Source organism: Aulonocara sp. 'chitande type north' Nkhata Bay, linkage group LG13 (genome assembly GCF_057382095.1).
Source record: "Aulonocara sp. 'chitande type north' Nkhata Bay isolate Kocher_YH1m ecotype deep benthic linkage group LG13, A_spYH_male_GT1.1, whole genome shotgun sequence".
Lineage (NCBI taxonomy): Eukaryota > Metazoa > Chordata > Actinopteri > Cichliformes > Cichlidae > Aulonocara > Aulonocara sp. 'chitande type north' Nkhata Bay.
The window spans coordinates 4,540,341-4,645,600 of record NC_141356.1 but is presented as its reverse complement, the minus strand read 5'-3'; the positions used below and the strand labels follow the sequence as shown (position 1 = coordinate 4,645,600).

The following is a 105,260-nucleotide window of genomic DNA, read 5'->3' as shown; positions in this document are numbered from 1 at the left end:
TATTTGATTGCAGAACAAAAGGATTCAGTGTCATGATGCCTTCGCATCAGATGACTTAATAATAATTGCCTGCATTACAACACAGTTACCTAGTTTGACTCCTTTGCCTCTACAGTCGTGACATTACTGCATTTCCCTTTTTTGACAAGCAGCCACTCAACTGTGTCAACACAATGTGGCAGACAGACGCATTAAGTGGACACGGACTTCGAATAGCTTCTGTACGTTCCACCAACATTTTTCTCTTGGCAGTTCCACTTTTGTTAGAGTTTGTTTATTCCCCTCTGTCATGTATATTTGTACAATACCAAGTAGTTGACACAAAGAGGAAGGGTGAAGCTGTGTGTGTAAAAAAAGTACGCTCAACACTCTCAGGCCATTCCAGCGTGCTGCCCATAAAAAATACAGCAGGAACCCTGGAAGTTCAGAATGAGTGCTGAAATTGACATGTCAGATATACGGCACTGGGGAAAGGTTAGGGATTATTTGAACTAATCTTTACTATGATCACCACCTATTTCGGTTGTGTAAACACAGGAATATACAGGGCAAGTTTCTGGCTGCCCCGCCAAATTTATTTCCAATTGATTTAAATGTACATCTCAGAGGCTCTTACAAAAAACTTTCTTTTGGTTCCTCTTCATTTTGGTGATTTCTTGCTCATTCAGCATTAGCGGGGAATAGATTGCCTGTCTTACAGCTCCAAGACCCAAACCAAGTTTATACTGCTGGGTTCTTTGTGCTCAAAGAGAAGAACAAACAAAAAGGGACTAGGAAGTATGAAGCAACCAGAACCCTTGGAACGTCAACAAAAAATAGCAATTTTTAGCTTTATAAAGGGAACAGTTACAGTAACTGTTACTGTCATTGCTAAAAATTGTGGGTGGGTACTGAGTTCAACTAAACTCTTTCAGTTTTGAAAAAAAGGTGGAAGTGATATCCAGTGGGAGAGAAGAAACTGCTGACCAACAATGTGATAGCGTACAACACATAACCAGAGCTTGGAATGTGTGTTAGCTAGCAGATGTCAGGGTTTGTTTTTTTTCTTTTGAACTTTAATCAGCATCCGCTTCATAGGTTAGTTTTTTTCTTTAAACTAAGCAACTCTAGAAACTTTTATCTAGCTTTGTCAAAAGGTTGCTTTTTTTCCCAAGTTTTATGCTAAGCTAAGCTGCCTAAGCTAAGCTATTGTGGTTTTGCAGTCGTGTAACCGCTACATGTTAACTTTTCTGAAATTTTGGTGATGCTTTGGGCCCAGTGACATACGCCTACAGACTAGTCACATACCACTGTTCACGATGGAAAAATGTGTATTCCCTGACTAGGTTGGCAAAAACCTCAATCTTATTGCTTTAGTCACTAGCAGATTGTTGCAGTCACCTGTAGTTTGCACTGAAGACACCAACTTGTCTGCAAACACTAAACCAAGTACTAGTGAAACAGTGAGAAGTGTGAGACAAAAATGAAGCAGAGAATATTGATCTACAGTAAAAAAAAATAGAGCCTTTTAAAATGTGTTGGTCGTGCTGAGATACAACTGATAATTTGATACATTTGTTTCTGACAGTTTAAGCCCAAAGTAGCATTTCTTTATCATGTAGAAATACTGAGAAGTATCATTAAAACTGCTCTTCTTTTTCTTGTATCAAAATATCTAAGGGATTAAATGTGTAGTTAAAGTGTATTTAATGTTTTTACTTTCATGTTTAAAGTGTATTTAATGTGACAGATAGGAGCGTTTCACTGGTCCGGCTCACTTAAGATCAAAGTGAGTTGCCTGTGGCCCACAACGTAAAATGAATCTGACATCCCTGCCATAGAGGTTACCTAACCCTTATTTTGAAAAACCTGTCTTTCGATAATAGTATTCTTTCAATTTGCTTTCACAGTCCTGCTTCGGTGTTACAGCATTTTTGTGCATCATCAAAAAGTGTTTACCAAAGAATGCAAGCTTGATACAACCCAACATGTTTGGCATCATGTGGGACAAGATTTACAAAAAGTTCCAGATTAGATTTTTCCCAGAAGAGTGGCAGATGCAGTATTTTTACAACCAACAATCACACTTACAAATCCACAACCTTTTAGCATGTAATAAATTAAATATCTTTAGTTCTGTGAATTAACTCAAGTGTAAAAATCATTCTTCTTCCAATATCATCACAATCTGAAAAGGTCACAGGTCACAGTTGCATGGCACGAACCCCTAAATATCAGAAGCATCATCAGTTCAACAGTCTTCCCCCACTCAATGTCACCACAGGCAGAGACTTGGATTCGCACCTTTGGCCCTGGATTCTGACACCATCACGCCACAAAAAGGCAGCCTCGGTATTGTACACCTACGCTGTGAGATCACACTGGTGTTTTCTGTAGTCCCACCCTAGGGAATCTAATGTGACAATGCTGCGCACACCCCACCCCCACCCACCCACACGCACCAACAGTGCTTGACATCACAGGACTCCCTCCTGGTTCTTAGTGGTTTTTTAAACCACACTGTACACCTCCTTTGCTCACGCTCACAGCAGCGGAGTCACAGATCACCCCCTCAGTTAACTGACGTTACCGAGAGCTAGTGAACGCATCCTCAAGCCAATCTCACACAACAGGTTAAAAGTCAAATCTTGAAGCTGCTGTCAGCAATATTTCTGACAACAGAAGTCTTATAATGCTAATATATATATGTCTATATCTATAGATATAGACATATATATAGATATATATTCTACTCGGCAAACAAGTATCCATCTTCTGTTAGTGTCAGAGGTGTGAAACTGTGTCAGCGGCATGTTGTTTCTTTTTGCTAAGCAGGTTACAGAGGATAACACAGAGATGTTATCAGGTCTTAGCAACTTTACTGTCTAGATAGAGGAAATTGTGTCATCTTGGGTGCATTAGAGTGGGGACAGGAGACTTTGTAGTGTAGTATTTTCTTTGGTTACCAAAAGCTGTTCACTCACATTTCACATTCTGACTGCCTGTTATAGGTTTTGTAATAAAAATCCAAACATCAGCAACGTGTTGATGACTCTCGTCAGATTATATTAAAAATGACTGCATATTAGTTAGTAAAACCATGGTTTTTAAACAAAAACGTGTTCTTTGTTTAATTACAGAGTACAAACAGGGGAAATTCCCTTTCATCTGTAATATTAAAGCCCACAGAACTGCGTCAGTCTTATCTGATGAGTCACAGCACCCTCTGTTGGACAAAAGCACAAGGTGCAAATGTTTTTTAAGTTGATGACATTCTGAGATGACCTCACACGTCACCCAATTTCGTCTGCCTTTGCTTTTTTTCCCCTCTCAGGGGTGTAATGACTGTTTTACCTGTAAATACTGAATTTTTGACTCAGGTCTGTATATATATATACGGTATATATGGTGGTGTATAAATATATACACCACACCAGACAAGACCCCAGGGGCAGGCTTTGTAGAGATGCCCCTGAGACAATTCAGCACATAACAGCAGGGTGTAAGGTGCTAGCAGTCAGGGCATACATGGAATGTCATGAATGTCATGACCAAGTGGCTGGCATAGTATCATACAGGTCATACTGTGCCAAGCACGGCCTGGAAGTCCCAAGGTCAAAATGGGAGATGCCCCCTAAGGTGGATGAGAATGACCAGGCTAACATCCTGTTGAACTTCCAGATACAGACAGACAAACTGGTAATGGCTAACCAACTAGACATAGTGGTGGTGGACAAGTAGTGGAAGATGGCTGTAGTGACAGATGTAGCTATACCGAATGATAGCAACATCAGGAAAAAGGAAGTCGAGAAGCTCAACAAGTACCAAGGGCTGGGAGAATAGCTTGAGAAGATGTGGAGGATAAAGACAACAGTGGTCTCAGTAATCAGGTAATCTGACTACTCGGTACAGTGACCCCCCCCCCCCCCCCCCCCAACCTGGGCAAGTCACTCTAGGAGATCAGACGCAGTCCTAGGAACAGCAAAGATACTGCGCAGGAGCCTTGAGCATCTGGTAGAGGACCGGAGGATGAAGGATAAAGACCGCCTGCAGGGAGAGAGGGAAATTTATACCATCCAAGGTGTACACTCAGTGCAGGGGAACAATATGAAAACAGTGCCACCGAGACTGGAGATAGAGTAATACTGGAAGAGCATGTGGGAGAAGGGACCCATAACAACAATGCTCAGTGGCTAGCAGAGCTAAGACCAGACCACAGCAACCTCTCTGAACAGGAACCAGTAAGCATCACAGTGGAAGACATCCAAGAAAGTTTAACAAGATCAACAGGACCCTGAGAGCCTTCATCAGGAGTTTGTTGATCACTAGAGGCCAACTTTGAGCCAATACCACAAGTCACCATCAAGTGTGGGATCTGTAGTTGGAAGAAGTGTAAATGGTAACAAAGAGAGGGAAAGGAGTCAGGAGGGGAATGTACTACCAGAAGGCAACACTGTAGACATTAAGGACAAAGAGTGGGGAAGTTTTTAATCATATGGATGGCATTTGGATTTAAATTAAAATAAAATGAAATAAAATTAAGATTCCAGATTTAAAATGAAGCCACAAAGGACAATGATTTGTCCAGGAGCATTTTGAGGCAGAAATGAAAGGAAAGGTAGCAAACACAGAGAAAGAAACAGAGAAAATAGCTCTGAATAAAATGTAAAAAGACTTTCAAATACCAAAAATGATTTCATAGAATTAAAGGAAAGCATTAGAAATGTGCATGAAGAAACAAGAAAGACCTCAGCATTAATATTTAGACTTGGACAAGACTAAGACTTTTCCTTAAACAGATATTTCCTGTTTATTTTATTTCAGAAAATAAAAGTTAAGTCTAACCTCACAGATGTCAGAGAACTCACAAAATTAACCGCATAAGGTCATATTTTGGCATAATAGATAGAAAATTTACTTAAATGATGCATTTTGTCAACATTACACTACAGGTCCACAGAGTACTTCACACTGCAGTAACTGAGCTATCACTGTCAAAAGGTTCCTCTGTGGAACAGTGGAGTGGAACGCGGGGGCAAACACCAATTTTGGGCTACTTTTTTGACAGTGGGAGCTCAGTTACTGCAGTGTAACTCCACACCAGATGGTGGCGGTAAAGCGTCTATTCTATGTTTTTAAACAACGATAAAAAAAAAAAAACCCCAAAGGAGAAGTGGAAATACGGAGTAACCTAAAAATCAAACTGGATCTGGTTGAGTTGTTGCGAATGGAATCAGGAAGTAAAAGTTATCAGGCCTTATTTCAGTTTTTAAAAGAGGGGAACCTGTTTGGCAGGATTTGAGATTTTTTTTTTTGTCGTCGTTCCAGACCATACTCCATACCAGTTGGTGGCGGTAATGCACCTTTCAATTGTTTGCCAACCGCCAATATAACTGTAAGAAAGAAGAAGAAGAAGAAGAGGAAATACGGGTAGGCAGTAGTGGAAGGAGATTCTGCGAGGGCTCTATATTATTTGTGTACTGTGCACATATATTTTGCTATGGATTCACAGCCCCCGACACGGCCATGGGAAAGGCGGATTCCTGGCTCAGTTGGTGCACCTTTAAATTACAGGTGAGCGAATTTCGGAGGGGCCGCAGTCGCGAGAAGTCCCTCGTGTTTACAGCTGCAGCTGCTCGCAGTTGAAATGCTAAAGTTGTCGCTGTCACTTCGTGCAGGAGTTGTTAGACGACAGTTGACATTTTGTTTTAATAATTGACACGATGGTGAAAATTATTGCAAAACGATGAGTCGTGTTTGCGATTGTAAGAGTAATTGGTTGCCATTAAAAATGCCCCAAAAACAAAAACGGCAACTAATTATTTATCTGCACAGCCGTATAAGTGGCTAACTGCTAGTTTGGTCCTCTGAGGCCGTGTCCTAGGCAGTGCGTCTCGCTAGATTTCTCTCTCTTCTGTTGATTGAGCGTTTTTGTTTGTTTGTTTTGTTGCAATTCTGGTTAACAAGTGAAATTAATAAAAGCCCCAGAAATATTTGAATTGCATTTTTGTTTGTTCTGTAGTTGTTAACAGTCAATTCAGAAGAAAATGTAGCTGCTGTCTTCCTGTTGCTGTTTGCCAACAAACTCAGTTCCTTCGCCCGATAATTTCCTGCAGAAAATGCATATAGAGATATAGCCTCTGCAGAGCGTCTAGGGTCTGGCCCGGGGCCTCCTGGTTGTCCATGCTTGGAACGCCTCACCTAGGAGGCGTCCTTGCCAGATACCTAAATCGTCTCATCTGCCTCTCTTCAGTGTGAAGGAATAGCAGTTCTACGCTGAGCCCCTTTCGAGTAACTGAACTCTTCACCCTGTCTTTAAGGGAGAGGCCAGCCACCCTTAGAGAAGCTCTTGTTTTTTTTGGTTTTTTTCCATTTGTCAGTCCTCTGCTCACCTGTCCCCAAACTCGTAAACAAGACCCAGAGAAGATTAAACTCCTCCGCTTGCTGCTGCAAGTCATATTTTTTTAATTGTCTTATTATTATATTCGGATAATTATAAAAATATATGTACAACAGTTTGTTTATGCTGTCCGCTGGCATTTGTGTATATACAGCAGTATTCTCAAACAAGCAATAGTGAACGCACCAGTGTGAGGCAAATTCCACAATCACAGTTCAATCAGTCCCCCCCCCCCACCTGACACTTTTTTCCACTTTAAGGGCGGAAATGGAATTAAATCTGCACACATCTTTATCTTTTTTGGACATATCAACATATCCTTTTAAGGTTAAGAGAATATGGTCATCAGATTGGAGAAGCTGAACAATCAGAGCTGTGATAATGATATTTGAGGTGTGTTGACTGGTTCATAACGTCAGCTCACATGAGAAAACATCCCATGCTAAAAGTTGCCGGTAGCTGCTGGTTGATGGTGAGCGGCACTGTGAATTTACTGTGTATTTTCCACAGTCTGTACAGATGAAGAGTAGCAGAGCTGGAGATGAGACGGGAGGAAGAGTTGACTCAATTCAATTACAGTTTATGTATATAGCATTAATCACTAGTGATGGGCAGATGAAGCCCCATGAAGCACTGAAGCTTTTCATCCAATTGGTTCACCCCAACGCGAAGCTTCATTTGCTCTAGCAGGACACCTACTGGACGTAAAAATAATAGCTGGCATGAATTTGAAGAGTGTGGCATTTTGCACACAGCCTGTAAATGTCAACAACAAAAGGAGTGTGTAAAACATGTATATTGTAGTGATGGCAGTATACTGTGTATATTTATAGTGGCAGTATGGGAAATGATTATTTGGAAATGCTTGAAATGGAAATGATCATTTACTGTGAGGTGAGGTGTGGTTGGGGTGTGGACAGTGGTTGTGCTTTTGTAACGTTGAGGTATGGACAGCTACACTACAGTCCTGCCTGTTCACATTTTATTCTGTAAAAACTAAATTTTCACTGCTTTTATGGCCTTTTTAGTGGGGAGAACATAGCTAGGATTTAATGATTTAACAAATCTTTTGAATCCTTTGTCCTCCACAATGCTAAATGGCTGTGAGTCCTCAATCACCATGCTGACCAGGTCTTCATCTGTTTGAGATTGTTCTCCTGAGGAAAGACAATAAAGATAAAGCACAAATATAAATATCACACACGTAACTTATAACAGTTGTATAATATTGTTATATCATTTAGTAACATTACTGCATCCTATATTATCATGGCATTTGATGGCTCACCTGGTCTTGCTCCACAATCGGTGTTCCCCTTATTCTCATGCAAAGCTCTGTAGTGCCTAAGCATGGATGAGGTGTTGTTGTTATATCCCAGCTCCCTGGCACATAGCAAACACTTCACCTTGTACAAAAGTCAAGACAGCTCAACATAAATTGTATTGCACCATCAGTATCATGACAATACATCTTCTGTAGAAATTTACATACCTTGTTGGGAGGAATAAAATCAAAATGTTCCCACACAGGGGAGGACATCCTCCTCTTCTTAGCTGGCTCCATTCTCTCCTGACTTTCTCTCCTCACTCTCATAAACCTCCAAACGGTCTCCAAACTCTCACTAACCGCAACTCTCCATCAAACACCCACATTTTTGAATGAAGTCTGAGGGGTTTATATCGCTGTCATATCTCGCGGCAAAGTTCGAACCACTTCATGAACCAGTCACGTGGTACAGCCGGGCAGCGAGGCTTCGGACGTCATCATTTTCAGCTCCTCCCATAAATGAAGCAAGCCTCGATACGCGCTTCGCGGAAACGCCCCCTCCATTACTCGACACACGCTCCGAAGCCTCGATACAGAACGTCCCATCACTATTAATCACAACAACAGTCACCTCAAGACACTTTATACGGCAAGGTGGAGGCCCTATTGTAATACAGAGAAAACTAAATGATCAAAACAACCCTTTTGAGCGAGCACTTGGTGACTGTGGGAAGGAAAAACACCATTTTAACTGGAAGAAACTTCCAGCAGAACCAGGTATAGGGAGGGGCAGCCTCTGAGGACTGGTTGGGGTTGAGGGGAGGGAGAAAGGACAAAGGACACGCTGTGGAAGAGAGCCACTCTATAGAATAGAATAATCCTTTAATTGTCCCACAAGGGGTAATTTGGTTGTAACAGCAGCCAGAAAGACACATATACAAACAAACAGTACACAGGACAGAAACGTACACAATTTTTCTTACATATTTACATATTTGAGCTGTTGAGCAGTTTGTGGACTGTGGTTTAGCTTGACTCCATGACGTTTCTGAACTAATGCTTTGCTCAATTAATGTTGCAATGAATTATGGGTGGATTTTACTGATATTCTATCTTTATGTTGTCACCAAACAGATCTACAGATTTGGGACTAGCTAGAGGCTCCTCCACCTCTGCTGGCCCTTCTGTCCTGCCCAGGATGGCGCCCCCGGTGCCCCCTCGTCAGGTCCAGCAGTCCTACCGTCCATCCTACAGCTCCTTCTCCCAATCTTACAGCCCCTATGGGAGCTCCATCTATGGTGGCTACAGTCCTTACAGCTACGGCTATGGTGGAGGCTATGGTAGCGGCTATGGTGGCGGCTACAGCCTGGGAGGATACAGACACACACCTCACCTTGAAGACGTCCCCCCCAGCAGGTTTGTGCAGCAGGCAGAAGAAAGTAGCCGCGGTGCCTTTGAGTCCATCGAGAGCATCGTCCATGCGTTTGCTTCAATAAGCATGATGATGGACGCCACCTTTTCTGCGCTACATAACGGTTTCCGTGCCGTACTGGAAGTAGTCAACCACGTCACACGACTGCGCGTGCACCTCACCCGGGTTTTGTCAAAGTTTGCTCTGGTGCGCACATTGCACTACTTGTACCGCTTGGTGCAGAAGCTGCTCGGGCGGAGGCTAGACCCTGAGGTCGAAGCCCTGTGGCCCAACCCCAGTGAGGCCACTGGTATGAGATCATCCAGAGAGATGGAGGACCAGGCAGTTAAATCCTGGCCCATCTTAATGTTTTTTGCTCTAGTCTTGGGTGTACCCTACCTTATCTGGAAGCTGAGCTCCACTGCTGACTCTGAAATCAAAGGTAAGGCTTGCAGATGGAACAGCAAGCACTCACATATTCATAAAGATACATTTTGTTTTGTTGTTTGCAATACACATGTAAAGATGAGTCTGCTTGTATGACATCATGTGCCTTTCTGTAACTCTGTGGCAAATAAATTGGGTATCATAGCTCCATATGCCATTAGTCACTTTACAACTGACAGTACAAAGCAAGTGGACTTGTTTTTAATTAAAACAAGTTAAAATTATGAATGTCTTTAATTCAGTTTCCTTGCTTGATTTAGACACTAACTGGGCAAGTGGGGAGGACGACCACGTGGTGGCCAGAGCAGAATATGATTTTACAGCTGCTTCTCAGGAGGAGCTTTCTATGCAAGCTGGAGAGATGCTCAACCTCGCTCCTAAAGGTGATGAGCTTTTTACTGGCTGCGGGACATTTGATTCTGAGTGCTTTGACCAAAAACCTTCTATTTTTGTTTTCCTTATCTTGGGAATAACAGATGAGGGCTCTTCTTTTGTGTGAGCGTGCACCATGTTTACAACTATCACAGTGTTTTCCTCTTCCTCGTGTGTAGAGCTACAGCCCCGTGTGCGTGGCTGGCTCCTGGCCAGTGTGGACGGTGAGACCACAGGGCTCATCCCAGCCAACTACGTTAAGATCCTCGGCAAGAGGAGAGGCCGCCGGGCCGCAGATATGGAGAGGCTCGCTCAGGCCCAGCGGGCGAACACACAGGAACCCCAAACAAGCTTGGCTGCACAAATGCAGACAACTGGAGCCCAAGGCTTTACCCCGGACCCCGCCTCTGCCTCTGCCTCAGCCTCTTCTTCTGCCTCGGCTTCCTCAGAGGACCTTCTGGAGTCAGCGTACAGGGAAACACCTGCTTCATTCAATCAGGGATCATCCACCTCCACCATGCCCTCCAACACACCACTTAACATCCCTGAAAGGACTGATCCATGATCTTTGTGTCCATAAATGTTCATTCATAACAGCGGTTTGCTCAGTGTGTAACTCTGGAGCTTAACTAATAATCTGCTGTTAGTTCATATTTTGGGGTGGTGGACAATCCACAGACCTCATCAGGAACTGTTAAAGTAATTTTCGATTCAATTTTTTTTAACGCAGTATGGACCTTCTTATTACTTGCCAAGAATTGTTTCCATGCACAAGGCTCACTGCGTCTGAAAATCTGAGCTGAATTTTTATTTTTAAACTCAAAGCTTTTACAAAAATAAACAAATGAGTATTCTAAAATGTGTTTTTAGGCGCACTGGCACATTATGTGTACAAGGACAGTGTAAGAACACAGTTAAGGTGTTTTGTTTGATCATGTGATCACATTTTGTTTTGACCCTCACATGTTTGGGTTTCTGTATAGTTTTCTGTGACGTTAATTTGATCTATTCAGAATAAGAAAGGGGCGAATTTTGCACATTTTCAACAGTTACCATTCAGAAATTTTTGGAATATTTAATATGATTATTATGAAAATAAATAATTTAAAAATCGTTTTTGTCCATTGTGCTATAAGGTATCAAGTGACAATGTTAGAAATTTTGTCAAGATTTTCAATTTCAAAACTTGGACCTAACTGTTTAGTTTATGCTAATTTAAATGACATATTAGTATAATATAATTTCATTTAATTTGTTTTTAAGTCTGACTTTATGGCAGAAGCACTTGATTTGCGACCACTGTCTCCAAGCAACAGGACGCCTGCTGCACTGCGCCAACAGTGACGAGTCACCGTTGCAGATACAGACCGAATAAACGCGTTTTGTTAATCGAAAGTGTTCTGGGGGTAGATTTTTATGTAGTATTTTGATAGTGTAACCTGCCGATAGCATTTTCTGTGTTGTCGGCTTAATGACATACATACGGCAATTTAAGTAGCCACTTGCTCAGCTAACTGTATGCTAGCTAGAAGCTAATGCTACCTTCCATGGCTATCGGAATTACTGAGGCAGAGTTGAGCCTGAAGGCACATTTTTGATGTTCTAGTTCACTTTCGCCTTTGGTTTAAATGTCATCGCATAGCCACCGTGCTCAAACGCGTTGAGAGAGAGAGCTAAATACGTCGGTGTAAATCCCACCAGAAGGTATGACGCAATAGGACGGACCACATCACTAGTGATCGTCGTTTGATATTTACAGGGAGTACCTGAAGGCAGCAGATCTGTCCCGTCCCGCAAACTTAGCTAGCATTAGCCGGTAGGAGAACACCGCAGCATCAGCATCATCCACACGCACAATGAGATGAAACATTTACCCGCTTATTAGATTGTACGAGACGACGGTGAGGATTATCTCACAGACCAGAACAGTAAGTGTCATTTCTGTTGTTGGATGTGTGTCCTAGGAAATCTGAGGATTTTAATGTGACCTGAAAGCATCTGATGTTGATTCAGCAGGAGGGCAGAGGCACTCGGCCTACCCTAATCTGTGCCTCTACGGCATCCCATAAACGTACAGCATCTACCCGTATCATGTACAGTACATGAATGATCAGTCTCCTCTTTCAGCTCATACATAGTCACCAGTATGCTCTAACCTGTGATGCATTTAATAACAGAAAAACAAAACACAGGAACTTTGAATAGTAGTGAATGGCAAGTTCAGCCGCCAAGCAAAGTCTTTTACAATAAACTTCATTTTTTTTCTCAATGAAAATGTGTTTCTGAGGCATAACAACCAAATCATACTAAAGAAAGAAACAACATTTGTCTCAGTAGTTGGCCAAATTTATTATTTTATGCAGTGGTGCACAGTTTCACAACTGGTCCATTCCTTTTATCCAGCAATTTATTATCTGGGCTACAAAACGGTCCCTCAGACGCTATTGGCCCACTCTACTTACCTCACAAATAGTCCAAAACCTGAAAGCATTCAGTTTTGGAAGATCTACACAACACCCGCTGTCTTAAAAAGGCCCAAAACATCATAAAAGATAACTCACATCCTGGTTACTCCCTGTTTGACCTGTTGCCCTCAGACAGACGGTACAGAGCAATTAGTGTAAGGACTAATAGACTTAAACACAGCTTTTATCCAACTGCAATAACACGTCTGAATACTGCTACAAAAAAAATGCCAATCACGCCACTCTTGTATTAATCTATGTGCTGACTATGCGCAGAATGCTTAAAGGCAATTAAAATGGGTGCTAACTGCACAGTGATTTCAGCTCTAATTTGGCTATGATGATCAAACAGATGAAGGAATTTATTGTTGACTTGCTGCCTATTGTTTCCTGCCCTCTGTGTGTGTAGAGATGAGTCGCTTCTGTTCGGATAACAACAACTTTCCCTACGACAACAACGTCCTGGTTTTGGACATGGTGCTGGGCTCCCTGTGGGGTGTGCCCCAGCCCATAAACTGGGACAATGTGGCCAAGCTAGTACCAGGCTTTACTCCTAAGGAGGTAACTGGATCACTGGGTAACTAGAACCCCTTCATCCATCCTGCCTCTCCATCCATCCCATCCCGCCCATAGTTCGTTCCATGCTTTAGTAACAAGAGACCTGAATTTTTAATGAGAAATAATTCTGTGGCTCTGATGCAATTGTGTTGCAGTGTGCCCGTCGGTTTGAGGAGCTGAAGAGCATGGGGGGGTTTCCTCATGTGGATAACCAATGCAATGCCCTGATAGAAGGAAGCAGCTCCCCGTCAGACCTCCTCTCCACACTGTTGGACACTCGGGACATAGTGGAGAGAGGAAGCGGCCAGAGCAGCAGCAGCAAAGTTACAGGTCAGTTGCTTTCACCCACAGATAAAACCTTCAATAAGTTTAATCAGCAGGAACTGGTTTTATCGATAGCTTTACTCATGTCTTTCAAACTTCACAGTGGACAGTACACAGTTCATTGTACATGGGGAGCAAGAGCTGTATGTGTGCGTTTAAACCCTGGGAACCACAAGCTCAGGCTTCAGACTGCTCGAAATATGCTGTTTCACACAGTTTCCTACACTTTTGGCTCTGCATGATGTCAGTGAGGGAGGATATACTAAGTTTGGTCATCTCAGGCACACAGTTCTGGCTGTGAGCACAGAAGCCCCACCCACCTGCTGTTCAAACCTTCTGTTTGCAAGAGGCAACCAATAATCTTTCAGACAGTGGATAAACTCGGGGGCTGCACCGTGAAATTAAAGAATAAAAACGCACCACAGGAAATGAGCGTAATAGGCAAACATAAGTATAATAATAACATAATTTATTGTCTTGTTACATACTACTAGAAAGTGCTGAGTAAATATGAAATTATGAAACCTATTTATATAATTTGACCACTTTTGGTCTTTATATATTTTCCTATTTTATGCTGGCTTCCTTCCACAGTCCAAAGACATGGGAAGCCATATATCTTTCTTGAACTGTCATCAAATAATGAGGAATGCTGTCCAGTTACTTCTGAGTGTCTCTCAAAAGTAACCAAAAATGTATAAATGTATAAAAATAGCTCCAATTCCTAAACAATGAATGTGATCCTGTTGTTAAACCCTCTGTAACTTAAGTCTGCATTTTAATTAGACCTGCTAGCTTGAGTTACAGAACCAATCAGATGGTGTATAGAGTCAAAAATACAAAAATCATCCAGATACTTATTCTGGATGTGATTTTATGTGTTACAGTATAATCGATTGGAATTACTATAAGCAGTTTAAATGTCATTCTACTCTAATCACAGGTTATATTTTAAGTTTAATCCTTTTTTTCTCTAAATTGAAAACTTCAACTAACATAAACACAAACACATAAACATTTTTTGAATAAGAGATTTCTTTTATGGGTTACATGATGGTGTAAGTTCCAGTACAGCTATTTAGCTTGCGGAAGTGCTCCGAGGCCCCTATGAAACACATAATTGAAAGACTCTAATAAATTAGAGGGGTGTAGTATGATTTTTGTTCTCATGCTGCATGACAACCTTACTTTTGTTTTGTTTTTTCCAACGTTTTTGTGTACAGGGTCCAAGTTGAAGTCCACAGAAAGAAGTGCTGCTGTGGAGAAGAAAGAGAAAGGAGTGTCAGCAGAGGAGGATGAAAAACCTCAGAAACCACGAGAGTACGCTGGGAGATATCTTTTCATACCACAGTGAACCGAGCTAAGAGAGATTCCTCACACATCCTTTGAAAATTGAATCTATAAACATGACTCCATCTTAAAGTGGAAATGTTTTCAGCGTTAATCACACACACCCTGTGGATGAATATGATTGAATATTATTTTGGCTTTTCCCTACAGTCCCAACATGGTCATCCATGTGTGCGATGAGACCAAGAACCTGAAGCAGGACTTCACTTGTCCCAGAGATCTTCTGGTCAAGGAGATGCGTTACTTTGCTGAATATTTATCTGTGGACCCCCAGAGGTGGGAGGAAGTTGACATCTCAGTCCACTGTGACGTGCAGATCTTTGACTGGCTTATGAACTACGTCAGGAGGAACTCAGCAGGAGAGGGAAACAAGGACAAACCCCGACTTGGTAAAAAGAAACAAGAACAGAAAACAATCAACATTATTACACATCCCTGAGCTGTCATTTACACCACCTGTGGCGCTTGATTTATTGGTCACTAAACGTGGTGTGTGTTTGGTGCGTCACTGGCTGCGTGTTCTGTCTTGTTTGTCGTTCGTGGGGTTTGCTTGGTTGGTCATGTGGTATTTGTCGGTTACAGAGCCCAGCAATGTGATCTCAATCCTGATCTCCTCCGAGTTCTTGAAGATGGACACGTTAGTAAGTGTTGTGACATGTGACGCAAGGTGTGGTGATGTGCATCGGGCCTTTTGTTTTTCAGCTGTGAACACATTTTCTTAGATATATCCAAAAAAAATGTTACAGCAAAGGTGCAAAAGTCTCACATTTGCCCAGTAAGGCGCAGGCAGTGTGTAGAATGATAGTTCAAAGGTAACAATGGGTAATTGCTCCTAATCCACAAAAAAACAAGAGGCCTACACACAGAGCTTTGTTAAGTTAGTGTTGCATGAAAGTGCAGATGTTCTTTTGCCCCCGTGCAGTTACGGTAGCAGTGTTTTCTCACCACTACTCAGAAGAGCTAGAACTGCTAAAGAAGTGTTGACATGGTTTGGACGGAGCATTGTTGAAAGGACATTTCCCATTTTTGTTTGATGAGTGCTCTGTATATGCGTCTGGCTCAGGTGGAGGAGTGCATCCAGTACTGCCACAAGCACATGAGTGCCATTGTGGCTACTCCCTGCAACATGAACTGCATAAACAGCAACCTGGCCACACGGATCGCTGAACTCTTCAGCCACAATGAGGCCGACGACATCAGGGACAAAAAAGACAAGTTTAAAAGGTAAGAGGGGCGAGCTGCTTTGCTTATTCTCGGCACCGTATTTGTATTCTGGGTCTCTGTGAATACAAATATTTGGACAAAGCTGTGAATCAGCTTTGCATCATTTGCATTTCAAAATAATCCATTTTTAACGCCGGGCCTCGGCGTGGACCCTCAGTTAGGGTTAGTCTTAATCTAAAACAAGCCATTTTAGCTTCTTACCCCTCCATTTGTGCTAACTGCTTCTGATTTGTTGCACATAGCAAACAGAAGGTTCGAACCGCAGAGAACATCTTCTTCTGCCATTAAATGCAGTTGTGTTTCAGTTCAAAATGAGGACTCAAATGCAGATAAGCAACACCAGGAACAACATGGAGACAGGGGATGGAGACAAATATATGCACTGAGACTTTGTAGGGAAATGGGACACAGGTAGGAACAGGTGGGACAGGAAAAAAGTAGGAAAAGACTGGGAATAAATCTACAAAAGATGCACAGGGAGAAGTGTAAAAAAGTAACTATAGCTGAGACAAATGAAGACCACAGGCAAAGAAAGATGTTAATTAAATAACCACGAACCAAAACTTAAACTCATTCAGCGCTGACTGAAGCCTGAGCTTTTGGTATGAGCATCTGCCAGTGTAATAGTATATTTCCTTGAATTCTCAATGATCACAGAGAAGTTAAAAGTTCTGTCAGTAACACTATGATGGCTGCAGCAGTTCAGCTGCAGACAGATGGTCTCTTTAAGCTCCACAGATTCGATGTAGAGAACAATGCAGTGACTTCTCTTTTTAGCCAGTTCAGTCTAAAGATCTAGGAAGTGTCAGACTTTTTTACATGATTCCTACGCTGAAGTTTTGTCAGGTTACAGTTTCTCCATATAACACCAATAAAAGAAATATTGCATGTGTTGCATTAAATAACTGAAGCACAAGCACAAAGGCTACTGTCACAAAAGCACCTGGTATAATTTTACTAAAGCAACAGTGGCTTATACTTTTATAACCTTTTATTAAGATATATGCAATATCAGCTCAAGTTTGATCCTTTCTTGTCTTTCACCCTCAAAGCAAACTGTTTCAAAAAAAAATTGAGCGTCTCTTTGACCCAAACTACCAGAACAGAGATTCACCAGGAAATGCCTCAACTCTGTACAGGTGAGTATAAGCTTTTTATTTTTGCATTGTGTTTCTTTTTATGCTCTGACATGTGTAGCGAGCATGTGAATATTCTCTGCTAATTTAATTTATATTCTTTGTCATCCTTGCATTTCATCCCAGGTGTGGTCTGTGCCTTAAGCTGTTGACCAAAGACACAGAGAGGAAAATTTCTTGTGTTCCGGGCAAAATCAATATTGACGCTCGTGGAGAAATCATCTATACACACACCAGGTATAGCAGCATGTTTTAATGGCTGTTTTAAACCTTTTACTTTAACCTTTTACTTGATTGGCTGAGTTCCTGATCACAGTGTGTGTGTGTGTGTGTGTGTGTGTGTGTGTGTGTGTGTGTGTGTGTGTGTGTGTGTGCAGACAGAAGAGTTGGGATGTGCACGAATACATCACAGGCCTGTATGAGGAGCTCAAGTCCTGGGTCTTGGTTTACTGGAGAATCTGGGGTACCATCAACTACCTCACCTGCTTCCGATGCCAGCAGGTTGGAGTGTTATAGTGTGTGTGTTGCACAAATGAGCAAAATGAATAATAAAGAGAAAGTGAACAGAGTAAGAGTGCGTGCAGGATATACTTTTAAAAATCATTTGTATGTGTGTGTGTGTGTGTAGGTGTTTGTATGTGCAGAGCTGACGCAGTGCAAGTACCACCCAGACAGCGTCCTGTACCCTGGCATGGGTACAGAGAGAGGCTGGCACGGTGCAGGAATATATCCGTGCTGCAACCAGCGGGTTCTCCGCTTTGACCCCACTGGGATACCAAAGGTATGCATGTGCACACACACACACACACACACACACACACACACACACACACACACACACACACACACACACACACACACACACACACACACTTACCTATTCTAGGTGCAAGGTAATGCTTAATGCATTAATACTGCCTTTACTTTCTTAGGGCACCTTCACACTTGGAGTTCATTTAACACACATTTTATTGATAAAACAGGGCAAGTAAATGTGAGGACATATAGATAGGCATAAGTCAGTTATAGGCATATCTCACTTAATCCATATTTATCCGATACCGATATACTTGTACAGCTCCTTAGTTCATCTTCGTCTAAAACAAGCTGTTCTGCCATCCTCTGTCCTTTACGGCAACCTTCTTCTGAGTGGCTGCCCCTCAAAAACAGCACTGACATCATTCAGAGGCAAGAGTAGGAGAAAGACTACTTGAATTGAGTGTGTAGATCAGGCTTAAGCCTGAACTTCTGGCTCACGGGAATTTCTCGTACATGCGTTGACATAGTTATTTGAAAATGAAATGCTTAATGCGAGCATCCACCACTGTAGTAGTATATGTTAGTGGAAAATAATTTACCCCCTTAAGCCTCTGAGTTCATATTAAAACCACTATGAAGTGGAGCAGTACTCTTTCACACTGAGCTGATGCTGCTTCTGCTGCATTGCTGTAGCATACAGCTGGTTCAACATGACCAGGATATCGTTCTATAATCTGGACTTGGTGGTGTTGGTAGCATCTGACTGATCTAAAAGTGGTGGTTCACAGGTCATGTGACTTTTCCCCAGAATGTTATTAAGAACTTTGTAGCAGAATGCTACACATGGTTGCACATCAGATCTCTGAAACTTTAAACTGGATCCATTTAAACATTAACCCTGTCATAAGTCATATAAAGATCTAAACTATAGCGCCCTATAAAGGCTCAAAGGTTACTGCCCCAAAGCCTAATAAATAAAATGTGGAAATTGCTTCATTTTGTCGGTAGATCAAAGTGAAATTAGTCTGATTGATTGAACAGAAATGCTTGGTGTGTGTCCTGTGTGCTAGTAGATGCGTTTTCCAATGTAGAAAGAGTCTCAGCAGCAGAGTAGAATACAGTATAAAAATATTTCTACAATTTACCAAATTACCATTGGAAGAATCAGTGAAAACTTGGGACTTCAAGACAATTTTAATGCAAAATCTGGAGAATAACCTGAGAGTAAGGATTAAATATGGAACAGAAATTAAGCAGACTCAGTCTGTGTACAGATGTGATATTAGCTCAGCAAACACTTCCAAGGCCACATCCCTCAGGTTTCCAATGTTGGCCCCCACAGTTTTGTGGTTACAGGCTAAAGACAGTTTTCGTCTCATTTGCGTGCACCTGTGACGTGGTGCATGTTAATTAAACACTGTGCAAGCAGTCTCATTCTGGCTGCAGCAGAGTTTGTTTGACATCTCTCTGATTGGTGGGTAAAATTGACAAACACCCAAATTTACCCTGCAGAAGAAATCCTGATCCAGTTTGCTCGTGTTTGTGTGTGTGTGCAGGGCTGTAAGACGCGGGATCACATAGTGAATGTGCCCGATGAGGAGAACTGTGACGAGGAGACTTCAGCCCAGACCCGAGTCCTCAATGACCTGCTGCTGCACAGAGATGCTGTGTGTGTGTCAAACTCTCCATCGGCAGAGGGGTGAGTGTGTGAGGATTCTTTCACAATGTTCTTTTTCATTATGTGTGTTATCGATGCACTAATTGCAAATGTTCCTGTGTGTGTGTCAGTGCTGAGGAGAGCCAGTCCAGTGCAGAAAAAGTTCAGGACTGTGACGTTCTCTTGGAGCCAACAGTCCTCAGATCTCTGAGAGGAGATGGCAGCACCGTAAGTCGCACACTTCCCATTTCTCTGTGTGCTTCTGTCTGTCTGCCCTCAGCCTTTCTGTGTTCTTACTGTGTCTACTTTGTGTCTTTAACCAGTTTTCCCTTTTGAAAAACTGGAGTCTTCAGCTGGTAGGACACTCTTTTTTCATGATATCTGCTTACTTTTTTAAAATGATTGAAAATTACAAATGAGGAACCTGCAAATGTTGCTTTAGACGAGAAAGAAGTGTGTGTCTAAAAGCCTTGACCTTTGCCCTTTCAGAGACAGCAGTCTCTTCTGTCAGAGGATGAGGAGTACACCACAGGGTCAGAGGTCACTGAAGACGAGGTTGGGGATGAAGAGGAACTCTCTAAGAAGCAAGGTGGAGAATTTATTCTTGTTTTCTTGCATCAGCAGGATCTCATTCTCTATTTCATACGGCTGAAGGGGAGCCTTGAAAGTGCTTAAAAAGTGTGTGTGTGTGTGTGTGTGTGTGTGTGTGTGTGTGTGTGTGTGTGTGTGTGTGTGTGTGTGTGTGTGTGTGTAAGAAAGAGAGACTGACAGAAGCTGAGCTTTATTCAAAGTGATTTAAAACAAACTGCAGCAATAAGGGCAAACTAGTGCACAATTATGTTTACGTGAGCGTTATTTTGTATGCATTTGTACAGTTCGATAACTGTGAGAGTACACTGAGAGCATTTAGCTCTAGTAACAGGCATTTGTACCAGTGAGCATGAAAAAGTAGGGCAAAGACCTAGTATGTAAGCACTGACTGGTATATGTGTGTGTGTGTGTCTGTGTGTGTGTGTTTTTATGCTCAAGTGAATGAATAAACGAGTCAGTTTTAAACAGTAGCAATTTAAACAGTAAAAGAGTAGCACTATATTTATAAAGAATTACAAACAACAATTATTTGATGCTCAAATTAATTAATTAATATCCAGTTTATTTCCAATTAGTTCCAAATTCATCTTGAATTCAATTCAATTTTATTGATATAGCAGCAAATCACACCATTAGTCACTTCAAGGCTGTATGTATTATTGTATGGTAGATGGTAGATGGTATTATTGTATGGTACAATAATACATACAGAGAACCCAACAATCATATGACCCCCTATGAGCAAGCACTTTGGCGACAGTGGGGAGGAAAAACTCCCTTTTAAAAGGAAGAAACCTCCAGCAGAACCAGGCTCAGGGAGGGGCGGCCATCTGCTGCGACCGGTTGGGGTGAGAGAAGGAAGACATTTGTTGTAGGTCTGATCGAAGGACTGATGTGATGGTAAGTTGACTGCTGCTCTGCTTTGAATATTGAGTGATTAGTGAATAGATTTTAAGCCCAATTGTGCCTAAGTTTAAGACCATATTCATTGGTTGTTTTTGTTGTTGTTATTACTTTGGGCTTTTGTTCACAAGAATTGCTAGCTTCCCTAGAGTTTTGGACACCCAGACAATCAGATGATTGCTGAGAAAGCACAAGGTTTTTATACCCCTGTGCTATTCATGTTGGTGCAGGATGGTCTCCTAGAGAGGCCAGGGTTGAAAAAAGGGATGCTTCAGAACCTCTGAGGGTGTTATGCGCTGATTTGCATCCAAGGCCAACATCTGTTTGATTAGCCTGACAAGTAATTGTTGGCCATTTTCAGGTCCTCGCCTAACCTTCATTAGTTTTTCGAGGTCATCGAGACACTTAAGTTTTATATATCGAGTTTCCTTGGATTGATAATCTGTCTCGTATTGAAATTGTTCTTTGGTCTTAAATGTCCAGCGCTGTTTGTTGTAGTTATCTTCGATGAAATACCAATCAGTGTAGAAGCCAGAATCTAGGAGATGATCTGGTAGCTGACCCTGGGTTTCAGTTATGAATCTCAAAACATCATAATTGTCTTCCCCAGGATAGAGAGGCACCCCTGTAGCAAGCTCCACAGCTACCAGCCCCAGAGCCCACATGTCAATTGCTTCATCACATGGAATGCCAAGCATAACCTCGGGTGCACAATAACCAACCGTCCCCAGACTGTGACCAGGAATCAGTGCAAAAGCGGGACGTGCGAGGCCAAAGTCTATAACTTTGACTTTGACGGGAGACTCATGGCGATTCACAACCATTATGTTTCCAGATTTGAGGTCAGCATGCACTATTCCCACAGAACCCAGGTGGAACAGAGCATTTGCGAGCTGATGCAAAATGGGACTGAGTTCTCTTATTGGGAGACCCTGGTTTTTCCGGTCCCCTATGTAGTCCCACAGGCTTTGGTCGAGGAGTTCGAAATTTAAGCAGATACGCTCTCCATCGAGGAAATAGCCGTTCCATTCAACAATGTTGCACCTGTCTGGATCCAAGCATCGCAGCTGCTCCAGGATGAAAATTTCCAGTTTTGCCTGTTGCTGAATTTTAGGGTTACCCTTGTTGACTTTGATAGCCACAGTTTGGTTGTTTTTTGTATTGCGACATTTGGTCACAACACCAAAGCCTCCTTCCCCAAGGAAAGCCTCTACCACGTGGTGATCTCCCAAAATGGTCCCTTCAGGTATTTCAAGATCACCTTCTGAGGAAGATGATATTTCAGAATCACCTTCACAGGAAGATGATATTTCAGAATCATCTTCAGAGGAAGATGATATTTCAGAATCATCTTCAGAGGAAGATGGGTTTGCTGAGGTGTTGACGTGTCCTTTTTGCTGAAATTCAACTGAGATTTGGAAACTGCAGTTGAATTTTTGCGATCCATGACTTTCCCAGTTTGAAGGCTGCTGAGAGAGCACAAGGTTTTCTCCCCCTGTGCTATTCATGTCAGTGCAGGGGGCTCTCCCTGAGAGGCCAGTGTTGAAAAAGGGATGCTTCAGAACCTCTGAGGGTGTTATGCGCTGATTTGCATCCAAGGCCAACATCTGTTTGATTAGCCTGACAAGTAATTGTTGGCCATTTTCAGGTCCTCGCCTAACCTTCATTAGTTTTTCGAGGTCATCGAGACACTTAAGCTTTATATATCGAGTTTCCTTGGATTGATAATCTGTCTCGTATTGAAATTGTTCTTTGGTCTTAAATGTCCAGCGCTGTTCGTTGTAGTTATCTTCGATGAAATACCAATCAGTGTAGAAGCCAGAATCTAGGAGATGATCTGGTAGCTGACCCTGGGTTTCAGTTATGAATCTCAAAACATCATAATTGTCTTCCCCAGGATAGAGAGGCACCCCTGTAGCAAGCTCCACAGCTACCAGCCCCAGAGCCCACATGTCAATTGCTTCATCACATGGAATGCCAAGCATAACCTCGGGTGCACAATAACCAACCGTCCCCAGACGGTGACCAGGAATCAGTGCAGAAGCGGGATGTGCGAGGCCAAAGTCTATAACTTTGACTTTGACGGGAGACTCATGGCGATTCACAACCATTATGTTTCCAGATTTGAGGTCAGCATGCACTATTCCCACAGAACCCAGGTGGAACAGAGCATTTGCGAGCTGATGCAAAATGGGACTGAGTTCTCTTATTGGGAGACCCTGGTTTTTCCGGTCCCCTATGTAGTCCCACAGGCTTTGGTCGAGGAGTTCGAAATTTAAGCAAATACGCTCTCCATCGAGGAAATAGCCGTTCCATTCAACAATGTTGCACCTGTCTGGATCCAAGCGTCGCAGCTGCTCCAGGATGAAAATTTCCAGTTTTGCCTGTTGCTGAATTTTAGGGTTACCCTTGTTGACTTTGATAGCCACAGTTTGGTTGTTTTTTGTATTGCGACATTTGGTCACAACACCAAAGCCTCCTTCCCCAAGGAAAGCCTCTACCACGTGGTGATCTCCCAAAATGGTCCCTTCAGGTATTTCAAGATCACCTTCTGAGGAAGATGATATTTCAGAATCACCTTCACAGGAAGATGATATTTCAGAATCATCTTCAGAGGAAGATGATATTTCAGAGGAAGATGGGTTTGCTGAGGTGTTGACATGTTCTTTTTGTGGAAAGTCAACTGAGTTTTGGAAACTGCAGTTGAATTTTTCTGATCCACGACTTATTTCAAGCTCATCTGAGCCAAAGGATGGGTTGGCTGACATGGTGTAACGTGTCTGCTTGTTTTGTGAATTGGTGAGAAACAAAACTGAACTTGGTTTGGTTTCTGTCATAAAATGCTCTCAAAACTTCTCGAAAGGGTTTTTGTTGCTGTCAGGTCAATGTCCGTTAAGCGATAAAGTACAATAGGTGGGCGCTCCTATTTATGTGTTTTGGGATCAAAGCAAAGTTGCCACGTCAGAAAGGATCAAAGCAAAGTTGCCGCATCACAAGGAATCAAAGCGTTCTAATATATGCGCGCATGCGCACACACGTGGTTGTTTGTGTAATGTTGTTCACACTAAGAATTTTAAAAGGAAACTGACAGTTACAAAACTTTTTTTCGTTTATTTGTATTTGTTTTGTTGTTGTTTTTTCTGCATACCATGTCCAGCTTTTCTGTATAAAGTAATGAAGAATCTTGGATTTGGTGCTTAAAACTTCGTGAAACTGTAACCGTATTTCATTCACCATAAATCACTATCTGATTTTGAATAGTTTTCTTATCAGATACAGAAGTCTAAAACCAACATTTCTCTGCCTCGGCTGCCTTGTAGCTCTGCACGTTGTCTCTTCAATGTGTGACCCCCTCCCTCCCCGAACAGTCGGGGGTGAGTGCACTAACGTGTCCGGTGTTGCCGTTTTAATGAGTGTTTGCTGGAAAACGAAAAATACAAGGAGTCTGCAAGATGGATTTGTACGTTTTCACAATGGGGGAGTTTGCGTAAGTGCTAGTAAATAATTTTCTCGAGTGTGTACGTTACACATGCTAATTTTGGAATTGTTTTTATTATTTTGCTAGCTAGCAAACTCCGGGATAAATGATTGAAATGTACTCAGTGTGATGCAATACGGTGCCGCTATTATAACAGTTAGTTATTGCAGGGTAATTTATGTAATATGCTGTGAATTTAACCAAGACTACACAGCAGTAGCAGTATTGCGAGTTACTTCCCCAAAGTGAACGCTTTAAACGTTAGCCCGATGCTTAACTAGCCAACTTAAGGCTTTCTGATTAAAGGCTAAAAGCGGCGTTGTCACCGAATAAATAGAATATTGATTATATTTTTGTGTATTGCTGCAGTTTTTTCAAGTATTAACTTGGTGCTTTTGGCAACCTTACGGGGAAATAATGGTAATATGGCTGATCCATATGGACACAAAGAATATAGACTTTTTTATGCTACCGAAGTTCCCTCGCTTTCATTCAAAATCTGTTTATCGTTAAACAACTTAAACATAATTGCCTCAAACTCACATTAAGGCCTGTGGGACACTATCAGCCACTGAAACAGTAGACAAATGAATATTTCATACCTTAAGGCTGCCTGTTTGTTTAAGGGAGATGAACAATACATTATAATTGTATATAATAATATCACAGATGATAGATTTAATAGGTTTTTGAAAGATGCTTGTGCATTCAAGTCTTATATGTTGAATTGAACCGAGTATGTCAACTGTTCAAAGCTTCTCCCAGTCAGTGCTGTTCTATGTGCCTGTCTTACTGTACATGATGTTATTAGCACAAACACTTTAAAGGTGATAATTTAGGACTTCAGCAACACAGACTGCAATGTAGTTAAGCATCTTACAGTTAGTTTTGAATGAATCAACTTAAAAAACAACACAAGCCAAGATCTGTCTCCTATTTTTTTGTGTCACGTAAGAAAGAAGCATAAATATCTGATGAGAAGACTTATTAATTTGGCCTTTCTCATGATCTGACTGAGGTGATGCGAAGTGAAATAGTCATCCTTTTTTGGTAATGTGCTGGAAAAGCTTGAAAATGGAGATTGTTAGTGCTTACAAATTGCTTGAATGTCACCCTGAAAAAGGTGTATGAAGTAAAATCTGATTTTGATGCGTTCAGCACAAAATTTAGTCACACAGTCAGGACAACATCTGATTTACCTTCATTGGGAAACATGTTTAAAGCAGGAGTTCAGTACATATTTTGTTTTTTGTACATATTTTTATAGATCTTTATGTTTATTAACTTTTTTTATTGTATTCTTATGTTTTTTTTTAATTCTATATATTTTATACATGTGTTACATTTACATTTTCATGTAGCTTTTTAAAAAAACATTTTTTTTGTATTTTGGTATCTTTACCTGTCTCATAAATTCAGGGCTACATCCTTTCTATAGACAAAGAGCTTATCTTGGAGCCTTCAGCTTCTTCTTTAGTACTTTCATAGGTGGATGTAGGAAGTAACAATAATATGTGATGATAATCTGTGATACATGAAATAATCTTATATTAATAGTAATAATGGATCTGTTCCTGTCAGGAAAATGCTTGTGCAGAGGTTTCATTGTCCTTATTACCACCACAGCTCTGCCTCGCAGTGACAGTTTAGTTGCAGTTTCGAGGCTCATTTGTGTATCAGCATAAAGACTTTCCTCGCAGTGAGCTGTGATCTCAACTACTGAGCTGATGCATGCTATAGTTACAGCTGGATATTTTTTTCTCTCTTTCGTAAAGTGTTTTCATTAAACAGACTCATTCATTATTAATTGTTTTACATATTTTGTCTTTTACGTAAACAAAACACTGCTAGAATTAAAGTACTAGAAACAATTAAAATACACTGTAATTAGTACTTTTAACAATTTGATAGATGCCTTTTATTATATTTTTAACATCAGCATGTTGAAGGACTTGTTTAGAAGAGAGTGCTAATTTATATGCTAAAATATGTTTTTCTTTTTGGCCAAGTTAGTGAAAACACTTTATTATCCTCTAATAGATTTTTTTAAATGCTTGGTGATCATAGTACCCAAAACTAGCTGCATCAGGTAGTACTTCTGAGAGGATCAGAAGTCCCAGGTATACTGGTATTGGGTGTTGCAGCTGTAGGGATGACTCTTTCTGAAGCCTCAAGCTGACTGTTTCCTCTCAGATGTAAAAGGCTGATGATTTACAAAACAGACACTGCGTCGTTCAAATAGATGAGGCTCATCATAAAATAAGAGATACTTTACTCTCTGAGCATTGTTTCTAGTGTCCATTCATCCATTTAGTTTACTCTGGTCTTAATAAAGAGCTTAAGAAGAGATATTGTTAGAACTTAGAAATAGGAGGAGCAATTCAGACGTTAAGTTTTTAATACGAATCGCTGGACAGAAAAAAGTGGCACACCTATTCGTCTTCAAAACAGGTTTGACTGACAGCTTAGAACACAAGATGCTGAAACTTTACATACATGGCTGTTACATACTGGGCTGAACTGGCAGCTTATCAGAAGTAGCTTTTGATGTTGGCAGTGTGAGAGCTGAAAAACCCAAAGTCATCCTATTTTCATCACTGACTGGTTTTAATCACGTGATGGCTTCATGTTACCATGTGCTCTGACTAATGATCGCATAATGTTATGCTTACTCATTTCCTTTAACCCGACAGTCCTGCAATCCTCTCGTCACCGAGCGCCTCTAAGTGATTAAAGCAAAATGAGGACACTTGACGAAACACGATCTATTCATAGCACATCACCGCTGTTCCACCCTCATCTCCACCACCTCATCTATTTTTAACATTTCATTGTCAGTCCTCACAGCTTAAGAATGGAAACTGAAGGCATTTCTCTTTTCAGCCTGCAGATGGCGCTGCAGTCCTTCACTACATCTCATCCTGTTTTTCTGTTTTCCAGCTGCTAAGAAGGCCAAAAAGGCTCACAGACCTCTGAAAAAACAGCTGTCCTCGCCAAACTTCCAACGCAAAGAAAAATCTGAGAAAGTGAGTCAGCAGTTTCATGAATATTTCACTGCGGCTCCTTAGTGGAGTCAAACACGGCAGAGTTCAACCCAAATATCTGACACATCTTATCTGTAACCTACAACAGGATGAATTGTTTTTAGCTGGGTCTTATAAATAACTGAAATGCCCTAAATATGGATACAGAACTGACTTTGTAGCATTTTGGTGCATATCTGATATTAGTAGACATCCTACAGGAAAAAGCTGGATTTATTATTGATACTCCACAATATCTTATTGTGTGTCCATAAAAAGATCTCACACACTGACTTATACTTCCTTTTAGATATTCTGTCATAATTGTTGCTTATCTTTTTTACTTCAATTTTACAACATTCATTATTTTGTCTTCAGAATGTGCTTTTTTTCCTCCCTCAGTCACAGACCAGGGACAACACGCCTTTCACGTGAGTAGATCTACATGTTTATCCTACTTACAAATTTGCTAAGCAGTAGCTGTGCATTGAAGTTTAATTCTTTAAAATGTAGCTGGAGCTAATATAAGGGTTCAGCACTTTGTATTAATCACATTCATAGACTGTATAGAAAAGATGGATGAAGCCACCATGTTCTCAGTAACTTGTTGTTGAAGTCCTGTTGTGAGGGGTGTGTCATTGCCTTTACAGTCTTGGTGTTTTAAAACTGGGCGTGGCTCCGACTGAAACAGAATTCATGTTGCCACATCTGTGTTTGTTTGCATATTTGGCTAGAAGGAATAAAGCATTATGGGTATTCAAGCTATCCAGACTTCACTTCAATTAAAAATTTCTTTGTCTAGCATGACTCGGATCTTGTCTGTGGCAGAAGAGCCACAGAGAACGATAGTAGCCCATAGACCAGCTGGTGCCCTCTGGTGATGGTAAACAGTTACAACAGGTAAACCAGTCCTGGGTAGAAACCAGTGGATCCCCTGAGCTCAGCTTTTAGGGTTTTCCATTAGGTGGTAGTTAAGGCCATATCATACCGTTCACAGTAATACTGGTATAATGTTGGGCAACGATAAGAAAATGGAATACCGCGATAGAATTTGGGTAAAACGCACATGCGCAGTGCCTTTGTTTTCATACGCACATGGCGGAAAAAGCATGGCAGCGACGGAGAATGAGGGCGAAAGCGATCGTTGAATGAAACGGATGAACCAGAACTGTTTGTAAAAATGCTGCAAATTCAGTGTGGAACTGGTTTAGCTTTCGTCCGTCAGATACACAACAAAGCACTATTTTTGGTAGCGCATGCTAGCGGGCCGTCGTTATTACCGTGTTTTTTGGAAAATACTGCACACTTAAAATCAATCCTTTGATTTTTCTGGTTGTGTTTACTGACCTCGAAACGATTTTATGTACACGGCGCTCGAAAATCTGTCAAATGTTTTAGTACGACTTTGCTGAGCTACGACGCCGCACCGCTTGATGGATTGTCGGAGCATTACGGCTATCGTAGGCGGAGCCTCGCAGAGTGATGCGTACTGTGCTTCAACATAATATTACCGTATTGTGTGTGTATAAGCTCTTTTAAGTTTTGTGGATATTATACATGGTTATGCTGAGGATATGTCGGCCAGTTTCCACTGGAAATGCCTTTTGGTTAAACTGTCAGCAAGAAATTTTGCACTGTTAAATTTTTATATAACTTTAATGCACATAAAAAACAGCTGCTTGTTTAAGTGAAAATACATTGATGTTTTTTTCCACTAATAAAGTTGTGGAGTTGTAAAGTATTTTGTCTAGTGTCAATTATATCGTCAGTTATATCGTTATTGCAAATTTTCAAATATATATCGTGATAAATATTTTTGGTCATATCGCCCTGCTCTAGTGGTAGTACTTGGTACCAGGTAATGTTTTTGTAGTTTCTCAGCCGAGTTTCCAAGTGATCCAAATCAATTTGAAAACAGACATCAACAGACTGCATGCCAGTCAGTGGCTTCAGACTCCTTCACAAAAATCAAAACTGACATTTTTGAAATCCGGCAGTGAGGGAAATAGCGACACAAAACCCACCTCCGACCTTCAGCCCAACCAGTCTGGTTTTAACATTAGAACTTTCTTTTTTGATAAGGCTTATGGTCAGGGCTGGATCAAGTGACCCAGAATCCTACCTTAGTTACCCTGCAATAGGCTTAGGCTCTTGGGGTTTCTCATGATGCACTGTTTCTACTTTACTCGCCTCTTTGCACTCTCTGTGTTTATACACCCCTCTGCATTTAATTCTTAGTTATTATCAATCTAAGCTGTCCTCCACAGTTTCTTCTCTCCTGCCTCATGCCCAGCCGGTGGTGGCTGATGGCCCCGCCCCTCCCTGAGCCTGGTTCTGCCGGAGTTTTCTTCCTGTTAAAAGGGAATTTCTTTCTTCCCACTGTCACCAGGTGCTTACTTGAAGGGGGTCATTTGATTGTTGGCGTTTTCTCTGTATTATTGTAGGATATGCCTTACAGTATAAAGTGTCCTGAGGCCACTGTTGTTGGGATGTGGTACTATATGAATAAAGTTTAATTTTAAGTTGATATAGTGACTGTTCTGAGACACATTAGTCCCAGTCAGTAATCATTTTGCCATCTTCATGTGGAAGTTAGCAGGATCTGACTTCTGGTAGCAAGAATGTCAACAGCAACTGGTCAGAGGTGTGTTGCGGTGTTTTGTTTTGAAATGTTTCTCCTTCAGTCTGCGTTTGCGCCATGTTTACTGCATGTGGGAAGGCGCTCTGTGTCCTGATTGGTTGTCGTCACAGGCACAAGTTATTTTGACTTAGGAGTTACAGGTAAGGTGTGGAGAATCAGGTCAGGACATTGTCCTTGGCTGCCTGTTCTCACACTTAACTGGAGATAGTCCCCTTAAGCTGGGTACTCACCCTGGGAAATAGTCTGTGGTTAAGGGGAAGCTGCTCCTTTTCAGTGCCTGTTTGTTCCATGTGGGGCTGAAAGTGTACGGCACCAACCTGATATAACAACATAATCTGAACGAATTTCTCTGCTGTAAATCTGGATCAATAACATTGATTGAAAAAACGTATAATCTATTTCTCGTGTTTGCTGTTTGAAGTTAACTGGTGCTCGCTCTGTGGGTGTTTGTGTGTGTTGTAGAGTAAGCGTCCAGAAGAGTAAGTGGGACAGCTCTCGCTCTATGCGCTACAACCAGGACGCTCAGCGAGAGGAAGGTAAAGGAGGACTCATTGATGCTTTTCTATTTTAAGCCACTGAGTCAGACTACGTTCTTTCAGTCTTGCATTAACCACTTTCTTTGCATGTTAACCAGACCAGCGCCGCATGGTGGAGATCATTGGCTACCTGACAAAGATGAGGTTTGGAGACCAGGAACAGAGTAAATCCAAGGATACTAAAGAGGTGGCTGTTTATTTACTGTACACCTAAAATGAGATTGATTGTCAGGGTGCAGGAAATGTGACTTTGACCAGGATTTATTGTCTTTCTTCACATCATGTGGTCAAGATTGGTGCTGAGCTGTCAGACCTGCTGTCCTTGTTTTTGCAGCTGCCTCATGTTGGATTGTTTTTCTTCCGGACTCTCTCTCTCTCTGTGTGTGTGTGTGTGTGTGTGTGTGTGTGTGTGTGTGTGTGTGTGTGTGTGTGTGTGTGTGTGTGTGTGTGTGTGTGTGTGTGTGTGTGTGTGTGTGTGTGTGTGTGTGTGTGTGTGTGTGTGTGTGTGTGTGTGTTACAGCCTGCAGGGGGGATCTACTCCAGACTTGAAGTGCAATTTAGGAGCTCCTCTCAAGTCAGACAGAGTTCAGAAAAGACACCCAGGTACATTTACAGTGTTACACACACCCTGGTGTCTCACTCAATAACTAAGCACTTTTTTCTTTCTTTACCTCTGCAGGTCTAAAACACGCTACGCTCAAATCCGAACAACATAAAGAAGCTAATGGGGGAAAAAGGCAGTGGAGCTGCTAAATAGACCAGCATTAAACCCGATGAAGAGGACAGAGACTCGCTCCTCAACCCCAGCACTTGTCAGCCCACCCGCCCCTGCTTAACTCAGGTGACTATGTATGGATCACCGTCAACCACATCTCCTTTCACTCGGCCCACTGTGTGTTTGTTCAGCTGCATCCAGTCCACAAAAACAGCAGAACTGTGGACCCATCTCGGCTCATTAGAAATGCACTTTGACTTTCCTCAGTGTTTCTTTAAAGACGGACAGGTGGGGATTTCTACAGAAGGCAACAGGAGAAAAGTATGGAAGTCCACTCATGCCAGTGGGAAAAGAAAAAGTCATTTGTATTTCAGAAAATATTTCATAGCAATGACAAACATGTATCTTATTGTAAAATACATAGTTTCTGTCTGTCCACCAACTCCTACACAATCAGGAGTTAATCAACCAAACTTGGCACACAGGTACATCTTAGGCCCCTATAAGTTCTTACCTATATCAGATACTATGGTGTAATCACATTACACAACTACCTACTGACCAACTAAAAGGACACACTTTGTGTTTATGCACCTATCTCACTTTATACAAGCATTGTATCATTTCAGTTTCACAACAGTAGCATCTCATTTACATCAGATGTTATAGTTGTGAATATTTTGATATGCAATATCATCGTGTTGCTTGGCAACCACCTGGTAACAGAATAAAAATACATTTATGTAGTAGAGCAGGACATGGGATGTAGTAGTAAAGGTAAATTTAAAAAAGAAAGAAATTACAAAAATGCCACAACAGAAAAAAGTTTTGATATTAAAAAAAAAAAAGGGGAAAAAAAGCATAAATCAAATTGACTTGAACTGAAGAAAAAAACTACATCAGGATACTGGAAAACATGTGTGTCTAAAGCTCCAGTGACATTTTTTTAAATGCTAAATTGAGATCAAATTTAATTTTGAGGTTAAGAAGTAAAATTGAGATAAATGTATTGTATGTTATATGAAAATCGGTCAAAAAGATGTCATGAGAAAAATTTATGAAAAAAGAAAAATCATTTTCTTAAACTGGCACTGATTATCTTCCTGGATGGCTAATTGAAGATGTTACCTTCTTAAACTGACATCTTATTTCCACCATAGTGGAAGGTCAGACGTGTCGCATGGAAATTTTACTGCATCAACTGAAATTTACACCCAGCCTTACATTTACACTGTAATTCTGCCTGCGTTCTGTGTAAAGCTCATTCTGTAGGTGAGAAGGATGCCACATTTGTTCCACCAAGTTCTGGTAGAGATGTAGTTCTAGTCTTTCCTGTGTTTACTGGAACGTGACTGTGCCATGTACCACACCTAGGCCAATAAAATACAAGTGGCTAAATCCATTCAGAGCCTTATGTGAACTTTTGTTTCTGGTTTATATCCACTGGGTGGCAGCAAATCACACTGGGGGAATAACTATGGATTCCCAAGACACAACCTTTGCCCCAGTTTCACCATGACCTTTCACCTCTCCAACAATCTACCAGGTGAAAAATACGCACTTGATTGGTTCTCAGCTTTAGCAAAGAGTGTTAGTGTTGTTTCCTGTATGAAAAGAAGCCAGAGCAGTTTGTGGAAACTGAAAGTCCCAGAGAGGGCTGGTATGTGCCACTTGGTTCGGGGTCACGCCGCTCCTCTCTGCATGAGAGGCACTGACCAATGGGCGTGCTAACCTGGCTCTTCCTGTAAGACTTACTCACAGGGGTATTAATAACCCTGGCTGCTCACAACACAGACCCAGAGCAGGGCTTAACGGGGCATAAAGCGTAGAGGAGGTGATGTGGGCTTTTTTTTTTTCTCCCTGTGGGCGGGCGCTACCCCAGCTGTTCTATCTTCTCCTCAACAGCAGATGCCAAGAATGGCTGAGGATGTGGATCTGGGTCAGGAAGGGGGGGTGGGGGAGTCCTGTTACAACTGGACTGAATTATGGTCCCACAGAGATAAAGAGATGGTTGGACACGAGAGCATCAAAGCAAACACGCCAAACTGACAGAGATGCTCAGTGTGCCAAGACCTGCAGAACTAAAATGTTACTGCTGCAGATTCCTCTGAAGCCTGGCTCTGGGACACAAGGAAATGAAAAGTTGAGTGAAATTAGAATTCCATCTCCCTCTCTGGTTACATCAGAGCTGACAAGATTGTTGGGATTGCGTAAGACGAGCGTTTCAACTTTCAATGGCACGGCGTCAGCATAACCTTTAATCTAATACCAGTATGTTAACAGGGATTAGTGGAGGAGTCCACTTACACAGCAGCAACCTTGGCTAAAGATGCCCAGGCGGAAACGGTTGGATGTCGCGTTGCCTGCGTGACGGATGCCATCCGTCATCACTGAGCTTTCCTTTTAGGATTTGTGTTTTCAAACCTTTTCAAAGCACGCTCCTCTTCACACGTAGATGTATGCATCTAACAGGAGATGGGACAAAATAGTCACTATGCTTAACGACCATGTGGTCAGAAATCATTTTCCAGAGTTGATTAACAGTGCATCGGGTCAAAGCGCAACAAACCTGTTTAGGTTGGCTTTAGTTTCACACAACAAATCTGACACAAGATGTCTTCTACTCCAGCTGCCATGTGGCAAATCGTCTTTTATAGTAAGTGAAAGCGAAAGCAGCCTGCACTGTAGGAGGTGGGGTTGGACAAGTAAACAAGTTCTCAGAGTTGATGACTCAATCAGCTCACAACTGAATTCGGCACAACGTCAGTGTCATTGTTCAACTGTTGACACAAGAAAAAGCTAGTGAGCAAAGCTCTCACTAACAAAGGCTGTATGTTACAATGTTAGGTTAGGTTTAGAGTTTAGTCAGCTATGGCAGCGATGACTTAAAATTCAACAGAAAAAGCCTGCTGTATCGTAACACGATAAAGACTGCATTCTTACTCAGTATTGATCAAGGCCAACACTGAAGTCTTCAGACACACAAACAATATCTGCTCATATAAAACTCGAGTCTCTGCTGTGGAATGAAGAGATCTGAGCGAAGGCAGGATTATAAAATTCTCACCTTTAATCAGTTCAAAAAGTTCACAACAAATGTAACACCTTGAGAAGGGAAATCTGCCATTAGAGATTGGATGCTTATTTGGATTTATACATTCTTCCTAATTAAACTCACTGGCAATTCATTTACTCTCTGGACAAAAAAAAAAAAAAAGCCTTTATTTGGACAAAACTCAAACAGTTACAAATGAAAAATGCAAAAATACAAAATTAAATGTAAACCCAGGTTTATTTCTCATTTTGCTCTAAAGGTAGTGTCTTGAAGCACTACTGCATGGTAAACAATCTAAATTAGTACAATTCAAAATCAAAAGCCATCTGAGTTAAACAGGAGTTGTTATAAAGATGCAACCAACCAAAGAGCCCATAAATACCTCCGCCACTTCCTTAAAACATCCCATTAATGAAGGCTCACAAATGAGCAACAATCCTCTTAGAGGAAAACAAAACGCTGATGTCGACTAGGCGACAGCACACACGCGCACACACCCACAACAAAAAGAAATAACAGAATAAGAGGAAAAAAAAATGTTCCCATGGTATTAAAGATGCTATACAATTGGGATGATATGCACATATTCGCTTTTGCTTTCCCTGAAAAACCTCACGCTGGCAGCAGCAGCTCAGTTTTTTGGGTGAAGCAGAAAGTCATGAGCAACAAGATGCTGCTGCACGAGCAGCGTCTCTTAGCCTTCATTCATTTTCCATTAGATTCACATTCTCCCACAATGCCGTGGGGCACCAAACAAGCGGTGCGTGCGCCTCTAAAAGACCACTTTCTGTCACAACACGGGTCTAGAAGCTTCTATGCCAACTCAACACATGGGCCGATTTTCACAACACCCCCGCCCTCCCCTGCCCACACCGGGTGTAGAATAGATCTATATATAAACAAAGAGATGGGAAAGAGGGAAGAACTAGGAAATAGAACCAGGGAAGTGACGGAAACTGATCCAAAACAACATGGTTAACTTGTCCTAATCGTTATAACTTCATCTTGCAGGTCTGAGAAGGGCCAGAGACCAACAGAACGTAAGCTAGATTAACAGTTTTGGAAAGTTATTACACAAAAAGTCTCCATAGAAAACGCAGATCATGTAAAAAGGACCACAGGGTGATGCGGTAATCATTTACAGAGTATTGGCATTATTTTGGTCAACAAACATCCAATGGGATGGCCCACGGCCTCCCACCACACTCAAGTGCCTCTCTTGGGTTTTGTTGTGTTTGCTGTGGTTAGGGTTAAGTTTGGAGTACTGTACAGTTAGACTGAGCAGGCGCTCAGTCACACATCTCCTCTGGGATCTCGTGAGGATTCAGGATGCCGGGCACCGACATCTGGATCTTGTGTTTCTCCTCCTGGGCCTGTCGGAGTGAAGCCTCCCTCTCCTCCAGAAAAAGGTCAGAGGTGTCCTCACCTGCAAACTCCTGAACAGCGACACAATCACAGAAAGCTGCTGTTAGCTACAAGGTTTGAAAGCCATGCTGCTTTTCTACCACAGCGACCGAGATCCTAATTTTTACTGTTAGACTGCTCAATTAACTGCAACACTACTAAACCCCCATTTGGGAGTGAGGGATCAAATACTCACTATGGGTGCTGGTAATTGAACTCACTCTTCCAAATGATGGACTTTTATTTGTAACAGGGTTAGCATGCACATGCTTTTTAATAAAAAGTCATTTAAAAGCATGTATTAGGCTCATTTCCAGCATTTCTACATTTTTATATTCTTAGAAATTTGCATGAGCCGCTCACGTTCCCTTTCTTTGAGATAACTTCCTTCTGATTGGCTGCTGCTCACAAACAAAAGATCTGATCGGCTGATTGGTTGGGCTTCTTGGGATGCCCATCATTCAGATATTCCCTTTCATTTCTTTTCGCCCTCTTACACAAAAAACAAACAAAAAACCCAACATGCTTGACCTCAGCAATTGGTTTAACAGTATTTGATTTACTGACATAATTACCACCTAAATGTCAACTTCAGTGCACAAAAATAAACAACAAAAAATAATTATAAATAATAAATAAATAATAATAATCAGACCAATCAGGACACATGACACAACATTGAATGTTTCCAACAGCACCCACAAAGCTTCCATAAAGTCATGGCCGCCTGACCATGAAGTGGCAGGAAAATGTTATTTGTGGAAACAACAGCTAAGCAGTTAGCTATGTAGTCAGTGATAAGGAGAGACAAAGCTTCCATAGAGGGACAGGCTCCATGTGCTTCAGCTCAAATACACAACTGAGATACACTCAGTCTCACAACTTACACTTTGTGTACCTCCTCAACACTGAAAGGAATACTTAATACACCTCCAATCAAAGTTGCTACAGTCTGACGAGCTCACCTTTATCTGGACGAGGAAGTCCCTCAGATGCTCCTTGAAGGCAGGAATGTCCTGGTTTAAGCTGAACAGCCCTGTCACAAACACCTTCACCTGAGCACTGACAGACAAAACACACACACACGTAAGCATCGACTGAAAAACAGACTCACTTATATGCGTAATGTTCACACTCACTCCTGCAGGTGGGGGAAGGCAGTCTTAAGCAGGTTGGCCACATATTCCTGGATGAACACCTGGTTGGTGGTGGGGCTGGCGGGGTTCAGCGCTGCAGTGATCTTCCCCTCCTCCACCAGGTTGAACATGTAGGCCAGGATGGACGCGTGCATCGTCAGGCCTGCAGCACACACACACACACACACACACACACACACAGAAAATGAATCCATCGTCTTTCCCTAATTCCCTCGTCTTTGTAAAGCCACGTTCAAATTGATTTAGTTCTCTGGGGGAGGTGTTAATATTACCTGGCCTGGTTTAGTGACTTTAATCCAGTTCAGATAATGAATGTGTCTTTTTAAAAACGTTTTTGATCCCATCACCAGGAAGATTCAACACTACAATCAACTCCTAAATAAATCAGTACTGAGTAATGTGTGATCTTTTAAGCAAGAAGTCACTTCCATTTTTCAAACTAGTGCCTTTAAAAGGTTGTACTGAACTACTACAGCCTTACTGTGATCTGAGCCAATGATTTTAACATAAACATGTTCATCTGACCTGCACAGCAGACGCCAACATTTTTTGAAAGTATAAATATCATTTGGACGACTGCAGATTCAAACAACTGAACGGCATCAATTGTGTGTGAGCTCACCAGCAGTGTGCGATGTGTCAGTGACCACAGAGAAAATGTGCTGCAGGATATCGCAGAAATACGTCTGGTAGAAACTTTGAGCGGCTGCCTCCTCCTGGGCCACATTCTGCAGCAAGGTGTACAGAATCTGCAGACCTGAGCAGCGACAAGACACAAAACAACACAAAATTATAGTTGCACATCCTTCGAAGACCACAGCAGCTTATTGTTAACAGCCGGGTTGCACAGTGATGTCGCTGTTCTGATGCACGTCTGTTTCAGTGTGAAAAGGATCACAGTGCACCTTCATGTCACGTTTCTGCCTGTGGATCCCACAGTGGGTTTTCCCATTATCAGTATTTAAGATGTTGTTGGTCAATAAGAGCATAAACACCTTAGTGTACTCATCTCTGAGCCCTTACCAGTGTCAGCCACGTTCCTCATGGTGTGCTTAAAGGCCCAGATGATGGAGTCCAGCACTAGTTTGAACTGGGCTGGAGGGATGGCAAGGAATGCGGGGAAGCAGTGCGAGTTTACAGCTTGGAGCAGGTAGAAGAAGTGGGTCCTGTGCTCTGGATACTCCTCAAAGTTCTGGTACAAACATACAAACAGATGATGAAAAATTTAAATCTACAAACCAAGTTATATCATAATGCTACACATGAAATAACGTATCAGCAGTCTAACTTAAATCTGGCCTCACACTGCTGCAGGTTTTTAGTTTTTGAGAGGCACCTGATGGGTCCCAGTTGTATTTTGGAGTGGAAACAGAGGCTCAGGTCAGAGTAAACAACAGCTGAAGCCGACTGAATTTAAGATTTTCATTTTTTTTCCTGCAGAACACAAGCACTTAACTGATAGTGACTAAAACCAATGCAGTGCTGCAGTTAAATAGATTTTTTGTTTTCTATCAACAATGATGACGTGCATGAATGTAATTATCCGCCCAGTGATTTACACACTGCAGTGAAGGCCGCATGGTAGATTGCTTATCCCAATGCAAATGAAAGCTGCTGATTTGATGACTGAGGTGTTTACTCACTACTCTCAGTAATAAAAGAGCTGCTGATAACTACGAACAGTTGAACAGACGGCCGGCCACTTGATAAACAGAAAGACAAAGACTGCTGTCTCGGTCACGTGTGCAGGAAAGATTTAAAAACAAATATCCACATATGATGCGTCAGCGGCTCACTGGGTCGTACCTTGTTGATCATGTTTAGAGTGCACTCAAAGACGGCATCAAAGATCTGGGGTATCTCGCTGGTGATGTGCCCCCCCAGCTTGTTGACAATAGTTGCCATGGTGCTGAGGACTTCAGGCTCACGGGCGGCAGGGACATTGCGTTGGTAGTCAATGAGGACGGCATCCAGCAGGGGGGGAACAAAGTTCTCACCAACCTGAAACAACAACAACAAGAGGCGTCAGCAAAGAAAGCTTTGAGTGACGCACAAAAACCTGAGCAGACATGCTTTAAATAAAACTATGAAAGGTGACCAACCCCTCAGTACAGTGACAAACTGTGAATATTAAAGGGTTGTGCAGATGCAAACACAGGGGGGGGCAGAAAAGTCTGCCGCAGGGGAACACAATCTTTGTGTCTGATCTAAAAATACCGATTGGATTGTTCGAAAGCTGTTCCACAGTCAGCTGTTCCACTGGCTGCTACAGTAGGAGTAACTCAGGAGGACACAAGAGTGTAAATATATCACTTCTGATATCATCAGCATTTTTAGTACAGCAGCTTTCTTCCTTCATTCTTTGTCAACATAAAGCCCCAACTGGGTTTGTCTCCTTCAGCAGTGACATATGTGAGCGCCTTTCTCACCATCTGTGGGTCGTTTGATCGGCTGACCCAGCCTGAGATCAGCTTCAGAGTCTCCCGTTTCACTGTTCTCATACTCCGGATCAGTGGCTGCTTTGTCACCATCTCACCTGCAACACAGACATTAGCAGAACATGCGACTTCTTAATGAGGATGGGAAAAAAACAAAACAACAAAAGTCTCACACATAGCAGCTGGGTCTAAATGTGTAGCTCTCGCTAAACTTAATGTGCACTGCACACCTCTCAAATCTCAGCTTTTTGTGCCAATGAAACCCATCCCATGTTACATAACACATATCTCACATGTGGAATTACCTTAATTACTGTAATGCAAAAAAAAAAAAACGAGAGAAAAGACTTTGTAGCTGACTAAGAGCCCACTTGGAACAGAAGTCTGCTAGAAAAATGGCTGGAATGAAGAAGTATGATATAATTACAGATCATTAAATATTATACTAGCGCTGCACCCATTTATCAGCTAAACACTGGCCCCTATTCTTCTCGATGACTGGTATCAGCAAATAAGACGTCAATTATCTGAAACAGTGGCTGATATTCATCTCATCTACCACACTGACTTAACCCTGATTGGAGTGTGATGAACACTATAAAAGTAAAACAAACAGTATAAACCTCTGAAAATCAACTCAGTTTGTGTGCTGCTTACAGAACAGCTATAACCTCACTGCTCTGACAGCAGCATGACAGTAAGCATGTTTACAACCATCTGTCTGCAGTGACCACCATGCAACTGTGACAGTCTGCTGCACGATGAAAACAAATGTGCCGGTCTTACCGTTTGTCTGAATGGCAGCAGAGATGTTCTCGCTGAGGCACTTGTACACGTTGAGCATGTCAAGGTAAATCCGTCCCAGCTGGATAACAAAGGGGTGTCCCACTGCCTTGCAGGCCCTGACATTGGTCTTAAGAATGCTGCCCAGCTGTTTGACGGTTTCTGGGTCCTTCAAGATGTCCACGTTCTCATGGACGGAAGAGGAGCAGAAGAGCCATTAACAAACAGCTTGTGTGTCTCTGAAATGTGAATAAACGGTGATACACCATCTTACCTTGGTGGCCTGCTGGATGATACTGTCCCACACTTGATTGGGCAGCAGCATATATTTCTCTATCAGGTGCTCCTGAACAGCCTGGTCGGTCTGTGCCCCGATCATGTACCCTACTGCCTCATAAAACGTGTGCACCTGTGCGTACACACAAACAAACAAAACAGTCAGCACGGACACTCAACTGGGCAAATAAGAGACAGCTGTGCCTCTCTCTGATGGATTTCTGTGGGTAAGAACACTTAATGACCTGCTGAGGCTGAAGGTCACAGATGATCGTGTTAATGTTGTTGAGGATCTCATCGATGAAGGGCATCACCTCTCCCACCTGCACCTGGATAAAGTGGCGCCGACACTTCTGGGCAATCTTAATGAAGGTGTCGCACGCCATGTCCTGAACTCCATCATGGGTCTCTGTGAGGGCAGGACAGAAAAATAAAAATGCATTAGAGCTGTATCCATCTATTCATCCATCTGCCTGAAATAGATGCAAAGAGGGAGTTCAACAAATAAAAATACTCCAGCTCACCATGCATGAACTCAAAGAGCTTGTTCACAACAGTTTTGAGGAACTTCCAGTGGGCTCTAAGAAAACGAGGGTACTGGCCAACAATGTACATGATGTTAGAGGCGATGATGGCCTTGTTGTCTTTTCCTCGCTTCTGCTCACAGAGACCCAGCAGATCCTGAAGCAAACACCAAAGGATTCACTTAGGCTTAATGTTAAACCTTATGGGTGAGACAATAATTAATATGAGGCGTAAGCATGAGTGAGGGACTGCTGTCACCTAAACCTAAATACACAGACACATCAATACCTTAATGACAGTAACAAGGAACCTCTTCTCATCCTCCTCGTGCATAGCCCCACTGATGGATCCAATGGCCCAGCACAGTGTGTTGAGGTTCTTCCAGGACCATTCAGTACCATTTACCTGGTTGTGAAGCTTCTCTGTCATTATGCGTTCTGTGTCCGCATAATCCAAGTGAGTCAGGTACACTGCAGGACAGTAGAGGAAATGTGTATCAGAGTACAGTACAGTTTCTGCTAAATTAAGAGTTAAAACTAGAGACACAGTTCAGAACCAAGACAGAGAGAGAGATAAAAACAACAAAAAAAGAAAGAAACATATATGAGAAGAAATGGCGGAATGAATTTTCCCTAAAAAACACTGACGCCTGTGTGATGAGTGACACTGATCAAGCCAATTTAGTCAAATGTAAATTTATAGTCAGTCAGTTCTACAGTCAAAGATAAAGCTTTCCCTACATCCATCCATTATTCAAACAGCTTATCCTTCTGCCAGTCTACGAGTTTCCAATCGATCTAACCTGCATTTCTTTGGATCTGTGGGGGAAAACCAGAGCACCCGGACGAAATCCACGCAGACGCACAGAAAGGCCCCAGCCAGCCGGCAGTGCTAACCACTGAGCCATGGTGCCGCCCGATTCTCCTACAATATTTAAATATTACAGTGGTGCTGAGAACAACTCGCCTAACCTGTTGGAGGATGTGTCTGATCAGTAAATACAAATCCAGCTGCTGAAGCCACTGGATGGATGCATTAATTAAGATCTATTCAAAAATATGACTTCTTGTGGTTATGATCAGTTAAACACTGCTTCTTAAGACAAGTGGCCTAGAAAAAAAGAGAGTTTAAAGCTTGATTTACAGTCCTGTGTTGAATCCCTGCAGAGCCTACGCTGCAGTAGCGTCGTCATCATTTGCATTTGTACTTGAGCGCTGCTGAATTGCACTGGTCTGCTATCACCAGGGTAAACTGAGACAATCACATTCACTTCAAGCTAATAGTATCATACCACTGCTACATCGAAATGCAAGAAAAAGAAACCCCCCCCAAAAAGAATTCAGAAGCGATCGAGCCTTTACACAGATTATTCGAGCTTTAAAACAAGAAACCAGCATGTACCTGCATTAGCAAAATCTTATTTTGCTAATCATTATACCTCGTTTACACAGGATTTTACTAGCAAGCGGAGGCACAACTGCTGCAGCGTAGATTATGCTGCAGATTTAACACAGTACTATAAATCAAGCTTAAGGATATAAAATATTAGAAGCTATCATTAAGTCATACCAAGGGTCTCCCTCATATTCTTGTAGAGATTGATGGAATCTGTGTCCTTCATGAACTCCCTGACCACCTCCCCCTGATCATTCTCCACCACCAGGACCTCCTCTGGCTTGGCCATCCGACTTACCATCAGCAGACGCACCTGTTACTCCAGATAAAAAAAACCTGTCAGCAAGTACACAAATCAAAACACCTGCCTTTCACACACACAGGAAAATATAGCTTAGCTTGTGTTCTCATAAATGTAAAAGGACGATACAAGTGGTTTGTCTCCTGGTTATAGTCACATTTCACACATATGGAATGTAAAATATCATTAAGTAGAAAAAAAATGTTTGTATTACTTTAGTAGCTGCTGATTTTTAGTAATACTGTAACCAGCATCTCTTTTGGCAGCTCTGAAGCAGCCACCTGTCGCTGGCCTGAGCCAAGTCTTTCTAGTATGACTGCGAGCTGAGACGCTTCAGGTTCCACAAACTGGAAACACTTCAGCAACCTCTGTGTCATCTTCACTATAAACGTAAGACATGCTTCTTAAAGAAGAGTCTGCATTTATAAACTCAACTTCAATCATGGGGCTCTGCGATCATGTATGTGGTATGAATAAATACCATCTTGTTCTAAGAGGTACCTTGGAGAGAACGGGTAGATAGAGCTGTCTGCGTGGAGGCACATCAAAGTGCTGGTTGCCAGACAGCAGAGGGGACGTGGATGTGGAAAAGGGACTCTCTCTGTAGAGCTCAGCGGCCAAGTGATTCCAATACTCCAGGCAGATTTTGAAGATCTCAGTCTCTTCCACCTCTGACACCAGCAGCATGTAGTGGAGGGCCTGAAGGAGAACCAGGGGAGTTGCAATGTAACGTGAACATGTTAGCTAATTACCATAATCTTCTCCTGTGCAGCCTATGTAGAGCAACAACAAAATACAGAATACCGTGCTTCCCTTACCTCCATTAATGTCTCTCTGAGGTTGAGCCTCTTCTCAATGAGTTGCCCGTGCTCTTTAAGGAAAGTACACAGGAACAGACTGAGGTTCTGGATGAAGTTTTGCTCGTCATCTTTCCCGTTGGCGTAGGCCAGCCGAATGTTGGTGTTCAGAGGCAGCATCTGAACAGATTAGAGTTAAAATTCATCTTAGAGTCTCAAACCGAGCAACGTGTCAGTGTGGCTTTGTCAGATGTCACCGGGTAACCCACCTGTTTGAGCTGACACATGGTCAGCGTGAAGAGGGTAACAAACTGCTCCTCGTACTGGCTGACACTCACGCCCGCAATCTCTGTCAGGCACTTCAACGTCACGTTGCGAAACATCGGCACGTTCAAGAACTGTTTAAAATAAAAATATATATATGTTAAATATCCATTATAAATCGATTTTATGCACATCATCGAATATTTTAAATAATCACACAAATCTGCATCTTTGTGTGTTGTGTGCGTCTTTGCGGCCGCACCTTATACACCAATGTGCTGATCAGTTTGGTTTCAAAGATGTATCCCAGAGGAATCCAGTTGAGAAAACGCAGAAGTGTCTCCAGGGTGGCATGGACCAGGGGGGCATTCTGGGAATTCTCCTGAGGTGCACACAGCAACACAATCAGTAAAATCAGCTGAAGAACAAACACTGGTGTGTAACCGATGATAAAAAGAATGTACGATACAAAGAAAAAGATGAATGCATACCATAACAAACTGACACAGCTGGAATATCTGGGAGAATTCATTGCACATGCTGAAAGAAAACAAACAACATGTTAAACAGCATCTGACACTGATAATGAAAGACAAATCTGAAAGTTTCATGTACAACCTGTGCCCTGAAACAATGTAAATAACCGTGGTTCGTTTCTTTTGATCACTTTATGTCTGTTCATGTTTGGTTTCAAACCAACATCGTTTCAAAGGTTTTGCTGCACTGACAGCAGCTAACAAGTTGCCACCTACTCAAGTAACACCGCCCTCTCTTATCCCGCTCCCTCCAGTGTTACACTCCACCCATCTCATGCAGCAGTTTTCACACATGAACTTTGGGCCAGTTCAGGAGAGTCTAGTTAATATTTCTCACATTTGTCCTTCCTCACATGTAGCACACAATGGGGCATGGTCTGCTTCAGACACAGTTGCACCACTGGAAAAACACTGTAGTTTAGTGGAGGGTGCTGCCTAGACAGACTGTGTAGGAGGTACCACACACGATGCCCAACTGGCCAATAGTAAATGCACTGGGTGATGTTGGGTGACTTCCAGAAAAACTCAGGGAACCAGACCATGTAAGAAAATGGCTACACTCTGACGTCTGGTGACAGCAGAACAGGGACGTTTTGAGAAAATACATTACAGGCTTTAAGATGGCATTAAAATAAAGTGAGAGCATATAAAAGGAAGGAAATAAAAGATGGTTTTAATATTCTATCAATGTCTTTTCCTTTGGCGTTTGTGTGTATCATGTGACACGGTATTCCTGGGTAGCAGTGTATTAAATGTTTAGTCAGATTTAGTAGTTTACAGCTTGTTTAGTTATACTAGACTTGGTAAATTCAACTGCACCGAGTCTAAACATAATAAGCCTCATTTGTCATTGAATGTAGTTCCAAACAGTCAATCGGGATGACCTTCTTTAGTCATCTGAAGAGAAAAAAAAAAAACCAAAACATCTAAAATCTAAAATGACTTCAGCCCCAGTGGACATATTTCGGATTCTTTGGATGAGGAAACAATAAAACATGAAGCTCCCAATCACGCGAGCTTCATGTTTCAGGAACGGCCTCCCTGATCTGAACCCGAGTGGTGTTTTGTTATTGGACTTCTGTGCAAATCACAGTTTGCCCATAACAAACACCTTGTTCGAACATAAGAGTGTCCATAAATGCATGTGGCACACGAGGTCACTGAGGCAGTTAAACAACTCCTTGGTGGCAGAGCCCCTGGTGTTGATGAGGTCCGCCCAGAGTTCCTGAAGGCTCTGGACTTTGTAGGGCTGTCCTGGTTGACACGCCTCTACAATGTTGCGTGGAGATCAGGGGCAGTACCACTGGACTGGCAGACCAGGGTGGTGGTCCCCATTTTTAAGAAGGGGGACCGGAGGGTGTGTTCCAACTACAGGGGGATCACACTCCTCAGCCTCCCTGGGAAAATCTATACCAGGGTGCTGGAGAGGAGAGTTCGTCTGCTAGTCGAACCTCAGATACAGGAGGAACAATGCGGTTTTCGTCCTGGTCGCGGAACACTGGACCAGCTCTTTATCCTCTCAAGGATACTTGAGGCGCATGGAAGTTTGCCCAACCAGTCTATATGTGTTTTGTGGACTTGGAGAAGGAATACCTCCTGTGGGAGGTACTACGGGAGTATGGGGTGTCTGGCCCATTGCTACGGGCCATTCGATCCTTATACGATTATTGCCAGCAATAAGTCGGACTCGTTCCCGGTGGGTGATGGGCTCCGCCAGGGCTGCCCTTTGTCACCGATTCTGTTCATAATTTTTATGGACAGGATTTCTAGGCGCAGCCAAGTGGCGGAGGGCTTTCACTTCGGTGGCCTCAGAATCTCATCTCTGCTTTTCGCGGATGATGTGGTTCTGTTGGCTTCATCAGGTGGTGGCCTCCAGCCCGCACTGGAACGTTTCGCAGCCGAGTGTGAAGCAGCAGGAATGAGGATCAGCACCTCCAAATCTGAGGCCATGATTCTCAGCCGGAAAAGGGTGGAGTGCCCACTCCGGGTTGGGGATGAGTTCCTGCCCCAAATGGAGGAGTTAAAGTATCTCGGGGTCTTGTTGATGTGATGGGAGCCGGAGATCGACAGGCGGATTGGTGCTGCGGCGACAGTGATGCGGACGCTGCACCGGTCCGTCGTGGTGAAGAGAGAGCTGAACGTAAAAGCAAAGCTCTCAATTTACTGGTCGATCTACGTCCCTACCCTCACCTACGGCCACGAGCCGTGGGTAGTGACCGAAAGAACGAGATTGCGGATACAAGCAGCGGAAATGAGCTTCCTCCGAAGGGTGGCTGGCGTCTCCCTTAGAGATAAGGTGAGAAGTTCAGCCATCCGGGAGGGGCTCAGAGCAGAACCGCTGCTCCTCCACATTGAAAGGAGCCAGCTGAGGTGGTTCGGATATTTGACAAGGAAGCCACCTGGGCGAGGTGTTCCGGACATGTCCCAGCGAGAGGAGGCCCGGGGCAGACCCAAGACACGCTGGAGAGATTATATCTCTCGGCTGGCCTGGGAACGCCTTGGTGTTCCCCCGGATAAGCTAGAGGAGGTGGCTGGGGAGAGGGAGGTCTGGGCTTCTCTGCTCAAGCTGCTGCCTCCGGGGCCGGGCCCCGGAGGCAGCAGAAGAAGATGGATGGATGGATGGATGGATGGCTATTAAACATCAACAACAGTCAACTGTGCTAAACAATCAACCCACATCTTTAGATATGAGGAATATTCATAAAAAAAAAAATATCTATGTTTATTTGATCTGTGTTTTTTTTCCCCCCATAGCAGAATTTTCAGGCAAGTACACAACTGCATATTAATAATATAAAAGAAACTGTATAACAACCTTATTGCCCTGACATTACTGATTGATAACATGGAGCCACATTTCATCTTAAAGTGAAATCCATTTTCAAATGCCAGCACAAAGACATCGTGTTTCATGAGCCTCTGAAATAATGTGGCAACACAAAGTTGCAGGACTGAACTCTTTAAAAAGTTGATTTGATTGATTTCAGTGTGAACCTTCTATAGAAAAGCTTTCCTATGCTAAGGTATGTTGGGGGTAATGATCAAAGACATTTTGGCATCCATGCTCTCAAAACTGACCTGTCTTTTAGGTGTTTGGCCTTGACCTGGGTCATTTGGCCACTAGAGAAGTCAAACACCTCCTCGCTGAGCAGCTTCAGAATGACCATGTTGTTCTGACAGAGGCTCTCGCTGGTACGACTCGCCCCCACAATGTCACTGATGAAGGTGGGCCAGTGCTTGGGCCACTCCTGCTTCAGGATCTGCAGACGTAGAGGACACAGACATGTTAGTGAGAGATGGCACACACTGAGAAGAATGTGTAATCTGAAGAAAAAAACGAGATCAAACTGCAACTCCCCATCAGTCTCAAGTCAAAAACATTTCTTTTACAAGCATCCCGTAGTGAAGAAAATGCCGTTTTTGTTAAACTCCATACTTAATTGTCCATATTGAACATAACCATTTTAACCAGCCTCCTGACGATGAACGTGGAATCTGGAGCTCTTCAGCCCCTCCAGGCCAAAACAACGTTAGCTCAAATGACGTAAGCGGTGACTCATTCTCACTGGCATTAATGCAAAGTCACTTGTGAAGTCAGTGAACCAATCTCTGCCTCTCGCTCCCTCACTCACACATTCATCAAACGCAAAAACATGGGAAAAATGTCACGTTGCACATTTAGAAGCACTAAGGTCTAAGTTGTTGGTCTCATGGTCCTGATATTTCTACAACTCTGCATTTACAGATTTCAGTGCCTTGCTGAATTAAGGATACTGCCATCAACAGCTCCATGATGATTTCCACTTTGCCAGTTTTTAACTAATTTGTATGTTTCCATACAGACACATACATCCATTTTTCTGCCACACTCTTCGAGATGATATCCTTTATTATCACAAGATCACAGTCACTTTCTAAGCATCGTTTGCCTCGGCTGAGACATTCAAGTAGTACTGATGTCCCTTTTTAATGACACTGATGTTTTTTGAGCCAGATCTACCAATTAAGAGTGACATCTTCAGGTTAAAAAGAACCACTGCAAAAGAGAAGCACTGAGGCAACAACAACATAAGGTTCAAACTAGAGCTGGGCGATAGAACGATAACGATATGTATCGCGATATAACTTTTACTCGATAGAGAAATTAAGCTATCGCGATAGACCTCGCCGCTCTTGTCCTCTTTAAAAAAAAAAAAAAAAAAAAAAAGGTCAGCCAATCCAAATTAAGTAGCGCAGAGCCGAACCAATCACAGCCGCAGCGTCACGTCGCGTGACTTGTTACGTACAGCACAAGTGCCAAGCCGCACGTGTGTTTGTTTGGGAAGCAGCCAGCGGGTAATGGAGGAAATGAGTGTGCCGACTAGAAAAATCAACCGAGCGTGACCGAAGAGAAAACAGATGATGGTTCCAACGTCGGAGAGATTGTCGAACAGAAGAGCCAAAGAAGTTCCGTAGTGTGAAGGTATTTCGGCTATTTCAAGTCTGACAAAAAACAGAGTAGCGTGCACTGTAAATTGTGCCGAAAGCAAGTCTGGAAATACAATAAACTGGTGCATGCGTCACACTGCGCCACGTTATTGTTTCGGTGAAATGAATTTCTACAATACTGTTACTGTTAATTCTACTCTCTGCAGTGTTTAAATGCTTACATATACACACAGTTACTGTCCCTCCACACACACGACTCGGTTCTGCTTCTATGCCCCAGCTTTGTTTACGTTTTCCCACCGAGGCTTCTAGACTTCTGATTGGCCAACATTTCTGCACGGTTAGGAATCTAGCGCCACCTGCTGCTTTGGCATGTTCATAGCAGCATTTTCCTTCATTTCTGCCTTTATGTGTGGACGGATTATTTTTTAAAACGAAAACGGAAAATCTCCGTTTTCAAAAATACCCGTGTACGTGTGGACGTAGCCTCAGTCTCTGACTGGAAGCGCTAATTCGTCATTCGGCTTTTGTCAGACTAAAGTAACTGTTAAAACTGTTTGAAAAGCTCAGCTATACAACAAGGAGAGATTGAGAATTTCCTTTTAGTTCTCAGTTTATTTGATATTGACAAAAGTTAGTCAGTTTTGTCTGTTCTTCTGTAAAACAAACTAAGATTTATTTTTAGAATTAATATTTTGTTTCTAAGTGGAATTGACAATTTAGTCTGTTTCGTTTGTTCTATTTTGAAACTTAAACGCTTTAGCGGCTGCCTTTTGTGTAGTTTACAATATTTGCCTTTATTTATCTGAAAAAGTCTCATGTTCCTTAAGTACATCTACCCTGTTGAACTTATTATGAGAAATAAATATTTAAATCAAAACAAGCTGCTGATTATTTCACATTTTACTTGTGAGCAACGGCACATTTAAATCTTACAAATATAGTTATTTGGCTTATATCGTGATAGATATCGTTATCGCCTGAAATGAAAAAAACATATCGTGATATGAAAAAATCTCATATCGCCCAGCTCTAGTTCAAACCCAGCGTTTTTAGATTTACTGCTTCATATGACGACACCCAGAATTTTACCATTTAGGAGTCGATAATGGTCAATAATACACACCCACTTGTTTATTAGACATTAACAAAGCACTGTGTCTTTGGTAGCAAGAACCACTTTGCTCATGGACCTGTAACATGGTCTCCAGTGAAAATTATGACATTTGCTGTGTTATCTTTACTGTATATACTGCTCTGAATCAGGCTGTATAGTACATATCATAGTACTCTGTGACTCAGTGGCTCTACCATGCTCCAGGCAATGAGTACAACACACGTAGCTAGCTAAGTGAATCTCTGCTCTGATGTACGCTACTGCTGTCAGAGTGAATAGCTTCTTGGAAACTGTTTGCTGACACTTTCTTTATCCCTCTCCACTATTCACCCACATGAACGCTGAGGGTTAGGAAAACATCACAGTTATAAACACAATGAAGTGTTTCTCAGTGTTACTGAGGCTCTGTAAAGATAATACTGATAGATTTAAAAGAAAAGTAACGCACACTTTATTATTTACAGTGTAACCAATACTATACGTTTGATATAGTTAGATATTTAACAGGTCTGAAATGAAAACAAAATCTGTGGCTGAAAGTGCACAATCAAATCCTTTGTTTTAACAATTCTTGGATTCTCTGATATTGTTTTGCAAATAGAAAACATTTACCACATGCAGCTCAGACACATCTAAGCGCACGCACGCACACAGACAATAGACAGGCCACATTTTTCATTCAGTAAACTAACAGTAACAACGCAAAATGAAGAGAAAACATCCCCCACAAAGGACTGAGTAGGTCCAAAAACGAACCCAAGCAACTCTTACCTGAACAAGGATCATGTTCAGCTTGCCAATGTACACCTTCTCTTTCTAAAAAGAAATAAAAAGAAGTAAGTCAAGGAACACGTTTCAGTTACACAACCATATCCTTTAAACACATCATGAAAAGGTAAGGTATAACAAGAGAAAATGTATGAACATGTTGATGTTTGACATTTTATATAAAATTAGTAAAGGCTGGGTTTCACCCACGAGATAAAGTCACAGGTGTTTGTAACAGAAATGTCGAGGCTGGTCATGTGCATTTGAAAGTAAACACCAAGAATTGAATTTATCCTACAATTATAACCTGCAGTAAAGTAAGCCAGACACAAATAGTCATTTCTATAATGGAGCTCACTGAAATTATTCTTTTTGAGTGCTCTTTTGGAAAATCCCCTCACAAAACCTCTAGTCTGGTGTATCTGGTTGGTTTAATAACCTTAATAAACTTGGTAAATATATCATGTTTTGTAGAGTTACATACTTGAGAATGATGCAAACACCTGAAACACGGCTGGAAAGTTGCTTGCTCAGCAGGAAGTTAAATACTAACTAGACATCATTTTGTTGTAGGTGGCATCTGCACTCCTTCATTTTTATGTTGTCTTCTCCTCCTCAGCTAACCTCTTGTTAAAGCAAACAAGTATTTAACAGTGTTCACCGTCTGGCTCTTCTGACTTCACATTTAAAATCATTTAAGGAACATTTACAAAGCACAAATCCTTTCCATTAATCAAATCTAAAACAAAATTTTACATTTTCCTTTACCTTTCAATTTACCCCCCTTTCTTGCTGTTTTTATAACAGCAATACAACCACCAAGAAAAATCAAGCTTCATTGGACTTAAAAACCTTAAAGCTAGGCCAGCATGTCATATTTTCATGTATCAATCTCTGTACTTATGAGAAAAACACTGCATTCTCCTAATGAACACCAGAAAAGCTTGCTGTCAGTTTAAATTTAAAACATTTTACAACTCCAGCCTTTTAACTGCTTGAGTGCTCACAATGGCTGAAACAGTGAGAAAAGCTGCTGAAGTCACCATAGTTGTTCTGAATTACACAGCACTCTTAGCAGCTTAAGTCATGGCTGCCCTACTAACCTGCCTGTTTAAAGTGCTGCTGCAATAAAACATGGACACAAATAACGAGAGAGGGAACAAGAGGCTGTTTGTGCAAAAATTTTTTAACATCGACGAGGTTATAAATTGTTATAAATTGTTTTTAAAGTGAATCTTCTAATATGTCTGACTTTTCCTTGAACCACAGGGAGGTTGTGTAAAATGTACACTTTAATCATTTAAACCCTTTGCTGAACTGCAAATAATAAGAGCCATATTAAACACCAGCATTTTATGTTTTATTATGATTTATAATATATACCCATTTAAAATTTCCCAGTGACATGCTTCCAAAATCCTGGAAACGTGGACTAAACTCTTTACAAAAGAAACTCAAACAATCAAACAAGAATCTGGTGGAACTTCTTTGCCTTTAAGCTAATTTGTAACATTACTGAGTACAAAAAACGCACCGCAGGCAGGATCTCTCCAACTTTACGATGGGGAGGGTCTCACCACCTTGTTCTTGACTGAATGGGCAAATTGCCCAATTGTAAAGAACCCGGGAGCAATTAAAAGATTCACAGAATCCAGACAAATCTCTGCACATAAGCGATAAGACTCCAATGTTTAACAGCCATGGACTTTGGGTCCTCAGACAGCACTGCACTGCTGTAGAAATTACTATGAATACAGTTCATCAATGCATTCACAAACACAAATAAAATGTTATTTAAAGAAGAACAAAAAGCTCTTCTCCAGACCTGAGCTCGTTTAAGGCAGACTGATGGGAAGTGGAAAATTATCCTGTGATCTGAATCAAAATGGGAAATTGTTCGTGGACACATGGGCACATCCCAGACCTGTGACCCACTCAAAACATCTGGGGCGTTATGGACACAAAGATGTGACACGGGCAGTCCTGAACTACTGACTATTTGAAATCCAGTCACGAGAATGGGAAACCAAATTCTCCAACTCTTACGGGGTGTTTCTAACAGAAGAGGTTTTGCAACAAAGTAGGAACTGTTTTTGTTGTTCCATCTCGTACTATTACCCCAAGAATACAACCTATTTATAAAATATAAAGTTTACTCACCTCTACACTTGATGCATCAGATGAAGTCTTGATAATGAGCCCAACAACATACTTTTTTATACCTGGCAAATACACAGAGAATATCAGAAGATGTCCGTTAGCATGCACCAATAAAAATGTGTTCATCAGCAGTTGCCTGGAGCACATTAGTCAGTAACCCTAACACAATCTGCGGGCTCATAACTAGCTGAATCTGCCAATCATATCCCACATTTGTACTGTAGAAAAAAAAAAGGTGTGGTTCTCCATATACACACACTGTTGCAAAGCCAGTTTATAAACACGTGGACGTGAGCAGCAACTGCCACTGAACTTTCACAGGACAAAACCCTTTGGTCGGTTCAGTGGAAGTTCCATTTTCCCCCACGTGTTTTCACAGACATTCAAGATTGTCAAAGTGAGCAGAGCATCTTTAAAATGCGTTTTCAGCTCCCTCGCATTTCTCTCTAGGCTGCAGCTGACTACGAAAATGTGTGTTTTGGTGTGGTGAGAGGAGCCGAAAACAAGGCAATACTCTGACACAAGGGGGGAAAAGACATACTTGCCAGTCGCCCTGCACTGGGTTTGCCACTTGAACAAAATTCAGGCATCTACGGTCAGAAGCAGGTAAGTCTTAGGTCAATGAAAAAATTAATTTTGAGCAAAATTATAGAAGAATGGAGGGAGGCAGAATCATCTGATTTGCACATGATTATCAAATTTATTTCATTATCACTGCTTTTTCCTCTGAAATGTTTTTCTAAATAAATTCTGTTCCACTGTGTTGAGACCTCTGCTATGTGCTAATGCTGATGTGTCCAATTGACAATTAGGCAATAATTAAAGGCTGAACATTAAGAACCTATAGCCATATACTGATAACACTGCAACACTTTATATAGGTTCATACGCACATTTACCTTGTCAACAACTTCGTGTAACGTTTAAAATTATCAATAAACATTTTGAAAATATAACTGACAGCAATTACCGCACTCCATTAACCCATCCCTCATTCCTCCCTGGGTACAATGTGGAAAAACTGGCTCAAAGCAACACACACAATGTGTCATTGATTTTAGAAACAACAACATATCCCATCAGAATAATGTAAGGCTAGACAACAGTAACAACGTATCTACTTTGTTTCCTCTCAAAAAATTTCCCTCACAAAGCATTAAAAACAAAATAGTGCTGGGGTGTTTTCCTTGTTTCCTCTCTAAAACTACTGCTCAAATGCAGAATCCAACCTTTCTGAGTAGCCAGTTCGAGTCAGTCGAGCAGAAAACAAACCAGCATGCTTAGTGGGGGAATACTCCTCAACATGGCAACCACACGTCACATTTACAAAGAAAAAAACTAAACAAAAACAAAACACACTAACACCATGGGAATAAATGTTTCAGGAATTTTTCCACAAAAGAAAGTTTTACCTTCACACTGATTCCTGGGAAGAATCTTCCATCTGGTTTTGATAACCGTTTCCAGAATTTGGAGAGCATAGTACTGTAACACGCAAGGAAGAAGCAGCATTAGGACAAAGCTGTTATGACAGCATCCAACAATAAGAAGTGCCCACCTTTAATCCAAAAACAGTATGAAGTGGACCAGTCTGCAATAACTTGCATTTCTAAACTAGATTGCACTGAACCACATTTCATGCAGATTTTGTAGTGTGCAACACTTTCAACTTTCTTTTTTTTTTAAAAATATAGATATATATATATTTGTACAAGCAGCATTATGCTGGAACACTGCAGAAGCCCTGCTGTTATTCTCAGCATCACACCAGACACAAAAAAAAGGAGAAAAAAAAAAAGAAAGAAAAAAGGCAACCCATTAACCAGCTTTGTCACAGATTGCTTCAAAAGGGAGTCAAATGGCCTAGAAGACACAACAAGGTTTAAACGCCTCTATCTAGGCTACATGGACCTTTGTAGGGTTGGGCATCGAGAACTGTTTTTAAAGGACAATTTGTTCAAGTGCAATATTGCTACAGGTTTCTTTTGTCCCTTAAACTGATTGTGCTTTAAGACCCCTTAAAGCAAATTCTGAGCCCACTGTGCTTCAGTCTACATTAAAGGTGGAGCATGCATCATACAAGTACCCACCACAGGAGTCTGTGGGATGTTCTGGGGCAACTGGACAACTGTACAGGTTTCCACTGCAGAACTCATATTACCTTTCTGACTGTTGTTCTTTTCAGGGAGGAAAACCTGCTGTGGGGTCGATAGGACCGGATATCCTAAAAATATAACCAGCGTTTCTGCTGCCAACTAGCAAGAGCAACATTTTAGTTAGAGCCTGACCAAAAAATTAGATATTGGACAATAGCCCTCTTTTCTCCACCTCAGACACACAAAATATAAAAATCAAATTTATTTTCTGCTCAGATCAGCTGGTTGTTGTGTTTGCCAACAGGGAGGCTGCAGCGCACCCACTGGTGGGCAACATGTTTGAAGGGTGTTTCTCTCACCTCATTTTCTTTTAGTTTTTACATTTTCATTCATCAAAGGATACTGACACATCGGAAAATGGGTCATATCAGCCAATCGCTACAGTGAAATAAAACAGAGGTTCAATATAAGCTCATACATACTGAGGAAGAATTTATGGATATATACTTTGTGGCTATTTTTCATACCTGTTAAAAGTGTCACAACAATGCCAACATTAACAACCATCAAACCTTGAGAACTCCTCGATACTAACAGTCTGTGTAAACACAGTGACTGTCTAGGTTGCTCACAATTCTACATAACCACTCTTTCACTAAAGGCATGCCATTTTCTCAGGTTCACAACTCTGTCATTACTTGTATGAAGTCAATCTGTTTTTTCTCTAGTTCCTGCAATTAAAAAAAAGACAAAAGGAACAAAACCCAACCAACAAATAAGCAGTTTTAGCTGAAAATGCTGCAGATATCAAATATATACAAACACACATTTATTTGACACTTTTTGTAATACCAAAGGTTTGTCTCTGTTCCTATGAAAAATATAATTACAGCTCATGCAATAACTTGCCAGAACTACCTCATAACATTGTAAGTTCCTTCAGACTGACAATCCATCAAACTCAGTTGCATTTTTCAAACTGTATCTCGTGGATCAAATTTCACTGTGGCCCTCCAACAGAGACATACATTTTTTCGCTTATTTTAAAGCAGAGATTTTTTTTGGGACTGAAAGCCCTTTAAAATTGCAGTATTTTCAACATCTGAATTTTTTTTTTTCCCCAGACGCAGCATGTTCACAAAAAGCTAAAGCCAGAGATCGCTATGAAATTCAAAATTGTTATCCCCACTGACAAATCACAAAACTTTGCCTTTAAAGGTCGTTTCTTTATAATAACCAGAATTTAAGGAAGTGAAGCACCAACCTAGCTACAAAAAAAGAAAAGAAAATAACAACAGTATCATGTTGTCGATACCCAACCCTAAACTCTAGTCCATTTTCTTTACAATGCTTCATTTCTAACTTAAATTCAACTTTACCTGGTGTGTCATAAAGAACAGCAGGACCACCACAGATTACACTAATTTAAATCACTTACTTGTGAAGCATAAAGAAATAAAAATATAATTTGTTAATCCAAGTTAGTTTATGATCTGATGTTACTTCAGCTGACTGTTTCAACTGTAGGGATCATCACTTGAGACCATGAGTCAATAAATTAAAAAAAAAAAAAAAAAGAAGAAGAAGAAAAAAAAATAGTAGTAAGAAATGACTTGTATTACAGGATGTTATTAAAGCAAGATTAACAGTGTGCTACGGACAATGGATGCTGGAAGATTAAAGGTGAAAGCTCCTTATAACAAGCTGACTGTACACCACTCGCAGGTGTCACCTGGAGCGCTGCATTAAATTCTGCCGTGTTTTATTTCACCTTTAATTACCGGACTACACAAACCACCGCGCAAGGTAAGAAGAGAGAAATTACAAGTAGGAAACTGCGAAATGCCTTGCAACATTTCAGCTCACAGAGGTGCATCTTAAGAAGAGGCCATGACGAGAGAACTCAGCTGTACCGTTTAAAAAAAAAAAAAGAAAGAAAAAAAAGAAAAAAGGAAAAGCATGAGAGCGAGGTGGGAACAGTGCCATGATCCCTACAGTTGAAATTAAATCTTTTCGTGTCTCTTTACAATAGATCCTACTGACTGCAGCCTGCACCCACCCTCTGTCCAATGAAACAGATGCAATAAAAACGGATGAACAGAATTCAGTCAAAGGGAATTTAAAAAGGGTAGACCTTGTGGAGGCCTGCCGTCAAAGCCTAGCTGTGTCATGATGCACAGGATGACACACCCCTTCTCTTCCTATTACAAGCCATAAACATAATGGAACATTGTGATTAATATCAAAAAGTCACAACTTGAAATCATGACAATTTCAAATATAGCTACTGTAGTTAATTAAAAAACAAACAAACAAACAAAAAAAGGCAGACACCCAAAGTGCTTTGAAACTGGGCATTTTTCAAACTTATCACTGAAGATAGAATGCAGGATTCGAGAGGTGTTTACCTTGTTTCCTCAATTATCCCTATTTATTTGGCAAATTTATGAATTTTAAAGTGATATTGATACATCAAGAACTCAGATTAGTATTGAATGTCAGTATTAAAAGCAGTCTTACAAGCAAGCAAAAATAAATAAAATACAAATGAAAAACAAGTATCAACATTACTTTGAGGAAGTTGTGTATGATTTGCACTTCAATTAATTCATACCATGTAAATATTATTCTTTGATTATGGATATGTACTGGCTTTAACAGCACAATTCATCTGTAAATCTTTGACATCTGAATGGTTACAAAGTCAAACGTTTACCATTCACAACTGGTTGCTTAACTAGCGGTACCACCATGCAGAAGCAGCACAACATACACTTGCAAACAGATGTCCTAGAAACACACAAGACCCAAATCTTTAAATAGTTACCAAGATTCATTCGGTTTTCTTAAATCAAAAAAAACATACAACCACATAAGCAGAAATGCCAAATACACTTTACATCTATGTAAATGTTAATTATTAGCAGGTGTGGAAAGTTACTTTAACCATCTTTCATAACCCTTTATATTACCACACAAACAGGATTGGCATGCATGGAGTTTTATGATAGTTGTATTTAGAGAAGTACGTTTTAATAATACAACAGTAAGATGACAGAAAGCCTCCATTGTTTGTCTGCTAGGTTCAGATCCAACAGAATTCAGAAGGACAGGGGTCCTGCATAGCTCAGCAGTTAGGGCATGAGACAAACACTGCAAGTGCATAAAGGCTGCTTCCAACAAAAAGATCCACTACAAAGTATCTTTTATATAAATGAAAGCATGGTATAGGCTAACCACTATGACGTAGGGTGAAGCTTTTATGTTGTTTTGTGTGCTGGCTAAAAATACTTCTTCCTCAAAGTACATGCAAGTTTCCTTTCAACAGCATTTTGCAGGTAAGAGTTAACTTACTTTGGTGTTCATGTTCTGGGAGAACTCAAGGATGGTATCCACTCTCGTCCAGGCATCTGGGTGCTCTTTTAAGTGTGTCAACACTTCTTGTGCCATTCTTTGCTGTAAATCGATGAGGATAACACTTTAGAATTAACACTGAGGTGATATGAAAAGAATTGCAAGGAAAATGCAACAGTAAAGTCAACATTGTCTGTCTTACAAAAAGTCAATGTGTTACTCTCAGGTGAATGTAAAGTGGAACTTAAAAGAAGAAATTTACAAGCAGCTTCTTTCAGATATGGTGTAGAGATAGAGAGAGAGAGTTAGAGAGAGAGAAAAGGATAACATACCTGTGGTCCTACCCCATGATACAGACAGTTCACCACATTATCCAGCAGATTGATATCCAGTTTCTGGTTGAAGTCCAGCAGCTGCTGTGCTGCATGGTCTGCTAACATTGTCATAACTGCTGGCATAGAGCTCTGCAACAAGGACAGGGGGCGGGGGTCATGAGTGCACAGAACGCATTTAACAGACAAAGTCATGTGAACTGTGTGTTTAGAAACCATTCTTAACAGCTGACCGTGTAACAAACATCTGCTAGACCAACCACTGAGATGTCATTTTAAGATATTAGGCTCATGGTGTCACATGCCTGTCATGTTCAAAAAGTACAGGAAAGCTCCTGGTTCCTTTGCTGGACTCCGTTTAGGAAACTTCAAACTGGCTGAAAATGCTGGACATAGTACTCTGGTTTACACCAGGAGCCCAGGGACTCGAGCAGCAAAAGCCAAAATAACTTAAAATCAATCTCAGTATAATTCCAAACCTTTTATTAGAGAAAGAGAGTTACAGCGCCACGTTATCTTTAAAAAAACAGGCCAGTATTGATCCGTAAACAGATGAGTGCACTATTCAGAAAGCCGAAGTCAATGACACTGCGCTTTTGCTTTAAACAAACAACTTAACAGCTGACTCAGACACAGTTACAAGCAGGCTTTTAATCCGTCCGTGGTGCCTGCGTTGTTTCACTAACCAAGCACTCATTTCTACAACTGCATTAGTATCATTAAATGAGCCACGTGCCGCATATACTATCCGACGTCACGTTGTTTACGTCTGTAAAACACCGAGCACACCGCGAATGACTGGCAGCAACAGTTAAAAAAACAACAAACGCATCTTACAACCACGTCTACCTAGTAGCATCACCCGCTAATTTAAAAAAAAAAAGAGAGAGAGAGAGCACAAGCGCGTCTCCCGCACACATTAACCAGCCACTAGGATTCACCCCACACATGTGCTCCCTCACTTCTCACTCCAACCACTCCCACCGAGGATACCAGGGACGGAGGGTGCTCATAAATAAATTTTACTCGCTGTGTCGTCACCGCTGTTTAGAGAAGTTAGCGCTTCTTGCTGCGACTCTACTCCAAAGACTAGAAACGATTATGGGCCATTTTCCGGTACAGTACGGTAAAGTTAATACTGACGCCGTTTAGCACCTAGCAACATCAACTCGACATCCGCTCGCATCACGTACACGAGTGATGCTGCCTCGGTGGGAGAGGCGCGGATTTAATCTCACGCAGTTTGGTGCTCGTCTGCAGCGTCGCACGTAACGTCAAAAGAGGTAGTCTGATTATGCGTTTAGTTCAGTAAAGTTACAACACTTTCTCTGACAGCCAGCGTTAGCTTATTTTTAAGTGGCAAATGCTAGCAAGCGGACAGCCGATGGCTATTTGGTTATCCCCACTGATGCCATTGCATTCTGAATTAGCATGTCGTTACATGAGCTTAAAGGCAAATTACAAGATAACACAGGTTAATGTGCACACCAAGATGCATTTTATTCTCTATAAAGGGTAAAGCCAAGACACGTTAATCACAGCATGGCAGGTTCGTACTTCACCCCAGTTACCTACCTAATATCCGAGGCTCTGACTGAAAAGAGTGGCGTTTGCCAAAAAAAAAAGCTACTAGGTACTTTGAGTACTTCAGAGTATCTGATGATTACAAAAGATTTCCTATCTCTGCAGCGTTGACTATCTCCAGCTCCAGTAGTGAATGATGTCTGGCTGGTAAGAACCACTGATGTGGATTCCAAAACTACTATCACAGTAGACCTAACAATCTGTTACTCCGATACATTTTACGAAACTAAGTAAACCTTGATTCACTAATTTATTCTTTACTCTAATAATTTTCCAGCAGGGTGGTATAGAGGTTGTGTGCCTGCGCCTCCTCTCTTCTCTCCTCTCAAGCAACTAACTCGCAACCGGTTGAAACCGGTTCAGACTGGGAGATTCCATCTCGGTTTAGTTTTCAGCCGATGGCGCCGCGTAAAGTTTGGACTTAGGTTACGCCCAGGCCGCGCTGTGATTGGCTGTGTCTCTGGCGAAGACTTCCTACTTGGCGTCCCATTGAAGGATCGGCCTGTCAGTTTATTTCAATTCGCACAAGCGCCCACGCGACTACTCCGCCCGGAGAGAAAAAGAGGGCAGACTCCCTTGCAGAATGGACTTCTACACGACTCCGTTTTACAGAATGGCGAATAACTTCTCGACCCGACTTTTGTGTCAAAACTGAGCTTTAACATAAACATTTCAATTATTTGAGCAATTACAAGAAATAACTGGAGCGCGAGCGTGCAGCACGCGGAGCAAAAGTAATGGCGTTTGATGTTTGTTATCCATTTAAGCCTCTCTGTGGAAGTTTTGCTATTTTGAAGCCAAATATAGCCAGAAGGCAGAGTGCCTAGTTCATGCAGGTAGCCTGTTGGTTTGAATGATGTGATAAACCGCAACTACCATTCATTTTGCCTGTTGCTCGTAAGCTGGTAATTTTCCACCAGCCACGAGTGGGCGTGGTTACATGATCATGAACGCACGGGGTTAGAAAAACGACCTGGAGCAGAATTTGTTTCCCCGAATGGGTAACGCTACCAAAGTGAACGGGGGACATTATGTGTATATATATATATATATATAGTGTCAGCAGCAGCCGGACGGTAAATGCAGAAACGCTGTCTTGTATTTTCCTATTTGAGCGCCATATATTCAATGCACCGCTGTCAATGGAGGACGCAAACGTGACAGCGTTTTTTTCCCCTCCTCTGTGGTCACGTGGTCCAGCGCGCTACTTGATGGAAAAATACTGGATTTGGTGTGTAGCGGAGACAGTACACAGCCCAGTAAAGTCATTCTGAGAGGATATTTCGAAGGGCGTTTTGAATGTTTACCCAGCAACACTATCTACCGCTCATTCTTTATGTTTCTTAGAAACCTGTAAGACTCGCTTTTTATTATTATTATTATGATGATGATGTCAAAGTAGTCAGAGGTGGGAAGTAATATCTATTTTTAAAGTCCAAGTCGGACTGAGATGCACGTCAGTCAGTGAAATTGCGCAAACTGCAAGAAAATCCATTACCAGTCGGGTTGTTTCAGAGTTGCACGCTGCTCATGAGAAGCGTACGTGTTATGTTATAGTGCATGTCATGATGATACACTACAAGGGGAACTGACTGCACACAACTTGCAGTGTAATGTCAAAGCTATTCGTATTAATGAAAAGTTTTTTTTCTTTTTGCATATTTTCCATGTCGAAAATAAGTTATGTTATTTCACCTGTTCTGCCAGTGTGCCAATGGCGTCCCAGTGTCCTTGGATCAGCCTCACACCTCAGACAGTTGGCCTATATCCGAGCCTTTGTTATTAACAAACAAGATTTCAAAGCCTATTATCTATGTGTGGAGTCATGCACGCCATTTGCTTTGCCCTCCGTCCTGTCACAGAGTGCCTGACCCTCAGGAGGACAGGATGTGCACATTTCTAGATACAAACAGGTCATCCTGCTTTTTGGGAATGTAATAGACTAGGCAAAGCTATCTGAAGTCCAATTTATATTATGTGTAAGGTAAGACGTATTAACATTGGGATATGCTTTAACTGTGGTGGCTTATCATTTAAATATAGTGCATGCACATAGTTGTCCACCCTTGTGAGTTTGACAGTTGTAATATATATATGCAAACAAATAAGTAAGTATGATAGACTGCTATTTTTAATGCCCAACAGGAAAGTGTAAGTGCAAATCAACAAACCTCCAAGTAGGTGTGTGACCTCTGCAGGAAAAAGTGTCAGGTACAATTTATAGCGAAGCCTCAGATATTGAAAAATGGATCTAAACCCATACCACAGCTGAAGGCTGATTTTTTTTTTTCCCCATAAAGCCAGAAAAGCTTTTTTTAAACATCAGCCGTGTCTTCACTGTAGGGTCCACCAGTGCCCTTATCATAGAAAGTAGGCCACACTGTTTAAAGTTTATGTCACTCTGATATCATTAAAAATAGATGTAGTACTATGAAAATCCTCATCGTGTCATTCATTTTCCCACCCTACACGAGCCCAGCTGCCCGCAGGGCCTCACTGTCCACACAAATGAGGTTCTCTGGTAGAGCGGTGCTGGAATTTATTTTCAAACATGTGTGAAGTTTGGAGGTAACCAAGCTCGATCAGGCACAGGCTGGTTAAAGCTTGTTCTCTCTGGCTGGAGCCTAGTAGGCCATTTACATATATTATCGTTGCACCACACTAGTGGGCTGACCTCTATGTGGCAATCAACTTAAAAAAAAAAAAACATATTGAAAGTTGTTGTGCTGGCTCATACTCCTCTTGTCCCAGTGCCCGAATGGTCAGCTTTGGCATGCAGGTCTATGATAGGAAAAGGAGAAATGAAAAGTGGTGCATAATTTCAGGGTATTATTGCGCAATGATTCCAGTGTGACAGAAAAAGTCAACTTGTTGTCAACTCTGTGGGCTGTTTAAACAATGCGTTTTACTTGCTTGTACCAGCTGCTGGTCGGTACAGGAAACTAATCTGTGCTACAGAGAATAAAAACACTCATTGTTTTTTGATTAGCCTCTGACTCTAGCCCATGTTAAAGTCAGGACCTTATAAACAATTAATAGCGCCATCTCCTGCTGTAGAAGTGTTTCACACTCCTGCGTCTAAGATGTGATTTTGGAGTGCCATCTGCTGGAGAAATGGCTTCTTTTTTTTGCTATCGCTGAGATCAAATCTCAAAGCAGTATTTCTATTTCCATTGTATTTGCAATATTGAGGTATTATAATTTTCTGAGCTTTGTCCACAGTCTTACAAATTTGGATCTTGGGTGTCATTTTAATGAGCTGTAGAAAGTCTAATGGTCTCTTAAAGTGTGTGTTGGTTATCTGGGTTACCAAAAAATTCTGGGTTCCAAACCAAAGTTAACTTATCAAATTGAAGCTTAAATCAGTGCTCATATGGAGACCTTTGCTGTAGGCAATACACATAGATATTTTGTTTCTAAATCTATGCTTAAGTTTTTAGTTTTAAATGCAAAAAACAAAGATTTAACATCTCTAAAGCACATAACAGAGGATGAAGAACCCCTCATTTCTTTACAGGGAGTGCAGAATTATTAGGCAAGTTGTATTTTTGAGGAATATTATTGAACAACAACCATGTTCTCAATGAACCCAAAAACTCATTAATATCAAAGCTGAATGTTTTTGGAAGTAGGTTTTAGTTTTAGCTTTTTTAGGGGGATATCTGTGTGTGCAGGTGACTATTACTGTGCATAATTATTAGGCAACTTAACAAAAAACAAATATATACCCATTTCAATTACTTATTTTTACCAGTGACACCAATATAACATCTCCACATTCACAAATATACATTTCTGACATTCAAAAACAAAACAAAAACAAATCAGCGACCAATATAGCCACCTTTCTTTGCAAGGACACTCAAAAGCCTGCCATCCATGGATTCTGTCAGTGTTTTGATCTGTTCACCATCAACATTGCGTGCAGCAGCAACCACAGCCTCCCAGACACTGTTCAGAGAGGTGTACTGTTTTCCCTCCTTGTAAATCTCACATTTGATGATGGACCACAGGTTCTCAATGGGGTTCAGATCAGGTGAACAAGGAGGCCATGTCATTAGTTTTTCTTCTTTTATACCCTTTCTTGCCAGCCACGCTGTGGAGTACTTGGACGCGTGTGATGGAGCATTGTACTGCATGAAAATCATGTTTTTCTTGAAGGATGCAGACTTCTTCCTGTACCACTGCTTGAAGAAGGTGTCTTCCAGAAACTGGCAGTAGGACTGGGAGTTGAGCTTGACTCCATCCTCAACCCGAAAAGGCCCCACAAGCTCATCTTTGATGATACCAGCCCAAACCAGTACTCCACCTCCACCTTGCTGGCGTCTGAGTCGGACTGAAGCTCTCTGCCCTTTACCAATCCAGCCACGGGCCCATCCATCTGGCCCATCAAGACTCACTCTCATTTCATCAGTCCATAAAACCTTAGAAAAATCAGTCTTGAGATATTTCTTGGCCCAGTCTTGACGTTTCAGCTTGTGTGTCTTGTTCAGTGGTGGTCGTCTTTCAGCCTTTCTTACCTTGGCCATGTCTCTGAGTATTGCACACCTTGTGCTTTTGGGCACTCCAGTGATGTTGCAGCTCTGAAATATGGCCAAACTGGTGGCAAGTGGCATCTTGGCAGCTGCACGCTTGACTTTTCTCAGTTCACGGGCAGTTATTTTGCGCCTTGGTTTTTCCACACGCTTCTTGCGACCCTGTTGACTATTTTGAATGAAACGCTTGATTGTTCGATGATCACGCTTCAGAAGCTTTGCAATTTTGAGACTGCTGCATCCCTCTGCAAGATATCTCACTATTTTTCTGAGCCTGTCAAGTCCTTCTTTTGACCCATTTTGCCAAAGGAAAGGACGTTGCCTAATAATTATGCACACCTGATATAGGGTGTTGATGTCATTAGACCACACCCCTTCTCATTACAGAGATGCACATCACCTAATATGCTTAATTGGTAGTAGGCTTTCGAGCCTATACAGCTTGGAGTAAGACAACATGCATGAAGAGGATGATGTGGACAAAATACTCATTTGCCTAATAATTCTGCACTCCCTGTATATTTTGTTGCCAAAATAGGTGCAGCTTTTTACTGAGACATGTCCAAACAAAACTGGAAACACAGTGTATAAGACTATTCTAATAAGCTTGAAAGTCTTGAAACTTGAACTCCATCAAGTTTAACAAGCTCTCAAACACCACTGGTTGACAGAGCCTGTACCGTGTTTTACAGATGGCAGTAGATACTCCCTGCTGTACCTCTAAGACCTATTTCCACTGATTTTCAGTCCAATTCTTGTGCAGTTTAGCATGCCTCAGCCTTTGACATGACTTTTGGAAAATGTCCATCTGATGTAGATAGGCCTGACATTTCTTTCTTTTTTTTGACCTCCACTTTCCTAAAAAACAATTTAAGCAAAAAATGCACATCGTGCCCAGATAGACCAGGTTTTTGACTAACAGCTCTTTGGGAAGCACCTTATCACTTGATCATTAACAGAAATATCTAATCAGCCAATCACGGCAGCAACTCAAGGGGGGGTAAGTTTTCGGACATTGCTCACTTACTGGAATTTTTCCACACGACCACAGAGAATGGTAAGAAAAAGAGAAAATATCCAGTGAGCAGCAGTTGTTGTCGAAGGTCAGAGGAAAATGGCAACATTGCTTTGAGTTACTAGGATGGTAAAAGTAACTGAAATAACTGCTTGTTACACCCAAGGTATGAAGACAGAATCTTGAACACAACATGCTGAACCTTGAAGCAGATGAGCACACTGGGTGCTATGCATGTCAGCTAAAATCAGAAAACTGAGGCTACACAGGCTCACCAGACCTGGACAACAGAAGATGGGAAAATCATCGCTTGTTCTGATGACTCTCGATTTCTGCTGCAACATTCAGATATTAGAGTCAGAATTTGGCATAAAAAATGGAAACATGGATCCATCCTACCTTGTATCAAGAGTTCAGGCTGGTGGTGGTTGTGTAAAGTTGTTGGGGAATTTTTTTAACACATTTTTGGTCTCTTAGTACCCACTGAACATAACTTGAATTCCAGAGCCTGTCTGATTGTTTTTGCTTACGATGTATGTTCTTTTATGTTCTCATCTTCTGACGGCTGCTTCCAACAGGATAACACACTCAAATAATCTCAAACAGCTCTCATACAGCAAGTGTCATTCAGGTCAGCGGGTGTGTTCAAGTTTTCATGAAATGCTTCAACTTTTCATTCACATCTGGAAAGCCAAATAAGATAAAGGTCAAGCTGTCTGGAATACCCTATTACCCGTCCTCAGACTGAGTTTAAACACGACTTATAAGTGGTGATGAAATATTGTCTTTTAACAGTGAAGTTTAAAACATATGAAACGTCCTCTAACATCTACAGGGAGTGCAGAATTATTAGGCAAATGAGTATTTTGTCCACATCATCCTCTTCATGCATGTTGTCTTACTCCAAGCTGTATAGGCTCGAAAGCCTACTACCAATTAAGCATATTAGGTGATGTGCATCTCTGTAATGAGAAGGGGTGTGGTCAAATGACATCAACACCCTATATTAGGTGTGCATAATTATTAGGCAACGTCCTTTCCTTTGGCAAAATGGGTCAAAAGAAGGACTTGACAGGCTCAGAAAAGTCAAAAATAGTGAGATATCTTGCAGAGGGATGCAGCAGTCTCAAAATTGCAAAGCTTCTGAAGCGTGATCATCGAACAATCAAGCGTTTCATTCAAAATAGTCAACAGGGTCGCAAGAAGCGTGTGGAAAAACCAAGGCGCAAAATAACTGCCCATGAACTGAGAAAAGTCAAGCGTGCAGCTGCCAAGATGCCACTTGCCACCAGTTTGGCCATATTTCAGAGCTGCAACATCACTGGAGTGCCCAAAAGCACAAGGTGTGCAATACTCAGAGACATGGCCAAGGTAAGAAAGGCTGAAAGACGACCACCACTGAACAAGACACACAAGCTGAAACGTCAAGACTGGGCCAAGAAATATCTCAAGACTGATTTTTCTAAGGTTTTATGGACTGATGAAATGAGAGTGAGTCTTGATGGGCCAGATGGATGGGCCCGTGGCTGGATTGGTAAAGGGCAGAGAGCTCCAGTCCGACTCAGACACCAGCAAGGTGGAGGTGGAGTACTGGTTTGGGCTGGTATCATCAAAGATGAGCTTGTGGGGCCTTTTCGGGTTGAGGATGGAGTCAAGCTCAACTCCCAGTCCTACTGCCAGTTTCTGGAAGACACCTTCTTCAAGCAGTGGTACAGGAAGAAGTCTGCATCCTTCAAGAAAAACATGATTTTCATGCAGGACAATGCTCCATCACACGCGTCCAAGTACTCCACAGCGTGGCTGGCAAGAAAGGGTATAAAAGAAGAAAAACTAATGACATGGCCTCCTTGTTCACCTGATCTGAACCCCATTGAGAACCTGTGGTCCATCATCAAATGTGAGATTTACAAGGAGGGAAAACAGTACACCTCTCTGAACAGTGTCTGGGAGGCTGTGGTTGCTGCTGCACGCAATGTTGATGGTGAACAGATCAAAACACTGACAGAATCCATGGATGGCAGGCTTTTGAGTGTCCTTGCAAAGAAAGGTGGCTATATTGGTCGCTGATTTGTTTTTGTTTTGTTTTTGAATGTCAGAAATGTATATTTGTGAATGTGGAGATGTTATATTGGTGTCACTGGTAAAAATAAGTAATTGAAATGGGTATATATTTGTTTTTTGTTAAGTTGCCTAATAATTATGCACAGTAATAGTCACCTGCACACACAGATATCCCCCTAAAAAAGCTAAAACTAAAAACAAACTAAAACCTACTTCCAAAAACATTCAGCTTTGATATTAATGAGTTTTTTGGGTTCATTGAGAACATGATTGTTGTTCAATAATAAAATTATTCCTCAAAAATACAACTTGCCTAATAATTCTGCACTCCCTGTATAGGCACATAACACATCAGTTACAGGCAAATGTTGTGCAAAAGCTCAGTGCTAAAATCCAAGTGTCACATAGTGTTACTAGCGACAGAGGTTACCTGTTGAAAGCTTACACTGAAGATTGTTTGTTTGGGTTTTTTAGCCCAAATTCAGTACCCTGAGGAGCTGGAATTTATGAATGTTAGATGATCAGCAGCTCAGGCATGAAGTGTTAGGCCGCTTAAAATCACAGAGCGGGGTCAGTGGATGCCGAGGCACGTGCTGCACCGAGGTCACCAACTTTCTGCAGATTCAATTACTACAGACCTCCAAACGTCATGTGACCTTCAGATTAGCTCAAGAACAGTGCACAGAGAGCTTCATGAAATGGGTTTTCATGGCATCTAAGCCTTACATCTCCAAGTGCAATGCTGGATGTAGTGGTGTAAAGCACACTGCCACTGGACTGTAGAGTGCAGACGTGTTCTCTGGAGTGACAAATCACGCTTCTCAGTCTGACAATCCAATGAACATCTGGGTTTGGCAGTTGCAAAGAGGATGAAAGCAATGGGCCTTATAATGATCTGAGTCTGACTTATACCTGCCATAGAGGTATAAGATGTAACAAATCAGATTCTAGCCACAACTGTCTGTTTAGTCAAGTTTAGCCAGTCAAAAAGAAAAAAAAATTAACTGTCTGCCCAGGCAGCCAGCCTACGTCATACGGCACACACACTGAATATTCAACTCCATTTGGATGGTAGCTGATAGAAAGTGTAGTTCTTACACTTTGATCTGTGCACAGTAAATGCATTTGGATGTTGTACAGCAGGAGCAGAGCCTAAGTAGCCACTGTGATTTTCAAAGTAAAGCTGCCGAAACACAGCTGTGTGTTTAAGAATTGTTAAATAAGTTCAGTTTTTAGTATTTTCCTTTAAGTGCTGGTACGTTTTACTAGCACAATACTAAGATTACATGTTTTTTTCTTAATGTCAGTCTCTTTACCTTCGAGTTCGGTTTGATTGGCACTTGTTTTCTGCCTCAGCTCTGTCACTGCTTCCTTGTGCAAACAGGGCCTGGAGGGATTTAAAAACATGGACACAGACAATTCAACTATTGAAGAGAGTATGTTGAGATGATAGAAGAGGCACTTTGATGACCTGATGAATCCAGAGTTAGTGTTTTGGAGATAAAGGTAGAGAGGCAAGACTGAGATTTGGACATGTTGAGAAGATGGATAGTGGATATATTTGACAAAGGATATTGAAGATGGAGCTTCCAGGCAGGAGGAAAAGAAGATCACAGAGAAGATTTGTGGATGTAGGGGAGGATGATCTGACCCCTGACGCCTAGGGAAAAGTTAAACTCATCTGGTAGTTCATGAATTCAACAGCAGGTGGCACTGTTGAATAAAATAATGACTTGAGTTTCAAACCTTCAGCAGCTCATGTGCTCAAGAACAGCTTCTAAATGCAAAACAACACATGAGACCATCTGTGGAAGTGATAAGAAGGTCACTATGCATCAACAATTTTACACAGGATCATATGTTAGTAGATTTTTTTTATTGTGAAATCTAATTAATGGGTGAAAAAGATCTAAGATCAGCGACAAAGGACAGCTGGACCAACTGAATATACATTGAAAAGAGGTGAGTAAAGGAAGTAAATGTAGTCGGGTGCAGTGGAACAGCAGAAGCAAAGAAGTGTTCCAAGACGAGGCTCATTAATCTCGTTTAAAAAATGGTATAAAGGCTGATCTTCTTATACACGAGTGTGACTCTCCTGAGTGTGTCTCTATCAGCCATTCACAGCAGCTCCAACATTGCTTGCAAAGCCAACAAATTTTTTCAGTTTCACAATTGCAGGATGTCGCAGACGGCAGCCTTGATGCATAGCTGCAAATGAAAAAGTTTAAAAAAGAAGTAGAATTCACCTTTGTGAGGAGACACTCCCGGCAAATCACGCTGTTTTGATAGGTACAGTGGAACAAGAGGGTTTTAGGGGGGAGGAGAAACACATTATACTGTAAGTACTTTTAAAAAAACATTCCTACACTGTACAGCTGTAAGTTATTTTAAGTATTTAGTAATTTGGGGTGTTTAGAGAAAAGGGTTTATGTGACGTAAGCCAGCAAACTAAAGTGATGAAGGAGTTTTGAAGGAAGTTAGGCAGCTACAATGAAGCCATTGTAATGCTCTCTAAGAAAGGGTTCAGATGGGATCCTGAAGGCAACAATGAATCAATGCTCAGTGTTTTCTTTTAATCTGTGAAAATACAGAAATAATCACAATCTTTTAAAGAACTCCTGTTTCTACTGCAGAATGAATGTGGCACTAATCTGCTGATATTGACTTTGTCTGTCATCATTTCCCTCTGGTCATCACCACGAGGACATTTTAATTTGTGGAAACACAGTATTCAGCCACCTTTCTGCAAACAACAACAACAACAACAACAACAACAAACAAAAGGCATTCCCAGCTGTACTTTGTATGTCTACAGTCAAATATGTGAAAACCACTTTTCTTTTCATGTCATGACTTTAAGTAACAGTAAGGCATTTTTACATTCACGCGTCACTTGAGTCCAGAATTGCTGTTAAATAGTTGAACAAAACTCATCACTCGCCCTGGACGTGTGAGTCCATGTTTTCTATTTCACAACATGAAATATTATTTAGAATATGAATGGGGTCTGAATGCCAAAATTAAGTTAGTTCTGCTGTAAGGTGCAGATTTGCATCATGTTGCTAGGAAACAAACTGGTTTGAATCAAATTTATTTTCAAAGCTGTAACGGTGTCTTACTTTTAGGATTTCTGTCACAGGCCTACACTTGGTTACAACTCTGCTTATTTTACAAATTTGTTTTTGTTTTTCTTCAGTTGACATGTGACCAAATCTGCACTCAAAAGCTGTATTCTGAAATTACAGTTAAGTTTTGATGCATAATTGCAATGGACGCCATCAGATATGAAAACTGCTATGCACCCAGTGAGGTTTCCAAACAGACGGTTCCTTCAGACTGGAGAAATGTTGAGTGGACCGACGTACGTTTCCCTTCTGCTTTCTGAGGATCATAACAGGACGTCAGCTCTGTGCTTTGCTGTCTGACTCTGTGCTTTACTCTGACAGAAAATGAAAGTCTATCTGAATTCTGACCAAGCTGTTACTGCCAAGGATCTGCTCAGCATGTTCTCATCTTTTGGATGTGTCATCTCTGTTCAGGTAACTGTCTTACAAACGTGCTTTAGAAATGCAAAATTCACTTTCATTTGCTTCACGATTTTCCTCTCGTACTTCAGACGATTGTGAAAAACAATCACAGATACGGGATGGTGCATTACCGCAGTGCCGATGAAGCTGCCGTGGCTTTGAGGGAAATGAAGAGCAGCACCAAAGTCTTCTTCGTAGCTCAAGTAGGCATCAGGGAGGTCAGAGAGGGCCCCAAGGATAAAAGATCCGAACGTCCCCATCGAGCACCACCAGGCAGCTGTAGTTACCGCCCACTGCACAGACGTCCCATTCTGTGGGAACCACTGTTTCCAGCTTACAGACAGGTAATGAAACATTTGGACTCCCACAAAAAAGAAAAAAAATCTTAAGGTTTGTTTTTTATGGCTGATGATGGATGTTTTGATAATTTTATGAAATCTTTTGTTTTTCTCTCGTCAGACTGTGTCTATTGAAATTGATAACCTCCCACGATCTTGGTATGAAAGAGACCTGCTGCTCAGCCTCCTCCCTCCGACCACCATTGATGTAAAGGTGCTTACTCTCCAGCATTTAAAAGCACTGATTCAGAGAAATACATATGTACACAGCACTGAAAGTTTTAAATACTGTTTCTATTGTTTTAACATGTATGCTCTGTATTATGACCGTGCAGATATTTAAGAGAAAAGCCTGTGTGGTCTTGCCGGACTTCTCCAGTGCCTTGAGGCTCAGAGATTTGTTAAACAGTGCCCTTCACCACCTCCGCTTTATCTTTTCACCTCGTGGAAGACGGAGGTGCCCCACAGTGAAGATATCAGCAGCCGGCACCGTGCTCTGCTCTCGGTGACCTGTGACCTCTGCATGCTGTTACATATACAGATCAACACAAAAGCAACAATAACACAACTTCAGTATAATAATAAATGTAAATGCTGCTGTAGAGCTGGACCCATTATTTCTGCATTACATGTGTTACATGATTAAGACCAGAGAAAACAGGAGCTTAAAAGATGGGAAACAATAACACAACCAACATGCACAGTGATCATGGAACCTGAGTGGGATATATTAGAGAGCAAGTGGCCATTTTTTCCTCAAAGTTGCTGTGCTAGAGTCAGTAAAAAGCACAAGGTCCAAAATGTGATGGTTGGATGGCTGGGTCAGCTTTGGGCATCTCCAGATCTCCAGTTCTTGTGGGGTGTTCCTGGTCTGCAGTGGTCAGTATCTATCAAAAGTGATCCAAGGAGGTAACAGTGGTGAACCAATGATCATGGGCCAAGACACTGATACACATGGTGAGTGAAGGCTGGTGGTCCAATCCAGCAGACAAGCTACTGTGGCTCAAACTGCACAAAAAGTTAATGCTGGTTCTGATAGGAAGATGTCACAATACACAGTGTATCGGTTTGCTGTGAATGGGGCTGCATAGCCACAGACAAGTAAGGCAAAACTGGTAGTAAGCAAAAATGCTTCAGGAACGGTTTGAGGAGCACAACAACGAGTTTGAGGTGTTGACTTGGCCTCCAAATCCTCCAGGTCTCAATCCAATCGAGCATCTGTGTACCGGGCAAACAAGTCAGATGCATGGAGGCCCCGCCTCACAAGTTACAAGACTTAAAGAATCTGTTGCTAACATCTTGGTGCCAGCACAAGGTCTTTGTTAGCAACACAACACAGTTTTAGGCAGGTGATCATAATGTTATGACTGATCAATGTATAATCAGGATGCATTGTGTAATACAGGAATTAGAAACACACCTTGCCACTGAACAGTTGACAGAATAATTATAATAATTTTGTTTTCTTTTGGCCCCTGTTACATTTTATTTAAAGCCAAGGGACAAGTTGCTGTTTTTAATCAACTGAGCAGCTTTTTGGAATTAAACAACTGCTTTGATGTCTTACAATTAGCAGTTTAACCACGTTTAACCTAAACATAGTGAATGGCAGATTTTAGTATCACAGGATCTTAGTTCTGCAACTGAGACCATCGACCACAAAGCAATAACAGATCAGATGGCAAACTGTGTGGGACTTCCTGGGACAATGCAAAAGGAGTTTGAGTCCTACTTAAAGGACTGAGATGGCTTTGTGTCTGGATAATTATTAGAGTCTCGAGTTTAATGTGAATGGGTTTTCTGTGAACTCAATTCTACTTTCAGGAGCTGCACTGAGCCCGTGCTGCACTTCTGCACAACAACCACTAGATGGACCATTGGATTCTCCGAAGCAGCCGCACAGACTGAACATGGAATACGTATACTTTACATTATTGTTTCTTTTAATGTTAACTGGATATTTTTCTCAGTTATAAATATTTCTGACATACAAAAACAAATAAATCACTTTTACCTCATTCTATTTCCATTTTAATTTTATATTATAGCACTTATATCACACATCAACTGAGCAGGAAATTGATTTTGCTAGACTCACTCAGCTTATAAGGTACAATAAGTAATTTTTTCAGGTTATGTAAAGAAAAAAAGGAATGTTGTACTCATAAATATACACTGATTAGTGTTTAATTACATCATCCATCAAATTCATGCATTGTCATAAACTTAGAATGAAACCATTAAAAATACATGGGGGCAGGCACTGGTTTGCATGTTATGCTGACTTCATGTATACAGTGACTGAGGTGGATATTGCTGTTATGCCCAGTTGTGTTTTTTTGTCTGTGGCTTGAGACCAGTAACACATGTAGTATGTCTTAAAAGTTACTTTTAATTTAAAGACCACAAATACTTCTTTCAAACTATATGTGACCATTTAATATTTTTATGTGTATATTTTCATCGTCCTTCTCATTATTCCTCCTCAACTCAAGCGTCATCTCCTTAACTGAAGTTGAAATCGTGAATGAATATGTTTGGTTATTCTCAATACTGTCGCAATTACTTTGTCAGATGATAAACAGTTTGATTAAAGTATCAGATCGTGTAAGAGTTTATTCACTAAGTGGCCGAGTCCATTGATGTTAGATCAACAAGACAGTTTCAAGTTTCTTACATTGGCTAACAGCAGCTAACAGCAGCTAACAGCAGCGCTTACTGACAGAATATTCTGGAATATTCTCCATAACTCACCTTGGTATCGCTGAAACGGACACGTGAGCTTCACTGATTCATTGATGTCACAACGAACGAGTGAACTCAGGCGCAGGACTCTGTTGATGTTGAGAATAAACAGTTTATTTACACGATCACCGAGTGCTATATACAAAGTGCGTGGGGAATAGGGCTCCAGGGAATCCAGGGAAGGAGGGGGAAAGCCACACACTTCTTTGGCCACACACACCACTCACCAAAACAATCAAGATTGCAACTCCAGGGGTGGAAACGGGGATGGGTCCAAGAAGATCTATGTACAGGGGAAGACAATTAGAAGCCAGGGAAACACGAGAAACGACGATACACAGGAAAGAGTCGGGGCTACATTGGTGAGTGTCGTACAACGATCCAGTGATGAGAAACGCTGAGCTGTCGCCTAAATAGTGGCTGAAGTTCAGGACAATGAGCTGCAGGTGCGTGATTACTTGCAAGGGCATGGGCCAGAGGTGGGAACCCCAGCAGAGGCGAGCGAGAGAGAAAGGCCAGAGAGAGAAAGCAACAACAGCAACACCGAGATCGTTGGGGAGACACAGGGAACCATGACAATCGAGGCATATCGGAGTCTTTTCGGAAAGTTTTACAGCCTCCTTCGGAGAAATAGATGTGGCATAAACAGCTAACTGACAGCAAACACTCGCTACAATTGTACTGTTGGCCGAGTTGTTTGTCCTACAGTGGCCACCATAGACAGGATTATGCACTTAAATTGGGAGGAGTAAGAAAAAAGCATTCAGTTAACCGTAATCTGCCATGTACTGACATCTAGTGGTTAGATTTTACACGTTGTACCGTTAAGAAATCACAGAAGTCCCATAACCAGTTTTTTTTATAGCTACTTAAATAACTTTTTTCTTTTTAATGTGATTCTTCGTGAGATGAAACATTTATTATTCACTCCTGAACAAAAGTATTTACTGGCCAAAAGCTGAAGTCATAAGGCGGGTTGTAATTTTTCTTCTATAAAAGCAGGTCTGAAGGTAGAAACTCATTGAACCCGTTAATCCTCACTTAGCAGAGCTCTACATTTCTTCCTTTTTTTTCCTGGCCCATAACCTCAGGCTGCATTTACAGTGGTTTTTCTGGACTGTTTACCTTTGGCTAGGTTCATTTGTACAGGTGAAAGCACTGGAAAGGTGAAAGCAACAACCAGCAAACACAGTGACACACCCATCCATCTGTCTGTCAATAACAGCTGTACTGAACCTTCTGTCTTTCTGTGTCATATTCCTTCCATGTTTACCTATCATGATTAGCTATCTGCTAACATCTCTCTTCCTGTCTTATCGCCTGCAATTGACACTTATCTTTACGATTATTGAGCTTATTGAAGCTATTTTTATACATGGGCAAGGGCCCAGAGGCAGTTACATTTTTAGTTCAGTTGGAAGTTGGCTTATGGAAGTTTTGAGGGATTCAAAATTCCCCTTTGGTTCGGGTTACGAGTTTTGCATAAACAAAGCGAGTTGCTGTTTATCAGTGGAAAACACTGCATCTAATTAATCAAACTATCTTTCAACTGTCATATCGCTGACTTTCCCCTCATCTGCCTGTCTGCCATCTGCTCTGCAGCTACTTCAATAATAGCTTGCAGCTGCATAGGAAGGTGGGGATGGGGTGGGGGAGAGAGTGGGTGGAAGGAAAACCCAGAGGGGTAAAAGGAGGGCACGCAGGCGAGCTGGGAAGGAGGGAGGAAGGAGGGGGCGGTGAAAGCAGAGCTATGATGCAGACAGCAAATCACATGAGCAGGGATCTGTTTACAAACTGAGACCTTTAGACAGAGAACGTGGGGAAGAGAGACGAGGAAGGAGAGTGAATGTGAGAAGAAAAGAGAAAAAAAAGAAACCACAGGCGGAGAGAGGAGACCCTAGGTTTGAGTTACCATTGGCTGCATTGTCTTCCTGCATTGACATACCTCCCCGTGTTCTGTGTTCACAGCAGGAAGCCGGGGGAAGAGATGAGTTGCTGCTTTCCACGGGAACACTGAGAGGCTGCCTGCCTGCTTGGCTGGCTGTGCTGCCGGGAGAACCCGTCCACGTCCCTCCCTTTGTCTCTCCATAATTGGCAACGGCAGGTTTTCACAGCCAGAGAGGACGAAAGCGGCGTGGAGATCTAAAAGGAGCGGACAGAGGAGTGAGAAGAAAGGGAAAAGAGAACAGAAGAAGAGGAAGGGAAGGACAGCCTTGTCACAGTGTTTTGAAGGGGGAAGCAAAGCCAGAGGCTCATAACAAAAGTGCTGTATGGGATTTGGAATACATTTCCTTGTCTTGTCAGTGACATTGGTGTCTTCTCATCAGCACAACTCGGATTCTTTGTCATTTGTGGGGAATGCACAAAGGAGCACTTTAGTTTCTACCTCTGATACATTCGCAGCCGTCTGGGAGTCAAAATCTCACATAAGTGGATGTTTTTTATGACATTCATGGGGTAAAATCATCCCAGCAGACTGAGACATTGTGTTCAAGGTCCTAGGTGTCTCTGATCAGGTGTACTGACTCTAGACCACAAGGATTTAACACAGGTATAAGAGGAACCTGGAGGCGGACATCATTTTCAGTGCTGGAAACAATCCCAGAAAAGTTGTGCAAATCATAGTTTGTGATACTGGAACGGCTTACTGGGTTTGCTATATGAACATTTGATGCATCCTGTCCACTGGTGTAACGGTAAGTGACCTGGAGCCAGTTTGCCCTCCTAAAAGAGTTATATTAAGCTGTTCCACCACGATTTCCTTATACATAGTCAACTGATTTTGATTGGATAATGCTACTGGTGTTTTCTAGCAACTGATTTATACATTATTAAGCTGTTTGTAGGTAAGACATGTTTATATATAATTGTTACTATGAGGTGAGGAAGGACTTTCCAGTCACTAGATTAGTGAAGAGCTGACCCAACCCTATCCTGATGTCATGAAGTTATGACAACAGTAACAACTAGGCCACAACATGTTTTACTATTTTTATAATTTAAAAAAAATGACTGCAAAAAAGTTTTTCCTACTTAATCATCTTAAAGATTTTTATGCTACACATTTCTACAAATTTTCCATCCAAAACACATCAAAATAAAACTAGTCATGTTTAACAATGATATAAGCCTATCCCCAACTAATGCATGTGCACAGTAGCCTAGCCTTTAGTGCTCCACTATCAATGATTTACTAGCATCGTGCTAAGATTACCTCCTTCGTCCAGACGTCCTCCTTAACCCTCCTCCTAAAACCCCCTGAGACTGTCACCTGCTGCAGTGACCCTTGTCCATTAGAGAGTGACTTCTGAACCAGACTTCCTCCACTGTAGCTTAACTTCTTGCACTTTAGTCTTGTGAAAACATTAATTACTGTGGTTTAAACCTGACGTTTGTTGCATGGAATGAAAAGTGCCTTGCTCAAACCCCTCAGGCTAAGAACTTGTTTCTCCCCAAGCTAACTAAGGGGTGTTGGGCCAAAAAGCAAGTAGAACACATTCCTTTGTGATGCAAGGAGAGATATAAAAGTTCATATTAAAGTCGGTCTATTTTAGGGTGTGGAAAGCTGCTTGTTTTCTCTGTCTTCATCATGAGGATAGCAAACATCACCAGAAACAAAAACCTGACCCCAAAATCCCACAATACTTTCCCACAACTTTCCCCTGAATTCAAACACTCTATCTAAGAATGCTAACAGGGTAAGCAGTTTGCAATTTGAGACAAGAGGCTACACAGATGTCGTGTGCAGCTCGTGTGCCAGGCTTTACAGACTGCACAGACACAAGAGTGCACCCCCTAAAACCCAACCCTACATCCACTGTGGAGTAGTGATGGGTCGGTCGCGAACGAAATGGCTCTTAGAGCCGGGTGTTTGACATGAACGATGCGAGCCGGCTCCTTATCGCTAGCCGTGGGTTTTTTGTTGTTTTGTTTTTTCTCTCTCACCCTCTCTCGCACTTTTTTCCCGCTTCACTCAACATGCGAGCCTTGTGCTTTATGCTGGGCAGAGGGGGGGAGGGGCGGTAGTTATGCTCAGTAGCACAGGAACAGAGCGGGAGGGAAAGACAGAAAGAGCCAGGGACAAAGGATTCAGAAGTTTATTCATGCAGGTCCATATGACAGAGAATATACATGTTCTTTTTATTTTCATATTATAATTTATATTTAATTGTGTTGTGGTTTGCAGTGTTTTGTGTTGTTTCACTTTAAATTTGTAAAAGGAAAAAGCTGAAAATTTAAATAGTTAAAAGTTGAAATGTGAATAGTTTATTTTTGTATTATATGATTTATTTATTACATTTTATGTGGAGTGAATAAATAAACGTATATTTACAGTGGCCCCTAGAGACAAAGCGCATACAAACTTCAAATCACATACGAACTCTGAAACACGTACAAACTCCAAAGCATGTAAAAACTCAGAAGCACATAAAAACTCAAAACACGTACAAAAGACAACAGAAGTGCTCCAGGATGTTAGGGGCAGTGTTGAGCTTTTGTTACCTAGTGGCTACACAAGCCAGCAAGTACCAACCACCGGATTTGGTGTGTGGTAATAACAGGTAAATTAACATTTTTTTTAAAATTATTTGACTATATATGAATGCTTGTGTATAAATACATAAACAACACACATATGCTTTCATGCTTTCAATTGTGTAATTTAAGTGATCTAGGTAGCTCTGTTTTGGAAGTTCAGTTCATGCTAGAAATGTGTTTTGGAGTTTGTACGTGTTTTGTCTCTAGGGGCCACCGCATATATTTATATATAAACATATATAAATAAAACCACTTTTTTTGTACATTAGTAATTCCTTTTGTGCATAATTTTATATTATTGTTAATAATAAATTAATTAAAGCAACAAAACAACCTGAAGAGCCGGTTCGGAGCCGAAAGAGCCGGCTCTTTTTAGTGAGCCCAACCGAAACCTCTGGTGGAGCTGGGTGGTCTAATACTCACATAAAAATGTGTTTATACACACAGGTGTTAAACTTATGTTGTTGACCTTCATTCCCTTGATCTAAAATAGCAACGTGACACACATGGGAAGTCCAGACTAGTATATTTTTTGAAACAAGTTTAACAGCCTGGTTTTAAAGGCTAAAATGTTTGCTAATGCAGGCAACATTAACAACTGATAACAACTCTAGGCTACTTGTTGTCCAACAACTGCCGAGGAAAGTTCTGGTTGTAGCTGCTAAATGTTACACGTTGATCAGTCCTTAGCTCTTAGCTACTACTCTGGTCAAGCTAATGGCTACATAGCCTTTAGCTAAGGCTACATAGCCTTTAGCTAAGTAGCTAATGGCAACGTTTTGATATGAAGATAATAGCTAGTGTTGTGTCTTCACTGCTTATGAAGAAATCGCCTCGGAGTCTTCATACTGATTCTTTTATTCCGTATATATAGAACAAGCATCCACGCAACTGTAAACTGCTAAGCTAGCACATGAACACACAGCCGGCGTACCTATCTACATCCGGTGATTTCAAAATAAAAGTTCGAACATTACAGCTAGGTAAATGGGCATTAGCTTCCTAGCAAAGGGATAAATTTATCTGCCACTTGATGCCGGGCAAGTAGGGTACATCTGGTTCATCAGAGTTTTCTAGTGACAAGTCTGAAGAGAACAAAAAGAACCTGTTAAACAGTATAGTTATGAAGCATTGCAAAAAATTGTTTAAAAAAATTAAAAAACAATTGTGTATATTAGCTTTTCCTTTCCTTTTGTGCACATATATATATGTCTCTATAACATATTGGGCTATTAGGGTCATTTCAGAACTACAGACAAAGGACATAAATTGTTCAGAATAAAATTAAATAGAAGCTTTCCCACATCTTTATGAATTTTGCAAACTATTTAGGTCATAAATATTCTGTGCAGAAAAAGCAAGCATGCTTTCTTTCTTTCCTAATGATTTCTGTTGGCATTTTAATTCCACAGCTGAATTAGCTGACTAATAGCTTTGTTTATTGTGTTGCCATACAATCAGGCATGAGAAACCATGAATCCGTATTTGCATTATCACCAACAGTATATTCATGAGTGGCTTGTTCTTTGTGTCAAGATATATGAACAGTGAGCCTTACATACAGGCCACTACCAACGTATTATGGAAATATTATACACTGATATTATAAAATGATCCAGTTTAATAATTAACTGTATTTTAATTTGAAACTATTCATAAATGATTGCTGCTATAGGTATTTATTATATAGCTCAAAATACCTTTTCATAAATCTGAACAACTAAAATGTTTATTATGTCATTAAAGCAAATTTCCTTAGTATAAAAAATCAGCTGTGTTAAGCTATTGTGGTGGGACTGGTTTACACTAACGTGCAAGTAGTTATGGAAGTAGTTTTCTTGTGAGCCAAACTGTGTTGCTCTAGCTGTTTTAATACAGGTTGAGGTAGTTTATACACTGGGTGCAGTCTTTTTCCTCTGTGTGTATCCTATTCTCTTAGGGTGTCTATGTAACCTCGGACTGCAGAACTCTGATCCTTACTGCAAGATGACATCAGAAACATTGCACGAACTGCCGCTCAACGTCTACATAATCATCCTGGGCATCGGCCTCTTCATCCTCATGCTCAGCCTCATCTTCTGCTGCTACCTGTTCAGGTACAGGACAAAAGGCAGTGCAGCTTTAGAGCTCCTGCATCAGATAGCTCTACAAAACTCTTATATTTGTGTGTTTCTATGAACTAGTCACCATTTAGTCATGTGCATTAATTCATTCTAAGTCTGTCAGACTCTCAGCGGAATTGGTCTCTAATTCCAAATAGTAAATGGGTCTTTCTCTTTTAATAAACATCATAAAATCTGTTGTTAAGTAGACAGAATTGTACACCTAACTTACAAATACAAATAACAAAAGAATCAAAAATAGTTCCAAGACATATTTAATCCTCCATTCACTTATACAGGATTTTTTTTTTTACCTATATTGGAGTGTGTTACAAAACAAAACATCTTATTTCTCAGTTTCTTGCAACTGTGTTTCATCCACAGCCAGACTCATTTCTTCGTATCATCTTTTATCATTTGGCATTCATATGGGAGTTGAAATGAGTCACATGAAACTATCAGTCCAGCTGAAACAAGCTAAATTATATTATGGGGTGGGTTCACATGAGCAGATCTTAATGGCTGACTCTGAACATTAGGAGATAGTATTTTCCGCTGTCATTGCATTATGTGGAAATACATGGAACATTGTTGTTTGACAAAATGAAGTGCTGACAGAACAGGTTTAGGACAGGGTGCTGCTTTCAAGCACTAGCATTCCTGGAAAAAGTCAGTGTAAATGGATTGATGAAGTCATGTTTCATCAGTCATATTGTGGTTTCACTAGCAAAGGTGTAGCGAAGATACCCTGGAGACAAAGGTGCTTTTACTTATCCTTCAAATTTAGTAAGGGATTGGTGAACTAGCTATTTGCTTGTTCCCCAAACCCAAAATAATGCTAATCTATTTATGCTTTACACAGCTTGTGATCAGTGCAGTAAAACTGAATTTCAGCCAGATTTTTTTCCTACAAGCGCACATTCCTGACAGAGTTACAGTTCTGCTCAGTACAAGAGTGGATGGACAGGCTGATACATGAATTTCACGTTGTGTGAATTCCAGGCCTGCTCAAAGTACTATCCCAGCTGATTCCTACAGCATGACAAGACTTGTAATGGTGAAGACAGATGTGGAAGCATCAGACATAGTTTAGAGCTTTCATGTATCTAAATAATAATATGTTTCTTATTTGTGCTTCACAGACTGAGGCGACGAGGTGCTAGAGGGCAGTACGGCTACAACGAGGTAATATATTGATATTGTGACCAATATGACAAGTGCCAAATTGTAATCCAGTTACACTTGCGCTTTTTCTAGAGAACTGCCATTTATATGTATATATTTTACACAAATCCCTTCTTCTCAACAGGTTGTTTTAAAAGGAGCGGAGAAGAAACTGAGCCTACTTGGTGTAAGTTAAAGGGGCAAACTGGGCTGAGATGAACAGGAACCAGAGCCAGTGTTAACTATTTAAAAGATATTTGTTATACATCCTTTTTGTTAAGTGATTTAAACTGTGAAAAGCAAAACCAAATAAAGGGATTAAATGGAAGCCTAATTTACTGCTGAGCTGTAGTAAATCTATAATTCAACCAAAGAAATAGGGAACCATTGTTTGGTGTGACTGCAGCGTAAATATAGGATAGGATCAGATAAGTGTAAACTTCATCCTACTCCTTTGACTCTTATGACAAAATGCCATCATATTTTTAAAGGTCAAATAAGAGGAGACCATGTAAAAGCATTATACATTATGTAAAACCTGCCAGTTACTTTTAGAACTACTTTTTTAACCATTAGCTGCTGGTTTTGAGGTTTAGCTAGCTACAGCAATTACAGTCATGTGAAAGTTTTCACTCAGAGTAATCTAGGCAGTCCTGTGAAAAACTAAGTACACCTGTACTGCTTCATTGAAATTATGACAGTAAATAACAGCCACATTTTAAATAGACTCTAAAGTCTAGCATTTACCCAGTATATATGAAGGGAAGGTTTTTTATGATAGTCAGATAGTCACCTGTCCGATGCCATACTCTTCAGCGAATATTACAAGTCATCAGATGTAACTAGCAGATTTTGTTGAATATGATGCAAACTTCTACAACAAAAATGAAGTGGCAGTATGTTCTTAGAAAGAATTTTTGTCTTCTTTGCTAGAGTTATTTTTCGTTTTCCCACAGGAGGGAACTATGGTGTGAACTAACACAATGATTTTTGGGGTCATAATTGGATAAAAATGGCAAAAATGGTCAGATATGGCTGAAAAAAGTATGCCAATCTATGGATTTGGCATCTAGATTTAGATTAATCAAAAGTGAAACATACAAACTGCTGAAATAGCAGTGAAATAAAACAGGTGCATAGTTGGCCCATACATAGTAATTTACAATCTGGTAACATGCACAATTGATTGGAGTTTTATTTTCAAGTTCGATGTGACAAATTTCAGTCTACTTTTCAGCGTTGTCATCCCGCTTTCTCCTACACAAAAACAGTTTTTGCCTCACATTTGGCTTTTAGTGATCTGGTCAGTCTACAGGGCCTGGGCACCTTGCAGTCACTGAGTCAGCCATTAACTCCTTTGTATACCACAGTATTCTGAGTCAAATATGCCATCTGTCTGACAGATAAAGCTTGACCCAAACTGGGTCATAAAACAGGTCAGTGATCCCAGGTACAGATGCAAATCTACAACCCGCATGGGTAAAAAAAGAAAAGAATCAAAGTTACCCAGTCAAAGTCCAGACCTCAACCCAGCTGACACGCTGTGACAGGACCTTTGTGCATAAACAAATGCCCACAAAACTCAGTGAACTGAAGCCACATTGTGTAGGAGCCACTGATAAAGTCCTGCAGACTTTACTTTAAGTTATGGCTGTTACAGGTGCTCCACGGGCATGGCTTCATGACTGTAGCTACCACTTTGTGCTAGATGTTATGTATTTATAATTCATTATTTTAGCAGTTTGATACATCATAATAAGCGTAACTAGATTTTGGAAAAGTAAAGCAATCGAATAACTGATTAAATGCCAAAATTGGTATTGTGGTTATTCACCCAAGAGAAACAGGCGAGGTACTCACTGCTAGCAATAAATGTGTGCTTCAGGAGCTTCAGGAAGATCTCTGAAAAATTATAGTAACTGCTATATCTTAATGTAACTTTTAAGCTACCAATGAGCGAATGAAAAGATGGTCTCTATTGTGAAATCACACCCAGATGTTACACAATAAGTGTAAAAAAAAAGGTAGTCGTTTTGAATTTTGAATTAAACCGTCATTTGGCCTTTTCAGCAAACATGTGCGGTGTGCTTGGAAGAGTTTCGCAGCAGGGACGAGCTTGGAGTGTGCCCGTGTTCCCATGCTTTTCACAAAAAGTAAGTTGTTTAGTACATCATTCCATGGTAATTATCAAACCTTCATGAGAGCAAACAACTGACTCCATGTTACGAAAACTCCAAACTCAAAACATGTTTCATTTGTTTTAGTGGTTTCACAAACTTGTAATCATGCACCTAAGCTGACTGCCTGACCGTGGCTCCATTCGTCTTTTTTAAAGCTTAAAAGTTTTAGTGAAATGTGCAAGGATCTCGACCAGCTGGAGAAACGACATGTGCAAATTTCTTGCTGGTCTCTGCCTTCAATTAGCAGCTGACGCAATCACCGAGGCCGTAGAATTTGGAAAAAGATGCCCAGCAACGCTCGCAGGAAATGACTACCAGATTTCTAAGAACTCTTGACCGTGCATGTTTGAACAGGAGGACCTTTGTAACTGAGCCTTGAATTTACCCTGCAGCTTAGGTGTGACAATAACAGCAGCAGTTTTAGACCAGCTTCTGGAATGTACATGCTGTTTACAAAGTGTGTGAGCTGTCACTGTTCCTGTATTTCTCTTTTGTTGTGTTTTTAACCACTAAACCATCACTGGGTCGCCAGGGATCTTTTTTGGGGCAGGGTAGGTTCAGTTCATATTGACCCTTTTATATAGACTTTTCACCTACTTGGTGTATTCAGGTTTAAATCTTAAAATAGGAAAGCTGAAAGGCCAAAATCCATGTAAAGGAGCTGAGTTAAAAGGTAACATGATCTTGCTTCTGGGACTGTGCTTGTTTAACATGTTGCTAAAATGGAACCTTAAGTATTTCTCTGGTGATCTGATGGATGCTACGTGGTTAAAACTGAACCTTTTCACATAACTTTGCAACTTTGTGTCTTTGCCTCATGTCTATCCACATTTATGCAGGTGTCTGCTAAAATGGTTAGAGATTCGCAGCGTGTGCCCCATGTGCAACAAGCCCATTTGTCGCCTCCAGCCTGACCACCAGCAACCAGTGCCTCAGAGTCTCCTGGAGGTCTGAGAGTGGAGCGTACGTCCAGCAGCACTCCACGGCTCTTCAGTCAATTGACCTGTCACTGTACAGAATCCTGTTCCACAATCTGACACACAGTACTTTTAGTAATGTGAGTATTTATGAGGCAGAGCTCTTCTGAAAGTGAAAATAAATATAGATATGAGAGTAAATAAGGAAAGCCAAAGAACATTCCCGGCAAACTGAATAAGGTGAGAGATTGGAATGGTAACCACATTTAATCATGATAGAGTTGCAGTAGGTTGAAATCAACCAAAGGCAGAAAAAAGGAGAAAGTTCAAAAATAACCAGCCATCTCATATGGCTTTCCCATCATTGAATTCACAGAACTCAAACCTCTCTCTCCCACCTGAAGGTCCTGCATGTTCCTGCTTGGAATTCATTTCTTTAGATAAAAGGTGTACACTTGCAATTTAGAGTCTATTAATTTAGTTTGGTGTTATTCTCCCTTTGTGCAGCCATGCACAGCTCCAAGTGCTCTGGGTATGTTTGGATCACCCACTCATGACTAGCTTTGCAGACACAAAACAGACTTTTTTTAAAGTCAAACTAACACAACCATGATAGCGATGATCATCACTATCGACCATAGCTGGGAATGGCCCAGAGACCAGAAAGCAGTTTCTAGTGGAGGACTTGTTTAAGGCCAAAAAGGCATATGAGGTCAGAAGGTAGCACTAAGTTTTTCAGTTTTGGCTCTCTTCAAGTTTGTCCTCTTTTCCCAGCTGGCATCAAGTGAGGTTTGACTGTTTTGAACAGAGGTGGAAGAGATTCAGTGAGCATGGGCACACCAAGAGTTAGCAATCCAAGTGGAGCAGACGTGGAGGGAGAGGTGCAGCACTTCACAGTGGGATAATCTGGAGTCAGATTTAAATAAAGCTACTTTTTAATGGTGTGGTCACAGAATTATTATTTCACCTCTTGGCGATCAGCTATTCCAGTCTGTGCGGATTGCCTCGCCGATCATGAGCTAGCTTTTTAAAGCCTGAAAACAAAACCCAGAGAAAGTGCAGCAGTCCACTTTCCTCTGCAACTGCTGGATTACAGCGTGCTGGGAGGTTATCGATTTTCTTTTTTTTCATTGTTGCCAAAACGATTTTGTCCACTGTAGCTTTAACACAGTCAAGCCAGATGTGTAAACTAATGGACAAGTGCCTTCAAGATGCATACAATGCAAAGCCCACTAAAAACAGATGAAGTATTTAAGAGACTTTGTAATATAAAAGAGAAAAAGAAACTGGATTTGAAGTGAAAAATGTAGCATCCATGTAGTTTTGTCAAAAAAAACAAACAAACAACAAAAACAACAATAACTCAGACCACAAATCATGCTTCCCTTCATCAACCTGTGATGACAAAGTTGTTACGATTCGTGTTTGAAATTCAGTTTGCTGGTTATGGTGGAAGAGTCGGTGCTACATGTGAACAGTGAAAGTGAAACTTGTCAGACATAAGTCTAAACTTCAGACTTCAAAAGGCTCCAGTTTAATATAGACACAAGTTTTGCTTCAGGTTGTTGATCAAGTGGGGTCAGATAATATAGCTTTACTATAACTGAACTAATGAGATTATTTCTGCCTTCAGAGCAGCTCTGCCTCTGAGAAATGTTTGTATGACAAACTCCAGTCTGCTTGTTTTTTTTGTTCTTTTACTTTACCCAAAAATGACATGCAGCTCCTTGTGAACATGATTTGCTTTGATCGTTTGCTACATTTTCATAGAGCCTGAGAAAAAAAGTGCAGTCTCTTGACAATGTTATGAAGAGATCTGAACCTCCTTTGTCTCTGTGTGATGAGACAACAACGATGATGATGATGATGATGATGAATGCAGAGACTGTAAAGAAAGTGCAAAATGACCCACGGGGCTGATTTAACTTAAGGAAATGGGATTATTTTGAACTAACAAGAGGAAGAGGTGTATTTATTCAGGTGTATCTACTATTTCTCAGTCAGCTCTGTACTATACTGGGTTGCCAAGCTGAGTGAAGGTAGCCATGTCCCAAATGTCTCGAGTGACTCACCCACTAAAATATACCTGATTTTGATATTTGTTTCTTCTTCTTCTTCTTTAAAAAAAAAATCATAACAAGGTTTCAGTAAAATATACTGTGAGTCTGTGATGACACAGCACTTTTGCAGGAGTGCTAACATGAACTAATTCATCTTTAAGGCAATCTTAGCTCCCCATGTGTGAAGAGCTACACTTGCTAAAGTAAGAAGGGACTGCAGTGACATGAAAGAGCCTGTCCGAGAACAAGTGAGGTACATCATAATTATAATTCTCTGTGTTCACCATGTTATACAGGTTAAGTACTGTGTAAACTGTAACTATAACAGTTTCTGACTTCTAAAATATATTCAGTACAATCAGCTTTTTGATAAGGTTGTCTGGACCCACGTCTTTTTTTTTTGTCTAGATTTGTTACATGTACACAATTAAAACTGTTTATTTCTATGTTGTCATTTTAATATATGAAAGAAAAGCCTGTTGGTACTCTCGCTATATTTTAGCAACTCTGATCTTTTACAATGTGTCCTCATACAGAATAATCACAGTGTTATAACCAATGAGGTGCCACCTTATCGGTGCTATATAAATGTACCCACCAATAATTCTGTGTAAGTTTAAATGCAGTTTGTTGTTATCTTTTTAGCAGTGTCTTTGGTGTTGACAACCTCAGCCTGTTGGTTCGTCTCTCCATCAAACACTTTGAGCTTTGAAGAAATCAGACAATTATTGTACCGCTATGGGATGCTGTAAAAACCATAACTGGTCCCCAGTGGGGATCCAGATTACTTTAAAATTAAAGTATTCACATATCTGTTGACGTTTATCCAGCACCTTCATTCAGTCAAAAATTTAATCTGTGTTACATTTTATGGTTTGTGCCTAAATGTCTGTGTAGGTTCTCAGTCATAAAGTTCATGGTAGACTTAAATGCTTGAAATGAAAGCAGCTGGACCTCTTTTTGGTTTCACCTTTCATCCAAGAGGCTTCTTTGGTTTAATCCAGCAAACTGAAGAAGCCTTAATGGTTTGCAGCCACATATCAAAAGAATTACAGGCTATTTTCATCAGCGTACCTGCTAATCCACTGACATGCTAAACTAAAATAGCAAACATTACTTTTGAAACATTAGTAATGTTAGCATTATTACTGTTAGTTTGCTAGCATACTGACCTCAGCATTCAGCTTCAAAGTTCTGGTGTGCCTGTAATAACAATCTGATTATTTCATATCACCATTTCTGCCTGTATTTATTACAGGAAGTCACGATATACTGAACTCTCAGACAGTCGATTCTGTTCATCTGTAATGTTTTCAGAGGGAGAAACATTTCCTCTCTCATCCAAGTGACTTCTTCTGACTGCAAGCTTCATCAACCTGTCTCAACCCCAACCTAACAGAAACTAGCACCACTGACTAGCATTGGGCCATGAGGTCAGTTTAATGATCAATAATATGAAAACTGTCACGACCATTGATCAAACGTCATGAGTGCCTTACAGAGAGAGTTGGAAAATGGCTGCATATGTACACTTGGGCGCCCTCCTCAGTTTAGAAGTGTGTGTTTCCTTTTTTCATGTAAATGGTCTCACTGACGTCCCGCTCAAACCAGCGTTCCTCCCTGTCTAGGATGTGTACAAGTGAACAAGTGCCCACTGGCCTGTAGGTGTAACAGACTGTGGAGTCCTGACCCAACGAGGTAGTTCTTCTGTGTTGTGCCATCCACTTAGCCGGAGGTTGTTTGGTTTCCAAGAGTTAGAAATCACAGGTCCTCCTGGCTCTTCACCGCATACATTATAATCTGCTTGTGCCGGGGGATCGATCCTTGGGGTGGACCAGTTTATAATGTTTACATCTAAGTCTTCTTAACTCATAAACAGAATTTCTGGTCTACTACAGGGTCTTTACAGGGACAAATAAGCGACCGTACAGGTACAAAGATGCACGTCTTACTGCATAAATATGCACAACACAAAAGCAGAGACAAAAGAAAGCTGTTGCACAGAGTCAGCAAATGTCTGGAAATTCCCTGCTCAGGTATGACATCAGGGTATTTGTGCAAGAACACATCAATTGTGTCACGAAAAGGTTTTCAAAGATGCTAACTATTGATTGTTGACACTGATTAACCGGATTACCTGCAGACACTTGAAAAGGCAGAAATTTCATTTGAGTCCCCAAAACACCACACTACAAATGTTCTAACATCTATATTCCCACATGCCCTGAAAGTAGTCCACAGTTCCTCATAAAGTAAATATTTAACTTCAAGAAGTCTCAGATATCAGCATGCATTCAGTGTTCTGCAGACAAATTACCTCATTACAGCAAGTGGAGAGAATGATTAGAAGATAGAGAGGATAATCGCAAAGGGAGGGGATAAGCTGGTTCACAGGTTCTCTCAGTACATGACTTGTTGCCTTAATTATAAATAGATATCAAAGAGCATATGGTTCTGAAGGAAATTGCCGTCCCGGGTTTCCTCCGTGGCGTGAGCGATAAGCAGAGTTTTGTCCTTTCCTTCTAAGATTCCTAATTATTTAAAGTAACACTCAGGTATGCCGTTCAGCTGGGTTAGTTACAGCGCCGGGAGCAGCTTGGGAGAACAAGGAAACACAGACTGCTTCAGGTTGCCTTCCCAAATCAACTCAAAGGTTTATTTGATACACAGCAGTTTATATAGATGAAAAAAAAGGTTCGTGTGTCAGCTTTCCCAGTTCAAACCGGTACAGACTAAATAAGGAAACGTCTTCCTGCCTTCTGAGCAAAGTATCCCTTGTGTAGTTTATCAGTTCAGCTATAATTTATGATCATCCCAGCAAAATACACTCCTAGACATAAAATACAGAGTTCTTTCATTAGTGAATTCTGAAACAAACCACCTAGCCTTTAACGAGCCTTTTCCAGGAGATAAAGAAAAAGGGAGGATGGGAGTAAGGAAGTGGTCTCATCTCTGTGGTGTTTTCGACCTTGGGGTACCAGCCTGTGAGTCTTACACATCAATTCTTGGGTCAGAGAGAAAAATAACTAAAACAAAGGGGCCTTATTGAATGACAGAGTTTTCCTGCATAATGTCACTATAAAACAATATCCAGTAAATGCTACCATGGTACTAAAATACCTAACAGTTCCCCTCTTTTATTATTTTTAAAAATAATAACTCAAATAGAAAGGAAAAATCACAAATGTAATAACATAATATAAAAAGCAAATCATAAAATGTAATAGTTCACAACCTAATGTTCAATATACACATCAGGAACATCATTGGTAACATCTGGCACATAATCTGGGTCAATTTGTGCCAATTGCAAATACATTGAAGTAGCTGTACTAGTAGCTATACGGGTTATCATTGAACGTACACAGGGTACCACACAACAGACAATAATCATCAAAAACATGCTGCAACGGTTACAAAGGCTACAATTAGTTCCTTCCATCTTCCAAACATGTCCTGTAGCCACTTATGTAGCCACTGACCGTGACCTGTATTGGCAATTAGTTCTATCTGCAATGCTTCAAGTCTATTCATAGCTTGTGTGAATGAACCGTTAGGAGCGGTATTATTGGGAATGAAAGTACAGCATACATCAACGGTTACTAGACCACAGGTACTGGTCCAATTAACAGGTAAAGCTAATCTAAGGGTATTATTGCACAACCAATAAGCATGTGGGATTGGTCTAGTTAGGCGCGTGACCATGTGTGATTTAACTAACTCCCCCCAGTCAGTGTCATTTAAGACACCGTCTGGGGGAACAATGATCGAGTCTCTGCTCGAACTTGAACTGTGTGTGTGTTCCTCCAGATATGATACAACTTCAGCCACAGAGACAGCTAGCCATGTCTCATTACAGCGTGCACCTGGGGAGTCAGAGAAGAATGTATAGTTATCCTTTGTATAATCTATGTGTGTGTCTGGGCCAGTTAACTTTAGTCTGCGCAGGCATATCATACTAGTATTAAAATGGAGAGGGATCTGTCCTAAGGGCAGTGAGGGTTTTAACCTATTCTTAGGGCGTTTCATTGGGGCGCAGGTCCCTGCGGTGTCATTAGATAACTTCAATAATTCGCCTAATGGAGTCTCAGGGTTAGTTGGTGTGTGTGTGTGTCTAAGTAGGCAGTCGAGAGGGCTCAGAGTCAACTGTAAAGTGTCTTTAAAGAGAGCATTATCTCCGCCGATTTTCTCTAGTCCCTCAGTGAGGGGGAAACCGGATATGGGGTATCCTACTATTACCTGTTCTGGATTAGCCTTTGAACAGACATAACAGTTACTGTTTCCTAAATCACGAGCGGCTGTTCTGGCATTTTCAAACCAGGCGTTAGCTCCTGTTCTAGAGGGCGCATAAGATGGTTTATTAGTGGCGTCTATGTTGCTATTTACTGATTTTAGGGAACGTGAGGAGTGCATTAAGTAGGTGTCTTGCAAAATGGAGCATGAGGTATAGTCAGCAAAATATGACCTGCAGAAATGTGAACATGGTTGCAGTTTACAATACAAAATAGCAAAGAGAAATCCTAAGGTTAATGCGATAGATATGATAAATAACCTAAATATATAAGACAATATATAAGAAAAACAGTTCTTCAGTTGTCTCCTGGCCTGGTCCCAGGTTCGAGAGACACAGAATAAGCGTCGTATGATGACAATGGGCATTTCATTTTCTCCATTATCAGGATGAAATGAGTCTGGCTTTATCAGGTTAGACATCATGTGGTACTTTTGGCTTTCTGTTCCTGCTGGATGTTTGAGTACCTTGTCGTTGTTCTTTCAGACGTTGTGTGTTAATCAGTGATTGTGTGTGTGTGTAAATTGGATCCTGGCGCTGGCTCGCCGGAGATGTCATCTACCCATGTGTTTATTTGCTCTAGTTCCGGGCGCTGGCTCGCCGGAGATGTCGTCTGCTTGATCCGACGCCTGAGATGGTCCGATTGGGCTGGTCTTAACCCTGCTGGCATGAATCCACTGAGGTTGTCCGTCTGTGAGGATGCTGGTTCTTCGTCACTGCCAGTAAAGCCTGGGGGGCTGGAAAACGCGGCCTCCCAGAGTGTCCTTGGTTTTAGTGGCTTCTCCAACATGCGTCTCCTTGTCTCCACTGGTGGAACTGTGGAGGGGAAAAGCTGAGAGAGACAAACTTTCTGATAGTTATTATTCAGTTTTTCTATCAGGTTGTGAACATCAGTGGACAATGCAATATACATCACCTTCTACTAGCGGTGCCCCTCTTGAAGCTGACCATGGTGTTGGAAATAGTCTTATTTCAAATGGAAATAATTTGGTTCTGCTAATTGAGTCATTCTAATCTCACACAGGACTTGAGTAAGTAATTTGACCCAGGTCATTAAAGTTTTAGCACACTTTTGAATTACTTCTAATGTGAATGAAGATCCTCTATCACTGTTAATCTGGTGAGGTATTCCGAATCTGGGTATTATTTCATTGCTCAACTTTTGATAGACTACTTCTGCAGTTTCTTTTGAGGTTGGATAAGCTTCTACTCATTTACTAAATTGATCCACTATTACCAGTAAGTACTTGATGCTTCCTTGTGCTGGCATATGTGTGAAATCAATTTGTAATGTATGAAATGGAAAATCTGGTTGTGGTAAATGCTGATGTTTTGCTTTTGAGCTACCTACATTAGTTCGCGCACATGTTAGACAGGTTGCTAATATGCTTTTTACTGCATGTGATGTTTTCTCAATTACAAATCTTGATTTTATTGCCCCTATTACCCCTCTTTGTCCGACATGACTCACACAGTGAAAATGTCGGGCAAGGACTGGCATCAGGGAATATGGGAGGGCAATCAAACCCTTAAGATTTTGTATAGGCCATCTCTGTCATCTAAGGTACAGTCATTATTCTCCCAATAGGTGTAATCACATGCAGAGGCTTGCTCTTGTATGAATTTTAAATCAACATTTGTTTCTAAATAGTCTGGGAGTGTAACAAGTGGCAGCTGTAGGGGCACAGATAATACTTCCTGCGGAGGTGGGAGCTGTGATGCAGCTGCAGCCTTGGCTGTCACGTCTGCTAAGGCATTACCTGTTGCTTCGTCTGTGTCAGCTGTACTGTGTCCTTTCGTTTTTACAACTGCAACGGCCGATGGCAGCTGTATAGCCTGCAAAAGTCTTTGAACAAAATCAGAATTTAGCAATTTATTTTCCATCAGCAGATCTAAATCCTCTTTGTCTCCACAATGTGCCAAAGTCATGCACAACGCCAAATGCATAGCGGCTGTCTGCGTAAATCGTCACATGCTTATCCAAATGTAGCTCACAGGCGCGTATTAAAGCCATGAGCTCTGCTTTTTGTGCTGAGTGAAATGGTAATGAGTGAGCCTCTAGTATGATGTCAGGCAATGTCACCACTGAATAGCCACAAAGAAATGAGTTGTCATTCGGCCTTGAACAGGACCCGTCCACATAAACCGTGGCTGAGTCTGGGATAGGTGTTTGCTCTAAATCTGGACGTGGTGCTGTGGATTCCTGTATACGTGTCATGCAGTCATGATCATCAAGCCTGTCTGAGCCATCCTGTCGGTCAGAAGAACACAGCATAGGATCAATAAATGTGCTGGCGAATCAGGTGTGCTGCTCGCTTTTATAGTGAGATTTGCATATGTTGTTTAGTTATGTTTGCTAGAATGGTCGTGACCTGGTGATTGGTGTATAGAATAGTGTCATGTTAGAGTGTGAGCTTCTCGCAGTCCCTTATCATGATAGAGCAAGCTGCTACTGCCCTCAGGCAGGCCGGCATTCCTGAACAATTCAGGCAGCACCTTTGAGTGGCGGAGGTCAGCACTCCCTGTAATGCATTGAAAGAGACAGTCATTTCTGTGGATCACAGTATTCGAGGAGGCTTGTCTTTTTTACAACAGTCACGCAGAATGTGGTCATGAAAAGAACAGTCTGGTATCCACTGTCTGCAATAGTTCACCATGCCCAGGAAGGACAACATTTCCTTCTGTGTAGTGGGACGAGGGACGGAGGTCACAGCTTTGACCCTGTCTGCAGTCATGGAACGTTTTCCGTGAGACAGTGTGAATCCCAAATATTGAACAGAAGTCTGACAGTACTGCATTTTCTTTGCATATGCTTTGTGGCCAGTCTTTTGGAGGTGCTGGAGAAGCATGTGTGTAGCAGTTTGACATAGTTTTTCACTTTCAGCACAGAGGAGGAGGTCATCCACATGTGGATCAGGGTGCAGCCCTGGAGGAGTGAAGCACCATTGAGAAAGCAGCAGAGCTGTCTATCATGCCTTGGGGCAAACGAGTCCAAGTGTACTGCTTATTTCTATGTGTGAATGCAAATAACGGCTGTGTGTCTTCATGAGAAAAAGGAGCGGAGCATAAATCCACCACGGTAAAATGTGTATGCAATGCATGTCAATATGCTGTGAACATCTGAAACGAGAGGTGGCAGAGGAATGTTGACTGCATTAATTTGCCTTAAGTCTTGTATGAAACGCCATACGCCAGGTTTGTTAGGCTTTGGCACAGGATTGACAGGAGTGTGGGCTTTATTACTCCTGTAGTCAATAAATCTCCTATCATGACATCTAGGGCTGCGGCTTTTTCCGCGGAAATGGGATGCTGCTTGACATATACTGGCTTGTTGTGTTTTAATAGGTGTACGTGATAAAGTGTACAGTCAATAAATCCTATATCATTCTCACTTTTAGACCACAATGTCATATTCTGGTATTCAGCTGGCAATGTAACTGCAGAAATAGTACAGTCGATAGGGTAGGTTAGATCTATGTGTCGACATATTTCGTAACCTATGTCTGAGTTATGTAACAAAATCACTGTTTGACCTTCACTTGTGTGAGCAGTTATCATGTTGTTGAACAGTGTGAGAGAAACAAAAGTGTGGCTCCCAGTCATGGGATTACCTGTTAGTGGCGTCTGTACACGTTTTTTTGGCACAGTGTGTGACATAGAGTACCGGACAAAAAGGATGTTGAGTTCATTCTCTGCTGAGGGTCCAGCTGACACAGAGGATGTTCCTTCTCCATCATGTCGGTACATAGGGCAGAGAAAACATAAGCTGTTATCAGTGTCAGCAAACATTTCACCCTTTATGTTAAATGAAATACACAAATTCATTTTTGCTTTGGGTGTCTGCGGCTGCTGGAAAACTGAGCTAAATTTGCACCTCTAGCTTGTCCAACAGTGCATAAAGCGTTTTATGAATACTAGGATAGATTCATCAGGCTTCTGTTTACACATAGTTACTGCATTTAAGTCAATTTTGTCTCTGGACATTGTTAGCAGGAATTTCTTTAGATTCTTAAAGAAATTGGTGATTTTGTCATTATTTACCCTCCTTTCGTCCATAGCGGTAACATTTGATGCATCACGTCGCGGCATTCTATCATATATTTTCTACAGGACTTTTTAAGCAGACTACTTTTCTTATCACAAATGATATTCAACATTTCTACTGACCTGTTTTCTGGCGATAATCGTTCGGGATAAGGCTCCGGAAATAAATTAGAATGCATTGAACTTCTTAAGTTGTAAACAAAGTCAGTCACATAAGCACTCCCGCATGTTCTGGATACGTGATCATGGACGTCTTCACCGATTCGCGGACGTAGGTTACACGTAACCGGAAATGGGAGTTATACTGAGCCGTTATTTGAGACTTTATTTTGTATTTTATTAATTTTTGGTTTTACAGGTACTTTAGATTTTTTTATCGGACCTGTCTGTGGTCTTTGAATAATTCTGACCCATGTTCAGTGATTTCCAGAGGGGTTTACACGCTAGGAGGATTTAGGTTAGTATTTTCGCTGCGGCACAGCTGAGGTCACTTTAAATTTATTGCTAGCAATTTTTTGTTTGTGTGAGCAACTCTCACTTAGCGAGCAACTTCTCGCTTAACGAGCAACTTCTCGTAAAACAACAGGCAACTTCCTGTGTCTTTCTGCTTTTAATTTACTGCTTTTAACCCTTGTATGGTAATCGGGTCTGTGAGACCCGTTTTCAGTTTTCTTTCGTTTTTTTTTTTTTTTTTTAACAAAATTAAATTTAATTATTTACTAGCTTTCTGTGAGTGAGCAACTTCTCACTTCTTAACGTACGTTTCAAGATAACAGACAACTCCCTGTGTCACTCTTTGGTGAGCAACTTCTCACTTAACGAGAAGTATTTAAGACAACAGGCAACTTTCTGTGTCACTTTTCTAAGTGAGCAACTTCTCACTTTTTAACGTACGTTTAATTAAACAATTAATTATTATTATTTTTTTAAACAAAATTAAAATATTCAAGACAACAGGCAACTTCCTGTGTCCACCAACACCACACAAGGGTTAATTTACTTTATTCGGGGACTGAGGAAGTCGTCAGTGTATCTCTCTGGATCACTAAGTGAAACTTCGTCAGCATATCCCGTTTTTTTATGGATCAATCACTGAGAGAGGTATAATAGGTCTTTATATAAATATGAAAGACGCATATTTACCTTCTGTCAGGGATCCCACTTCTGACACCAAAATTGAAGGAAATTGCCGTCCCGGGTTTCCTCCGTGGCGTGAGCGATAAGCAGAGTTTTGTCCTTTCCTTCTAAGATTCCTAATTATTTAAAGTAACACTCAGGTATGCCGTTCAGCTGGGTTAGTTACAGCGCCGGGAGCAGCTTGGGAGAACAAGGAAACACAGACTGCTTCAGGTTGCCTTCCCAAATCAACTCAAAGGTTTATTTGATACACAGCAGTTTATATAGATGAAAAAAAAGGTTCGTGTGTCAGCTTTCCCAGTTCAAACCGGTACAGACTAAATAAGGAAACGTCTTCCTGCCTTCTGAGCAAAGTATCCCTTGTGTAGTTTATCAGTTCAGCTATAATTTATGATCATCCCAGCAAAATACACTCCTAGACATAAAATACAGAGTTCTTTCATTAGTGAATTCTGAAACAAACCACCTAGCCTTTAACGAGCCTTTTCCAGGAGATAAAGAAAAAGGGAGGATGGGAGTAAGGAAGTGGTCTCATCTCTGTGGTGTTTTCGACCTTGGGGTACCAGCCTGTGAGTCTTACACATCAATTCTTGGGTCAGAGAGAAAAATAACTAAAACAAAGGGGCCTTATTGAATGACAGAGTTTTCCTGCATAATGTCACTATAAAACAATATCCAGTAAATGCTACCATGGTACTAAAATACCTAACAGGTTCTATTTATGTTTTCGTCTTTGTCTGGAATGGTTGTTTTTGTTTCCTTGGCATCCATGCGTGTATAAGCAATCAAATCTCTGGGCTTAGTGACTCACCTAATGTCTCTTTCCTCTTTCTGGGTGCACAACTCTAAGTGGCTGTAGTCTCTCAGTCAGCAAATGGGCTGATTGTTATCCTCCTGCAAGATGATGCCACATCTGGCATAACCTGACTCGAAGAAAACAAAACAAATAAACCAGGAGGATGAAGAAAAACTTTATCGTATTTGAGAGTGTAATAAAGGATAATACATCCATCTACTCATGATACATATTGTACTTTATGGTTCACATAAAATGAACATGTGTCACATGATCTCAGATATACAATACACAAGCTAGTCACTGTTATTCCTGCCTCTTCATTCCCAGGAACTGACTGTTGTATTCCATCATCAGCACAGGGATGTACCAGAAGTCACTTCCCTAAACAAAAAAACACAGAGGCAACCCGATGTCACACAACTCAACAACAACTCACTGTTGTTGCTATTTTGACTTTGTGGATTATAAAGAAGATGTGATTGAAGTTCAGCTTTAGTTTAATGTTTTTAACAAAAATAAAATGGCAAAATTATTTTTTTACTCGGATGAAAATCCCTTGCAGCTGAAGACTGCAATACCTTAAGCTGTAGCTTGTTTGTGAGTCTTTTCGTTAACTGAAAAGTATACTAAAAAAAACAAGTTGGGTTTTTTCCATTTTTAATAAAACAAAGAGTGGAAATACCTCCAACACACAAACATTTGACAACCCAGCATGCAATTAATTTGCACAAATGTAATGTCTTTGATATGCTGCTCAGAGATGGTCGTGACTCTCAAATCGGAGCCAGTGATAACTCTTCCTCTATGCTGTTGCATGCTGGGGCGGCAGGTGGGGTGTTGCAGATGCCAACGGTCACAGGAGCACGCTCAGTGAGAGACTGAGATTACACAAATGCACCACAGAACGACACAGGAAGTCATCCATGCCTGTACAACTCCTCCATCTAATGCACAGTACACAGAGCAATAGTTACTTTTGCACATGCTCTTCAGTGAAATTAAGAAATAATAAAGTTTGACAGGTTAGAGTAAAATGTCAGTCATATGTATCTCATCTCTGTAATATTCTGGATATTTATAATTGAGCTATTTATATATATCACAGCTATTTCTTATATATTGTAAACTTTATAATATATTTTATTATTTAATTTAGTTCAGTCGGTTACTGTTCTAATTGTCTTGGATTAATAAAGATTCCGATTCTCTCCCCTGTGGAACAGAAACTAAATTAGAGTTCCTAGGCTCATTTAAACTTAGGTGGCATTGTTGCAAGGTAGCCAGAATTCTGTCACTAGTGGGGCATTGTTTTGTAAGCTTTCTGTTTACTCAGATCAGTGACTGCCAACTTCCCCCTCATGCCACATCAATCATTAACCCCAGTTTTACAGCAGGAACCAAGTTTTCCCAGCACAGCACTGCCTCCGCTGGTTTGTGTTGTTCCCGCGGTGCATCCTGGTACCAGGCAGTCGCCACCTACACACAGGCTCATGCACCGAGGCATGTATGTGATGTAAAAGAGGACGTGATTCATCCGACCAGGACACCTTCTTCTATTGCTCTGTGGTCCAGTTCTGATGGTCAAGTGCCCATTGTTGGTGCTCATAGTGGTGGATAGGGGTCAGCATGGGCAGCCTGACTGGTCTGCAGCTATGCAGCCCAGTACACAGCAAACTGTGACGTTCTGTGTATTCTGAAACCTTGCTTTTTACTGACTCTAGCACAGCAACTTTGAGGAAAAAATGGCCACTTGCTCTCTAATATATCCCACTCAGGTTCCATGATCACTGTGCATGTTGGTTGTGTTATTGTTTCCCATCTTTTAAGCTCCTGTTTTCTCTGGTTTTAATCATGTAACACATGTAATGCAGAAATAATGGGTCCAGCTCTACAGCAGCATTTACATTTATTATTATACTGAAGTTGTGTTATTGTTGCTTTTGTGTTGATCTGTATATGTAACAGCATGCAGAGGTCACAGGTCACCGAGAGCAGAGCACGGTGCCGGCTGCTGATATCTTCACTGTGGGGCACCTCCGTCTTCCACGAGGTGAAAAGATAAAGCGGAGGTGGTGAAGGGCACTGTTTAACAAATCTCTGAGCCTCAAGGCACTGGAGAAGTCCGGCAAGACCACACAGGCTTTTCTCTTAAATATCTGCACGGTCATAATACAGAGCATACATGTTAAAACAATAGAAACAGTATTTAAAACTTTCAGTGCTGTGTACATATGTATTTCTCTGAATCAGTGCTTTTAAATGCTGGAGAGTAAGCACCTTTACATCAATGGTGGTCGGAGGGAGGAGGCTGAGCAGCAGGTCTCTTTCATACCAAGATCGTGGGAGGTTATCAATTTCAATAGACACAGTCTGACGAGAGAAAAACAAAAGATTTCATAAAATTATCAAAACATCCATCATCAGCCATAAAAAACAAACCTTAAGATTTTTTTTCTTTTTTGTGGGAGTCCAAATGTTTCATTACCTGTCTGTAAGCTGGAAACAGTGGTTCCCACAGAATGGGACGTCTGTGCAGTGGGCGGTAACTACAGCTGCCTGGTGGTGCTCGATGGGGACGTTCGGATCTTTTATCCTTGGGGCCCTCTCTGACCTCCCTGATGCCTACTTGAGCTACGAAGAAGACTTTGGTGCTGCTCTTCATTTCCCTCAAAGCCACGGCAGCTTCATCGGCACTGCGGTAATGCACCATCCCGTATCTGTGATTGTTTTTCACAATCGTCTGAAGTACGAGAGGAAAATCGTGAAGCAAATGAAAGTGAATTTTGCATTTCTAAAGCACGTTTGTAAGACAGTTACCTGAACAGAGATGACACATCCAAAAACATGCTGAGCAGATCCTTGGCAGTAACAGCTTGGTCAGAATTCAGATAGACTTTCATTTTCTGTCAGAGTAAAGCACAGAGTCAGACAGCAAAGCACAGAGCTGACGTCCTGTTATGATCCTCAGAAAGCAGAAGGGAAACGTACGTCGGTCCACTCAACATTTCTCCAGTCTGAAGGAACCGTCTGTTTGGAAACCTCACTGGGTGCATAGCAGTTTTCATATCTGATGGCGTCCATTGCAATTATGCATCAAAACTTAACTGTAATTTCAGAATACAGCTTTTGAGTGCAGATTTGGTCACATGTCAACTGAAGAAAAACAAAAACAAATTTGTAAAATAAGCAGAGTTGTAACCAAGTGTAGGCCTGTGACAGAAATCCTAAAAGTAAGACACCGTTACAGCTTTGAAAATAAATTTGATTCAAACCAGTTTGTTTCCTAGCAACATGATGCAAATCTGCACCTTACAGCAGAACTAACTTAATTTTGGCATTCAGACCCCATTCATATTCTAAATAATATTTCATGTTGTGAAATAGAAAACATGGACTCACACGTCCAGGGCGAGTGATGAGTTTTGTTCAACTATTTAACAGCAATTCTGGACTCAAGTGACGCGTGAATGTAAAAATGCCTTACTGTTACTTAAAGTCATGACATGAAAAGAAAAGTGGTTTTCACATATTTGACTGTAGACATACAAAGTACAGCTGGGAATGCCTTTTGTTTGTTGTTGTTGTTTGCAGAAAGGTGGCTGTCAGAACAGTATGATTTGTGTCCTTGGAAAACTGAATTCTGCAACTTCTTTTTCCAACGTTTTAATTTGCAGCTACGCACCGAGGCTGCTGGCACTTTAAATTCTCTTTTTGCTGGTTTTTATTGTTGTTTTCATATCTAAATACCAGGAGAAAGATCGTATCTGTGTTCTCATTAGGATTGGGATTTTTGTAGGCTTAGCCTATGGCCTATAAGTTTACTTTGTTAAATGCTAGTTATGACACAGTGTGTTTCACTTCTCTTATGGAGAAGTGTGAAAGTAATGTCATGAGTACTGTAATGAATTACTTTCTCCTTGAGTTGGTACTTAACATACTGCGTTACTTTTTAGTAACAACAACAACACTGATAAGAGCAGAAACAGCTCCAATGTGCACAGACAACATCCACAGCAAGCAATTAATTTGCATGAATGCCTGATATACTGCTTAGTGACGACGGTGACTCTGAGAGTGGAGCCAATGAGAACCCGGGGAACTGATAAGGAATCAGGATGGTTGAATTCTTATCAGTTCCCATCTCTGCTGAAATACACTTCCTACAGGTAAACGACGACATAACTGAAAACAATTCCTGTTTTGAGAGATCATTGAGCTCAGCCGTTAAAAAATAGAAAAATATGTTTTTACTGTTGGTATTTCACAAAATGACAGAAAAAACCTTTCTTGTGAATTAGCTGACGAGCTCTGTTTGTTGTTTTGTTTTTTAAAAAATTACAGGATAAAGTCCAAGTAAGCTGAGAGTACTTTCTGTAAGTCTACAGATTTATTTCTGATCGTGTGATGTTTACTTTCCTGTTCAGTGGTTCCTTCCGGTTCATGTTCCTCAGAGAGGTGCTACATTAACACAAGGCCCCCTAACACTGATGTAAGGTCTGTTCTAAATGCTGCTTTGGTTTATCTATAACAGCATGTCTTAACTGTGATGGTCATATCAGTGCAACGTGTAACTCCATTAGGACTGCTTATCTCTATGTTACCATGGAAACAAAGGTGACTTAACGCAGGAGGCTGTGTGTAGCAGATGAGAGAGCGGAAAACTGTGGTGATATGAAGCAGATCACAGAGATGAGGGGCAAGGTTATGAATACACTTAAACGTGAGAACTAATATTTTAAAGTTTATCCTGGCTTCTATGGGCAACCAGTGAAGCTGTTGAAGAAGTGGGGTGATATAGTCTCTAAATCAGGGGTGTCCTGCAGGTTTTAGATCTCACCCTGGGTCAACACACCTGAATCACATGATTAGTTCATTACCAGGCCTCTGGAGAACATCAAGACATGTTGAGGAGGTAATTTAGCCATTTAAATCAGCGGTGTGGATCAAGGAAACATCTAAAACCTCCAGGACACCGGCCCTTGAGGCCTGGAGTTCGACACCTGTGCTCTAAAGGGAGTACGAGTTATGACCAGAGCTGCAGAATTCTGAAGAAGTTGAAGTTTATGGAGGGACTTCCTGGGGAGACCAAATAGGAGGGAGTTGCAATAATTGATTTGGGAAGTAATAAGACTATGGACAAGGATGGCAACATCCCAGGGAGTAAGGAAGGGATGAAGTCGGTTAATGTTACGTAAGTGAAAGTATGCAGACTGGGTTATGTAATTAATGTGAGGCTGAAATGAGAGAGTACTGTCAAGTATGACACCCAAACTCTTTACCTGCGGGGATGGAAGGATGGGGAAATTTTCAATATTAATGGGGAAACTGTGAGATTTGGTTAAGGTAGAGGCTGTGCCAACGACACACGCCAACTGTTAAGTTTGAGAAAATTGGAGGAGAACCAAGATCTGATCTCCATAAGACACTTCAAGAGGGAGGTAGGTGGAAGGGATGAATTAAGTTTGGAGGAAATATAGAGCTGGGTGTCGTCAGCATAACAATGAAAATTTATATTACCGTATATTTTTGGAATATTTGGCCAAGAGGGAGCATGTAGATAATGAATAAAAGAGGCCCTAATACTGAACCCTGGGGCACACCAGCAGAAACAGGATAGAGACTTGAAGAGTAGGAATTAAATTGGATAAACTGAGTGTGGTCTGAGAGATATGAGGTGAACCAGGCAAGGGAGGTGTGACTAATGCCAATGGATGCTAATCTGTTCAGGAGGATATTATTAGAAACTGTGTCAAATGCCGCACTAAGATTAAGAAGGATGAGAATGGTTAAAAGACCAGAATCAGCTGCCATCAGAAGGTCATTCGTAATCTTTAACAAAGCAGTTTTTGTACTATGAATGCGGCGGAAACCAGACTGAAATTGTTTGTAGAGATTATGGTCATTGAGGTATGAGTGAAGCTGGGAGGCAACAACTTTCTCAAGGATTTTCAAAATAAAGGGGAGGTTTGATATAGGGTGAAGGTTATCAGAATTATTGGGATCTGCAGCAGGCTTTTTGAGAATTGGAGTGACAGGAGCAGTTTTCAGGGAGAGAGGAATAATTCCAGTGTTAAGGGAAGAGTGGATAATACTAGTTATGAGAGGAGCCAGTGAGGGAAGACAAGCTTTAACTAACACAGTGGGAAGAGGGTCAAGCTGACAAGTGGATGATTTAGATTTTTGAATAAGATTTGATACATCAGCTATGGAGGGAAGAGTAAAAATGAAAATGACTGGGAGGAAGACAGAAAGTCTACCTCACAGTTTATGAGTGAAAAACTATATAAGAGAGTTGCGAAAGTCAGCAGAGTCTATATGAGAGGGGAATCAGTCCGGAGGTTTGTAATTTTACTAAACAATGAAAAGGGAGACCTGGAGTTACCTTTACTAGAGCTGATTGAACCAGAATAGTATGCAGATTTGGCTGAAGCAATGCAGATATGATCGTTATACATTTCTTTGTGTATGGTAAGTCCAGTTTTCTTGAACAGATGTTCCATTTGGCGTCCTTTAGCTTTGCGATGGCGCAGGTTAAGAGTAAACCATGGTGCTGAACGGGAAAATGAGACAGTTTGGTGTTTAAGTGGAGCAAATATGTTAAGAAGGTTGTGGAGGTTGACATTATAGTGAGAAACAAGTTCATCTGGGGATGAGGTGCTGTGAACAAATGGAAAATCATAAATGGCAGATGAAAGATCAGCAGGGTTAATATTATTAATTTTCCTAAATGTGATGTCACGGGGAGTACAGGTTTTTGAGGCTGTTGTATTTACAGTAAAAGAAATAAACTTATGATCAGATCCTTATTTGGCTTAGGTGGCCGGTACACAGTACATATAATAGTGGGAGTAGATCCAAGTAGCGACGTTATCAAATGAGTGGAAGGGTGACAGGGAGAACTTTCCAGTGCTTGTGGTGAATTATCGCGAGGCCGCCCGGAGTTGCGAGGTTGACAGATGTAAACAAACTCAGATGGAGTAGAGCCATTAAGTGTGTTGTGCCAAAAAGTGATTGTCTGCCAAAAACTGATTTCCGGTATTTGCCAAAAACTGATTGCTCGTATTTAAACTGCTATAAGTAACTTGTTGGGCTATAATATGTGAAACATATGTCAAATGCATCCCTCATGGATGACATAAAGTCATCTTGAGCCACAAACAACATTCGTGTAACAAGGTAGAAGCCGCAATCAGTTTTTGGCAGTGACTTTTATATAACCTTTATTTATCCAGTTAAAAAAAAAATCTCATTAACATTAAAAATGTCTTTTGTAAGAGTAAGTTGGCCAAGAGGACAGCAGAAATGGCAGCAAATATTACAATATTTCCGTAAAAATATTTTAAGTGGGGATAAAGGACCGGATTGGTTATAATGTAAGTGAAAAACAGATATTGTTTTAATTCTCTATATAACCCCTTTGTAAACCCTGTTCACCGAAGTCTATTTACGAACATACGTAAAGATATTACACATAAAAAATACACAGAAACATTGGAAATCAGTTTTTGGCAGACAATCACTTTTTGGCACAACAAGTGAAACAAAATCAATAGGCTGTTGCCACGTTTCAGTCAAGCAGCAGCCTATAGTTAACTTTCTATCTATGATCTCTGGTCACTACATTGCCTGGACTTTATTTCGTGTGGATGGAGTTTAGCCGTTCAGCTCCTTTACTAGCTATTCATTGAAGACTGTCTCAGAAGCACCCTCTGCTGTTCGCCTATTGAATTACAGCCAATTTCTGTGCAGGAGGATTAACAGGAATTTCACTGATTCATTACAAAGTGTCCATTTCCATGA

The 105,260-nt window shown here is 41.2% G+C and overlaps 7 protein-coding genes across 15 annotated transcripts; 4 read left to right on the top strand and 3 right to left on the bottom strand.

Annotated features, from left to right (window-relative positions):
• Positions 1 to 5,176: 5,176 nt before the first annotated feature.
• Positions 5,177 to 10,989, top strand: pex13 (peroxisomal biogenesis factor 13). Its single transcript, XM_086258338.1, has 4 exons — positions 5,177 to 5,553; positions 8,781 to 9,499; positions 9,765 to 9,887; positions 10,056 to 10,989. The coding sequence occupies exons 1-4, from the start codon at positions 5,480 to 5,482 to the stop codon at positions 10,439 to 10,441; spliced, it is 1,302 nt and encodes a 433-aa protein (XP_086114464.1). The 5' UTR covers positions 5,177 to 5,479; the 3' UTR covers positions 10,442 to 10,989.
• Positions 10,990 to 11,112: 123 nt separating this feature from the next.
• Positions 11,113 to 33,092, top strand: sanbr (SANT and BTB domain regulator of CSR). 2 transcript variants are annotated; one of them, XM_086258336.1, is made up of 21 exons: positions 11,113 to 11,804; positions 12,751 to 12,902; positions 13,055 to 13,229; positions 14,447 to 14,543; positions 14,724 to 14,962; positions 15,156 to 15,214; positions 15,637 to 15,797; positions 16,850 to 16,936; positions 17,060 to 17,170; positions 17,311 to 17,434; positions 17,562 to 17,714; positions 19,249 to 19,391; positions 19,481 to 19,577; positions 19,673 to 19,705; positions 19,839 to 19,938; positions 27,262 to 27,347; positions 27,723 to 27,775; positions 30,448 to 30,521; positions 30,620 to 30,708; positions 31,042 to 31,124; positions 31,201 to 33,092. In XM_086258336.1, exons 2-21 carry the CDS (start codon positions 12,753 to 12,755, stop codon positions 31,235 to 31,237), a joined length of 2,151 nt encoding a protein of 716 aa, XP_086114462.1. In that variant the 5' UTR covers positions 11,113 to 11,804; positions 12,751 to 12,752; the 3' UTR covers positions 31,238 to 33,092. The 2 variants fall into 2 exon arrangements, with proteins under 2 accessions (XP_086114462.1, XP_086114463.1); XM_086258337.1 differs by having other exon boundaries at positions 27,747 to 27,775; positions 31,201 to 33,089.
• LOC147315490 (uncharacterized) lies at positions 20,082 to 23,754 on the bottom strand. The gene has a single exon (XM_086258335.1). It carries the CDS (start codon positions 23,678 to 23,680, stop codon positions 21,083 to 21,085), a length of 2,598 nt encoding a protein of 865 aa, XP_086114461.1. The 5' UTR covers positions 23,681 to 23,754; the 3' UTR covers positions 20,082 to 21,082.
• Positions 33,093 to 34,283: 1,191 nt separating the features above from the next.
• xpo1b (exportin 1 (CRM1 homolog, yeast) b) lies at positions 34,284 to 60,383 on the bottom strand. Of its 4 annotated transcripts, none has more exons than XM_086258330.1 (25): positions 59,998 to 60,383; positions 58,423 to 58,554; positions 58,091 to 58,192; positions 54,053 to 54,125; positions 52,641 to 52,702; positions 50,484 to 50,528; positions 47,246 to 47,427; positions 44,123 to 44,171; positions 43,894 to 44,013; positions 43,637 to 43,765; positions 43,389 to 43,547; positions 43,072 to 43,269; positions 42,444 to 42,582; positions 41,163 to 41,344; positions 40,874 to 41,030; positions 40,595 to 40,758; positions 40,348 to 40,482; positions 40,077 to 40,260; positions 39,282 to 39,388; positions 38,659 to 38,853; positions 37,876 to 38,044; positions 37,475 to 37,609; positions 36,835 to 36,994; positions 36,661 to 36,757; positions 34,284 to 35,727 (listed from the first exon to the last, which is right to left on the bottom strand). In XM_086258330.1, the coding sequence occupies exons 2-25, from the start codon at positions 58,546 to 58,548 to the stop codon at positions 35,581 to 35,583; spliced, it is 3,216 nt and encodes a 1,071-aa protein (XP_086114456.1). In that variant the 5' UTR covers positions 58,549 to 58,554; positions 59,998 to 60,383; the 3' UTR covers positions 34,284 to 35,580. The 4 variants fall into 4 exon arrangements, with proteins under 4 accessions (XP_086114456.1, XP_086114458.1, XP_086114459.1 ...); XM_086258332.1 differs by lacking the exon at positions 59,998 to 60,383 and adding an exon at positions 58,728 to 59,594; XM_086258333.1 differs by lacking the exon at positions 59,998 to 60,383 and adding an exon at positions 53,182 to 53,230 and having other exon boundaries at positions 58,423 to 58,461.
• On the top strand, positions 59,494 to 75,810 carry LOC147315487 (uncharacterized). Of its 4 annotated transcripts, none has more exons than XM_086258339.1 (6): positions 59,494 to 59,705; positions 70,814 to 70,978; positions 71,064 to 71,156; positions 71,234 to 71,488; positions 71,604 to 71,696; positions 71,818 to 75,810. In XM_086258339.1, exons 2-6 carry the CDS (start codon positions 70,886 to 70,888, stop codon positions 71,989 to 71,991), a joined length of 708 nt encoding a protein of 235 aa, XP_086114465.1. In that variant the 5' UTR covers positions 59,494 to 59,705; positions 70,814 to 70,885; the 3' UTR covers positions 71,992 to 75,810. The 4 variants fall into 4 exon arrangements, with proteins under 4 accessions (XP_086114465.1, XP_086114469.1, XP_086114467.1 ...); XM_086258341.1 differs by lacking the exon at positions 59,494 to 59,705 and adding an exon at positions 59,783 to 61,990; XM_086258343.1 differs by lacking the exon at positions 70,814 to 70,978 and having other exon boundaries at positions 59,506 to 59,705.
• A 150-nt stretch (positions 75,811 to 75,960) lies between these two features.
• Positions 75,961 to 88,003, top strand: LOC147315486 (RING finger protein 122-like). The gene is made up of 6 exons (XM_086258344.1): positions 75,961 to 76,923; positions 80,706 to 80,862; positions 82,011 to 82,053; positions 82,178 to 82,219; positions 84,103 to 84,185; positions 85,052 to 88,003. The coding sequence occupies exons 1-6, from the start codon at positions 76,899 to 76,901 to the stop codon at positions 85,164 to 85,166; spliced, it is 465 nt and encodes a 154-aa protein (XP_086114470.1). The 5' UTR covers positions 75,961 to 76,898; the 3' UTR covers positions 85,167 to 88,003.
• Positions 88,004 to 99,241: 11,238 nt separating this feature from the next.
• LOC147315485 (uncharacterized) lies at positions 99,242 to 100,991 on the bottom strand. Of its 2 annotated transcripts, XM_086257998.1 has the most exons (5): positions 100,449 to 100,991; positions 100,278 to 100,363; positions 99,946 to 100,200; positions 99,738 to 99,830; positions 99,242 to 99,616 (listed from the first exon to the last, which is right to left on the bottom strand). In XM_086257998.1, exons 3-5 carry the CDS (start codon positions 100,168 to 100,170, stop codon positions 99,443 to 99,445), a joined length of 492 nt encoding a protein of 163 aa, XP_086114124.1. In that variant the 5' UTR covers positions 100,171 to 100,200; positions 100,278 to 100,363; positions 100,449 to 100,991; the 3' UTR covers positions 99,242 to 99,442. The 2 variants fall into 2 exon arrangements, with proteins under 2 accessions (XP_086114124.1, XP_086114125.1); XM_086257999.1 differs by having other exon boundaries at positions 100,278 to 100,991.
• Between the last annotated feature and the right edge of the window lie 4,269 nt (positions 100,992 to 105,260).

What these genes read in the sequence shown, in the direction of transcription:
- LOC147315487 (XM_086258339.1), top strand. Translation starts at nt 70,886, where the DNA reads ATGGACGCCATCAGATATGAAAACTGCTATGCACCCAGTGAGGTTTCC. An exon ending in TGTTTCCAGCTTACAGACAG is followed by an intron (nt 71,489 to 71,603) that starts GTAATGAAACAT and finishes TTCTCTCGTCAG; the next exon opens with ACTGTGTCTATTGAAATTGA. An exon ending in CGACCACCATTGATGTAAAG is followed by an intron (nt 71,697 to 71,817) that starts GTGCTTACTCTC and finishes ATGACCGTGCAG; the next exon opens with ATATTTAAGAGAAAAGCCTG.
- xpo1b (XM_086258330.1), bottom strand. Translation starts at nt 58,548, where the DNA reads ATGCCAGCAGTTATGACAATGTTAGCAGACCATGCAGCACAGCAGCTG. An exon ending in ATCTACCCGTTCTCTCCAAG is followed by an intron (nt 42,583 to 43,071) that starts GTACCTCTTAGA and finishes CTGGAGTAACAG; the next exon opens with GTGCGTCTGCTGATGGTAAG. An exon ending in TGACACATCGCACACTGCTG is followed by an intron (nt 36,995 to 37,474) that starts GTGAGCTCACAC and finishes TGTGTGCTGCAG; the next exon opens with GCCTGACGATGCACGCGTCC.
- sanbr (XM_086258336.1), top strand. Translation starts at nt 12,753, where the DNA reads ATGAGTCGCTTCTGTTCGGATAACAACAACTTTCCCTACGACAACAAC. An exon ending in ATCATCTATACACACACCAG is followed by an intron (nt 17,171 to 17,310) that starts GTATAGCAGCAT and finishes GTGTGTGTGCAG; the next exon opens with ACAGAAGAGTTGGGATGTGC. An exon ending in AACTCTCCATCGGCAGAGGG is followed by an intron (nt 19,392 to 19,480) that starts GTGAGTGTGTGA and finishes TGTGTGTGTCAG; the next exon opens with TGCTGAGGAGAGCCAGTCCA.
- LOC147315485 (XM_086257999.1), bottom strand. Translation starts at nt 100,170, where the DNA reads ATGGTGCATTACCGCAGTGCCGATGAAGCTGCCGTGGCTTTGAGGGAA. An exon ending in TGTTTCCAGCTTACAGACAG is followed by an intron (nt 99,831 to 99,945) that starts GTAATGAAACAT and finishes TTCTCTCGTCAG; the next exon opens with ACTGTGTCTATTGAAATTGA. An exon ending in CGACCACCATTGATGTAAAG is followed by an intron (nt 99,617 to 99,737) that starts GTGCTTACTCTC and finishes ATGACCGTGCAG; the next exon opens with ATATTTAAGAGAAAAGCCTG.
- pex13 (XM_086258338.1), top strand. Translation starts at nt 5,480, where the DNA reads ATGGATTCACAGCCCCCGACACGGCCATGGGAAAGGCGGATTCCTGGC. An exon ending in GGTGCACCTTTAAATTACAG is followed by an intron (nt 5,554 to 8,780) that starts GTGAGCGAATTT and finishes GTCACCAAACAG; the next exon opens with ATCTACAGATTTGGGACTAG. An exon ending in TGCTGACTCTGAAATCAAAG is followed by an intron (nt 9,500 to 9,764) that starts GTAAGGCTTGCA and finishes TGCTTGATTTAG; the next exon opens with ACACTAACTGGGCAAGTGGG.
- LOC147315490 (XM_086258335.1), bottom strand. Translation starts at nt 23,680, where the DNA reads ATGACAGAAACCAAACCAAGTTCAGTTTTGTTTCTCACCAATTCACAA.
- LOC147315486 (XM_086258344.1), top strand. Translation starts at nt 76,899, where the DNA reads ATGCATCCTGTCCACTGGTGTAACG. An exon ending in TCCTGTCCACTGGTGTAACG is followed by an intron (nt 76,924 to 80,705) that starts GTAAGTGACCTG and finishes CTATTCTCTTAG; the next exon opens with GGTGTCTATGTAACCTCGGA. An exon ending in GGCAGTACGGCTACAACGAG is followed by an intron (nt 82,054 to 82,177) that starts GTAATATATTGA and finishes TCTTCTCAACAG; the next exon opens with GTTGTTTTAAAAGGAGCGGA.